This window comes from Tachyglossus aculeatus, chromosome X2, assembly GCF_015852505.1.
Source record: "Tachyglossus aculeatus isolate mTacAcu1 chromosome X2, mTacAcu1.pri, whole genome shotgun sequence".
In the NCBI taxonomy this organism is placed as follows: domain Eukaryota; kingdom Metazoa; phylum Chordata; class Mammalia; order Monotremata; family Tachyglossidae; genus Tachyglossus; species Tachyglossus aculeatus.
In genome coordinates, this window is record NC_052100.1 from 3,167,759 (window position 1) to 3,311,937 (window position 144,179).

Below are 144,179 nucleotides of genomic sequence, written 5' to 3' on the forward strand. Positions count from 1 at the left end.
TCTTTCCACTAAGCCACGCTGCTTCCCCGTCCTCCCTCCAACTCCAAAGGCCGTGCCAGGGAGGGAGGCTTGGGGCGGGGGGTGAGAGTCTCCGTTACTTGTACAGATCTATTCTATTGATTTTATTTTGTTAATATGTTTTGTTTTGTTCTCTGTCTCCCCCTTCTAGACTGTGAGCCCACTGTTGGGTAGGGACTGTCTCTGTATGTATATATGTATACATATATATGTGTACATATGCATATATATGTATATGTGTACATGTACATATATATGTGTACCTGTATATATGTATATAGGTTTGTACATATTTATTACTCTATTTATTTATTTTAATTGTACATATCTATTCTATTTATTTTATTTTGTTAGTATGTTTGGTTTTGTTCTCCGTCTCCCCCTTTTAGACTGTGAGCCCACTGTTGGGTAGGGACTGTCTCTGTATGTATATATGTATACATATATATGTGTACATATACATATATATGTGCACCTGTATATATGTATATATGTTTGTACATATTTATTACTCTATTTATTTATTTATTTTACTTGTACATATCTATTCTATTTATTTTATTTTGTTAGTATGTTTGGTTTTGTTCTCTGTCTCCCCCTTTTAGACTGTGAGCCCACTGTTGGGTAGGGACTGTCTCTGTATGTTGCCAGCTTGTACTTCCCAAGGGCTTAGTCCAGTGCTCTGCACACAGTAAGCGCTCAATAAATACGATTGATTGATCCTTCCTGCTCCCCCCATCCCCCAGAGGGCTCCTGGAAGGGCGGTGGGGGGCTGCCACTTGCCCCCCAAGACCCGACCCCCCCTTCCCACCCTGCGTGTCACAGCGCATTAAGGGATCCGGCCTCACGCTTCACTCTCCGCGTCCCAACGAGATCCTGTTTTAATGTTCCCAGGCTGTAATCCAAACCCATTTCTCCCAAGCCACAAACTCCTCTCCGGAACCAGCTTCACCCCAGGGCCGGGAAGAAGAGGAGGAAGAGGAGGAGGAGGAGGAGGAGGAGGAGGAGGAGGTGCAGGATTCTGGTTAGACTTCCCCCAGAAAGGATGAGAGAGGACAAGGGACCATCTGAATAAACAGCAGAGGGAGAGGAGACTTCCCCATTCCACTCCCTCATGCTGGGTGACCTTGGGCAACCCACTTCCCTTCTCTGGGCTTCGAGACTCCAGAATTTACTCTCCACCCCCTCCACCGAAGACCCTGTAACGCCCCCTTCTTGCCCCCCACCTTGTCTGTGGAGAGCTTCTCTTCTTTCATTCATTCAGTCGTATTTATTAAGCGCTTACTGCGTGCAGAGCACTGTACTAAGCGATTGGGAAAGTACAATGCAGCGTGGCTCTGTGGAAAAAGCGTGGGCTTTGGAGTCAGAGATCATGGGTTCGAATCCCGGCTCCGCCACGTGTCTGCTGGGTGACCTTGGGCAAGTCACTTCACTTCTCTGAGCCTCAGTTCCCTCATCTGTAAAATGGGGATAAAGACTGTGAGCCCCACGTGGGACAACCTGATCACCTTGTATCCCCCCAGTGCTTAGAACAGTGCTTTGCACATAGGAAGCGCTTAACAAATGCCATAATTATTATTATTATTATTCTCTGAGCCTCAGTTACCTCATCTGTATTTATTTATTTATTTTACTCGTACGTATCTATTCTATTTATTTTATTTTGTTAGTATGTTTGGTTTTTTTCCTCTGTCTCCTCCTTTTAGACTGTGAGCCCACTGTTGGGTAGGGACTGTCTCTATGTGTTGCCAACTTGTACTTCCCAAGCGCTTAGTACAGTGCTCTGCACACAGTAAGCGCTCAATAAATACGATTGATGCTGATGATGCTGATGGTCTGTGGAGAGCTTCTCTTCTGTCATTCATTCAATTGTATTTATTAAGCGCTTACTGCGTGCAGAGCACTGTACTAAGCGCTTGGGAAGGTACAATGCAGCGTGGCTCTGTGGAAAAAGCGTGGGCTTTGGAGTCAGAGATCATGGGTTCGAATCCCGGCTCCGCCACGTGTCTGCTGGGTGACCTTGGGCAAGTCACTTCACTTCTCTGAGCCTCAGTTCCCTCATCTGTAAAATGGGGATAAGGACTGTGAGCCCCACGTGGGACCACCTGATCACCTTGTATCCCCCCAGTGCTTAGAACAGTGCTTTGCACATAGGAAGCGCTTAACAAATGCCATTATTATTATTCTCTGAGCCTCAGTTGCCTCATCTGGAAAATGGGGATTGACTGTGAGCCCCCCCATGGGACACTCTGATCACACTGTATCCCTGCCAGTGCTTAGAACAGTACTTTGCACATAGTAAGCGCTTAACAAACGGCCCCCGCTCTATCCACTACGCCATGCCGCTTCTCTGTGCCCTTCGCGGGACCGGGCCTGTGTCCAATCCTGTTATCTCGCGCCTACCCCGGCGCTTGGTACAGTGCCTGTCGCTTAGTAAGCGCTTAATAAATGCCACTGAATGATGGAGCTGAGACTGGGGACGGGGGTCCGGGTGGAGGATGAAGGGGGGGAGGCCGGGGGGAGCGGGGCGGGATTCTGGGCACTGGGTTTCAATGGCCCCTTTGATGGAGCCGGAGAGGAAGCGGCCGAGACGTGCGCTGGACAAAATGCAGCCATAGAAACGGAGCCTGAGGAAGGGCAGGGAGTGAGGCTGGGGGGATGAAGGAGACACCACAGAAGGGGGTCAAGGGCTTTGATGTTCTCCCCCCGCCTCCAGCCAAGAAGGCCGCCTTACCCGCACACCCAGACAACAATAATAATAATTGTGGTATTTGTGAAGCTCTTACTAGGTGCCAGGCACTGCACTAAGCGCTGGGGTGCATACAAGCAAATCGGGTTGGAAACGGTCCCTGGCCCGTATGAACCTCACGGCCTTAATCCCCATTTTACAGCTAACTAACAGAGAAAATAATAACAGTAATAATAATGGTATTTGATAAGCACTTACTATGTGCCAGGCACTGCACTGAGCGCTGGGGTGCATACAAGCAAATCGGGTTGGACACGGTCCCTGGCCCGTATGAACGTCACGGCCTTAATCCCCATTTTACAGCTAACAGAGAAAATAATAACAGTAATAATAATGGTATTTGTTAAGTGCTTACTATGTGCCAGGCACTGCCCTGAGCGCTGGGGTGGATACAAGCAAATCGGGTTGGACACAGTCCCTGGCCCGTATGAACGTCACGGCCTTAATCCCCATTTTACAGCTAACTGAGAAAATAATAACAGTAATAATAATGGTATTTGTTAAGCGCTTACTATGTGCCAGGCACTGCACTGAGCGCTGGGGTGCATACAAGCAAATTGGGTTGGACACAGTCCCTGGCCCGTATGAACGTCACGGCCTTAATCCCCATTTTACAGCTAACTAACAGAGAAAATAATAACAGTAATAATAATGGTGTTTGTTAAGTGCTTACTATGTGCCAGGCACTGCACTGAGCGCTGGGGTGGATACAGGCAAATCGGGTTGGACACAGTCCCTGGCCCGTATGAACGTCACGGCCTTAATCCCCATTTTACAGCTAACTGAGAAAATAATAACAGTAATAATAATGGTATTTGTTAAGCGTTTACTATGTGCCAGGCACTGCACTAAGCGCTGGGGTGGAAACAAGCAAATCAGGTTGGACACAGTCCCTGGCCCGTATGAACGTCACGGCCTTAATCCCCATTTTACAGCTAACTAACAGAGAAAATAATAAAAGTAATAATAATGGTATTTGTTAAGCGCTTACTATGTGCCAGGCACTGTACTTAGCGCTGGGGTGGATACAGGCAAATCGGATCGGACACAGTCCCTGGCCCGTATGAGCGTCATGGCCTTAATTCCCATTTTACAGCTAACAGAGAAAATAATAACAGTAATAATAATAATAATAATAATAATGTTGGTATTTGTTAAGCGCTTACTATGTGCAAGGCACTGTTCTAAGCGCTGGGGTAAGGTAATCAGGTTGTCCCACGTGGGACTCACAGTCTTCATCCCCATTTGACAGATGAGGGAACTGAGGCCCAGAGAAGTTAAGTGACTTGCCCAAAGTCGCACAGCTGACAAGTGGCAGAGCCGGGATTTGAACCTACGACCTCTGACTCCAAAGCCCGGGCTCTTTCCACTGAGCCACGCTGCTTCTCCATAGTAATAATAATGGTATTTGTTAAGCGCTTACTATGTGCCAGGCACTGCACTGAGCGCTGGGGTGGATACAAGCAAATCAGGTTGGACACAGTCCCTGGCCCGTATGAACGTCACGGCCTTAATCCCCATTTTACAGCTAACTAACAGAGAAAATAATAACAGTAATAATAATGGTATTTGTTAAGCGCTTACTATGTGCCAGGCACTGCACTAAGCGCTGGGGTGCATACAAGCAAATCGGGTGGGACACAGTACCTGGCCCGTATGAACGTCACGGCCTTAATCCCCATTTTACAGCTAACTAACTGAGAAAATAATAACAGTAATAATAATGGTATTTGTTAAGCGCTTACTATGTGCCAGGCACTGCACTGAGCGCTGGGGTGGATACAAGCAAATCGGGTTGGACACAGTCCCTGGCCCGTATGAACGTCACGGCCTTAATCCCCATTTTACAGCTAACTAACAGAGAAAATAATAACAGTAATAATAATGGTGTTTGTTAAGTGCTTACTATGTGCCAGGCACTGCACTGAGCGCTGGGGTGGATACAAGCAAATCGGGCTGGACACAGTCCCTGGCCCGTATGAACGTCACGGCCTTAATCCCCATTTTACAGCTAACTAACAGAGAAAATAATAACAGTAATAATAATGGTGTTTGTTAAGTGCTTACTATGTGCCAGGCACTGCACTGAGCGCTGGGGTGGATACAAGAAAATCGGGTTGGACACAGTCCCTGGCCCGTATGAACGTCACGGCCTTAATCCCCATTTTACAGCTAACTAACAGAGAAAATAATAACAGTAATAATAATGGTATTTGTTAAGCGCTTACTATGTGCCAGGCACTGCACTGAGCGCTGGGGTGGATACAGGCAAATCGGGTTGGACACAGTCCCTGGCCCGTATGAACGTCACGGCCTTAATCCCCATTTTACAGCTAGCTGAGAAAATAATAACAGTAATAATAATGGTATTTGTTAAGCGTTTACTATGTGCCAGGCACTGCACTAAGCGCTGGGGTGGATACAGGCAAATCGGGTTGGACACAGTCCCTGGCCCGTATAAACGTCACGGCCTTAATCCCCATTTTACAGCTAACTAACTGAGAAAATAATAAAAGTAATAATAATGGTATTTGTTAAGCGCTTACTATGTGCCAGGCACTGTACTTAGCGCTGGGGTGCATACAAGCAAATCGGGTGGGACACAGTACCTGGCCCGTATGAACGTCACGGTCTTAATCCCCATTTTACAGCTGGGGTAACTGAGGCACAGAGAAAATGATAATAGTAATAATAATTCATTCAATCGTATTTATTGAGCGCTTACTGTGTGCAGAGCACTGTACTAAGCGCTTGGGAAGTACAAGTTGGCAACATATAGAGACGGTCCCTACCCAACTGTGGGCTCACAGTCTAGAAGGGGGAGACAGAGAACAAAACAAAACATATTAACAGAATAAAAGAAATAGAATAAATGTACAAGTAAAATAAATAAATAAATACATAATAAATAAATAAATTGTCAGCTGTGTGACTTTGGGCAAGTCACTTCACTTCTCTATGCCTCAGTTACCTCATCTGTAAAATGGGGATGAAGACTGTGAGCCCCCCGTGGTGACTTCTCTAAGCCTCAGTTACCTCATCTGTAGAATGGGGATGAAGACTGTGAGCCCCCCGTGTGACAACCCGATCACCTTGTAACCTCCCCAGTGCTTAGAACAGTGCTTTGCACATAGTAAGCGCTTAATAAATGCTATTATTATTATATGGAGGATTTTTTAATATATATTAATGTCCGTGTCCCCGTCTAGAGTGTAAGTAAGCTCCTTGCGGGCAGGGAATGTGTCTACCAACTGTGTTATGTTGTACTCTCCCAAGGGTTCACATAGTAAACAATCAATAAACTTCTGGACTGTGAGCCCGTTGTTGGGTAGGGACCGTCTCTAGATGTTGCCAACTTGGACTTCCCAAGCGCTTAGCACAGTGCTCTGCACACAGTAAGCACTCAATAAATATGATTGAATGAATGAATAATAATAAATGCTATTATTATTATTACATGGAGGATTTTTAAAATATATTAATGTCAATAAATACAATTTATTTATTTATTGAGCGCCTACTGTGTGCGTAACAATAGTGATGAATAATTATGGTATTTAATAATAATAATAATAATGGCATTTATTAAGCACTTACTATGTGCAAAGCACCGTTCTAAGCGCTGGGGAGGATACAAGGTGATCAGGTTGTCCCATTGGGGGGCTCACAATCTTCATCCCCATTTTACAGATGAGGTAACTGAGGCCCAGAGAAGTGAAGTGACTCGCCCAAAGTCACACAGCCTACAGTTGGCAGAGCCGGGATTTGAACCCATGACCTCTGACTCCAAAGCCCGGGTTCTTTCCACTGAGCCACGCTGCTTCTTATTTAAGTGATGACCATGTGCCAGGCACTGTACTAAGCGCTGGGGTGGATACAAGCAAATCGGGTCAGACACAGTCCCTGTCCCGCACTGGGCTCAGTGTCTCAATCCCCATTTTACAGATGAGGTGATGGAGGCACAGAGAAGTGAAGGGATTTGCCCGAGGCCACACAGCAGACAATCAATTAATCAATCAATCAGTCGTATTTATTGAGCGCTTACTGTGTGCAGAGCACTGGACTAAGCGCTTGGGAAGTACAAGTCGACAACACATAGAGACGGTCCCTACCCAACAGCGGGTTCACAGTCTAGAAGGGGGAGACAGACAACAAAACCGAACATACTAACAAAATAAAATAAATAGAATAGATATGTACGAGTAAGATAAATAAATAAATAAATTTATGACGAGTGGGGGATCCGGGATTAGAACCCACAACCTTCCAACTTCCAGGCCCATGCTCTACCCATTACATCGTGGGGGCTTCGCAGCCCGCGGTACAGCGCTCTGCACACAGCAGGCGCTCAACAAATCGCACCATAATCTTCAGTAATACCATTGATTGATTAATTCGTTCATTAGAGGGGAAGGGGTTTTCTGGGCATCAATCCAAAACGAATTAAATGCAAGTGACACCCCTGTTGAGGGAGTGGGGATTTGAGCCAACATTTTGCCACTTTTATCCAGGAACTCGCCCCCCGACCTATTTCTTTCTCTGTCCATCATCATCATCAATTGTATTTATTGAGCGCTTACTATGGGCAAAGCACTGTACTAAGCGCTTGGGAAGTACAAATTGGCAACATCTAGGGACAGTCCCTACCCAACAGTGGGCTCACAGTCTAAAAGGGGGAGACAGAGAACAAAACCAAACATACTAACAAAATAAAATAAATAGATATGTACAAGTAAAATAAATGAATAAATAGAGTAATAAATATGTACAAACATATATACATATATATATATCCAACCCTTCTAGACTGCGAGCCCGCTGTTGGGTAGGGACCGTCTCTCTACGTTGCCAACTTGGACTTCCCAAGCGCTTAGTACGGTGCTCTGCACGCAGTAAGCGCTCAATAAATACGACTGATTGATTAGCTTAGAACAGTGCTTAATACATAGAAAGCGCTTAGCAAACACCATCGTCGTTTATTATTATTTGGGGCCTGCCGGAGTCCCCAAAGCCTCGGGTCGCTCGGCCTGAAATAACGAGGCCTTGGGTCCTCAGGTCATGGAGGGAAGCAAAAGCGGGAGGTTTCAGGAAGTGACCACCAACCAGAGCTCTGGCCGGAGCCGGGCTTCCTGCCCGGGGGGTCCCCGGGGGGCGGGAGGAGATCCGCTTCCTGCCCCAGGCCTCAGTTTCCCCATTAGCGAGGCCCAGGGCAGGGAGGAGGCTCTCCGCAGGCAGGATGTGGTTCCTTTTATCATCACGCCCATCCCGTTCTCGCTGTCTAACCTAAATCCGGTCTGCTGCAGCGCCGGAGGGAGCAGAAGGAGCCTCGCCCCCCGCCCCCCGAGCCCCCGTCAGCTCCCAGGCTGGAGTTGGCATGGAGACGGGCACCCCAGCCCGCTTCCCGTCCCCACCCTTGCCCCAGAGACTCCCAGAATGACCACCTCCCCGTCCCTCCCACCGCTTCCTGAATTTACTCACATAACATCATCATCAACATCAATCGTATTTATTGAGCGCTTACTGTGTGCAGAGCACTGTACTAAGTGCTTGGGAAGTACAAATTACCAATAACAGCGCACTTGGGGGCGACCAATACACCCCCCGACCCGTCTTCCTCCGTCCCCTGCTACTTTTTATACCCTTCTTCGGGTTCACCACCTCCACCGGGGCCTCCCGGGTTAGAGGGGATGCCCAGATTTTTCCCCTTCCAATGGGGAAAAACAGTGGCCAAGTTTAATCAGGGTAAATACAGCAGGGGCTTCTTTCTAGATGCCTCCCACTACGGGCTGGGGGAGGATGGGGGTTCAATCAATCAATATCAATCAATCGTATTTATTGAGCGCTTACTGTGTGCAGAGCACTGGACTAAGCACTTGGGAAGTACAAGTTTAGACTGTGAGCCCACTGTTGGGTAGGGACTGTCTCTATATGTTGCCAATTTGTACTTCCCAAGCGCTTAGTCCAGTGCTCTGCACATAGTAAGCGCTCAATAAATACGATTGATGATGATGATGATATAGTGACGGTCCCTACCCAACAGTGGGCTCACGGTCTAAAAGGTTGGGGGCCGCTGGGGAGAGGAATTCCTAAAGGACAACTGTCCATCTCTGAATTTGGGGCAAAGATCGTGTCCGCTACCTCTCCTGCACTCCAGCGCTTAGAACAGTGCTTGGCACGTTCATTCATTCATTCAGTCGTATTTATTGAGCGCTTACTGTACGCAGAGCACTGTACTAGTAAGTGCTTAACGTAGTATTTATTCTATTTATTTTATATTGTTAGTATGTTTGGTTTTGTTCTCTGTCTCCCCCTTTTAGACTGTGAGCCCAATGTTGGGTAGGGACTGTCTCTAGATGTTGCCAATTTGTACTTCTCAAGCGCTTAGTACAGTGCTCTGCACATAGTAAGCGCTCAATAAATATGATTGATTGATTGATTGATAGTAACATAGCAACTAACTAACTTACTAACATAGTAAGCGTTCAACAAGTACCATAATTATTATTATTATTATTATTACTCCCTCAAGTGCTCAGTACAGTGTTCTGCACACAGTAAGTGCTCCATAAACACCATGCGTTGACTGATTGCTTGACTGACTCTGGCCCACCTTACCTGGGTGTCCAGAGCAGAGGGGCAGTGGCCAAAACTGAATCCCGGCTCCGCCACGAGTCTGCTGTGTGGTCTTGGGCAAGTCACTTCACTTCTCTAATCCCGGCTCCGCCACTTGTCAGCTGTGTGACCCTGGGCAAGTCACTTCACTTCTCTGGGCCTCAGTTCCCTCATCTGTCAAATGGGGATGAAGGCTGTGAGCCCCGCGTGGGACAACCTGATACCTTGTATCAGAGAAGCAGCGTGGCTCGGTGGAAAGAGCCCGGGCTTGGGAGTCAGAGGTCATGGGTTCTAATCCTGGCTCCGCCACTTGTCAGCTGTGTGACCCTGGGAAAGTCACTTCACTTCTCTGGGCCTCAGTTCCCTCATCTGTCAAATGGGGATGAAGGCTGTGAGCCCCGCGTGGGACAACCTGATACCTTGTATCAAAGAAGCAGCGTGGCTAGGTGGAAAGAGCCCGGGCTTGGGAGTCAGAGGTCATGGGTTCTAATCCCGGCTTCGCCACTTGTCAGCTGTGTGACTTTGGGCAAGTCACTTAACTTCTCTGGGCCTCAGTTCCCTCATCTGTAAAATGGGGGTTAAGACGGTGAGCCCCACGTAGGACAACCTGATCACCTTGTAACCTCCCCAGCGCTTAGAACAGTGCCTTGCACATAGTAAGCGTTTAACAAATGCCATCATTATTTATTATTATTATTATTATCTACCCCAGTGCTTAGAACAGTGCTTGGCACATAGTAAGCGTTTAACAAATGCCATCATTATTTATTATTATTATCTACCCCAGTGCTTAGAACAGTGCTTGGCACATAGTAAGCGCTCAACAAATACCAACGTTGTTATTATTATTCTCTGGGCCTCAGTTACCTCATCGGTCAGATGGGGATTGAGACTGGGAGCCCCACGTGGGGCAGGGACTGTGTCCAACCCGATTAGCTTGTAACCATCCCAGCGCTTAGTACAGCGCCTGGCACACAGTGAGAGCCCGGGCTTTGGAGTCAGAGGTCATGGGTTCAAGCCCCGGCTCCGCCAATTGTCAGCTGGGTGACTTTGGGCAAGTCACTTCACTTCTCTGGGCCTCAGTTACTCCATCCGTAAAATGGGGATGAAGACTGTGAGCCCAACCATGGGACAACCTGATCACCTTGTAACCTCCCCAGCGCTTAGACCAGTGCTTTGCACATAGTAAGCGTTTAACAAATGCCATCATTATTCATTATTATTATTATTATCTACCTCAGCGCTTAGAACAGTGCTTGGCACATCATCATCATCATCAATCGTATTTATTGAGCGCTTACCGTGTGCAGAGCACTGTACTAAGCGCTTGGGAAGTCCAAGTTGGCAACATATAGAGACAGTCCCTACCCAACAGTGGGCTCACAGTCTAAAAAGTGGGCACATAGTAAGTGCCCAACAAACACCGACGTTGTTATTATTATTTTCTGGGCCTCAGTTACCTCGTCGGTCAAACGGGAATTGAGACTGGGAGCCCCACGTGTCCAACCCGATTAGCTTGGAACCATCCCAGAGCCTGGCACATGGCGAGCGCTTAACAAATACGGTTATTATTATTATTATTATTACTCTGTCCTAGGATGGATCTGAGGGCGGATGGGAGCGTGGAATGCCCATTTCAGCTCCCTGGAAAGAGGGAATTGAGCTGATGGGAGATACCCCCCTTTCCGCCGCCACCGCCGCTGGGAGCGGCCAGGGTTGGAAACCAGGCCATGCGGCTCGGGCGGCCCCAGGGCTCCCACATCCTGGATGGGAATGGGAAGGGGGTCGTGGGGTGAGTGGGGGAGGATTTTTCCGAGCCGTGGGGGGCTGGAGGGGGTGGTCACCGGGAGGTCAGCCTGCTAACTGCGTCAAAGGGAGGAAGCCGGGGGAGGGGGGCCTGCTGGAGAAGGGGAGAGGGAGGGGGATGCAGCTCACAAACTCCAGGGACCCAGCCTGGATGTGCTATTTTGTCAGGAGGAACAGCAGGAGCGGAGACCAACTATGACGGGGAGCGCGGCCAAACCTGCCTTGGGGGAGAGAGTTGGAGAGGGGGGACTGGAGGGGGAAGGGCCTGAGGGAGGAGAGATGGGGGTGGGGGCAGAAGGGGAGGGCCAGGGGCCCCAAATTCACCCCTCTGCGTGGCCCTTCCACGGATGGGGACCGGGAAATCAAAAATCGCCCACCAGAGCAGGAAGAGCGTACCTCATTGGCTGCCCCAGGGGGCATTTTAATCCTCGCCAGCGTGGTCTGCCAAGGAGAGACGGGGACAGTTGGGGGGTGTGTGTGTGTGCCTATATGCAGGCTCAGTTCCTCTCTACTCAGCTCCTTCCTACAGAAGGAAGGAGAATTACAAAACCATCCCCAAATGGCGAGAAAACCCCAGAGGTCAACCCGTCCTTCCCCCTGCCTCCACGCCTGCTGGTTTGCAAGCCTTCCAGGGGCCAGTGGCCCTTTAGCTCCCTCCATTTCAGCCCCTCTTTCCTACATCTACTGCTGCTGCTTGGCTTGGGGGAGACGAAATTAAATGAAACCCCCTCCTGAAGGGTGACCTTTGACCTCTCCTTCCCCCCGCTTCTCAGGCCTCCTTATCATCATCATCATCAATCGTATTTATTGAGCGCTTACTGTGTGCAGAGGACTGGACTAAGCGCTTGGGAAGTACAAATTGGCAACATCTAGAGACAGTCCCTACCCAGCAGTGGCTCACAGTCTAAAAGGGGGAGACGGAGAACAAAACCAAACATACTAACAAAATAAAATAAATAGAATAGATATGTACAAATATAATAAATAAATAGAGTAATAAATCTGTACAAACATATATACATATATACAGGTGCTGTGGGGAAGGGAAGGAGGTAAGATGGGGGGATGGAGAGGGGAATGAGGGGGAGAGGAAGGGGCTCAGTCTGGGAAGGCCTCCTGGAGGAGGTGAGCTCTCAGCAGGGCCTTACCAGCTGGAGGGATGGGGAGGTCGGGGGTGGGGGGCCATTTCCCGGGGAGCTGCGGACCGCCAGGACCCCCTTAGCGCTTAGTCCAGTGCTCTGCACCCAGTAAGTGCTCAATAAATATGATTGATTGATTGATTGACCCCCCCCCCGGTTCTGCTCCCAGAAAACCTCCTGCTCTCAGTAATAATATTTAGACTGTGAGCCCACTGTTGGGTAGGGACCGTCTCTATATGTTGCCAATTTGTACTTCCCAAGCGCTTAGTACAGTGCTCTGCACACAGTAAGCGCTCAATAAATACGATTGATTGATTTATAGCTTCACACTGTGCCAAGCACTGCAGTAGATACGAGATAATCAGATCAGACCCAGTCCCTGGTCCAATCTGGGCTCACTTAAAGGGAGGGAGAATAGGATGTTTAAACCCATTTTACAGCTGAGGCCAATGAAGCAGAAGCAGCCTGGTTTAGTGAAAAGAGCACGGCCTTGGGAGTCAGAGGTCGTGGTTCAAATCCCGGCTCTGCCTCTTGTCCGCTGTGTGGCCTTGGGCGAGTCACTTCACTTCTTGTACTTCCCAAGCGCTTAGTACAGTGCTCTGCACACAGTAAGCGCTCAACAAATACGATTGATTGATTCTCTGAGCCTCAGTTCCCTCATCTGTAAAATGGGGATGAAGCCTGTGAGCCCCCCGTGGGACAACCTGATCACTTTGTAACCTCCCCAGCGCTTAGAACTGTGCTTTGCACATAGTAAGCGCTTAATAAATGCCATTATTATTATTATTAATTCGTTCATTCAATCATATTTAACAAATGCCATTATTATTATTATTACTAAGCGCTTACTATGTGATGATGATGATGGTATTTGTTAAGCGCTTACTATGTGCAAAGCACTGTTCTAAGCACTGGGGAGGTTACAAGGTGATCAGGTTGTCCCACTGGGGGCTCACAGTTTTAATCCCCATTTTACAGATGAGGTCACTGAGGCCCAGAGAAGTGAAGTGACTTGCCCAAAGTCACACAGCTGACAGCGGAGTCGGGATGCAAAGCACTGTTCTAAGCACTGGGGAGGGTACAAGGTGATCAGGTTGTCCCACGGGGGGCTCACAGTTTTAATCCCCATTTTACAGATGAGGTCACTGAGGCCCAGAGAAGTGAAGTGACTTGCCTAAAGTCACACAGCTGACAGTTGGCGGAGCCGGGGTTTGAACCCATGACCTCTGACTCCAAAGCCCGGGCTCTTTCCACTGAGCCGCACTGCTAAGCGCTTGGGGAGTACAAATTGGCAACATCTAGAGACGGTCCCTACCCAACAGCGGGCTTACAGTCTAGAAGGGGGAAGGCCTGGTCCCAGGGAAATTATCCAGGGAAATGAGGGCGGACTGGGCCGGGATTGGTCTGGGGTCCCGGGTTTCCTGAGGGAAAGGAAAGGAAAGGAAGGGAAGCCAACAGGCTTCCAACAGGAGGTGGGAGTCAGGGGTGGGTGGGAAGGGACAAGCTCTCTTAGTTCCTCACAGTGAAACTGTGTCAGTCTGAGTCATTCATTCATTCATTCATTCATTCATTCATTCATTCATTCATTCATCCATCCATCCATCCATCCATCCATCCATTCATTCATTCAGTCGTATTTATTGAGCGCTTACTGTGTGCAGAGCACTGTACTAAGCGCTTGGGAAGTCCAAGTCAAACCCAGGGCCTCTTGGGAGCCAAATCCCGGACCATGCAGAGGGAAAGGGCTGCCTTGGGAAGCAGCGTGGCTAAGTGGAAAGAGCCCGGTTTTTGGAGTCAGAGGTCGTGGGTTCAAATCCCGACTCCGCCAATTGTCAGCTGTGAGACTGTGGGCCAGTCACTTCACTTCTCTGGGCTTCAGTTCCCTCATCTGTAAAATGGGGATGAAGACTGTGAGCCCCCCCGTGGGACAACCTGATTACCTTGCAACCTCCCCAGTGCTTAGAACAGTGCTTTGTGTATAGTAAGCACTTAATAAAGGCCATCATCATTATTATTATTCTCTGGGCCTCAGTGACCTCATCTGTAAAATGGGGGTTAAGACCGAGCCCTCTGTAGGACAACCTGATCACTGTGTAACCTCCCCAGCGCTTTGCGTATAGTAAGCACTTAATAAATGCCATCATTATTATTATTATTCTCTGGGCCTCAGTGACCTCATCTGTAAAATGGGGATGAAGACTGTGAGCCCCCCGTGGGACAACCTGATTACCTTGTAACCTCCCCAGCGCTTAGAACAGTGCTTTGCGTATAGTAAGCACTTAACAAATGCCATCATCATTATTATTATTCTCTGGGCCTCAGTGACCTCATCTGTAAAATGGGGATGAAGACTGTGAGCCCCCCGTGGGACAACCTGATTACCTTGTAACCTCCCCAGCGCTTAGAACAGTGCTTTGCGTATAGTAAGCACTTAATAAATGCCATCATCATTATTATTATTCTCTGGGCCTCAGTGACCTCGTCTGTAAAATGGGGGTTAAGACTGAGCCCTCTGTGGGACCTCCCCAGCGCTTAGAACAGTGCTTTGCACATAGTAAGCGCTTAATAAATGCCATCATTATTACTATAATAATATTATAGTAATATAATATAATAATAATATAATAAATAATATTACTACTACAGAGAAGCAGCGTGGCTCAGTGGAAAAGAGCCCGGGCTTTGGAGTCAGAGGTCATGGGTTCGAACCCCGGCTCCGCCAGTTGTCAGCTGTGTGACTTTGGGCAGGTCACTTCACTTCTCTGGGCCTCAGTTACCTCATCTGTAAAATGGGGACTAAGACTGTGAGCCCCAAGTGGGACAACCTGATCACCTTGCAACCTCCCCAGTGCTTAGAACAGTGCTTTGAGTATAGTAAGCACTTAATAAGCACCTTTTATTTTATTTTGTCAGTATGTTTGGTTTTGTTCTCCATCTCCCCCTTTTAGACTGTGAGCCCACTGTTGGGTAGGGACTGTCTCTATATATAACTTGGACTTCCCAAGCGCTTAGTCCAGTGCTCTGCACACAGTAAGCGCTCAATAAATACGACTGATCGATTGATTGATTGATTAATAAAGGCCATCATCATCATTATTATTCTTCTCTGGGCCTCAGTGACCTCATCTGGAAAATGGCGGTTAAGACCGAGCCCTCTGTGGGACAACCTGATCACCGTGTAACCGTGTAACAGTGCTTTGCACATAGTAAGCGCTTAATAAATGCCATCATTATTACCATTATTATTACTGGGGGCAGGGGTGGAGGAAGGAAACGAAGCCGGACTCTGACGAGGGCCCGTCTCTCTCCCCGGCTTGGGCGTCCCATCCGGCCCTCTCCGGTCCGAAGCCGTGGAGCACGGAATGCTATTCCAGCTGGGAGGGAGGGGATGGGGGGCTGTGTGGAGCGCCCCTTCCTCCCATTTGGTCTCCCCTCCACCTCCCCATCTCCCCTCGAGCGAGCGGCCTAGGGAACCGAGCCCAGGCGGGGCGGAGAACACGCAGCTGGTCCTGCCACCTGTGCCTGCCGCGCGACCAATCGCCCCCTCCTCGCGCCCCGCCGTGCCCCCTTGCCGCCCCCCCCCCAACCTAACCTAACGATGGCATTTATTAAGCGCTTACTCTGTGCAAAGCACTGTTCTAAGCGCTGGGGAGGTTACAAGGTGATCAGGTTGGCCCACGGGGGGCTCACAGTCTTCGTCCCCATTTTCCAGATGAGGTAACTGAGGCACAGAGAAGTGAAGTGACTTGCCCAAAGTCACACAGCTGACAATTGGCGGAGCCGGGATTTGAACCCATGACCTCTGACTCCAAAGCCCGGGCTCTTTCCACTGGGCCACGCTCCCTCCCTGCCCGTCTGCCCCTCCACGACCCATCCTTTCTATAATAGCATTTATTAAGTGCTTACTATGTGCAAAGCACTGTTCTATAATAAGAATAATAATGGCATTTATTACGTGCTTACTATGTGCAAAGCACTGTTCTATAATAAGAATAATAATGGCATTTATTACGTGCTTACTATGTGCAAAGCACTGTTCTATAATAAGAATAATAATGGCATTTATTACGCGCTTACTCTGTGCAAAGCACTGTTCTAACCCTGGGGAGGTTACAAGGTGATCAGGTTGTCCCACGGGGGGCTCCCAGTCTTCACCCCCATTTTACAGATGAGGTCACTGAGGCACAGAGAATCAATCAATCAATCAATCAATTGTATTTATTGAGTGCTTCCTGTGTGCAGAGCACTGTACTAAGCGCTTGGGAAGTACAAGTTGGCAACATATAGAGACGGTCCCTACCCAACAGTGGGCTCACAGTCTCCACGACCCATCCTTTTTATAATAGCATTTATTAAGCGCTTACTATGTGCAAAGCACTGTTCTAAGCGCTGGGGAGGTTACAAGGTGATCAGATTGTCCCACGGGGGGCTCACAGTCTTCACCCCCATTTTACAGATGAGGTCGCTGAGGCCCAGAGAAGTGAAGTGACTGGCCCAAAGTCACGCAGCTGACAGTTGACGGAGCCGGGATTTGAACCCGTGACCTGTGACTCCAAAGCCCGGGCTCTTTCCACTGAGCCATGCTGCTTCCTCCGTAATAATAATAATGGCATTTGTTAAGCGTTTACTATGTGCAAAGCACTGTTCTAAGCGCTGGGGAGGTTACAAGCAGCACTTAGAAGCAGCGTGGCTCAGTGGAAAGAGCCCGGGCTTTGGAGTCAGAGGTCATGGGTTCGAATCCCGCTCCGCCACATGTCTGCTGTGTGACCTTGGGTAACTCACTTAACTTCTCTGAGAATCAGTTACCTCATCTGTAAAATGGGGATTAAGACTGTGAACCCCACATGGGACAACCTGATCACTTTGTAACCCCCCCCCCCAGCACTTAGAACAGTGCTTTGCACATAGTAAGCGCTTAACAAATGCCAACATTGTTATTGTTATTGTTGTTGTTACAAGGTGATCAGATTGTCCCACGGGGGTCTCACAGTCTTAATCCCCATTTTACAGATGAGGTCACTGAGACACAGAGAAGCGAAGTGACTTGCCCAAAGTCACACAGCTGACAGTTGGAGGAGCCGGGATTTGAACCCGTGACCTGTGACTCCAAAGCCCGGGCTCTTTCCACTGAGCCACGCTGCTTCCTCCATACTCCTTCCTTACCCCCACAAGAGGCAGCGGGACTTAGTGGAAAGACCCCGGGCTTGGGAGTCAGAGGATGTGGGTTCTAATCCTGCCTCCGCCACTAGTTTGCTGTGTGACCTTGGGCAAGCCACTTCACTTCTTTGTGCCTCATCTCCCTCATCTTGGTAAAATGGGGATGGAGACTGAGTCTCACGTAGGACAACCCGATTACCTTGTCTCTACCAGCGCTTAGAACAGCGCTTTGCATATAGTAAGCGCTTAATAAATGCCATCATTATTATTATTATTACCCCAGTGCTTAGAGCAGTGCTTGGCATAGAGGAAGCACTTAAATACCATCATCATCATCACCATCATCACCGTACTTTCTGCGCCCCATCAGACCCCCACCTCCATGCAGTCCCCTCTCTCTCTGCCCATCTGCCCCGTGTCACTTTCCCCATGTGGGTCCCCTACTCGCATTCATTCAACCGTATTTATGGAGCGCTTACCGTGTGCAGAGCACTGTACTAAGCACCCGGGAAAGTACAATACAGCTGTAGAGAGGCAATCCATCCATCGGGTCCCTTCCTCCACGCAGTCCTCTCTACCAGTCTGCTCTGCGTCCCTTCTTTCGTTCATTCAATCGTATTTATTGAGCGCTTCCTGTGTGCAGAGCACTGTACTAAGCGCTTGGGAAGTACAAGTTGGCAACATAGAGAGACGGTCCCTACCCAACAGCGTCACAGTCTGCACCTCCTCCATGCTGACCCCTCTGTGCCCACCCACTCCGTGCTCCGTACCCCCTCCTCCATGCAGCCCCCCGATACAGGCCTATCTTCCCACACTTCCACCTCCCTCGCACAGTTGTCTCGCCTTTCCTATTGCGCGCCCCTCCTACCCTGGCTCTCCCCCACCGTGGGATCTCATCGGGGGTGGATTTGGGAGACAGAGAGGAGTCGGGGGCCCCTGCGGCAGGCATCACCCCCCCCCCCCCCCCACTCTCCCCACCTGGACATGAAATTCCAGCCCAACACCGGGCAGCTCCGGAGAGGAGACATCCCATCCCGGGAATGGCCAGCCTCAGGATGACGGACATGGACGGGGCGAACACTCAAAGGTTGCCCTTCCCAATCCCACCCCGGCAGGGTGAGGAGTCCCCAGTGAGGTGGGAAAAGGGCGGGCTCAAAGCAAACACCAACTGCCTCTATACGTTGCCAACTTGTCCTTCCCAAGCGCTTAGTACAGTGCTCTGCGCACAGTAAGCGCTCAATAAATACGATTGATGATGATTGATGATGACTAACGTGTCTTCCCTCAGCGTGGGACCAGGGTGGGGATTCGTTTCCCCGGGAACCCTGGCAACCGGGAATACCAGCCCATCCCGGCGGGGTTGGACAGATGAATGGACCAGCGTCTGTGCTGCGTCGCTACGGGAAAGCCAGAGATGGAGAAGGGAGAATCAGGGGTGTGGGATAGTCTGTGCTGGATCGCTGGGAGAGAGTCAGGGATGGAGAGGGAGCATCAGGAATGTTGGATGCCCATCTCAGGGATCATCATCATCATCATCAATCGTGTTTATTGAGCGCTTACTATGTGCAGAGCACTGTACTAAGCACTTGGGAAGTACAAATTGGCAACATATAGAGACAGTCCCTACCCAACAGTGGGCTCACAGTCTAAAAATTGGGTGGCCTATTGGATGGCCAATTGGATGGCCAATAGGTCTGAATCGTGTCCAGAAGTCCACGTCTCTGACCGCCCCCCTCCCCTTCCCATCCGGCACTTCCCTGCCAGGCACAGAATCTCCATCCCAAAAGCTGAGTTCCTGGTCATCTAGGCGAGTGGCTCGGACATGAGAGGGCCAGGAGCTGGGCCCCGAAGGCTACAGCGTGGCTCAGTGGAAAGAGCCCGGGCTTTGGAGTCGGAGGTCATGGGTTCAAATTCCCCATCCGCCAATTGTCAGGTGTGTGACTTTTAGACTGTGAGCCCACTGTTGGGTAGGGACCGTCTCTATGTGTTGCCAATTTGTACTTCCCAAGCGCTTAGTACAGTGCTCTGCACATAGTAAGCGCTCAATAAATACGATTGATGATGATGATGAAGTCACTTCACTTCTCTGTGCCTCAGTTATCTCATCTGTAAAATGGGGATTAAGACTGTGAGCTCTCCGTGGGACAACCTGATCACCTTGTAAGCTCCCCGGCGCTTAGAACAGTGCTTTGCACATAGTAAGCACTTAATAATAAATGTCATCATTATTACCTCTGCTTTGGAAAGGCAGACCAACTGATAAGGAAGGCTGAAATCCAGGCTTCCCTCTATGTGCCTTCTCCCCCCGTCTCCCCCCATCTGTCCCTCTCCCTCCAGGCCTTATCTATGGGAACCTCGGGGTCTGGTACGGGGGGAGGGGGTCCGAACATCGAGGGGCTTCCGAGGACGCTCCACCTCGGCCCCCCTCCCCTCCCCGGCCCCAGCTGGACCCCGCATGCCAGCCACCTGAAGAGATCACATGCTGCCCCTTGAAAGGGAATTTTTGCCGGGCCTCTCAATGCGGTTGGCAGTCAGGCCCTTCCCCTGGCATACTTCCCCTTCCCCTCCCGGAGGGAAGCCCCCTTTAGCCCCCTCCCCTATTCTCCTCTGACACTGGACATTTTCCAGATTGCCTATATCCCTCTCCCCAACGGATCCCCACCCTCAAGCAGGGAGGACGCCTTTCCATGGTGCCAAGCAGGCAGGAAGTTGTGGTTGGGTTTCTGGGAATGGGGGTATCCAGGGGGGAATCGCTGAGGGGCCCCGCTGCCTCCCAACTGCCCCCTTACCATCTCCGGGAAAGGGCACGGTGCCCCAGTCCTACAATGAGGGACGCAACATGACGCTATGACATCGCAGGAAACTTCACAGAATGGAAAGCTTGTCCCTTGCGGGGGATTCCCCCGGTCCCTTCCCACCCCTTCCCTGTTATCCTTCCAGTTCCCGGGGGGGCCGTAGGAGGTTGAGGAAGGCCCGAAGCAGAACATTAAAACAAGCCCAGACCCGTTCAGGAGGACAACCAGCTGGAAACCAAACCAATGGGGCAGTCGGAGGCCTGCGTAGGCCTGACCCTCTTTCGCCTTTGAGAAGGCCATTTTACATCCTGCGGTTTCCCGGGGTCCCATGTCTACCCCACTTTGTGGCCTGCTTGCCCTTCCTATGGTCTTTTCTAAATCCCTCCTGCTGCCCGGGAAGCCCGTTTCCTATCGTTTGATCTCTGCTGGAGTCGGTCGGTCCTCCGGGACTGAACAAACGGGTCTCTGTTCTCCCTCTCCCCTTCCCCAAGAAGGCAGAATCGGGGGTTAATCGATGATCTCTGCTGGGTCACTGGGGGAGAGTCAGGGGTTGTTGGAGGGTCCACGCTGGCTCACTGTCCTAAGCACTGAGGTAGATACAAGGACACACAATCCCTGTCCCACATAGGACTCACACTCTTAATCCCCATTTTACAGATGAGTTAATTGAGGTACGGAGAAGTGAAGTGACTTGCCTAAGGTCACACAGCAGACTCACCCAGAGATGGGTGGGGAGTACAGATCTGACAAAGCCAAGGGGTGTCCGGCTCTGCTGGAGCTCGGGCGGGGGGCAATGCCCATTGTGAGCCCACTGTTGGGTAGGGACTGTCTCTATATGTTGCCAACTTGTACTTCCCAAGCGCTTAGCACAGTGCTCTGCACACAGTAAGCGCTCAATAAATACGATTGATTGATTGCATTCTCCCGAGCGCTTAGCACAGTGCCTAGCACTCAGTTGAGCGAGAGACTCCGAAAGAGAACGGGAGGAGTCCGAATAACAGGGTCCCGGGAAGCCTCAGACACCCGAGCCCGGTGAGGGGTGGAGAAAGGAACCAACTTGTTTGCTCTGGTGAGAAGCAGCGTGGCTCAGCGGAAAGAACTCGGGCTTTGGAGTCGGAGGTCATGGGTTCAAATCCCGGCTCCGTCACTTGTCAGCTGTGTCACTTCACTTCTCTGGGCCTCAGTGACCTCATCTGTCAAACGGGGATGAAGACTGTGAGCCCCCCGTGGGACAACCTGATCACCTTGTAACCTCGCCAGCGCTTAGAACAGCGCTTTGCACATAGTAAGCGCTTAATAAATGCCATCATCATTATTATTATTACAACACTCTGGTGCCTAGGGTCGCTGAGAGTAAGAGGGGTAGTGGACATGGAAATAAAGAAGACATTCCCAAGACGTCCCCTGAGAAATGGGAGGACTGGGCAGAACAGGCTACCATTCCCACTGTTGGGTAGGGACTGTCTCTATATGTTGCCAACTTGGACTTCCCAAGCGCTTAGTACAGTGCTCTGCACACAGTAAGCGCTCAATAAATACAATTGATTGATTGACACGCGTTTCAATCCCCAGTTCCGCCACTTGCCTGCTGTGTGATCGCGGGCAGGTCACTTCATTTCTCTGGGCCTCAGTTTCCTCCCCTGTAAAATGGGGATTCGAAACCTGATTTCCCTTCCTCTAAAACTGTGAGCCCCACGTGGGGTGGGGTTTGTGTTTAACCTGATGATCTTGTACCAAGCGTTTAGTACAGTGCTCTGCACACAGTAACCGCTCAGTAACTACGATTGAATGAATTGAATTCATTCATTCAATGGTATTTATTGAGCGCTTACTGTGTGCAGAGCACTGTACTAAGTGCTTGGGAAGTACAAGTTGCCAACATATAGAGACGCTCCCTACCCAACAGTGGGCTCACAGATGAGGTAACTATCTCCGTGCTTAGTACACCATATTCAACAAATTCCAAAATTACTGTTATGGAGAAGGGATAGAATAGGGACACAAAGTAGGAGAAATATATGGGGAGGAAAGGGGAACAGAGGGAGGTGTTGAGGGGGTAATTGCTCAATAAATACGATTGAATGAATTGAATGAATGAATCTATCTCAGTGCTTAGTACATAGTGTTCAACAAATACCAAAATTACTGTTATGGAGAAGAGATAGAGAAGGGACACAAAGTAGGAGAAATATATGGGGAGGAAAGGGGAACAGAGGGAGGTGTTGGGGGGGGTAATCGCTCAATAAATACGATTGAATGAATGAATCTATCTCAGTGCTTAGTACATAGTGTTCAACAAATACCACAATTACTGTTATGGAGAAGAGCTAGAGAAGGGACACAAAGTAGGAGAAATATATGGGGAGGAAAGGGGAACAGAGGGAGGAGTTGCGGGGGGGGGTGGTAATCGCTCAATAAATACGATTGAATGAATTGAATGAATGAATTTATCTCAGTGCTTAGTACACAGTGTTCAACAAATACCAAAACTACTGTTATGGAGAAGAGATAGAGAAGGGACACAAAGTAGGAGAAATATATGAGGAGGAAAGGGGAACAGAGGGAGGTGTTGCGGGGGGGGGTAATCGCTCAATAAATACGATTGAATGAATTGAATGAATGAATTTATCTCAGTGCTTAGTACACAGTGTTCAACAAATACCAAAACTACTGTTATGGAGAAGAGATAGAGAAGGGACACAAAGTAGGAGAAATATATCGGGAGGAAAGGGGAACAGAGGGAGGTGTTGGGGGGGATGAACGAGGGAGGTGTTGGGGGGGTAATCGCTCAATAAATATGATTGATTGAATGAATTGAATGAATGAATCTATCTCAGTGCTTAGTACATAGTGTTCAACAAATACCAAAATTACTGTTATGGAGAAGAGGTAGAGAAGGGACACAGAGTAGGAAAAATATATGGGGAGGAAAGGGGAACAGAGGGAGGTGTTGAGGGGGGTAATCGCTCAATAAGTATGACTGAATGAATGAATCTATCTCAGTGCTCAGTACATAGTGTTCAACCAATACCAAAATTACTGTTATGGAGAAGAGATAGAGAAGGGACACAGAGTAGCAGAAATATATGGGGAGGAAAGGGGAACAGAGGGAGGTGTTGGGGCGGGGGGGTTTCTAGAGAGGGAGAGATGAAGGGGAGAAGGCTCTGCTTTAAAGGGAGAGGAAAAGGTTAGAGACAGTCCAAATGCACATGATCCCCCCGAGCCCCCCACCCCAAGTTTCCCAAACCCCCAGGTTCCCAGACGGAGAGGGGAACAGAGATTTAGGAGGGGCAGCCCCCTTCCCGCCCCCCCCCCACCATCCCCCTGTCCTCCCGGCCCTGAGAGCAATGAGAGATTGGGGAATCATGACACAAAACATGCTTTCGTTTTATTCACAAAACAGCTCGGGTGGCTAAAACATTACAAACAGCGTCTTCATCTCGGGGCGTGGGGCCGGGGCCGTGGGGGACCCCCGGGGGTCAGCGGAAGGCGGGAGGGAGGGAGGGGCATTTCATCTTGGTTATTTTCACCGAACCTGGGGCAACATTATAAAAACGATCTCCTCTAAGTAAAACTCTGGCTGAGGCATCCCGCCACCTAGATTAATAAACTAAGGTAAACTTTTTAAATTCATTCGAAGCCTGTGTTGGGGGCAGAAATTCGGCATTTTCCGACTCAAAACACCAAACTCCTCGCGGGTCAGACGTACGCGTGTGGATGGGAAGGGGAGGGTTGGGTGTTGGGGGGGTGTCTACGTCGCTTTAAACATGTTCTCATTTATAAACATGAAATTGAGTATTCTATAGGGAACTATGCACTATTTTATGGCAGGGAGGGGGTTAAAGAAAATTTAACTGAGGGGAGAAGTTAAACAACTGCTAAATTACAGTAGTGCTTATTAGTAACTAGATCTCAAAAGGGTACTGGAAATTTACATTTTCTACACAAAACTGCATCTTCCACACGTAAACAACAGCAACACCAGAACACAAAGAAAATGATTGTCCCATAGTCCGTTCTATTAAATCTTGGTACTTTACAGATTCTTTTTTTTCCCCCCCCACCCTCCCCTCCTCGTAAAGCAGTTAAATGTTTGATACTAGGACTGGAAGGTGTTAAATCCCCCCCCCCCCAAAAGAAAACCAAAAGAACCCCCCCAAACCAAAAAAAAAAACAAAAAAAAATTAAAAAAAAAACAAAAAAAAATAAAAAAAAAAACAAAAAAAAATCCAAACCACCCCCCCCCCCTCAAAAAAATTATAAAAACAGGAATGAAATCTGCGAGAGAATATTTTTGGTTCTAAAAGAGACACGGGTGTGTATCCATTGTTTGCATCCCAAAGCATCTTGGTCGGTCTGGCGGGAGACCACACAAGCTAGCAGGAAACACTAGGGCCTTGGGGTTGCAACCTTCACTGAAACCATCTGAATGCAGTTCCTGTAGGAAGCATGACCTTCTAGAGAAAAAGGAAGAGAAGAAAGGGAGGGGAAGGGAGGGGAGAGAGGAGGGAAGGGGCAGGAATTAAGTCAAATCCACAGAACTTGGGGTACCCCCACCCTCCCAACCCTTTCTTCATTTATCTGTCTGATCCCTGACTTTGTGCCAAGTGCTGGGGTAGATGGAAGCTCCATGTGGGCAGGGAACGGGGTCTGTCGGTTGTTGTTTTGCGCCCTCCCAAGTGGTTCCGCACGCAGTCGGCGCTCGATAATAATCATAATGGCATTTGTTCAGCGCTTACTATATGCCAAGCACTGTTCTAAGCACTGGGGGGATACAAGGCGATCAGGCTGTCCTGCGCGGGGCTCACAATCATCCCCATTTTACAGATGAGGGAACTGCGACGCCGAGAAGTTGAGTGCCTTGCCCAAGGTCACACAGCGGACGTGTGGCGGAGCTGGGATTAAATGCGATCATTCATTCAATCGTATTTGTTAAGTGCTTACTGTGTGCAGAGCACTGTGCTAAGCGCTTGGGAAGTCAAGTTGGCAACAGATAGAGACGGTCCCGACCCAACAGTGGGCTCACAGTCTAGAACGAATGAGCTTAATAGGAATAATGGCATTTATTAAGCGCTTACTATGGGCAGAGCACTGTTCTAAGCACTGGGGGGGTACAAGGTGATCAAGTTGTCCCACATGGGGCTCACAATCTTAATCCCCATTTTACAGGTGAGGGAACTGAGGCTCAGAGAAGTTAAGCGACTTGACCAAGGTCACAAGCAGACATGTGGCTGGGCAGGATTCGAACCCATGACCTCTGACTCCGAAGCCCGTGCTCTTTCCACTAAGCCACGCTGCTTAATCAGGTCGGACACAGTCCGTGTCCCACACAGGGCTCACGGTCCCATTATACAGATGAGGTAACGGAGGCGCAGAGAACTTCAGTGACTTGCCCGAAGTTGCACAGCAGACACGTGGCGGCGCCGGGATTGGAACCCAGGTTCTTCGGGCTCCCAGCCACGCTGCTCCTTTATTGTTTCCTGAGTCCTGCCAACTTGGACTTCCCAAGCGCTTCGTACAGTGCTCTGCACACAGTAAGCGCTCAATAAATACGATTGATTGATTGATTGATTCAGGGCGTCCAAAGAGTCACCCAGGACTGTGGTGAGGAGGTGACCTCTCAGTTGGGGTGTAATTAGAGCTTCAGTTCCCACCGGCCCAGGGCAACTGACTTGTACATATTTACTATTCTATTTATTTTGTTAATGACGTGCATTTAGCTTTAATTCTATTTGTTCTGATGACTTGACACCCATCTTCATGTTTTGTTTTGTCCTCTGTCTTCCCCTTCTAGACTGTGAGCCCGCTGTTGGGTAGGGAACGCCCTCCCTCCGCACATCCGCCAAGCTAGCTCTCTTCCGTCTCTATATGTTGCCAACTTGTACTTCCCAAGCGCTTAGTACAGTGCTCTGCACACAGTAAGCGCTCAATAAATACGATTGATTGATTGATTCCTCCCTTCAAGGCCCTGAAAGCTCACCTCCTCCAGGAGGCCTTCCCAGACTGAGCCCCCTCCTTCCTCTCCCCCTCCTCCCCATCTCCCCCGCCTTACCTCCTTCGCCTCCCCACAGGACCTGTATATATGTATATATGTTTGTACTGATTTATTACTCTATTTATGTATTTATTTTAATTTTTTTATCTTATTTGTACATATTTATTATATTTATTTTATTTTGTTAATATGTTTTGTTTTGTTCTCTGTCTCCCCCTTCTAGACTGTGAGCCTGCTGTTGGGTAGGGACCGTCTCTATACGTTGCCATCTTGTACTTCCCAAGCGCTTAGTACAGTGCTCTGCACACAGTCAGTGCTCAATAAATAGGATTGAATGAATGAATGAATAGGGACCGTCTCTATATGTTGCCAACTTGTACTTCCCAAGCGCTTAGAACAGTGCTCTGCACATAGTAAGTGCTCAATAAATATGACTGAATGAATAGGGACCATCTCTATATGTTGCCATCTTGTACTTCCCAAGCGCTTAGTACAGTGCTCTGCACACAGTAAGCGCTCAATGAATACACTTGAATGAATGAATGAATGAATGAATGAATAGGGACCGTCTCTAGATTGTAAGCCAGTTGTGGGCAGGGAACGTGTCTGGTCTAGGGTTGTATTGTACTCTCCCAAGCGCTTAGTACAGTGCTCTGCACACAGTAAGCGCTCAATAAATACGATTGATTGATTGATTGATTCAGTAAATACGAATGACTGACTGACTTCTTCAGGCTCTTATTAAGGGGCTGGCTGATGCCCCCCGCCCTTTGTTCCGGATTTGGGGGGCATCTTCCTGGGATGCGGCTCCCCTGATCCCTTTGTCCTGCAGTTTGGGCTGGGGAGGAGCCGGGTGGTCTCCGAAGAGTGGCTCAGTGGAAAGAGCCCGGGCTTTGGAGGCAGAGGTCATGGGTTCAGATCCCGGCTCTGCCGATTGTCAGCTGTGTGACTTTGGGCAAGTCACTTGACTTCTCTGGGCCTCAGTTCCCTCACCTGTAAAACGGGGATGAAGACTGTGAGCCCCCCGTGGGACAACCTGATCACCCTGTCACCTTAGAGCAGTGCTTTGCACATAGTAAACGCTTAATAAATGCCGTAAAGAAGCAGCTTGGCTCAGTGGAAAGAGCCCGGGCTTTGGAGTCAGAGGTCATGGGTTCGAATCCCGGGTCCGCCACATGTCTGCTGTGTGACCTTGGGCAAGTCACTTCACTTCTCTGAGCCCCAGTTACCTCATCTGTAAAATGGGGATTAAGACTGTGAGCCCCACGTGGGACAACTTAATCACCTTGTATCTCCCCAGCACTTAGAACAGTGCTTTGCACATAGTAAGTGCTTAACAAATGCCATCATCATTATTATTATTATTATTATAAAAAAACCAAAATTCCTGCTGCCCCCCACTTTGAGTCCCAGCTCCCACGGCCCTCTCCCGGCCGCCTGGTGGGGAGGGGGGCTAAAGAGGGAGGGCTTAGCACAGTCTCTGCGCACGATAGGTGCTCAAGAAACACTACCGGTCGATTGAGGGAGATCCAGGGGATGAAGGGCCTCGGCTGGTGTGGGGGGCAGGCTGCTAATGGAGGGCGGGGAGAGGAAGATTGCTCCCTGCTCAGACCTTGCCCTTCAGGTAGGTCACCGCTGACCTTTAACCCAAGGTAAAAGCCTGTCTCCCTCCCTACCAGAGAAGCAGCGTGGCTCAGTGGAAAGAGCCCGGGCTCTGGAGCCAGAGGTCATGGGTTCGAATCCCGGCTCCGCCACGTGTCTGCTGTGTGACCTCGGGCAAGTCACTTCACTTCTCTGAGCCTCAGTTCCCTCATCTGTAAAACGGGGGTTAAGACTGTGAGACCCCCGTGGGGCAACCTGATCACCTCGTATCCCCCCCCAGCGCTTAGAACAGTGCTTTGCACATAGTTAGCGCTTAACAAATGCTATTATTATTACTGAGAAGCAGCGCGGCTCAGTGGGAAGAGCCTGGGCTTTGGAGTCGGAGGTCATGGGTTCGAATGCCAGTTGTCAGCTGCGTGACTTTGGCAAGTCACTTCACTTCTCTGGGCCTCAGTTTCCTCATCTGTACGATGGGGATTAAGATTGTGAGCCTCCGGTGGGACAACTTGATCACTTTGTAACCTCCCCAGAGCTTAGAACGGTGCTTTGCACATAGTAAGCGCTTAATAAATGCCATTATTATTATTATTATTATTACCACTGGGCCCCTCAAGAGCCAGCCCTGCTCACCTCGGCCTGATCTTCCCCTTCCTCAGCAGAATCCTCCATTTCCAGGTCTCCCCTGACCCTCAGTCTCCTTTTCAGTCTGAACAGTCCCTTCATATTGCCTTCCCAACATCGGTAGTCTGGGGAACCAATCCTCCCTTCCTGCGGGAGACCCGGGAGCAGGGGGTCACCTCATCCAACCCCCTGCCTTTAAGCCACATGGATGGGAGCTCCTCCCCACCGTGGGTTTCCAATTCATTTTTCCTCTGTCACTCCCCGCTGCCAGAGAGGGCTTGGCAACGGGCTGGAGGCTCTTGGGGGCTCTTTTCTTTCGTACAGAAGCAGTGTGATCTAGTGGAAATCGCAGGCCGGGGAGCCAACTGATCCTGGCTCCGCCACTTGCCTGCTGTGTGACCTCGGGCAAGTCACTTAACTTCTCTGGGCCTCATCTGGAAAATAACACTGGTATTTGTTAAGCACTTACTATGTGCCAAGAAGGTACCAGTTCTCCCTCTCAGGCTGCGAACTCCACGTGGGACAGGGACTGTGTCCGACCTGATGATCTTGTATCGGCCCCAGTGCTTAGCACAGTACTGGGAGCACAGTAGGTGCCTAACAAATACCCCAATGACCATTAATAATAATAATAATAATGATGATGGCATTTATTAAGCGCTTACTAGGTGCAAAGCACCATTCAAAGCGCTGGGGAGGTTACAAGCTGATCAGGTTGTCCCATTGAGGGCTCACAGTCTTAACCCCCATTTTACAGATGAGGGAACTGAGGCCCAGAGAAGTTAAGTGACTTGCCCAAAGTCACCCAGCTGACAATTGGCAGAGCTGGGATTTGAACCCCTGACCTCTGACTCCAAAGCCCGGGCTCTTTCCACTGAGCCACGCTGCTTCTTTAATAGTGAACTATAATAGCCTGGGGACCAGATCAGGGCAATGAGGTGCCTCTCTGGGTACTCTGGTTCTCTCTGAAAGACCAGGTGCTGGTTAGTTACTGCCCCCGGCCTGCTGGGCGACCCCGGGCAAGTCACGGAACCTCTCTGGACGCCAACATCTGCCACTCTACCGTGAAACCGGGGTGGTCCCTGTGACGACCCGCTTTTGTGAGCTCCGCTTATGAGACTGTGAGCCCCACGTGGGACAGAGACCGTGTCCAACCTAATTTGTTGTATCCACCCCAGCGCTTAGTTCAGTGCCTGGCGCATCATAATTATGGTATTTGTTAAGCGCTTACTACGTGCCAGGCACCTTTCTAAGCACTCAACAAGTACCACAACTATTATTATTGTGTATCTCACCCCAGCACCTTGCACAGTGCTTGGCACCTACAGAACACTTCTCCAAAACCACCATTTCTATTATTAAAGGAGCTGGGTGGGTCCCCGGGGACTCCCGCCCATCCCCGCCGGGTCGACGGACGGACGGACGGACGGACGGACGGATGGAGTCTGCCCACCCCCCAGCCCGGGCCCCGCCGGGTTTACCTCCAGGGCGGCGGAAGGCTTCTTTTTGAGTTCCTCACATTTTCTGAATTTGCAAATCTGGTGACCAGTTTTTCGGTTTCTACAACTGCTGCACTGCTCGCAGTTGACCCGCCGCCGGCAGGGCGGGCACATCCCGCAGCGCTTCCTCTTCTTCTTCCCGGAGCCGATGGCCGACGCCAGCTCGTTCTGCATAGGGTACTCGGCCAGGCCGGCCATGTGCAGGGCGCTCTCGGCCAGGAACACCCCGGCGGGGGTCATGATGAAGAGGCCGGGGTTCAGCGGGAAGGCCCCCAGGTAGGGGAACTCGGAGGGGCTGTTCGTGGTCTCCGCGGCGACCGCGGCCTCCATCTCCGCGAGGCCGTTGCCGTGGTCGCCCATCAGGGGCATGTGTTCTTGGACCACGCGCCGGAGCATTTCGGTGGACTGGGCGTACTGCTGCAGGGCCGCCTGCCCCTCCGCCGAGATGCCGGCCACCTGCTCCACTTTGCTCAGCAGGTGGGCGATGCTTTTGTGCTTTGAGGTAGGCTGGTGCTTCTCCCCGGCCGCCGCGGCCGGGGCGGGGCCCTCGCTCCCGCCGCCCCCCGCCTGCCCCCCGACGCCCTTCTCGGGGGGCTCGCCCAGGGAGCTGCCGCCTCCGAACGGGGAGTAGTGGGACAGCGGCCGCGATTTCTTCAGGCTCTTGTTCAGGGGCTCGCTGATGATCCCGCTGCGGTTCCGGCGCTCGGCCGGGGCCGGGGGCTCGTCCGGCCGCCCCTTCTCCTTCCTGCCGCCGCCGGCGGCCTCCCGGGGGCTGCTCAGACTGGCCATGGTGGGAGACGGGGACGGGGCCAGGCCGGCGGCCCCGGGCCGGGGGGGGACGCTCGGGGGGCGGGGGGCTCCCGGGCCGGCGGCTGCGAGAGGAGGAGTCCGCGGGCCGTCGGGGGTCCTCAGGGCCGGACCATGGCGGGCTGCGCCGACGATCGAGTCACGGGCCTGCGGGGAGGAAGGCGGCGACTTGGTCAGGGGACGGCTGGGCCCTCCAGGCAGCCCACCCGCCGGACAGCCGGATGAGGGACGCCCCTTCCCCGGGGGCCGGGTCAGCCCGGGCCCCTCCGAGAGACGGCCCTGCCACCCCCAAGACGACCCCACCCCGCTACCGGGGAGAGGGGGCACTACCAGCTTACGGATGTCGTGGGTGGCTGAGAGGAGCTGACCGGGCCGGGGACGGGGTCCCTCTCCCCAGCCGCCCGCTCCCTGCCGCCGCACAGGTGGGAGTCAATTAACGTCTTGTTCCTGCGGCTGGACCGGCGGAGCCCCTCTGTCTGCCTTCAATCCCCCCCCTGTACCTCCCTTCGCTGCCTGGAAACAGCCGCGCTGTCCCTTACCCCGCGCCCACCCGCCCCTTGGCTCCCGGCAACCCTCCTGCCCCAGAGCAGGGCTCTGCGGGCACTGCAGACCATCCCCCCACCCTGACTCAATCAATCAATCAATCGTATTTATTGAGCACTTACGGTGTGCAGAGCACTGCTTGGGAAGTACAAGTTGGCAACATATAGAGACAGTCCCTACCCAACAGTGGGCTCACAGTCTAGAAGGGGGAGACAGAGGCAGAGACAGACTCCCCCCAGACCATCCTCGGGCTCGCTTCTACGCTGAGCACCAGCTCCGGAAGGCCTCACAGAAACCGGGCGGCGGGTCCTACAGAAATCAGGCAGCGGCTGGCCACGGGGCTCCGTCACTCACTGCTGCGTGACCCACGGGTGAGACCTTCCCTCTCCAGACAATGGGGGGAACAACCCCCGCTCCTTCTCCAGAACGCAGGACTAGGACCTAGGTCTGAATCCTCCCCCTTGCCAAAATCCTGCTGTGTGACCTTGGGCTGGCCACTTCACTTCTCTAGGCCTCACTTTCTTCCTCTGTAAAATTGGGATTCGAGACCCGTTCTCCCAGCCCGATGCGGAGCAGGGACGGGGAATTGTAGTATCATCACCCTAGCGCTTAGTGCAATGTGAGCCCGCCTTCAAGACTGTGAGCCTGCTGTTGGGTAGGGACCATCTCTATATGTTGCCAACTTGCACTTCCCAAATTCTTAGAACAGTGCTCTGCATACAGTAAGCGCTCAATAAATACAATTGAATGAATGAATGCAATGCTTAGTACCGAGTAAGTGCTCAAGAAACACCACAATTACCGGGAAGATTACCAGGAATCCATCCTAGGAGAGGGTGGGGAGGAGAGCTGGGTTGGACGCCTTAGCTGGCCCTGGTCAGCGATGCTGGGGAAGGGAGGGACTCGGTCGCTGACCCTGCCCTCTCCCCCTCCATAGCTTCCCGGGATCTGAGGCCCAAGGCTGCTGGTCCCGCCAGCGGCCGGATCGTCCTGACCTCCCAGTGAAAGGCCGCTGTCTCTGCCTCTGCCTGGGTCCCGAGGTTGACACAACTTGGCCCCCGGCCCGGCCCCGGATATTGTCCGCACAGCGGCTGACCAGCCTTCTCCAGGTCTTCCCGTCTCCCGCTTACCCCTGCTCCTCTCTGGGGCTGACTTGCGGCTGCTTCTGGGGCGCAGCGTGCTCGGGGGCTAGTGGGGAGGCTGGCTCAGGTGGAAAGAGGAGAAGCGAGGGGGTCCAGTGATTTTCCACACATCCCCTCCAACTGCTGGGCCGGCAGGGCTCGGACCACACGCTGGAGAGGGGAATAGGGCAGGGCCGGGGTGGCGGAGATGGCCCCCGGGGGTCAGTCGGTTGGAGACGGGGAGCCCGGCTCTACCGTGGGCCTACAATGACCACTGACCATGCTGCTTCTTCTCACAGAAGCCCCACATCTGAATGCAGCACCTCCAGGGCATCAGCAAACAAGACCTTTGTCCAGCTCGGCCCCTCCGCGGTGGCCCCCCGACCCCACCCTCGCCGGCCTTTCCCACCACCCGGGCGGCCTGTAATGTGGAGGAGGGGAGGACAGAGACCAGGAGGAAGAGGGGGAAAGGAAGCAGGAGAAGGAAAAGGAAGAGGAAATGAAGAAAGGGGAGAATGGGGGAAGGAAGGAGAAGAGGAGGAAGAGAAAAGGGAGGGAGAGAGAGGGAAGGGGAGGAGGAAGGGAAGCAGGAGAAGGAAAAGGAAGCAGAAATGAGGAAAGGGGAGAATGGGAAAGAAAGGAGAAGAAAGAGGAGAAAAGGAGAAAGGGGATGGAGGAGAAGGAGGGAAGAGGAGGAGGAAGGAAAGCAGGAGAAGGAAAAGGAAGCGGAAATGAGGAAAGGGGAATATGGGAAAGGAAGGAGAAGAGAAGAAAGAGGAGAAAAGGAGGAGAAGGCGGGAAAGGGAGGAAGAAGGGAAGCAGGAGAAGGAAAAGGAAGCGGAAATGAGGAAAGGGGAATATGGGAAAGGAAGGAGAAGAGAAGAAAGAGGAGAAAAGGAGGAGAAGGCGGGAAAGGGAGGAGGAAGGGAAGCAGGAGAAGGAAAAGGAAGCGGAAATGAGGAAAGGGGAGAATGGGAAAGGAAGGAAAAGAGAAGAAAGAGGAGAAAAGGAGGAGAAAGGGGAGGGAGGAGAGGGAGAGAAGGGGAGGAGGAGGAAAATAAAGCAGCAATGTCTGCATTCCAACGGTTCAAGGATCTTCTGCCCCAGTCTCAGCCTACTCTGGGAGCCGCCCCCCAGCCCATCAGGCCCACCGGGCACAAAACTGGCAGGAAGTGGTGGGGTTGTCCTGTTGGGCCATGTGAGGGTGAATGCCCTGGGAGGGAAGTGGGGTGGGGGAGTAGCAGGACAATGGCGAGAACAGGGGAGGGCCCAACCCTAGGGCTGAGGGGAGCCAACTCCCAGACAGAGGTGGAAAGCCCAAGGCCTGGATCCCGGGAGTCTTCGATAAGGAGAGAAAAGGCCCATCCTGAGAGGCTGGTCAGTTGGAGGAGCAGAGGATGATAGGAAAGGGCAGAGGCCAGAGAGGCAGGACTGGCTGAGGACTGGCTCGGGGAGATGGCCCTGCAGCTGGAAGTTCTCGGCCACGTCCAGCTCCCAGAGGGCGGCCTCTCCGGTGAGGCCCAGAGAGGCTGAGTGACTTACCCAAATCCACCCAGCAGACCAGGGGGGAGCCCGGATTAGAACCCCATCATTCAGAATTCGATGTCCTGTCCACTAGGCCACACTGCCTGGGGTGCCACCAGTCACCTTCCAGCCCCAAAGGCTGCCTGCTCCAGGGTCCTTGCTCTGACGCCTGACCCCCGGACCCCACCCACCCTCTCCACAATGCCAACCTCCCCGAGGGGCCTGGGACACCCACCTAACTGGAGCGGTCCACTGCTGCCGTGTCCTCGCTGGGTCCCGGGCTGCGGCCTCACTCCTGGGCTTGCTGAGCCTTTGACCTTCGCCCTCCGGGTCCCAGGTCAGGGGCTGGGATGGAGCCCCGAAGCTTCCGGCAAACACCGCCACATCGGCAAAGCTGGAAGAAAGGGAGACCCCGTCATCAGACTGGGAGGACTAGTTGGCCACCAGCACAAACACAGATGGAGTCCTTGGGCCAGAGCACTGTATGGACACCTGCTGTTGGCAGAGCATTGCACTGGACGCCTACCGGCCTCCTTCCCATCGGCTTTAGAGCACTCAATCACCTTGCCCCCTCGCACCTCACCTTGCTACTCTCGAACCCACTCATTTCGCTCTACAAATGCCAACCTTCTCACTGTACCTCAATCTCGTCTATCTCACGGACGACTTTTCGTCCTGCTTCTGGCCTGAATCACCCTCCCTCTTCACATCCGACAGCCAATTACTCTCCCCCTTTTTCAAAGCCTTATTGAAGGCCTATCTCCTCCCAGAGGCCTTCCCTGTTTATACCCTCCTTTCCTCTCCTCCCATTCCCTGCTGCATCGCCCTGACTCGCTCCCTTTACTCACCTCCCCCGCCAGCCCCAGAGCACTTATAAAAATAATAATAATAGTATGTCCATGTTTGTAATTTTATTGATTTATACTAATGCCTGTCTCCCCATCTAGACTGTAAGCTTGTTGTGGGCAGGGAACGTGTCCGTTATATTGTTATATTGTACTCTCCCAAGAGCTTACAGTGTTCTGCACACAGTAAGTGCTCAATAAATACGAGTGAGTGAGTATTGGGGCAGGGCGATGTATCAGGCGCCTGCTCCTCTTTAATAGAGGAGGTGTGAAAAGATACAAATGGCCACTGGATCAGTAGGTAAAAGAGTTAGAGCAGAAACAACTGCTCAGAGCCCTCAGCATTTCAATCAACACACAAACAAGCAGATGGCTGGGGGGAAAGGGGAGTCATGGAAGACCTCCTGGAGGTGGGGTGCTTTTGGGGGTGCTGTGAAGGAGGGGCGGGATGGGGTTTGGAAGAGGGGAGGCAGTGGCTGGTTGGGGATGGGAGGGGGTGGAAAACTGAGCCAGGGATAGAGAGATTTGCTGGGAAGAGCAGGAGGGGAGAGTGTGGACTGGGGTGCAATTGGAGAAGAGAGCAGGAAGTCAGAGGGAAACTCTGGAGGGGGGCCTTGAGGTCAACGGTTGGAAGGAACCAAAGGTGCCCCCAACTCATGTAGGGTCTGCCAGCTGACAGGGGTGAAGAGGCCGGCCCAGGGGTGAGGGAGAAAAAAGGATGCCCCCAGAGTGTGGGGACCCCAGACTACTGGGCTTCCCTCTTGTCCACAGCTTGGGGGCCAGATACCAAGGACCCTAGCATCGACTGTCTAGGACTTAGGGCCAGCCAAGCCCCCGAACCAGCTGCCCTCAGTTTCCCCCAATTGGGGGGATCAGCCCCAGTCTCCTTGGTGAAGGGAGATGAGAGGACTGGCCTAGTTGGGCTTAGTGAATCAGGAGGGTCTGCCCTGCTAGGATCACCAGGAGGCTCTGAATCCACTGACCGGGGCGGGAAGGGGGTGAAGTTTGGAGACGTCCAGGCGGAAGCGTCACTGCACCTGGGCTGGAGCCCCTGGACTCCCGACAGTGGAAGCAGCAGGGCCTAGCAGAAAGAGAATAGGGCTGGGAGGCAGGAGACCTAGGTTCTAATCCTGCCTCCACACTCGCTTGCTCAATGACGTTAGGCAAGTCACTTTTCGGGGCCTCAATCTCCTCTGCGCACAGCAATCACTCGATAGATACGACCAACCGCCTGACTCCTCTGTAAAATAGGGATTCAATACCCATCCTCCCTCCTCCTTAGACTGTGAGCCCTGTGTGGGACAGGGACTGTGTTCAGCCTGATGGTCTGGAATCGACCCCAGTGCTTAGCACATAGTAAGCCGTTGCCAAATCTCACAGTTATCGGTATTGTTTAGCGGGAATTCCCCGAAGCCCTCGCTTCCCTCGATCCTCCGCTCTGTGGAGCAGTCAAGAAGGCCTGGCCCGGCCTCCCGGGCTGACCCCATCTGACCCCTGCCCAGCCCAACACAGGGCGGGGGGTTTCACCTTATCCCCTTGACAACGGCCCAGGGTTCGAGAGCGGGACCGGAAGCGGCCTAGGTTCTGGGGAGGTTCTAGCGGGGGGCAGCCGAGGGGAAAAGAGGAGCCATCCGGTTTCCCTGGGCGGCAACCGGTCCAGGAAGGCAGGCCCCACGTCCCCCCGGAGCCCTCTCGGTGACGTCATAATGATGCACTTCCACCAGCAGCAGGTGGGCAGCTGGAAAGTCAGTCAATCATATTTATTGAGCGCTTACAGAGCACTGTACTAAGCACATGGGAGAGGACAACAGGAAGGAGCAGAAAGAACCAGCATGTCCTAGGGGAGAGAATCCGGTGCCGGGAGTCCGAGGACCTGGGTTCCGATCCCAGGCCCTCGCTTGCCTGCTGTGTGACTTTGGCCTAGTCACTTCATTTCTCTCTGCACCTCCACTTCCTCATACCTGTTCTCCCTCCTCTTTAGATCGTGTGCCCCGTTTGGGACAGGGATCGTGTCTGAACCGATGATTTTGTATCTACCTCGGTACTTAGCACTTATTAAGGCTTCGCGAATACCATTATTAGTGTTATGACCATTAGAGAGGGTGCACCCTCAGCTGAGTCACTCCAGACTGGCGGAGGGAATGCTGCGGGCTGGAGTCCGGGCTTGGGAGGGCCTGTGGATTTGGGAATCTGAGCCGGGGGAGGCTACAGGTGACTGAGGGCGGGAGTGTTTTTCCATCGGCCCTCAATTGCTCTGATTCTGTTCCAGGAGTTTCCCAGTGGCCCCAACCGTCCACGCCCAGCAGATGCCACGGAGGCTGGGGGTTGTCTAGGTGACTCCGAGAGGTCATCCCGGACCCTCGACTCCCTGCTGACGTACATTAGGTCGCTAACTCTGCGGGGTCAGCTTTCCCCTCGGGGCACCCAAGTGAGTTATGCTTCAGAGTCTGAAGCTCGCTGTGGGTGGGGAATGTGTCTGTTTGTTGTTGTACTGGCCTCTCCCAAGAGTTTAGTACAGTGCTCTGCACACAATAAGTGCTTAATAAGTTTGATTGACTGACTGACAGAGGGCAATGCCACCAGACCGCGGTGGGGTGTGGCTTGTTCCTTGAGAGAACTTCCCATCCTCAGTACTTGAACGAGACAAACACACACAATGGTGGGAGAAGGAGTAGTGTTCACCTCCCAGGACTCTCCCAGGACCCTCCACCCGATTCAGACTGACCGAGGGTCGGGGCAGGGGGGTACCCACAGTTGGCATCTGGGATCTGGATGGTAGAGGGAGGGGCACCAGAGCATGAGACCCTACCCCTTATTGATTGGTGGCCACCATCCCCCTGAAAGGCCACGGGAGGAGTAGGGGGGTGGGAGAAAGAGGCAAAGGGGTTAGGAGGTGATCCGGGATGGTGGGATGGGGATGTTGGAGGCTTTCCAGGCCGATGGGAGTTGGGGAGGATGGGGGTGTTTGGGGTCCGGTCTGGGTCACCAACTCCCTAGGGTGACCACAGGCCAGGCGAGAGGTGGGAAGAACAGCTGTGAGCGGGGTGGGGGCACGGGGGAACCAGCTGGACCGCAGGGGGAGGTGGCTGGACCATGGAAGGGGGCTGGAGGGGGCAGAGAGCTGGCTGGACTGGAGGGGGAAGGCTGGGGGGAGGGGGCAAGGAGCCAGCTGGACTTTAGAAGGGGGCTGGGGGCCTGCGAGGGGCCAGCTGGGCCGGGGGGAGGGCGGGGAGTTGGTTGGGCCGTGGGAGAGGGCTGGGGGGTGGGGGCAGTGCGGGGAGCTGGTCAGACCATGGGCACGGAGGGGGCAGGTGGGCAGGGGGAGGGGGCTGGAGGGGGGCGGGAAGCCAGCTGGGAAGCCAGGGGAGGGGGAACCGGCTGGATCCTGGGGGGGCGGGGGGGCGGGGGCGGCCTGTCTGTCCCCAGCGGTCCGTGGCGGGCGCGCTCTGCCTTTGCTTGGCAGCGAAGGTCACTGGATTGATGGTGTGGAGAGAGGAGGCCTGCGGCCCGCAGGACTGGGGCGGGGGGTGGGGGGGGGGAGAGCCACTGGCCACCACGACAGGAAGGGCTCCTCCCTCGCCGGCCCAGGGCCCCGGAGAGCTGCAAGCAGGGAGGGCTGGGGAGGGGGGGTGCGGCTGGGGGGGGCGGCGGTGGAGTGTGTGGGATGGGGATAACGACGGGAAGAGAAAAAGCAGCCCCAACAAGCCGCTTCCCATGAGCCCAAGGCGGGGAGCGCAGCAGGAGAGCATGCTGGGGAAGTTCCCAAGCACTAAATCAGTCCCTGAAGGACCTTTGCTCCCAGCGTCCCTGGGGCCTGGGCTTCTGATGTCCGATGGGTTGTGGGGTGGCAGGGACCAGGCCGAGGGCCTGGGCAAATCCAGGCCAAGGGGTGTAGACAACACTGTTTGCCCACCGCCTCCCGCTGCGGGGGAGCAGAGGCTGATGGGACTTCCCAGGGGCAGCCCGTTCAGCCCTGGAAAAAGCCCCCGGCCCCCCGCTCGGCTTTCCGGGCAGACGGGACTGACCGCCTCAGCTGAGGAGGGGGAGGCGGACCACCGAACTGCAAACACGAGCCGGATGGATCGGACTGTGGGGCGGCCCCCGGGGCCTCCTCTCTCCACCGTCCCCCCGGGTCCCGGAAAACCGGCTCATTCGGGGAAGGGAAAAACACCAATAACTGGGACCATTCCTGGCAGTCCTTCGCTCCCTAATCCAGGCTCAGGCGGTGGGGGGGCGGAGGGGGAGTTTGGAGAGAGGGACTGGGAAGGGAGAGGAGGAGCCGAGCCATGCAGGAGATTTCCCTATATCAGCTGCAGTGCTCCCGCCCCCGGCCCGGAAAAATCCTCTGGAAATCTTTGCCCGGAAAAGGAGGAAAAACAATCTTCATGCCACACATGCTCATAGACACACACACACATACACACACCAAGCCCCAGGCGCGGCTTCGCTCTCTCACGTCAATAATCCCCCAGATAAGGAGGGTTTATCTTGCCACCGCCACAGATCAGATCCGAACAGCCCCCGAGACACTGGCACTGCCCTGCAGCCCAGGAACACCCCCCCATCTCCCCTCACACACAAACCCCCCCTTAGAGATACTCGTTTACATGCGTGTGTCCGCATGGATGAGCGTGTGAGTCTGTGTGCGAGGGCATGTGTGTAGTGTGCGCAGGCATTACGGGTGCAGATAGAGAGCGGACGATGGGACAGGGCGGGAAGAGAGTGGACAATGGGAAGATTCCCTGCTGAGGGAGCAGTCGTCCATCCTAAGCAGGGCTGAGCGTTGTGCCTCAGTTTCCCCATCCCCCAGTCCCGACACTCTGGGAGGCTGGGGTTCCAGATGACTACACCTGTGGGGCTGGAGTCAAAGGACCGGCACCGGGGGTGGTGGGAAGCAGCTGGACACCCGCTAAGCCCAGTCTGGCACTACCTCTGAGCGTGGACCTCAGTCTATCTTCCCGTAAAATGGGAGGGAAGCCGCTCAGAGCCTCCATTCGGCCCAGGCTCAAAACGAAGCCTGGTTCAACGGTTTCCTTTTCCTGGTGGGGACCTGCCTGGGCCCCCCTCCCACACTCCCACCCACCCCGACCAACTGTCCACCCCCTCGGCCATTCTCCGCGGCCCTCTCTCCCCACCAGCAACCGTGCTAGCAAGCTCTCTGGGCCCAAACGCCCATAGAACCCCTCTCCATCTAGTGCAGCTGGCAACCCCTAGCAGCGGTGCCCTCCCGGGCATTCGGGCACAGAGCTGGGGTCCCCCAAGGTCACCCGCCGTGTGGGGAGCAGGAGGCTGCATAGTCAAAGCCCCCCAACATGTGGAGCGGGGCACGGAACGGCAGCGGGCCCGGGCGGGCAGGGCCGCCGCGACCCGGGGCGTCCCCGGCCGGAAGCCACAGCGGGCGGTGCCACCCTCCACCTGGCTGTGTTCCCCCACAGGGACCACCAAGGGGGGGGGTCCCCCATAAGGGTGGGTGGGGGGCGGCTCCCCCTCCCTTCCGTGGGTCTCGACGCCCTCCCAGTCTTCCTTCCCAGGCCAGTGGGTAGGAGCCAGCTCGGCTCCCTGAAATGCAGCCAGCTCTGGGGTGGCGCCTGGCAGCTCTTTCCTTCTCTCTCTCACAGCGTGCAGGAACGCCAGGCAACCCTCCCCCCCGCCGCCGCCGCCCCCCTCCCAGGCCTGGAAAAGCCGCCCCGGACCAGCTGAGGCTGCTAGAGTTGGGGGGAGGAGAGGGGATGTGGGGGTGTGTTGGGGGGGGGGGATGTGGAGCGGGAAGGGAGGGAGGCCGGGCCTAATTAGTCGGCTTGGGATTTAGCTGGGGACTTTGGGAGTTGCTGCCTCCAGCTCTTGCAGAAGCGACCAGAGGAGCTCTTGACACAGACAGGCGTGCACGTATGTGCGCGTGCACGCACACACACACTCACTCACTCTCACACACACGCTCAGGATCACGGGGTGGAGGAGAAGGGGAATCTGACAAGCCATGGACAAAGGGATGGCAAGGGAGAAGAAGAAACGGCTAAGGGGGGTGGGATGCGGGGAGGGGGTGGCGGGGTGAGGGGACGGTCCTGTAGGGCGACTTTAGACCCGATCAGCCGGCCGGGGTCTCTCAACTCCTTGGGGTACCCCAGGGGTCTCGAATAAAGGTTTCAAAGTTTGTCCTTAATTGGTTTCATTTTTGCCTTATAAATGATTCATGGGGGCCCATAAGGTATAAGAAGAGATGGCGGACTGGGGGTGGGGAGGGGAGGATTGCGGGGGGGGCGGACAGCTTTAGGAACAGCTTTCCCCCCCACTCCCACGGCGTCCTCCTCTCTCCACTCCCATCTTCCCTGCTGCCGGGTCCGTGGGGCCAGCTGGGAGGTGGAGAGTAGGCTAAGCGCTGGGGACGGGGACAAGATCATCCGATCCGCAGGCAGCTCTTCCCCATTTGACGGATGAAGAGGACGAGGACCAGAGAGGTGAAGCCGCTTGTCTGGGTCACACAGTACGCAGGGGGCAGAGCTGGGGTTGAAAGCCCGGAGAAGAGGGGGACATGGAACGGGCTGGAAGAGATGTTCTGCTCTATTCCCGCCGGGCTCAGAGCGGGCAGTTGGTTTATGCGAATGAGGTGGTTTGAGGAAGGGGCAGGGAATGGGGGCCAAAACACACGTGGATTTGTAGGGGGCAACTCAAGATTAAGCCTCGCTTCACCTCCGACAACATCTTGTTAGAGGCCTGCACCTAAGGTATTGGATTTAAAACCAGGAAATAACCCAAGCCCCACACTCCCCCTCAGACATGGAAGATGATTGGAAAAAATATATTAAAAAAAGAAGATTTGACTTTTAAAGTTCGCTCGGTCTTAATGAGCTGGCTAATGAAGAACTGTGGGAGAAAGATGTCTCTCCTTACTGTGTGCCGGGGGGCCAGGAGACGGGGGATCCCACGGTCATCTGCAACCCACCCCTGTCCCCCAACACACAGATACTTTCATTCATTCATTAAGAGAAGCAGCGTGGCTCAGTGGAAAGAGCCCGGGCTTTGGAGTCCGAGGTCACGGGTTCAAATCCCGGCTCTGTCACTTGTCAGCCGGGTGACTTTGGGCAAGCCACTTAACTTCTCTGGGCCTCAGTTCCCTCATCTGTAAAATGGGGATGAAGACTGTGAGCCCCCCGTGGGACAACCTGTTCACCTTGTAACCTCCCCAGCGCTTAGAACGGTGCTTGGCACATAGTAAGCGCTTAATCAATGCTATTATAATAACAGTAATAATAATTCATTCAGTCGTATTTATTGAGCGCTTACTGTGGGCTGTACTAAGCGCTTGGGAAGTCCAAGTTGGCAACATATAGAGACGGTCCCTACCCGACAGCGGGCTCACAGTCTAGAAGGGTAGATACTTCCTGCCTGGCCTGTGGGTTGGGAGGCCCTGAGGTTAGACACCTGAAAGAACTTCCTGAAAGTTATTTGGGTGGAGGGGGCGGGTAACTGGAGCGGGGAGAAGTAGTGGCAGTGGGGTCTTGTGGGAAGAACGGTGGTCGGGGAGGGGGCCCAGGTGTCAGGAGACCCGGTCCTGAGTTCGGTTCAGCCCCTGGCCTGCTGCCCTTGACATCTGGCAAGTCGTTCTGAGCCTGTTTTCTCATCTATAAAATGGGGGGGGGGGGGGGTGATGATACCTGCCTCACCTCCCTCCTCAGAGGATGAGAGGAGATGGGTATTCATTTGTTCATTCAGTCGTATTTACTGAGCCCTTACTGTGTGCAGAGCACTGTACTAAGCACTTGGGAGAGGACAATAGACCAATAAAAAGACACATTTCCACCCCACAGCGAGCTCATAGTCTAAAGCTGCTGTCTCAGCCCCACAGCACTTACGTCCATATCTGTAATTTTATCTATTCATTCATTCAGTCCTATTTATTGAGCCCTTACTGTGTGCACAGCCCCATACTAAGCACTTGGGAGAGGACAATAGACCAATAAAAAGACACATTCCCGCCCCACAGAGAGCTCACAGTCTAAAGCTGCTGTCCCAGCCCCACAGCACTTACGTCCATATCTGTAATTTTATTTATTCATTCATTCAGTCCTATTTATTGAGCGCTTACTGTGTGCACAGCCCCATACTAAGCACTTGGGAGAGGACAACAGACTAATAAAAAGACACATTTCCACCCCACAGAGAGCTCACAGTCTAAAGCTGCTGTCCCAGCCCCACAGCACTTACGTCCATATCTGTAATTTTATTTATTCATTCATTCAGTCCTATTTATTGAGCGCTTACTGTGTGCAGAGCCCCGTACTAAGCACTTGGGAGAGGACAATAGACTAATAAAAAGACACATTTCAGCCCCACAGAGAGCTCACAGTCTAAAGCTGCTGTCCCAGCCCCACAGCACTTACGTCCATATCTGTAATTTTATTTATTCATTCATTCAGTCCTATTTATTGAGCGCTTACTGTGCGCAGAGCCCCGTACTAAGCACTTGGGAGAGGACAACAGACTAATAAAAAGACACATTCCCGCCCTACAGAGAGCTCACAGTCTAAAGCTGCTGTCCCAGCCCCACAGCACTTACGTCCATATCTGTGATTTTATTTATTCATCCATTCAATCGTATTTATTGAGCGCTTACTGTGTGCAGAGCACTGTATCAATCAATCAATCGTATTTATTGAGCACTTACTGTGTGCAGAGCACTGTACTAAGCGCTTGGGAAGTCCAAGTTGGCAACATATAGAGACGGTCCCTACCCAACAGCGGGCTCACAGTGTGGAAGATTTGTATTGATATCTGTCTCCCCCTCTCTAAAGTGTGAGTTTGTTGTGGGCAAGGACCGTCACTGTTTATTGTTGCATTGTACTTTCTCAAGTGCTTAGTACAGTGCTTTGCACACAGTAAGCGCTCAATAAATGCGACTGAATGAATGAACGTACTGAACAAATCCAGAGAATGGTTCGTAATAATAGTAGTAGCCCAGGCACAGAGAGAAGACTAGGCAGAGTCAGGATGGCCGGCTTCCCCCGGGGACCCACACCTTGCCCCACTGGCCAGAGTTTTGTTTTGTTTTTTAATGGTATTTGCTAAGCCCTTACTATGTGCCAGGCACCATACAAAGCGCTGAATTAGATACAACCTAACCAGGTTACACACAGTCCCTGTCCCACATGGGGCTCACAGTCTTAATCCCCACTTTACAGATGAGGTAACTGAGGCCCTGAGAAGTGAACTGACTTGCACAGGGTCACACGGCAGACACGTGGCGGAGTTAGGATTAGAACCCGGGGCCTTCTGACTCCCGGGCTTGGGTTCTACCCACTAGAGAAGCAGCGTGGCTCAGCGCAAAGAGCCCGGGCTTTGGAGGCAGAGGCCAGGGGTTCAAATCCCGGCTCTGCCAACTGTCAGCTGCGTGACTTTGGGCAACTCAACTTCTCTGGGCCTCAGTTACCTCATCGGTAAAATGGGGATTAAGACTGTGAGCCCCCCGTGGGACAACCTGATCACCTTGTAACCTTCCTAGTGCTTAGAACAGTGCTTTGCACATAGTAAGCGCTTAATAAATGCCATTATTCTCCCCCTTCTAGAGTGTGAGCCCACTGTTGGGTAAGGACTGTCTCTATATGTTGCCAACTTGTAGTTCCCAAGAGCTCAGTACAGTGCTGTGCACGTAGTAAGTGCTCAATAAATATGATTGATTGAATGAATGAATAGGCCACGACGCTTCTCAGAACAGAGAAGCGGCGTGGCCTAGTTGGGAGAGGGTCAGAGGGGGCTGGGGCACTGGCACTGTCGTGAGCATCCCCCCCAATGACCCTGGGAAGCCCCCTGTCCTGGTTGCCCCCGGGCCATTCTCCAGGGGGGGAAGGCGTCCTTTTTCTGGGACAGCCCTCACGCCTCCTAGTCATCTGAAATGGGGCATCAGGTGCAGGGTGGGGGTGGGGGGCTGTCACGGGACCCGCGGACGGGCAGCGGGGGCTATTTTGGTTTGCACCTGTGGAAGGCAGCGGGATTGGGTTTCCTCCAGCAGGCGGGACAGGGGTGGAGGGGGGCGGGGAGGGAGACGGGGGTCTGGGGGCAGAGAATACAGAGGAGGACAGGGTGAGAGAAGGAAACGGCGGGGGGGATGGAGATAAGGGGACACGGAGGGGATGGGAGACAGGGAAGTGGGGGGATGCAGAGGGGGGCAGGGTAAAGAGACAGATAGGGGCAAGGGGGACATGGAGGGCGACAGGGTGGGGGAGAGAGACGGGGGATGCAGACAAGAACAGGGCATGGTGACGGGGCAGGAGAGGGAGACTGAGGGACAGGGGTTGGCTGGGGACAGAAGGCTAGGTATTAGAGTCAAGTTCTGTGTGCAAGAATGCCCATTGGGGCAGCTCTGATGGGGACAACTGCCACCACCCTCTCATCCCACCTCCAGCCTGACTCCGCCCCTGCCCTCCTTCTCCCTGGAGCCAGCATCCCCAAAAGATCTCCCCGCTTCTACACTGTAAGCCCGTTGTGGGCAGGGATTGTCTCTCTTTATTGCTACCCAACCCACTGTTGGGTAGGGACTGTCTCTATATGTTGCCAATTTGTACTTCCCAAGCGCTTAGTACAGTGCTCTGCACATAGTAAGCGCTCAATAAATACGATTGATGATGATGATGATGAACTGTACTTTCCAAGCGCTTAGTACAGTGCTCTGCATAATCGCTCAATGAATATGATTGAATGAATGAATGTCAAAGCACCTTTGGTCTCCTAGAAGCCCCCTCCCCTCCCTAACTCCCTGTGGCCCAGAGCCAGTTGCCCCTTGGAGGCGGGGGCTGGGGGGGTAGAAGAACAGTGCTTGGCACATAGTAAGTGCTTAACAAATACCATCATCATCATTATTATTATTTCCAGAGCCCCAGGGCCAAGGGCTGATTATCGATTTCCCCAAGGTGCAAGAGGCCACTGATCTGTGGTGGGGAATGGGGGGCTTGGCAGGAAAAAGCAAGGTCATCCCACATGAAACAGTTGCTTAGACTGAGCACCCACTGTGTACAGCGCACTGTACTGAGCGCTTGGGAGAATACAACACAATCAATCAATCAATCAATCATATTTATTGAGCGCTTACTATGTGCAGAGCACTGTACTAAGCGCTTGGGAAGCACAAATTGGCAACATATAGAGACAGTCCCTACCCAACAGTGGGCTCACAGTCTAAAAGGGGACTGTGAGCCCACAAGCATAATGGCAACCTATGGAAGGCAAGTCACTTTACTTCTCTGTGCCTCAGTTCCCTCTTCTGTAAAATGGGGATTGAGACTGTGAGCCCCACGTGGGACAGGGACTGCGTCCAACCCGATTTGCTTGTATCCACCTCAGCGCTTAGTACAGTTCTTGGCACATGGTAAGCGTTTAACGAATACCACAATTATTATTATTATTATTATTATTATTAAAGACACATGCCTGGTCTCCCACCTGTTATAGCTGACCCAGAAGAACCTCAAGGACAAGGATCTGGGCTCCAGGAGGTCACTGGGTGGGGTCACGGGGCTATCCATGCCTCGTCTCTGCTTCCATCACCCCCAAATACTTCCCCAATCTCTTCCCTGGGGTCTCCTGCTGATCCCCAAGGCTAGGGTCCCCCTGGGTGGAATGGGGAAGAGAGGGGGTCCTCACCTACCCTGACAGCTCCTGGAAAACCGTCATTGCTTTCATTTGGGAGAGTCAGGGAGGAACTTGGCGAGACGCAGAGAGAAACCGGGGTAGGAGAAGGCCGACCACCGTCCGACCCCCCGGCCTGACAAAGCGGTACCCCTTTCGCCGCCCCCCGAGAGCCCCCGCCGAGAAGGGTGGAGACTCTTTAACTGCATCACCCAGCTGCCAGTGTCACACCCAAGCGGGTCCCTTGGGGTGTCAGAAATCAACCCTGTGGAAAGGGGCCCAGGGCTACTTCCCTTAGGGCCATTTTTGTGTGGGGGCGGGGGAGGACCCTTCCAGGGACCCCGGGCTCCCCAACCCGCCCTTTCCACGGGGAGGAAGAAGAAAGAGACTGCAGTAGAAGCACCCCGTGGTCAGCGGCCATGTTAGCTCCGTCGCCCATGGCAACCGGACTGGGACTTTCTAGGTCTTTGCTCCCTGACTGCGCTCTCCGCCTGCCGGCCCCCTCCCAGCAGCCAGTCCGGAGGCCGGGGACCCCCAGCAGGGAGGACCCCAAAAAGTCGGCTTCTTTCTGAAATTGGGGTTTCCGGGGAGGCGACCCGTCCCCTCCGCAGCATCCCCCAAATCTCCCTGAGCCCCTCTGACCCCCTGGGCCCTGAAGACGGGGGAAGACCCCCGAAATCTGCCCACCCCCAGCCCCACCGGCAACACAGCGGACTCTGAGGGTCGGCCGTCTCGCTGGGCCCCACGTTAATTAACTTTTCAAATTAATTTTCCAAGGGAGATGTTGTAATTACTTCTGCCTGGTTCTGACCCAGACGGCTGGCCTGGTCAATTAAATGGGGGATGGTGGGAAAAGACTTGGGGGGGTGGGTGGACAGGAGGGGTGACCATGGGCGTCAAAGACACGTCCAGAGCGGGGACAGGACCGGAGTCCGGTGGGAAGAGGGTCTGGGGTGCTCGGTCCCCCGGCTCAGCCCCGTTCCCCCAACCGAGCCAGCAGAGGGATGGGGTCTCTTCGCTCTTTTTCTCTATCCACGCTGAAGTGGATGCTTATTCCATCGCATCCGAATTTCCCAAAGGGGCCAAGATTAATTAGCTCACAAACAGGCGCTGAAAGGCTCACGCCATTTCGCCACCGGCTTTGCAGGCAGGCAGCAAACCTGGACAGGGGCTCTGTGGGCAACCAGAAAGGTGGCTACTAGCCACCAGCGTGGGGGAGAGATCCGCCCTCCCATCTCCTTCCAACCCCGCCCCTGCCCCCCGTGGGGGCAAGGGGGCACCTCTGATCCCCCCCTCTTTTTTAAGGGCATTTGTTAAGCACTTACGATGTGCCAGGCACCGTACTAAGTGCTAGGGTAGATACTACCTAATCAGGTTGGACATAATCCTTGTCCCTTGTGGGGCTCACAGTCTTAATCCCCATTTTACAGATGAGAGAACTGAGGCAGAGAGAAGCGAAGTGACTTGCTCGAGGTTACACAGCAAAGTGGCAGAGCCAGGATTAGAACCCAGGTCCTTCTGATTCCCAGGCCAGTGCTCTATCCACTAGGGCACGGGAAGGGAAAACCCACAACAGTGAAATTGAGGGCTCCGCACGTTGGTAAGTGCTCAATAAACACAATTGATTTAACTGACCGATTGACCGACTGACTGACCCCCCATCAGGGGAAAAAGCACCTGCCTGAGTGTCCGAGGACCTGGGTTCTAATCCTGGCTCTTCCACTTGTCTGCTGTGTGACCTCGGGCACGTCACTTCACTTCTCCGCAAAACGGGGATTCAATACCCGTTCTCCCTCCCCTTTGGACTGGAAGCCTCGTGTGGGACAGGGATTGTGTCCATCCTGATTACCTTGTATCTAGCCCACAGTTCAGCAGAACGCTTAGTACATGCTAAGTGTGTAACTCCATTATTAAGTACCAAACGGAGAAGGGATCCGTTCCCTGCTCATGGCGGGCATACACTCGAAAGGTGGATCCTGATTCCTTGCAGGGAAAGCCGTAGGGATGCCTGCAGTGAGGTGGGAGGGTCTGAGTTAAGACGGTAAGAGGGACAGGGGAAAGAGGAGAGCAGGTGGTAGGGAAGTGGCAGATCGGTCAATCAAATCAATCCTATTTACTGAGCACTTTCTGTTTGCAGAGTACTGTACTAAGTGCTTGGGAGAGTACAATATAATACAGCTGATAGATACAGTAGAGAAGCAGTGTGGCTCAGTTACTCTATTCATTTATTTTATTTGTACATATTTATTCTATTTATGTTATTTCGTTAATATGCTTTGTTTTGTTGTCTGTCTCCCCCTTCTAGACTGTGAGCCCACTGTTGGGTAGGGACCGTCTCTAGATGTTGCCAACTTGGACTTCCCAAGCGCTTAGTACAGTGCTCTGCACACAGGAAGCGCTCAATAAGTACGATTGAATGAATGAATGAATGAATGGAAAGAGCTCAGGCTTTGGAGTCAGAGGTCATGGGTTTGAATACCGCTCTGCCGCATGTCTGCTGTGTGACCTTGGGCAAGTCACTTAACTTCTCCGAGCCTCAGTTACATCATCTGTCAAATGGGGATGAAGACTGTGAGCCCCACGTGGGACAACTTGATCACCTTGAATCCCCCCCCAGCGCTTAGAACAGTGCTTTGCACGTAGTAAGCGCTTAACAAATGCCATCAATTTTATTACTATTCCCTGCCCACAATGATTTGAAGCAGTCTCCCTCCTCTCCGAAAATACGCCAGACACCTGGAGAGGGGAGCGTTCTGGTTGTTGAGAACGGCATACCCAGAATTTACCCAGAGTTCGTGGCAGGGCTGGCTATAAACCACTTTCAACCCCTGCCCCGCATATGCTCTATCCTACATCCCTCGCACATGGGGAACCAACGTGGCATAGTGGAAAGAGCCCGGGCTTGGGACTCGGAGGTCATGCGTTCGAATCCACTTAGCTGTGTGACTTTGGGCAAGTCACTTCACTTCTCTGGGCCTCAATCAATCAATCAATCGCATTTACTGAGCGCTTACTGTGTGCAGAGCACTGTACTAAGCGCTTGGGAAGTACAAGTTGGCAACATATAGAGACAGTCATCTGGAAAATGGGGATTAAGATTGTGAGCCCCCCGTGCCTGATCACCTTGTGACCTCCCCAGCTCTTAGAACAGTGCATTGCACATAGCAAGCGCTTAATAAATGCCATTATTATTATTATACGCTCTGCCCTCCCATGTTCTCTGCCCCACCTAATTCTCCCAGGTGCTTTCACACCTGCTCCAAAATCTTCCAAATTTCTCCCGATTCCGGGAGGAGAGTCGCCCAAGGGGATGACGTCCATGGACTGGCTAATCCCAGCAATTCCCCTCCCCTCATTGCGTCCCCACCCCACTTTCCCTGCTCCCAGGCTGACAGCTAATCTAGCACACAGGCAATCAGGATTCGATCCCAGGTCTTTCACGTGGGGAGGAGGCCAGTGAGTAACTAGGTAAATATCTGGGCTGTAGTCTCTCTCTGGTGATGTCCCCCAAATGCCTCCCTTAGGGGAAAAATCCTAGGGAAAAAGGGGAGAGGAGAGAGCCCCCCAGCCCCGCAAATATCTCCCTGCTAGATTCAGAACCACCAACACAGACTCGAGACCACACGTCGGCTCCTCTGCAACCGGCAGCAAGACTCGGAGAAGCAGCAGGAGCTAATGGAAATAGCAGGGCCTGGGAGCCGGGGACCTGGGTTCTGATCCTGTCTCTGCCACGTGTCTGCTGTGTAACCTTGGACACCTCAGTTTGCTTCTCTCTGCCTCGATTACCTCATCTGTAAAATGGGGATTCAATCCCACTCCCCTCCTACTTGGGCTGGGAGTCCCATGACAGACATGGACTACGCACAACCTGACTCTTCCTCCCTTCAAAGCCCTACTGAGAGCTCACCTCCTGCAGGAGGCCTTCCCAGACTGAGCCCCCTCCTCCCCATCCCCCCACCTTACCTCCTTCCCCTCCCCACAGCACCTGTATATATGTACATATGTGTGTATGTATTTACTACTCTATTTATTTTATTTGTACATATTTATTCTATTTACTTTATTTTGTTAATATGTTTTGTTTTGTTGTCTGTCTCCCCCTTCTAGACTGTGAGCCTGCTGTTGGGTAGGGACCGTCTCTATATGTTGCCAACTTGTACTTCCCAAGCACTTAGTACAGTGCTCTGCACACAGAAAGCGCTCAATAAATACGAGTGAATGACTGAATTATCTTGTATCTACCCCAGCGCTTAGTAATGGTGATGATGATGATGATGATGGCATTTGTTAAGCGCTTACTATGTGCCAAGCACTGTTCTGAGCGCTGGGGAGGATACAAGGTGATCAGGTTGTCCCACGAGGGGGCTCACAGTCTTAATCCCCATTTCACAGATGAGGGAACTGAAGCCCAGTGAATAATAATAATGGCATTTATTAAGTGCTTACTATGTGCAAAGCACTGTTCTAAGCACTGAGCACTGTTCTAAGCGCTGAGCACTGTTCTAAGAGCTGGAAGTGAAGTGACTTGCCCAAAGTCACACAGCTGACAAGTGGCAGAGCCGGGATTAGAACCCATGACCTCTGACTCCCAAGCCCGGGCTCTTTCCACTGAGCCACGCTGCTTCTCTACAACACGTGGCGCACAGTAAGTGCTTAGCAAGTAACATAATAATTCTGAAGAATAATAGCGGAGGATGGAACAGGCCGGGTGACATCAGGCAGGTCACTTGACCTCTCTGGAACTGCCTCAGTTATCTCATCTGCTCAATGGGGACAACAGCTCCTGCCTCATCCTACCTCCTTGGGGTTGCCACCCGGAAAACATGAGATCGAGGATGGGAGCAACGCCCCGGTGTCTAAGCAAATTTGTGTGAGGAGATTCTCATCTCCGGGGAGTACAAGGGTAGCATGGCCTAGTGGAAAGAGCCCAAGCCAGGTCAGACGACCTGGGTTCTAATCTCGGCTCCGCCACTTGTCTGCGGTGTGACCTTGGGCAAGTCACTTCACTTCTCTGGGCCTCCGATATCTCATTCTTAAAATGGGGATTAAGACTGTGAGCCCTATGTGGGACAGGGACTGTGTCCGTCCCAGTCGTCTCGTACCTAATCCAGCACTTAATGCAGTGTCTGGCACATGCTAGGTGCTTTACAAATGCCGTCAAATAAAAAAGGGACTCTCCACTGGTCACTTCTTTGGAAGCCGTTGGTCTCCCTTGGATTCCCGGGTCTGTCCCTTGGCAGTCATGAAGCCCAGTCATTTCTCCCTCATCCGCCCTTTTGCTTCCACGACTCTCACCACTCACACTCCCTCCTCCACGGCCACCTCTGGATGTGGTCGGGATCCCTGTCCACTTCTGGCGTCACCCCCTTTGACTGCTCTGGCCCCCTGGTCGCAGCCCAAAACCAGAGTCCCGGCTACAGAGAAGCCCAAAGGTGGCCACCACAAAGATGGCTAGCTTCTGTATTCCTTAGTCGCCCAGCGCCAGGATCTGGGATAACCCTCCTCCTCCTCCTCTTTCTCCTCCGATGGGTGAGGAAAGAGAAGGAAATCCAGAATCCATCGGGTCACACTCATGTCTTCAACCTGATCCAAGTCAAGGAAGACAGGGCTTGGGGGGGACAGTGGTCATGCCTAGCGTCCCTTATTCATTCAATCGTATTTATCATCATCATCATCATCATCAATCGTATTTATTGAGCGCTTACTATGTGCAGAGCACTGTACTAAGTGCTTGGGAAGTACAAGTCGGCGACATATAGAGACAGTCCCTACCCAACATTGGGCTCACAGTCTAAAAGGGGGAGACGGACAACAAAACCAAACCTGAAGACAGGTGTCGAAATCATTGGAATAAATAGAACTATAGCTATATGCACATCATCAACAAAATAAATAGAATAGTAAATATGTACAAGTCTAGGCCGGCTGGCCCCGCTGGGAGCCCGGTGGTCGTGGGCTTCCGCCCGTGTGACGGTGGGCTAGTACTGGCCTTCTGACTGGCCCAGGGCCCACCCTGATTGACGGTCACGACCTTCGCCTCCCCCCAGCCCCCCCCCAGCTAACACTTGTCTCTAAAGTTAAACTCAGTCTCAGCCAGACTCCCGCCCCAACATTAACCTTGAATGACTGAATTAACTTGTATCTACCCCGGCGCTTAGTAATGATGATGATGATGGCATTTGTGAAGCGCTTACTATGTGCCAAGCACTGTTCTAAGCGATGGGGAGGCTACAAGGTGATCGGGTTGTCCCACGGGGGGGCTCACAGTCTTAATCCCCATTTTACGGATGAGGGAACTGAAGCCCAGTGAAAAATAATGAAGCGCTTACTCTGTGCAAAGCACTGTAAGTGCTCAATAAATACGATTGATTGATTAATCTTTCCCGGAATCCTCTTTCCAGGCCCACCTGCCCCACTGACTCGCCCTCTGGGGGCTGCCCAGACGGATGGACAGACGGGAAGGGAGGCAGCCCTAGGACCCCCTTTGCATCTCGCTCTTCTCTTGCCCCTCACACTCTCCGGCCTTGGCACCTCCAACGTCTGGGCCCTCGCTCCAGGAGGGAGCCGAGCCCGGGGCCAGGAACACGAGACCGAAATGTGGCCGGGGAGGGGGCTGGGGGAGACGTGTCTCGGCCTCTCCTCGCTGGGCGTCCCCTCGGCCAGCTGCCGCGCCGGGGAGGGGCAGAGACGCGCCGGTGGAGACGCCCGGGTGGGGTGAGGAGCTGTTTGTGGACAAACCCAAAGTCCCGACATTCTCGGCAGGCCCCACGGGGTCTCTCCCAGGATGACCCCGTGGCTATCTCCGCCAGCCCATCCCCGGTCCTCCCCTGAAGCGTCCAGGATAAACTGGGCAAGGGGCGATGGCCTGCTTCTCCCACCCTTGGGCTGGGCTGGAGTTCTGCTCCAGGTTGTTTACTCTGGGCTGGTCTCCCCCCACCCCCGGGTCACATCCGCTCTGCCAGCTCACTCGCTCCTGCTTCTTTGGCCTCTCCCCCGGCCCGCCTGGCTTCCAGGTCACAAGTCCGGGGGACGTAGGCCCGGAGGAAATGGGACCACCCCGGCCCTCTTGGCAGAGGGGGTATCGGAGACCCTAAAGCGACTGTGAGCCCGCTGTTGGGTAGGGACTGTCTCTATATGTTGCCAACTTGTACTTCCCAAGCGCTTAGTACAGTGCTCTGCACACAGTAAGCGCTCAATAAATACGATTGATTGATTGATTGATTGATCACTTGTGCCAGGGTGATTTCCTCCACTCAGAGCTTCCCAGCATTAGAAGGGGGTCCCCAGCTGTCGGTTCACCCCTCTAAGCCCTCAGGGGGAAGCAGTAGAAAGAGCACAGGCTTTGGAGTCAGGTCAGGGGTTCAAATCCCGGCTCCGCCAATTGTCAGCAGTGTGACTTTGGGCAAGTCACTTCACTTCTCTGGGCCTCAGTGACCTCATCTGTCAAATGGGGATGAAGACTGTGAGCCCCCCGTGGGACAACCTGATCACCTTGTAACCTCGCCAGCGCTTAGGACAGTGCTTTGCGCATAGTAAGTGCTTAATAAATGCCATCATTATTATTATTATTAAGCCCCTTCCCCTGAGCCAGGTTCCAGGCATTCCTCCAGCGACCCCTCTGTGGGCTGCACCAGGAAGGTCTCTCTGGACCAGGAGCAGCCCGGCCCTGGAATCTATATCCTTTAGCGGCACCAGGAAGCTCGGAGGAACCATCTGTGTGCTGGTCATCCTCCTGGACAACCCCCTTCACGGTCAGTGATGCACCACCCAACACCCTTGACTGTCCTCTCTCCATCTTTGACCCTCCCCCGGTGACCAGCACAGACCATCCCACATCCCCGATTCTCCCTTCTATCTCTGACTCTCCCTCCAATAACCCGGCACGGACCGTGTATCCTTCATTCCCAAGCCCCCAAGACGAGCAGCATGGCTTAGTGGATAAAGCATGGGCCTGGGAGTTGGAAGGACATGGATTCTCATCCCGGCTGCGCCACACGTCTGCTGTATGAACTTGGGAAAGTCACAACTTATCCGTGCCTCAGTTCCCTCATCTGTGAAATCTGTGAAATCTGTGAAATGGAGATCAGACTTTCACCTTTTAGACTGTGAGCCCACTGTTGGGTAGGGACTGTCTCTATATGTTGCCAACTTGTACTTCCCAAGAGCTTAGTACAGTGCTCTGCATACAGTAAGCGCTCAATAAACACGATTGATGATGATGATGAGATTAAGAACGTGAGCCCCACGTGGGACAGGGATTGGGTCCAACCTGATTAAGTTGTATCTACCCCAGTGCTTAGAATTGTGCTTGGCTCATAGAAATTGCTTAAGAAGTACTATTATTATTATTTTTACTTGTACGTGTTTACTATTCTATTCATTTTGTTAATGATGTGCATTTAGCTTTAATTCTATTTGTTCTGACGACTTGACACCCGTCTACATGGCTTTTTTTGTTGTCCGTCTCCCCCTTCTAGACTGTGAGCCCGTTGTTGGGTAGGGACCGACTCTATATGTTGCCGACTTGTACTTCCCCAGCGCTTGGTGCAGTGCTCTGCACACAGTAAGTGCCCAATAAATACGACTGAATGAATTATTATGTGCCTCCACAACTCTAATTATGTGGTGGCTAGGGCCTGAATTCACTTTACATGCCCCCTCCCCAGACCCTGGACAAGCGTCCCTCCACCCGCATCGCCCCCGAGCCACCTGAGCCCCAAGATGGGGGTGGATTCAGGAATCATCCTGCCTCACTCCACAGACCGGCCCACTCCAAGTCGGGGGTCACTCTCCCCTGCCCATCCCTGCCTCTCCTGGGCTCCCAGCCCCCTGCATCATCATCATCATCATCAATCGTATTTATTGAGCGCTTACTGTGTGCAGAGCACTGTACTAAGCCTTTGGGAAGTACAAGTTGGCAACATATAGAGACAGTCCCTACCCAACAATGGGCTCACAGTCTAAAAAAGTCAGGAATTTTAGGATCCCTGCATCCCACTGGGAATTCAGGATCCCTGCATCCCACTGGGAAAACCGTAGATATTTGGGTCCCCTACCCTAGATCTTTCCTCTTGCCTCGATGAGAGAGATGAGAGAGGTGGGGCATTATTTCTATTAATGTCTGTCTCCCCCTCTGGACCGTAAGCTCGTTGTGGGCAGGGAATGTGTCTGTTTACTGTTCTGTTGTCGTCTCCCAAGTACTTAGTACAATGCTCTGCCCCTAGTACGTGCTCATCAAAAAATATGAATGAGTGAATGAGAGGGGATCAAAACCAAGACTCCATCCTGCCCAGGGGAGAGGGGCTCAGGGGGCTCCAGGGAGGAAAGGGAGCATGCCCTCTCCCACGGGAGTCACGAATATCCTCCGTAATGAGTCCAAGAGGTTATGTCCAGACCTAGGTCTGGCCCACCTGGCCCTATTGCTGGGGGTTGGGGGCCCCCCCGCCACCCCAGTTCTTGTTTCACTGAAACCCGAGCTGGCGAAGAGCGATCAGGTCACCTTGCCCGCCCCGTCCTCGGAGGGAGACCGGTGCCGCCCGCCCGGGGAAAATGTGGGCTGGAATCAGATCCTGGTGGGGGGAAGAGGTGGGAGAGGGAGGCAGAAACACCAGCATCAGCTCCTGGGGGACCCCAGAGTCTGACCCTCGATTAACTGTGATCAATCAATCGATCAATCGTATTTATTGAGTGCTTACTGTGTGCAGAGCACTGGACTAAGCGCTTGGGAAGTCCAAGTCGGCAACACATAGAGACGGTCCCTACCCAACGGCGGGCTCACAGTCTAGAAGGGGGAGACAGAGAACAAAACCAAACATACTAACAAAATAAAATAAATAGAATAGATATGTACAAGATAAATAGAGTAATAAATATGTACAAACATGTATACATACATATATATATATATATATATATATATATATACACATATACATATATACTGTAAGCCCCCCAACACCCACCAAATTGGCTCGGACACACCCCACCCCCACAGCTTCAAAGCCCGCAGTCAGGTGGGGGGACAGAACATCTGTAAATCACACCTGTAATTTACGCTACTTATTTATTTTTGTTTTTGTCTGTCTCCCCCTCTAATCAATCAATCGTATTTATTGAGCACTTACTGTGTGCAGAGCACTGTACTAAGCGCTTGGGAAGTACAAGTTGGCAACATATATAGACTCTAGACTGTAAGCTCACTGCAGGCAGGGAATGTGTCTATTGTGATACTGCCTCTCTTATTACTCTTAATACAGTGCTCTGCACACAGTAAGCGCTCTATAAGTACAATTGAATGAATGAACTGTCAGGGACAAGGCGGGGGTGTCTCCCCACATCTGGCCACGAAGGGATCAGGGTAGGGACCACCTCTATATGTTGCCAACTTGTACTTCCCAAGCGCTTAGTACAGTGCTCTGCACACAGTAAGCGCTCAATAAATACGACTGATTGATTGACTGATCAGAGTGGAGATGGAAGCGAGAGGACGGGGGAATGGAGGCAGGGGGGCCACTGAACCCCAAGCCCAATCTTGAGCCCCCCCAAAGCGTCCAGTCAATCCGGCCCTCGGTCTATTCTGTCTCCCGCAGAAACACAGATGTTCCAAGGGACAGAAACAGAGGTGGAGGACAGGCCTAATAATCACGTTATTGTTAAATATTTACTATGCGCCAAACCCTGTTCTAAGCACTGGGGTAGATACAAGTTAATCGATCCAGCCCCGTTCCCCATGCGGCACGCGCTCTTAATCCCCATTTCACAGATGAGGGAACTGAGGCACAGAGAAGTTAAGTGACTTTCCTAAGGTCATAACAGCAGACATGTGGCACAGCCGTGATTAGAACCCAGATCCTTCTAACTCCCAGGCCCGTGCTCTATCCACTAGACCACACTGCCCCTGTCCCCACCCCTCTTCACCCTCCCAGGGCCTGCTCTTCCCGATTCCCGGGAGATGGCGGCGCTTCTTGTGGCATTTCTCAAGTGCTAATTATTTTCCAAACAATGTATTAAGAACTGGGAGAGATCTAAGAAAATCAGGTCAGACTCAATCCCTGTGCCACATGGGGCTCGTCTAAGGGGGAGGGTGAACGGAAATTAAATCCCCGTTTTACAGATGAGGAAACTGAGGCCCAGAGAAGGGAAGTGAGTCTCGCTCAAGGTCTCACAGCAGACATCATCAATCGGATTTATTGAGCGCTTACTATAGAGCTGGGGCTAAAACCCAGGTCCTTTGACTACCAAAACCGGAATCCTTCCACTAGGCAACCCTGCTTCTCCTCGGCTTGGGAGAACTATCAAATCCAGAGCTATATCTGTGCACACAAGCACACACAACATACACACACACACACAAATGTAGATACACTGCGTCAGACAGTACATATTTACATATTGTACGTATTTACTATTCTAGTTATTTTATTTTGTCAATATGTTTTGTTTTGTTGTCTGTCTCCCCCTTCTAGACTGTAAGCCCGCTGTTGGGTAGGGACCCTCTCTATATGTTGCCAACTTGTACTTCCCAAGCGCTTAGTACAGTGCTCAGCACGCAGTAAGCGCTCAATAAATACGATTGAATGAATGAATGAATGAATGAGACAGAATTCGGGAACCCCCATCCCAATCCAGGACAGTTCCCAGCCTTTCAGAGGCTGGGGTTGGGAACAGATTCCAGAGGCTTGGGGGGCTGGGAAGGGCGGAGGGGTGCGGAGGAGAGAGGCAGCAGCTTCCCAAATTCCCTGAGGAGCTGGGATGGGAGCAGAGGAGGGAGAAACTGAGGTTGTACCCACTGGGCACAACCTGCATATATATATATATATACCTGTATATATGTATATATGTTTGTACATATTTATTACTCTATTTATTTTACTTGTACATATCTATTCTATTTATTTTATTTTGTTAGTATGTTTGGTTTTGTTCTCTGTCTCCCCCTTTTAGACTGTGAGCCCACTGTTGGGTAGGGACTGTCTCTAGATGTTGCCAATTTGTACTTCCCAAGCGCTTAGTACAGTGCTCTGCACATAGTAAGCGCTCAATAAATACGATTGATGATGATGATGGGCAAATGCTACTTTCCAGCCATTCTCACTCGGCTGCTGCTTCTCCTCCTCCTCCTCCTCGCCCTTCATCCTCCCTGGGCACTCCAGGCCCGAACTCAAAGTCTCTGGGAGAAGCACTTACTGTGTGCAGAGCACTGTAATCAATCAATCAATCAATCGTATTTACTGAGAGCTTACTGTGTGCGGAGCACTGTACTAAGAGCTTGGGAAGTACAAGTTGGCAACATCTAGAGACGGTCCCTACCCAACAGTGGGCCCACACTCTAGAAGGGGGAGACAGACAACAAAACAAAACATATTAACAAAATAAAATAAATAGAATAGATATGTACAAGTAAAATAAATAAAGAGTAATAATCTAGACTGTGAGCCCACTGTTGGGCAGGGACCAGCTCCATATGTTGCCAACTTGTACTTCCCAAGCGCTTAGTCCAGTGCTCTGCACACAGTAAGCGCTCAATAAATACGATTGATTAGTACAGTGCTCCGCACACAGTAAGCGCTCAATAAATAAATACGATTGAATGAATGAATGCTACTGCTTAGTACAGCGCCTGGCACATAGCAAGCACTTAATGGGTAAGCACTTGGGAGAGTACAACACAACAGAGTTAATAGATGCGATCCCTCGACATAAGGAACTGAGAGACTACGGTAAGCTCCTTCCATGAGGCCCTACTAGACGTGGTGGGGATACACTTTTGTATTCATTCATTCATTCAATCCTATTTATTGTCCAGCGCTTAGAACAGTGCTTTGCACATAGTAAGCGCTTAACAAATACCATTATTATTATTATTATTATTATTGCAAGTTGGCAATATATAGAGACAGTCCCTACCCAGCAGTGGGCTCACAGTCTAAAAGGGGCCTCATCGCACAGACCCAGCCTGTACGGGATGGGTGCCGTTCGCGGAAGGACGAAGGGGGTGGTTACAGAAGACGCGCAATTGTTGCTCCCCAAATCCCACCCCCTAGGGCAAGGGGAACCCAGTTAGGTGGGGAAGGGGCACCAGGACGATAGCTGGCCCACTGAGGGGCTGGTTGGTACATACTACATCACCGGGGAAGGCCGGTCAGGTGAGGGGAGAGTCGGGGATGTTGAGGGGTCCATGATGCGTCACTGTGAGTCAGGGATGGAGAGGGGACGGTCAGGGGTATTGGGTGGTCCGTGCTGGGTCGCTGAGGGAGAGCCAGGGGTGTTGGGTGGGGGCCACCTGGACCTACCTCCTCAAACCATCTCGGTGCCCCTGTTGGGGACAACGTCCTGACTCAGCTGGGCCTTGGGACAACCGTGCCGGTGGACGGATCATCTTCCATTCATTCAATCATATTTCATCATCATCAATCGTATTTATTGAGCGCTTACTATGTGCAGAGCACTGTACTAAGCGCTTGGGAAGTACAAATTGGCAACATATAGAGACAGTCCCTACCCAACAGTGGGCTTACTGAGCTCTATGCACAAAGCACTGTACTAAGCGCTTGGGAGAGTACAATAACAGACACATTGAACCCCCTCCTCCCCCTCCCCATCCCCCCCACCTTACCTCCTTCCCCTCCCCACAGCACCTGTATATATGTATATATGTTTGTACATATTTATTACTCTATTTTACTTGTACATATCTATTCTATTTTATTTTGTTAGTATGTTTGGTTTTGTTCTCTGTCACCCCCTTTTAGACTGTGAGCCCACTGTTGGGTAGGGACTGTCTCTACATGTTGCCGACTTGTACTTCCCAAGCGCTTAGTACAGTGCTCTGCACACAGTAAACGCTCAATAAATACGATTGAATGAATGAATGAATATAAAAGTGTATACCAACCTCCTCTAGTAGGGCCTGTGTGCTCTGCACACAGTAAGCGCTCAATAAATATGATTGATTGATTATTTATTTTACTTGTACATATTTATTCTATTTATTTTACTTTGTTAATATGTTTTGTTTTGTTGTCTGTCTCCCACTTCTAGACTGCGAGCCCGCTGTTGGGTAGGGACCGTCTCTAGATGTTGCCAACTTGGACTTCCCAAGCGCTTAGTACGGTGCTCTGCACACAGTAAGCGCTCAATAAATACAACTGAATGAACGAATTCCTGCCCACAAGTTCACTGTCTAGAGGGGACTTATATAAAAGCTGTCCCCACGTGCCCCTGCCAGCCTTGAAGACCGGATCGCCCTCAACTCAAATCCCAGTTTCATCTGCAGCCCCCCTCCCCACACACACCCCAACTTGGGAAGGGGCTCACATCCCGGCGGATGGCCTTTCTGACCATCTGACTCTCCTCCTCCCCGGCCACTCAAATTCTCAGCTGCTGGAGATTCAATAAATCAATCAATCAATCGTATTTATTGAGCGCTAACTGTGTGCAGAGCACTGGACTAAGCGCTTGGGAAGTACAAGTTGGCAACATATAGAGACAGTCCCTACCCAACAGCGGGCTCACAGTCTAAAAGGGGGAGACAGAGAACAAAACCAAGCATACTAACAAAATAAAATAAATAGAATAGATATGTACAAGTAAAATAAATAGAGTAATAAATATGTACAAACATATATACATATATACAGGTGCTGTGGGGAAGGTAAGGAGCTCTCTTCCTCCCTTCAAGGACCTGCTGAGAGCTCACCTCCTCCAGGAGGCCTTCCCAGACTGAGCCCCTTCCTTCCTCTCCCCCTCGTCCCCCTCTCCATCCCCCCATCTTACCTCCTTCCCTTCCCCACAGCACCTGTATATATGTATATATGTACAGATTTATTACTCTATTTATTTATTTTACTTGTACATATCTATTCTATTTATTTTATTTTGTTAGTATGTTTGGTTTTGTTCTCTGTCTCCCCCTTTTAGACTGTGAGCCCACTGTTGGGTAGGGACTGTCTCTATGTGTTGCCAATTTGTACTTCCCAAGCGCTTAGTACAGTGCTCTGCACATAGGAAGCGCTCAATAAATACAATTGATGATGATGGGGGGATGGAGAGGGGGACTCACCATGGGCTGCCCCCTGACGCTCCACAGGTCTGGGGCTATTCTTCCCTGCCGGGTGGACTTGGATAAGATCAACAAATTGTATTTATTGAGAGTTTACTATATGCACAGCACTGGGCTAAAGTGCTTGGGAGCGGATGGTACAACACCATTAGCAGACACATTCCCTGCCTGTAATGAACTGACAGTCTAGAGTGGGTGACGGAGATTAATATGAATAAAATCCTGGAGGTGAATATGAATAAAATCCTGGTTAAAGCCTGATACACAAGTCCTACGAAGGGATTTTTCGGTCTTTCACTCCTACCCCTTCACCCCAACACCAAAGTGCCCCTCGCTGTCACTCTCCTTGAGACCCCTCCCTTTCCTCCTCACACTCCGCGGCTCCTCCTCCCCACTAACCCTCTTCCCCTTCTTACTAGGGGCCCTCTGTGAGGATCCGATTGCAGCAAGAGGGATTTAGGTCACACGCTTGGAAGATCGGATCCAAGGGAGTTTGGAAAAACGTGTTTCCGCAAGGGACGGGGAGGTCGCCCGTTTACTCCCAGGCAGTTTAAGGGAGGCTTTACTTAATAATAATAATGATATTTATTAAGCGCTTACTATGTGCAAAGCACCGTTCTAAGCGCTGGGGAGTTTACAAGGTGATCCGGTTGTCCCACGCGGGGCTCACAGTCTTCATCCCCAGTTTACAGATGAGGTAACTGAGGCCCAGAGAAGTGAAGTGACTTGCCCAAAGTCACCCAGCTGACAAGTGGCGGGGCCGGGATTTGAACCCATGACCTCTGACTCCAAAGCCCGGGCTCTTTCCACTGAGCCACGCTGCTTCCCTTCTGCTTTAGCTGGAGGCAGGGGGATGGATGACATGACCTCTTGGGAATGCGTTACTCCCCCCCCACCCCACTGGCACACCACCCCAACAAAGCCTCCAATGCGATCGGAGATTCGACTTGGGATTTTAGACCGTGAGCCCACTGTTGGGTAGGGACTGTCTCTATATGTTGCCAACTTGGACTTCCCAAGCGCTTAGTACAGTGCTCTGCACACCGTAAGTGCTCAATAAATGCAATCAATGATGATGATGATTTATCAATCCATTAGTGGTGCTTATTGAGTGCTTACCATGGCAGCAATGAGGCAGTGGCTCCTCCTGGCCTGCCTGGGCAGGGGTCAGCCCCCTCCAGACCCCGCCCGGGGCTGAACGGGTGAGTCTTTTAGACTGTGAGTTGGGTAGGGACTGTCTCTAGATGTTGCCAACTTGGACTTCCCAAGCGCTTAGTACAGTGCTCTGCACACAGTAAGCGCTCAATAAATACGACTGATTGATTGATTGACATCAGAGGAGGAAGTTGGGGGGCCGTTAGGAGTAGCGGAGCTTGCTTCCTGCTGCTGGCCGCCCTGTGCGGGTGTGGGCAGCCCAGTCTCCCGTGCAGCCTCTCCGGAGGCCCACTGGATCCTTGGAAGGCAGGTTGAGGGGGAGAAGGAGAGGGAGGAAGGAGGGGAGAATCAATCAATCAATCATTTGTATTTATTGAGCGCTTACTGTGTGCAGAGCACTGTACTAAGCGCTTGGGAAGTACAAGGGAGAATCAGGCCGGCTGGTGGTGCGTCTTCCTGTCTTCCCCCAGCTGCGACTGCCTGAGCTGGAAATGGCAACTAGGCCTGAAGGGAACCAGCTGGGAGCCGGGATCTGACGTCAGCCGCGGACGGGACCAGGCTACTGGGGACCGGCACCAGCCTTGGGGTGCACGGGGCTGCCCCAGATTATCCAACGAGGATCATTCATTCGTTCGATCGTATTTATTGAGCGCTTACTGTGTGCAGAGCACTGTACTAAGCGCTTGGGAAGTCCAAGTTGGCATCGTATAAGGACGGTCCCTATCCAACAACGGGCTTAGCCGGAGACACCAAGCAGAGTACGGTCAGAGACCCAGTAAAACAGCCAGGGAACAGGGGTGGACAGAGACAAGAGGAGACAATATTACTCTATTTATTTATTTATTTTACTTGTACATATCTATTCTATTTACTTTATTTTGTTAGTATGTTTGGTTTTGTTCTCTGTCTCCCCCTTTTAGACTGTGAGCCCACTGTTGGGTAGGGACTGTCGCTATGTGTTGCCAATTTGTACTTCCCAAGCGCTTAGTACAGTGCTCTGCACATAGTAAGCGCTCAATAAATACGATTGATGATGATGGTGATATTTATTACTCTATTTATTTATTTATTTTACTTGTACATATCTATTCTATTTACTTTATTTTGTTAGTATGTTTGGTTTTGTTCTCTGTCTCCCCCTTTTAGACTGTGAGCCCACTGTTGGGTAGGGACTGTCTCTATGTGTTGCCAATTTGTACTTCCCAAGCGCTTAGTACAGTGCTCTGCACATAGTAAGCGCTCAATAAATACGATTGATGATGATGATGATGATATTTATTACTCTATTTATTTTACTTGTACATATCTATTGTTTATTTTATTTTGTTAGTATGTTTGGTTTTGTTCTCTGTCTCCCCCTTTTAGACTGTGAGCCCACTGTTGGGTAGGGACTGTCTCTATATGTTGCCCATTTGTACTTCCCAAGCGCTTGGTACAGTGCTCTGCACATAGTAAGCACTCAATAAATACGATTGATGATGATGATGATGAGAAAGGGAAGCAGCGTGGCTCAGTGGGAAGAGCCCGGGCTTTGAAGTCAGAGGTCATCGGTTCAAATCCCGGCTCTGCCACTTGTCGGCTGTGTGACTTTGGGCAAGTCACTTCACTGCTCTGGGCCTCAGTTACCTCATCTGTAAAATGGGGATGAAGAATGGGAGCATCAAGTGGTTAGAGAAGCATCATGGCCAAGTGGACTGTGAACCCGCTGTTGGGGAGGGACCGTCTCTATATCTTGCCAACTTGTACTTCCCCAGCGCTTAGTACAGTGCTCTGCACACAGTAAGCGCTCAATAAATACGACTGAATGAACGATAGAGCACAGGCCTGGGAGACGGAAGGTCCTGGGTTCTAAATCAGGCTCCGCCACCTGTCTGCTGTTTGGCCTTGGGCAAGTTTCTTCACCTCGCTGGGCATTGGCTACCTCATCTGTAATATGTGGACAAAGACTGTGAGCCCCATGCGGGACAGGCACTGGGTCCAACCTGATTGACTTGTATCCACCCACTGCTTACCAAATCAATCAATCAATCAATCGTATTTATTGAGCGCTTACTGTGTGCAGAGCACTGTACTAAGCGCTTGGGAAGTCCAAGTTGGCAACATATAGAGACAGTCCCTACCCAACAGTGGGCTCACAGTCTAGAAGGGGGAGACAGAGAACAAAACCAAACATATTAACAAAATCAAATAAATAGAATAGATACGTACAAGTAAAATAAATAGAGTAATAAATATGTACAAACATATATACATATATACAGGTGCTGTGGGGAAGGGAAGGAGGTAAGACGGGGGGGTGGAGGGGGGACGAGGGGGAGTATTTATTGAGCGCTGCACACAGTAAGTGCTCAATAAATACGACTGAATGAACGATAGAGCACAGGCCTGGGAGAAGGAAGGTCCTGGGTTCTAAACCAGGCTCCGCCACCTGTCTGCTGTTTGGCCTTGGGCAAGTTTCTTCACCTCTCTGGGCATTGGCTACCTCATCTGTAAAATGTGGACGAAGACTGTGAGCCCCATGCGGGACAGGGACTGGGTCCAACCTGATTGACTTGTATCCACCCACTGCTTAACAAATACCATAATTATTATTATTATTCTAATCCCGGCTCCACCACTTGTCTGCTGCAAGACAATGGGAAAGTCACTTTCCTTCTCTGTGCCTCAGTTACCTCATCCATAAAATGGGGACTAAGACTGAGCCCCATGTGGGGCAGGGACTGTGTCCAATCCAATTTGCTTGAATCCACCCCAGGGCATCGCACAGAGCCTGGCACATTTATCCAGCGTTTAGAACAGAGCTTTGCACATAGTAAGCGCTTAAATAATGCCATTATTATTATTATTATTCAATTGTATTTATTGAGCGCTTACTGTGTGCAGAGCACTGTACTTGGTAAGTGATTAAGACAGATCTAGACTAGACTAGACCTAGACTGTGAGCCCACTGTTGGGTAGGGACCGTTTCTATATGTTGCCAACTTGTACTTCCCAAGCGCTTAGTACAGTGCTCTGCACACAGTAAGCGCTCAATAAATACGATTGAATGAATGAAGAAACACTACGGTTATTATTACTATTATTATTATCCCCAGCCCATCTGGACCTCACTTGACCATGCCCCCAGAGATCTATTTATTTTATTTTGTTAATATGTTTTGTTTTGTTCTCTGTCTCCCCCTTCTAGAGCCCACTGTTGGGTAGGGACCGTCTCTATATGTTGCCAACTTAGACTTCCCAAGCGCTTAGTACAGTGCTCTGCACACAGTAAGCGCTCAATAAATATGATTGAATGAATGAATCAATCTCCAAGCACTTTACTCTAGTGATGGGGGGTGTTTAAAACTCCTTTATGGCAGGAAGAGACCTCCCCCTTAGGGTTAATAATAATAATGGTACTTGTTAAGCGCTTACTATGTGCCAAGTACTGTTCTAAGCGCTTAGGTAGACACAAGTTAATAAGGTTGGACAGAGTCCCTATCCCACATAGGGCTCACAGTCTCAATCCCCATTTTACAGATGAGGTAACTGAGGCACAGAGAAGTGACTTACCCAAGGTCACTCAGCAGACAGCGTGGCTCAGTGGAAAGAGCCCGGGCTTTGGAGTCAGAGGTCATGGGTTCGAATCCCAGCTCCGCCACATGTCTGCTGTGTGACCTCGGGCAAGTCACTTAACTTCCCGGAGTCTCAGTTACCTCATCTGGAAAATGGGGACTGTGAGCCCCACGTGGGCCAACCTGATCACCTTTTATCCCCCGCAGCGCTTAGAACAGTGCTTTGCACATACTGAATGCTTAACAAATGCCACCATTATTATTATTATTATTATTATTAAAGACTAAATAGATCTTAAGAACATAAACCATTTTGGGGTCAAAGGTGATTGCTCCACCTCCCCTGCCTCCACTCTGGCCCAAGCCGGCTGGGCCCCCTGAGGTGCTCATTCATTCATTCATTCATTAAATCGCATTTTTTGAGCGCTTACTGTGTATAGAGCACTGTACTAAGTGCCTGGGGGAGTACAAAAGAACGATAAACAGCCACATTCCCTGCCCACAAGTTTCATCTGTCCCTTTCCCTGCGGAGAAAGCCCATCTCGCCATCTTCAAATATTTGTGATATTTGCAAAGCGCTTACTAGGTGCCCAGCACTGTACTTAGCACTGGGGTAGACACAAGATAATCAATCAATCAATCGTATTTATTGAGCACTTACTGTGTGCAGAGCACTGTACTAAGCGCTTGGGAAGTACAAGCTGGAAACATATAGACAGTCCCTACCCAACAGTGGGCTCACAGTCTAGAAATCTGTAATTTCTAGATAATCTTGTGGGATAATCAGGTCCCACATGGGGCTCTCAGACTGTTAGAGGGAGAGCAGGTACAGATTTATTACTCTATTTATTTTACTTGTACATATTTACAATTCTATTTATTGTGTTAATAATGTGCAGTTAGATTTAATTCTATTTTATCTGAAGACTTTGTTTTGTTGCCCGTCTCCCCCTTCTAGACTGTGAGCCTGCAGTTGGGTAGGGACCGTCTCTATCTGTTGCCGACTTGCACTTCCCGAGTGCTTAGTCCAGCGCTCTGCACACACTAAGCGCTCCATAAATACGACAATGAATGAACGAATGAATCCCTATTACGCAGATGAGAGAACTGAGGCACAGAAATGACGTGATTTGCCCAAGGTCAAACAGCGGACATGTGGCAGGGCTGGGATCGGAAGCCAAGGTCTTCTGTCTCGTAGGTCCGTGCTCTTTCCACTGGATACACCGCTTCCCAAAGCCCTACTCAAATCACATCTCCTCCAGGAAGCCTTCCCTGCGTGGCTCCGTGGAAGGAGCCCGGGCTTTGGAGTCCCAGGTCATGGGTTCAACTCCCGGCTCCGCCATCTGTCAGCTGTGTGACTTTGGGCAAGCCACTTCTCTGGGCCTCAGTTCCCTCATCTGTAAAATGGGGATGAAGACTGTAAGCCCCCCCGTGGGACAACCTGATCACCTTGTAACCTCCCCAGCGCTTAGAACAGTGCTTTGCACAGAGTAAGCGCTTAATAAATGCCATCATTATTATTATTATATGAGATTTGCTCCAAAAACGAGAGAAAGGGGAGGACTTACAGTTTGGCTGGGACATTTATGTTGCCCCTCCTACCTTCCCTCTCCGCTCTCCTATTCCAACCCAGCCCGCACACTTGGCTCCTCTAACACCAACCTACTCACCGTCATTCATTATTCATTCATTCATTCATTCAATCGTATTTATTGAGCGCTTACTGTGTGCAGAGCACTGGGCTAAGCGCTTGGGAAGTCCAAGTTGACAACATATTCATTCATTCATTCATTCAGTCGTATTTATTGAGTGCTTACTGTGTGCAGAGCACTGGACTAAGCGCTCGGGAAGTCCAAGTTGGCAACATATGGAGACAGTCCCTACCCAACAGCGGGCTCACAGTCTAGAAGGGGGAGCCAGACAACAAAACGAAACAAATTAACAAAATAAAATAAATAGAATAAATATGTACAAATAAAATGAATAAATAGAATAATGGCGGGAACGGGGGGAGAATGTGGGAAAAAGGAGGGGGCAGGAAGAAGAGGGATGCGGAGGAGAACCTGATCACCTCGTATTCTCCCCAGAGCTTAGAGCACTGCTTTGCACATTGTAAGTGCTTAACAAATACCAAAATTATCAGCACTTAGAGCAGTGCTTTGCCCATAGTAAGCGCTTAATAAATGCCATTCCCTCCATCTCGCCCGCCTCGCCGCCGACCCCTCGCCCACGACCTGCCTCTGGCCTGGAACCCCCTGCCCCTCCTCCCCATCCCCTCCGCCTTACCTCCTTCCCCTCCCCACAGCACCTGTATATATGTTTGTATGTATTTATTACTCTATTTTATTTGTACAGATTTATTCTATTTCATTTTGTTAATATGTTTCGTTTTGTTCTCTGTCTCCCCCTTCCAGACTGTAAGCCCACTGTTGGGTAGGGGCCGTTTCTAGATGTTGCCAACTTGGACTTCCCAAGCGCTTAGTACAGTGCTCTGCACACAGTAAGCGCTCAATAAATACGACTGAATGAATGAAGATCACCCTCCCCACCTTCAAAGCTTCCACTGAAGGCCCATCTCCTCCAAGAGGCCTCTTCCGATTAAGCCCCCATTTCCTCTTCTCCCACTCCCTTTTGCAACGCCTTTGCACTTGGAAATGTTCCCTTTATTCACCCCTCCCTCAGCCCCAGAGCACTTATGTCCATATCCGTCATTTATTTATTTATATTAAAGTCTGTCTCCCCCGCAACCTCCCGGGCTGTAAACTCATCGGGAGCAGGGATGGAGTGTATTGTAGTCTCCCCCAAGTGCTAAGTAAGGGTGCTCCACACACAGTGAGCACTCAATAATAATGATTTATTGACTGCTTGACATCCCAAAGCTATAGGGGTGAAGACAGGCACGTGGCTGGACTGATTTGACCCCGCTGGACCCCTGCTTTAATAATAATAATAATAATGACACTTAATAATAACAATAATGGCATTTATTAAGCACTTACTATGTGCAAAGCACTGTTCTAAGTGCTGGGGAGGTTACAAGGTGTTCAGGTCCCAAGTAGGATTCACAATCCAAGTAGGAGGGAGAGCAATCAATCAATTGTATTTACTGAGCGCTTACTGTGTGCAGAGCACTGTACTAAGCGCTTGGGAAGTCCAAGCTGGCAACATCTAGAGACGGTCCCTACCCAACAGTGGGCTCACAGGCTAGAGCAGGCATCGAATCCCCTTTTTGCAGACGAGGGAAGTGAAGCGCAGAAAAGTTAAGTGACTGACCCAAAGACACGCGGCCGAGCCGGGATTCGAACCCACATCCTCTGACTCTCAGGCCTGGGTTCTTGCCACTAGGCCATGCTGCCTCCCAGTACATCATTCTGCACATAGTAAGCGTTCAGTATCGGTGCTCTACACACAGTAATTCCCCAGAATGGTGTCCTGTATGCAGTAAATGCTCTGCGCAGTCGGTGTCCAGTACAATGCTCTAGGTGCTCAGACATAGAAGATACCCAATATGCTGCTCTGCACCCAAGAGGCACTCAGTACAGTCCAGTATGTAGTAAATGCTTTGCGCGGCCGGTGTCCAGTACAATGCTCTGCAGATTCTAGGTGCTCAGACATAGAAAATACCCAATGTGCTGGTCTGCACCCAAGAGGCACTCAGTACAGCTCTCTGCACACAGTAGGTGCTCTGTCTCGTGCCACCCAGTGCGATGCTCTGCACACATAGAGAAGAAGCGTGGCTCAGTGGAAAGAGCCCGGGCTTTGGAGTCAGAGGTCATGGGTTCAAATCCCGGCTCTGCCAATTGTCAGCTGTGTGACTTTGGGCAAGTCACTTCACTTCTCTGGGCCTCAGTTACCTCATCTGGAAAATGGGGATTAAGACTGTGAGCCCCCCGTGGGACACCTTGATCACCTTGTAACCTCCCCAGCGCTTAGAAAAGTGCTTTGAACATAGTAAGCGCTTAATAAATACCATTATTATTATTATTATTATTATTATTATTATTATTACTATTATTATTATTATTAAGCAGAGTGGCTCAGTGGAAAGAGCCCAGGCTTGGGAATCAGAGGTCATGGGTTCAAATCCCTGCTCCTCTGCTTGTCAGCTGCGTGACTCTGGGCAAGTCACTTCACTTCTCTGTGCCTCAGTTACCTCACCTGTAAAATGGGGATTAAGACTGTGAGCCCCCCGTGGGACAACCTCATCACCTTGCAATCTCCCCAGCGCTTAGAACAGTGCTTTGCACATAGTAAGCGCTTAATAAATGCCATTATTATTATTATTATTATTATCATTATTAAGCAGCGAGGCTCAGTGGAAAGAGCACGGGCTTGGGAGTCAGAAGTCATGGGTTCAAATCCCGGCTCCGCCAATTTTCAGCTGTGTGACTTTGGGCAAGTCACTTCACTTCTCTCTGGGCCTCAGTTCCCTCATCTGGAAAATGGGGATGAAGACCGTGAGCCCCCCGTGGGGCAACCTCATCACCTTGTAACCTCCCCAGCGCTTACAACAGTGCTTTGCACATAGTAAGCGCTTAATAAATGCTATCATTATTATTATCATTATTCTCTGTGCCTCAGTTGCCTCATCTGTAAAATGGGGATTAAAACTGTGAGCCCCTCATGGGACAACCTGATCAACTTGTATCCTCCCCAGTGCTTAGAACAGTGCTTTGCACATAGTAAGCGCTTAATAAATGCCACTATTAGTATTATTATTACCCAGGAAAACACTTTCCACACAGTAAGCTCTCTGTTCAGTGCTCTGAGCCCAGCAGACACACAGTATGATGCTTGACAAACAGAATGCATTCAGTTCACCACTCTGCACAGAGGAAGCGCTCAGTATATCCTGATGACACCGACTGTTACGAGGAAAGGAAGATGATTACTCTATTTATTTATTTATTTTACTTGTACATATCTATTCTATTTATTTTATTTTGTTAGTATGTTTGGTTTTGTTCTCTGTCTCCCCCTTCTAGACTGTGAGCCCACTGTTGGGTAGGGACCGTCTCTATATGTTGCCAATTTGTACTTCCCAAGCGCTTAGTACAGTGCTCTGTACATAGTAAGCGCTCAATAAATATGATTGATGATGATGATGATAATTTGCACATATTTATTACTCTATTTATTTATTTATTTATTTTACTTGTGCCTATCTATTCTATTTATTTTATTTTGTTAGTATGTTTGGTTTTGTTCTCTGTCTCCCCCTTTTAGACTGTGAGCCCACTGTTGGGTAGGGACCGTCTCTAGATGTTGCCAATTTGTACTTCCCAAGCGCTTAGTACAGTGCTCTGCACATAGTAAGCGCTCAATAAATACGATTGATGATGATGATGATGATAATAATAATAACTGCACTACCAGTTAAAGCACTTCCTATGTGGCAGGCACAGTACTAAGCGCTGGGGTGGACCCAAGCTAATCGGGTTGGACACAGTCCCTGTCCCACGTGGGGCTCACAATCTCAATCCTCACTTTCCAGATGAGGTCAACGAGGCCCGGGGGAGTGAAGTGACTTGTCCAAGGTCACTCAGCAGGCAAGTGGAATTAGAACCCCACGACCTTCTGACTCCCAAGCCCGAGTTTTAGCGACTAGGCTGCTCTGGAGAGAATCCTGGAAGCCCCCCCCAAGCCCCTTACCCCCCAATTCCCCATCCCTATCTCCATACATATCTATTCTATTTATTTTATTTTGTTAGTATGTTTGGTTTTGTTCTCTGTCTCCCCCTTTTAGACTGTGGGCCCACTGTTGGGTAGGGACCGTCTCTATATGTTGCCAATTTGTACTTCCCAAGCGCTTAGTACAGTGCTCTGCACATAGTAAGCGCTCAATAAATACGATGATGATGATCCCTGAGATTCTTGCTTAGATGACTTAGATAACAGCGTGGCTCAGTGGAAAGAGCACGGGCTTTGGAGTCCGAGATCATGGGTTCGATTGCCGGCTCCACTACATAATAATAATAATAATAATAATAATAATAATAATAATAATGATGATGGTATTTGCTAAGCGCTTACTATGTGCCAAGCCCTGTTCTAAGCGCTGGGGAGGATACAAGGTGATCAGGTTGTCCCACGTGGGGCTCACAGTCTTAATCCCCATTTTACAGATGAGGGAACTGAGGCGCAGAGAAGTGAAGTGACTTGCCCAAAGTCACCCAGCTGACAGTTGGCGGAGCCGGGATTTGAACCCATCACCTCTGACTCCAAAGCCCGGGCTCTTTTCCATTTCATTCAATGGTATTTGTTGAGCGCTTCCTGTGTGCAGAGCACTGTACTAAGCGCTTGGGAAGTCCAAGTTGGCAACATCTAGAGACGGTCCCCACCCAACAGTGGGCTCACAGTCTGGAAGGGGGAGACAATTAGACCATTCCCAAGTGCTTAGTCCAATCAATCAATCAATCAATCGTATTTATTGAGCTCTTACTGTGTGCAGAGCACTGTACTAAGCACTTGGGAAGTCCAAGTTGGCAACATCTAGAGACAGTCCCTACCCAACAGCGGGCTCACGGTCTAGAAGGGGGAGACAGGCAACAAAACAAAACATACTGACAAAATAAAATAAATAGAATAGAATGTCTGCTGCGTGACCTTGGGCAAGTCTTCTAGACTGCGAGCCCGCTGTTGGGTAGGGACCGTCTCTAGATGTTGCCAACTTGGACTTCCCAGGCGCTTAGCCCAGTGCTCCGCACACAGCGAGCGCTCGACAAACACGATTGAACGAATGAACGAACGATGAACTTCTCGGAGCCTCAGTTCCCTCATCTGTAAAATGGGGATGAAGACTGTGAGCCCCACGTGGGACAACCTGATCACCTTGTATTCCCCCCCCCCCAGCGCTTAGAACAGTGCTTTGCACGTAGTAAGCGCTTAACAAATGCCATTATTATTAGGACTGTTACCCCCAACCCGGCACCCCGACAACATCCACCGCCCCCCACCTCATCCCGGCCCCCAGTTGGGGGGACACACAGCCCGGCTGATCCGATCTGGCCCGCTGCCGCCCCAAGGCTGCAGCCCCGTCCCTGAAGGCCCGGGCAAGGTCAGCGGGGCCCCCGCGGGGGCCGTCCACTCCGCGGCCGTGGCCCCGGCCCCCTCCCGGGACGCCCGTGGACGGTCGAAGCCGCCCGCGCCAGGAGGGCCGAGGTCGTGTTTGAAATACTTGGCATAGTTCTGGTCACCAGATTACAGGGCCGGGGACGGCTCGGGGCGGGAGAGCCGGGAGTGGGAGCCGGGCCGGGGCTCAGGGGTAACCGGGCCCACCGGGGGAGAGACCCTTCCTGCCTCGCCGCATGCCTGCTGGGTGACCTTGGGCAAGCCGCTTCACTTTCCTGGGCCTCAGTTCCCTCATCTGGAAAACGGGGATTGCGACTGTGAGCCTCACATAGGACGGGGACTGCGTCCAGCCCCATTTGCTTGTGTCCACACCAACGCTTAGTACAGCGCCTGGCACGTAGAAGAACTTAAATACCACAATTACCACTATTATTATAATGCCTTCCTCCACTGGCATCCAGAGTGGCCACTTTTCCCCGCTCAACTCCAGGCCACGCCACACCTGTTCCAGGAGGGTCTCCCGGGACCCCTTCCCAAAGCCTGGCAGCCTTTAATAATAATAATAATAATGATGATGGTATTTGTAAGCGCTTACTATGTGCCAAGCCCTGTTCTAAGCACTGGGGAGGATACAAGGTGATCAGGTTGTCCCACGTGGGGCTCACAGCCTTAATCCCCATTTTACAGATGAGGGAACTGAGGCCCAGAGAAGTGAAGTGACTTGCCCAAAGTCACACAGCTGACAATCGGCGGAGCCGGAATTTGAACCCATGACCTCTGACTCCCAAGCCCGGGCTCTTTCCACTGAGCCACGCTGCTTCTCTATTTCTCTTTACGGGGGTCCAGGATGGGGCCCAAATCAAGCTCTAAACCTGGTCCCTAAGATCAGAGCCTAGAGCCCCCTGGGCCTATTTGGGGCCCCCCGCTCTGTGCCCCGATCCGGCCTGGATGGCAGCAGAGTTTGGGGGCGCTCAGCCCACAGACTGCAGCTCCTTGCGGGCCACAATCCTGCCTGCTAACTCCATTGCTCTCTCCCCAGCGTTCAGTACAGAGCTCTGTCCCCAGAAACTCCTTATGAGCAGGAATCGTGTCTACTAACTCAACTGCATCCTCCCAAGTATCCAGTACAATGCTCTGCACGCCAGGGATTGAATATACCAACTCTACTGTACTCCCCAAAGCGCTCAGTATGCCCTCCCTCCCCACATCCGCCAAGCTCGCTCTCTTCCTCCCTTCAAGGCCCTACTGAAAGCTCACCTCCTCCAGGAGGCCTTCCCAGACTGAGCCCCTTCCTTCCTCTCCCCCTCGTCCCCCTCTCCATCCCCCCCGCAACTTACCTCCTTCCCTTCCCCACAGCACCTGTATATATGTATATATGTTTGTACATATTTATTACTCTATTTATTTATTTTACTTGTAGAGCCCGGGCTTTGGAGTCAGAGGTCACGGGTTCAAATCCCAGCTCCGCCAATTGTCAGCTGTGTGACTTTGGGCAAGTCACTTAACTTCTCAGGGCCTCAGTTACCTCAACTATAAAATGGGAATTAATAATGTGAGCCCCCTGTGGGACCACCTGATCACCTTGTAACCTCCCCAGCGCTTAGAACAGTGCTTTGCACATAGTAAGCACTTAATAAATGCCATCATTATTATTCTTATTCTATTTATTTTATTTTGTTAATACGTTTGGTTTTGTTGTCTGTCTCCCCCTTCTAGACTGTGAGCCCACTGTTGAGTAGGGACTGTCTCTATATGTTGCCAACTTGTACTTCCCAAGCGCTTAGTACAGTGCTCTGCACACAGTAAGCGCTCAATAAATACGATTGATTGATTGATTGTTGGGTAGGGACCGTCTCTAGATGTAGCCAACTTGGACTTCCCAAGCGCTTAGTCTGCACACAGTAAGTGCTCAATAAATACGACTGATTGATTGATTCTCTGCACACAGTGGACCACAGGCTTCTTGTGGGCCAGAATCGTCTCTACTAACTCTACCGAATTTTCCCAAGCGCTTAGTCGAGCGCTCCGTACACAGGAGGCACTCAAGATTAGCCATCTTTGGGTTACAGGCGGAGGCCCCGCCACCGGGCAGGCCTCCTGGGTCACCCCGCTCTGGCCGCAGCCGGTCTGCTCGGGGCTGCAGGGTTGGGTGGCCCGTGGTGTAGACCGACAGAGCGTCCAGCAGCAGAAGGGCAGTCCGTGGCCGCGTTCCTCGGACGCCAGCGAGCTAGGAAGGTCCTGGCAGGCCAGGGCTGGCCAACTCCATCCTCTCGGTGCCTGGGGCTCGGCTTCCAGGCCTCGTGGCCAGGAGCCCGGGAGGGAGATCGGGGCGGGGGAAGCGAGCGGGTGGCTTAGCACAGTTCCCCAGGATCCCGCGCCGGCTGGGGGCGGGGAGGGCGGCAGCAGAGACGGAAAGTAGCCAGATGGACAGGCAGGATACGGGCAGAGGCAGACGGGAAATCCATCAAATCAATCGATCGATCAATCGTGCTTACTGCGCGCAGGGTGCCGTACTAAGCGCTCAGGAGGGAGGGTTGGTAGACCCGTTCCCTGCCCACCGCAACGAGCTTATGGTTTAGAGGGGGAGACGGTCATTCGTCTAAATAAATTAGGGCTTGAAATCACGGCTATTAACAGCTCGAGTCGAAACGGATAGCACGGGGACAGACGACGCCAACGGAGGAAGACAGACGGACGGCGAGGGGGTGGGCGATGTGGGCAACGACCGACAAACGGCGCCCGGTCAGGCAGGGCGGACAAGACAGGCGGAGTGTGAGACAGGCCGTGAGTGCGGTGGAGGCAGAGACAGACGGACGGTCAAGAGACAGAGAGCGGGAGGAAAAGAGACCACTCCGGCCCCCGGGGACGGCCGCCCGCCTGGCTGGGAGCGGGGAGGAGGGGGCGGGAACGGGGCACATCCTGTGAGCGTCAGCGATCGGCTGCGGCCACAGCTCTGAGTGTCAACAACAGCCGTCTGGAGGTGTCAGAGACGCAGGCAGACGCAGGAGCTGCGACTTTGGGAGGACAAAAGGAAGCACGAGGGGCCGGGGGTGGGAGGGGGCCTGAGGACCACGACGGAGAGGAGACGACGGACAAAGCCCGTGGCCCCTCGGCCGGATGGACGGACGCACACGGGGAGAGGAGGGCCCAGGCAGGGGAGGGCGATCACGGTCCAGAAGAGGAAAATGGCATCAGGGGCGGGAGACGTCCATCCCACCCACGGGGCCTGTTCACCCTCACCCCCAGACTGCCCAGATTCTCTCCCTCCACCCCTGGGCCTGGCTTCCCTGACGCTCAGGCCCGGCTCCCCATCCTCCTGGGTCCGTCCCCCACATCTTGGCCTGATTCTCCCCAGTTCAGTGGAGCCAGGGTTCAGGCCGGGGTCCGGCCCATTAGACATTCCCCCAAAAGGGCAGTGCCCCAGGCCCCAGGGAGGCTGACCCGGCTCGGACACCGGGCCTCGGGTCCCCCCCCCTCCGGCCCCACTCCCAGGGCTCATTCTTGCTCCGTTTTCCTTTCCCGTCTCGTCGTCGTCGGGAAAGCTGGGGCGGTGGGGAGGGGGCGGCGGGGGTGCTCGGGGGATTAGTAATGGGAGACGGAGACCTTTACTGCTCAGCACGCAGATCGGCAGGAACGCAGACCAGGGCTGCGGTGACCAGACAAGCATTTCCAACCTGTCTCCGCGCTGTCAGGAGGCTTCAGGGAACGGACTGACAGCCTCCCCTCACGGCCCGGGCCCGGCCTCCCGCGGGGCCTTCTGGAGGGGGGCGACCGCCTCCGCTTCAAGCGTGCCCCCGCAGGACCCCGGCCCACAAAGGCCCCTTCCCTGACTGTGCTTCCCTCCCCCAGTGTGTAGGACCCAAAGGCGCTTCCTGGTCGGGGGGTGGAGGGGATTGCGTCCCCATTTTACAGAAAGCACCACTGAGGCGGAGGGTGGGGGGACCCACTCCCCCTCCTCCCAGGGATGGGACAGACCTGCCATCGGGTCTCGATTTAGAAAACCCCAGCAGTCTGGCTGCATCCTAATTTCCTCTACAGGCGTGGGGGGGATCTCAAAGCACCCCCCAGAGGCCCCTGCCCGGCAGGCAGGAAGGCGCGGGGGCTTCTGCCGGGACGCCCCCTCCCCCGGCATCTCTGGGGTGGCACCGGGAGCCCTCCTCGCCCCCCTCCCACTGGCACAGAGCAGCCCAGAGGGAGGCCAGCGTGTACCACGGCAGGAAATGAAGAAGAATTTGAGATCTAATTGAAACGGCGGGGGGATTAGGGAGGCAGAAGGCAATTACAGGCGCTGGAGTGAAGCCAGCTGGACGGGGTTAACACCCCAAAAAGCCCTGCGGAGGCCCCACCTTCCATCCGGCCCAGGAGGTTAGGGGACAACCCGGATCCCCAAGAGGCTGCAGCAGAGGCCTGGGGTGTCGGGGAAGGGAGGGATGCTCATCAGCACCACCCCAGATTCTCCCAGAAGCCCCCAGGGCACGACTTGCTCTCTTTCTCTCTTCCACAAAGACACCCAAGGTGCATCCTTGGAGCAAGACGGGATACCGGACCCCCCGATGGTGGGGGGGGGAGCACCCCCTCGGCCCGACGGGTCCAGACATCTCCGCTCTCCTCGACCCCCCGGGATCCCCGCGCCACGGCCACCGGCACCCCCTCCCCCCCGGCTCCTTCCGACCCGCTAGCCCAGGCTCCTCCGAAGCCACAAATTAAACCCTGTGACCTTAAAAATCCTTTTATTCCCGTAATCAAGGGCTGCCATAGCCAAGGCTACATACCCACGGCCACCCCAACCTGTCCCCCCGCCACAACGAGGCCGGAAAGCTAAGGGTGCCCGTCCCCCCCAGTACCCCTCCACCGAGGGGGTCCACAGTCGGATGGGAAGATGAGAGGGGGTGAGGACATACCCGGGGAACAAAGAGCAGGGGGAGAGACAGAGCCAGAGAGAAAACGGCCACGGAGGGAAGGTGAAAGGGCGGACAGTATAAGAGCCGGGGGGATTCTCCACGTCCCACTGGGATGAGGCAGCAAGGAACAGGAACATCCCACCGGAGGCCTGAAGGAGAGAGAGTCCCCCTCCCATCTGCCCATCCTTCTCCTGCTAGGGGAACGACAAACTGAGGGCCTGGAGAGAAGAGGGGATCGGACAAGCCGAGCCGAGACCAAGTCGCCCAACCGAGGAGCCCCGTCCCAAACCAGGGGAGGGGGCCGGGGGGTGGGCGGGAGGGAGAAGGGAAGAACGTAGAGCACCAATATTCTTGTTGAGCAACAGAGCATGAGTAAACGTTGAAGGCTTTTCGTGGTCTGGTGAGTTTGAGCTATGAGCTGAAAGTTTAACTATTAATATACTTAATCAAGGAGGCACCTACTCCCCCCCCCCCCACCCTAAATCCCACAACCACCCCTTGGTAGGGGAAGAGGAGGGGAGGCTGAGGCATCTGGGTGGGAGAGGGTTCCACTACTTGTCTGCTGCCTGACCTGGGGTAAGTCACTTCCCTCATCTGTAAAATGGGAATTTGAGCCCCATGTGGGACGTGGAATGGGTCCAACCTGATTAACTTGAATCTATGCCGGTGTTTAGTACAGTGCCCGGCACGGAGTAAGCACTTAACTAAGACTACACACACACACACACACACACACACAAATCCCGGCTGGGGTTGGGGAAGGAGGGTGGTGAGAGGAAGAGGAAACAGCACAGAGGGTGGAAGAGGAGGAGGCAAGGCTTTGGGGAAGAAGTCACTAGAGGGTGGACCTACCAAGTCCACTGTATCCCCCCCAGCGCTTAGAACAGTGCTTTGCACATAGTAAGCGCTTAACAAATGCCATCATTATTATTATTATTGGATTGGACTCTCTGCACACAGAAAGTGGTCCGCAAATACCACCGATTGATTGCTAGTGACACCAGGAGCCCGGTGGGACACACAATACTTGGGTTTTTTTGTCCCCCTTCTAGACTGCGAGCCCATTGTTGGGTAGGGACCGTCTCTATACACTGCCGACTTGTACTTCCCAAGCGCTTAGTACACAGTAAGCGCTCAATAAATACGACTGAATGAATGATCCCGTCCGCCCACTCCAGGTCCAGCACCTCCGCCTCTCACACCAACGGTATTTTGGGGAGGAGTGTGAGTAGTTTGCAGGTGCCCTGGGAGTAGGGAGTCAAGAGTTCTGGGTTCTAATTCTGACTCCAAGACAAAGGTGCTCTGTGCAAACAACCTCTTGAACCTCTCTGGGTCCCCCAACCGTGTTCAATAAATATGACTGACTGTGTGCTTTCCACTGGGCTGTATGTGGGTGTCCTCTCCATGGTCGGAACCACCAGCACCTGAGGGCTATCGAATGTCCTTGGGGCCCCCCTATCAATCAATTAATCCATCAAAGGTATTCATTAAGTACTTACTGTGTGCAGAGCATAACAATAACGCTTTCGGTATTCATTAACCGCTTACTGTGTGCCAGGCACTGTACTAAGCACTGGAGTGGATACAGGCAAATAATAATAATAATAATGATGATGGCATTTGTTAAGCGCTTACTATGTGCAAAGCACTGTTCTAGGCGCTGGGGGGAAGCAGCGTGGCTCAGTGGAAAGAGCCCGGGCTTTGGAGTCAGAGGTCGTGGGTTCAAATCCCCGCTCCGCCACTTGTCCGCTGTGTGACGTTGGGCAAGTTACTTCACTTCTCTGGGCCTCAGTTCCCTCATCTGTAAAATGGGGGTGAAGACTGTGAGCCCCTCGTGGGACAACCTGATTACCTTGTACCTACCCCAGCGCTTAGAACAGTGCTTTGCACAGCACAAAGTAAGCACTTAACAAATACCAACATTATTATTATTATACAAGGTGATCAGGTTGTCCCACAAGGGGCTCACAATCTTAATCCCCATTTTACAATTGAGGGAACTGAGGCACAGAGAAGTGAAGTGACTTGCCCAAGGTCACACAGCAGACACGTGGCAGGGCTGGGACTCGAACCCATGACCTCTGACTCCCAAGCCCGTGCTCTTCCGGGTCCCACGTGTCCCACATGGGGCTCCCTGTTTACAGATAACTGAAGCCCAGAGACGAGAAGTGACTTTCCCAAGATCACACAGCAGACAAGCGGCAGAGCTGGGATTTCTGACCCCCAGGCCCGTGCTCTATCCTCTGTACTAAGCGCCTGGGAGAGTACAACAGAGTTGGGAGATGCGATCCTTGCCCTCGAGGAGTTTATAGCCTACAGGGGAAGACAGACATCCACTTCTACCTTCAAAACTTCATTAAGGCCTCATTTCCTCCAATATTCATTCATTCAATCATATTTATTGAGCACTTACTTCGTGCAGAGCACTGTACTAAGCGCTTGGAAAGTACCACTCAGCAACAGATAGAGACAATCCCTACCCAACAACTGGCTAACAGTCTAGACAGGGGGAGAGAGACATCAAAACAAGTAAACAGGCATCAATAGCAACAGAATTATAGACATATACACACCATTAATTGATGTGCATGTTGCCACCTTGTACTTCCCAAGCGCTTAGCACAGTGCTCTGCACACAGTAAGCGCTCAATAAATACGATTGATTGATTGATTAATAAAATAAAAATAATAATAAATACATACATATATACGCAAGTGCTGTGGGGCGGGGAGGGGGGGTAGAGCAGAGGGAGGGAGTCAGGACGATGGGGAGGGGAGGACAATAATAATTAGGATAACAATTATGGCATCTGTTAAGCGCTTACTATGGGCTCGGCACTGTTCTAAGCACTCCTCGAGGGGAAGCTTTCTTTTCTCAGACTCCCTCTCCCTTCTGCAACATCAGTGAGTTTGGATCGGTACCCTTTGGCCACTTGATGGCCTTCCGTAACTTATGGACATATCTGTAATTTATTTATTTAATATCTATCTCCCCCTCCGGGCTATAAGCCTGTTGTGGGCAGGGAAAATGTCTACGGACTCAGTTGTATCTCCCAACAACGGAGATACGACTGTTCTCTGGGAGAATATCCGTTATTCTCTCAAGCGCTTAGTACAGTGCTCTGCACATGATAAGCTCTCAATAAATACCACTGATTAATGGCTTGATAAGGGGGCCCTAAGGACCCCACCGCCCAATGCAGCAGGGTGGGAAGAGAGACTCTCTCAAGCGCTTAGTACAGTACTTTGCCCCCAGCTGCTTCAGAGAAGCAGCGTGGCTCAGTGGAAAGAGCCCGGGCTTTGGAGTCAGCGGTCGCGGGTTCAAATCCCGGCTCCGCCAATTGTCAGCTGGGTGACTTTGGGCAAGCAACTTCTCTGCGCCTCAGTTACCTCATCTGTAAAATGGGGGTTAAGGCTGTGAGCCCCACGTGGGACAGCCTGATCACCTCGTATCCCCCCAATAAATGCCATAAAAAAGACAGTAAGAGCTCAATAAATACGACCGAACGGGGAGACACCAGGGTTCTAGCATCAGCTCTGCCTGCTGGGTGACCTGGGATGAGTCCCTTAACCTCTCTGGGCCTCGGTTTCCTAGCCTGTACAATGGGGATGAGTCCTGCTTTCCCCTCCCTCTTAGACGCTGCACCCCATGTAGGTTAGGGACTGTGTCTGGACCCAGTCTTGTAGCACCCCCCCTTAGGGCTTGGCACAGGGTAAGCTCTTAATCAATAATAATAATAATAATGACAGCATTTATTAAGCGCTTACTATGTACAAAGCACTGTTCTAAGCGCTGGGAAGGTTACAAGGTGATCAGGTTGTCCCAAAGGGGGGCTCACAGTCTTAATCCTCATTTTACTTCCCAAGCGCTGAGTACGGTGCTCTGCACACAGTAAGCGCTCAATAAATACAACTGAATGAATGAATGAATTTTACAGATGAGGCCCAGAGAAGCAGCGTGTGGCTCAGTGGAAAAGAGCCCGGGCTTTGGAGTCGGAGGCCATGGGTTCAAATCCTAGCTCTGCCAATTGTCAGCTGGGTGACTTTGGGCAAGTCACTTCACTTCTCTGGGCTTCAGCTCCTTCCCCTCCCCACAGCACTGTATGTATATATGTTTGTACGAATTTATTACTCTATTTATATGTGCATATTTCTTCTATTTATTTTATTTTGTTAATATGTTTTGTTGTCTGTCTCCCCCTTCTAGACTGTGAGCCCGCTGTTGGGTAGGGACCATCTCTATATGTTGCCGACTTGGACTTCCCAAGCGCTTAGTACAGTGCTCTGCACACAGTAAGCGCTCAATAAATACAACCGAATGAATGGGGATGAAGACTGTGAGCAACCTGTGGGGCACCCTGATCGCCTTGTAACCTCCCCAGCGCTTAGAACAGTGCTCTGCACACAGTAAGCGCTCAATAAATACGACTGAATGAATGGGGATGAAGACTGTGAGCCCCCTGTGGGGCAACCTGATCGCCCTGTAACCTCCCCAGTGCTTAGGACAGCGCTCTGCACACAGTAAGCGCTCAATAAATACGACAATGAATGAATGGGGATGAAGACTGTGAGCCCCCTGTGGGGCAACCTGATCGCCTTGTAACCTCCCCAGCGCTTAGAACAGTGCTCTGCACATAGTAAGCACTTAATAAAAGCCATCATTATCATTATAGAGAAGTGAAGCGACTTGCTCAACGTCACAGGGCTGGCAGTTGGCGGAGCCGGGATTTGAACCCACGACTTCTGACTCCAAAGCCCGGGCTCTTTCCACTGAGCCACGCCGCTTCTCTTACCGGAGCGAATGATCAAGTCACGGGAGTTTTCTCACCTGAACTGGGTGGGACTGGGGTGATGGCCTCCCCCCAGCCCGGACCCCCTCCTGCTCGGCTCGGGTTTCTTGGCCTCCTGCCCCGGGTGCGGGGGGGAAGACGTGTCAGCGCTGAACTTAGCCCATGAAGGAGACATTCCTGCCCCCACATGATAAGAGCCGCGGCTGATAAGTCAACAGGTTTTGTCCATCGACAGTTTCAATCCCAGGCCTGGTCACCTGCTGAGTTTAGGAAAACAACGTGGGGGGAGTGGAAAAAGTCTCCCAGAATTTTCAAATCCTCTTCCTGCCCATTCATTCATTCATTCATTCATTCATTCAATCGTATTTCTTGAGCGCTTACTGTGTGCAGAGCGCTGGACTAAGCCAGCACCTGTATATATGTTTGTACATATTTATTACTCTATTTATTTTACTTGTACATATCTATTCTATTTATTTTATTTTGTTAGTATGTTTGGTTTGGTTCTCCGTCTCCCCCTTTTAGACTGTGAGCCCGCTGTTGGGTGGGGACTGCCTCTAGATGTTGCCAACTTGGACTTCCCAAGCGCTTAGTACAGTGCTCTGCACACAGTAAGCGCTCAATAAATACGATTGATTGATTGATTGATTGATTGATTGGGAAGTCCAAGTTGGCAACATCTAGAGACGGTCCCTACCCGACAGTGGGCTCACAGTCTAGAAGGGGGAGACAGAGAACAAAACAAAACATATTCACAAAATAAAAGAAGTAGAATAAATATGCACAAGTAAAATAAATAAATAGAGTAATAAATACGTGCCCATCCTCGTCCCCGCCTGTGACTGAGAGACCGCTGGCTGTTCTGAGCGTCAACTGGAGGCAGAGCGCTGTACTGAGCATCTACTGGGTGCGGGGCACTGTACTGAGCACCTATTGAGTGCATGGTAATAACAATATTAATGTCGGTATATGTTACCGACTTGAACTTCCCAAGCACTTAGTACAGTGCTCTGCACACAGTAAGCGCTCAATAAGTACGATTGAATGAATGAATGGTATTTGTTAAGCGCTTACTATGTGTCGTGCACTGTTCTAAGCGGAACCGAACACCTATTGTTTAAGGATCTCCTGTGCACAGGGCACTTTATTGAGCATCTACTGACTGAGGGGCACTGTACTGAACTCCTACAGAGTCCAGGGCACGGAACTGTGCATATATAGTTCTGAGGGTCTCCTTTGTGTAGAGCATTGTACTGAGTGTCTGTTGGGTGCAGAGCATTGTACTGAGTGTCTGTTGGGTGCAGAGCATTGTACGGAGTGCCTGTTGGGTGCAGAGCACTGTGCTGAACACCTACTATTGGTAGAACAGTGTACTGAACACCTACTGGGTGCAGAACATTGTACTGCACGCTTGTTCTGAGGGACTTCTGCATGCACAGCACTGAACTGGGCTTTTATCAGGAGCAGGGCACTGTACTGAGAAGCAGCGTGGCTCAGCAGAAAGAGCCCGGGCTTTGGAGTCAGAGGTCATGGGTTCAAATCCCGGCTCCGCCAACTGTCAGCTGTAAGCGCTTAACAAATACCATCATTATTATTATCATTACTGAACACCTATTGTTCTGAGGGCTTTTCTTGGGCAGAGTGCTGTCCAAGCGCTTGGACAGATGCCACAGAAGTCCGAGACGGACTCCCCCCTCCGCCCCCAATCCTGCTTCTGGTAGGTGGACATTAGGTTGTAAACCCCTTGGCTCAGCATTCACTCAATCGTATTTATTGAGCGCTTACTGTGTGTGCAGGGCACTGTACTAGGCGCTTGGGAAGTCCAAGTTGGCAACGTATAGAGACCAACAACGGGCTCACAGTCTAGCACGTACCCCGGAGGCCCACTGCCCCCAGCAAGGCCTTAGGGAGGACCCTGAACTCTGACCATCTGTGGGGGGGAGGCTTCACTGGGCAGTTGCGGGGAGTGTTGTTTGCAGGGGGCAGGTTATTTAAAGGCTTTTCCAAGACACAAAATTCCCCTTCTGGCTGCCGTGACTGCAGGGGGGGGGACGAACTGGCCATCCCACCTCCCCTCCTTCACCCCCCCACCCCCCCTCCTCAGACACACTCGGTGGGAAGCAGGCACCCAGGGCCGACGAAAATAATCTCCTGTCCAGCTGCTCCCAAGCCCAGCCTTGTCTCCAGGCTCTGTCTCCAGTCCATCCTGCTGCAAAACCTCAAAGCCAACCCTCCCTCTCTCCGCCCCCCACCTCCTTAGTGGAAAAGGAGCCGCAGGCCTGGTTGGGGGGGGGGGGGGGGCTCGGCTCCTCCCAGGCCCCCTGTCCCCTTCCCTTTCCCCCCCTCCTTGGGTGACCTGGGGCCCTGCCCGGATATTATCTGCTTTGTCATTATCAGGGAAGAGGGGAAATTGGGCTAAATAAACACAACTCCTGCAGGACTTCTCTTTCCGAGGCAGGGGCTCTTACCAGCCTTCTCAGACCCCCATCCCCACCACCTGGATGCCCGCTAGACCCCCCCACCCCAACCGACCCCATCGACTAAAATACCAAGGTAACCTTCCTCCTCCCTCCCTCCTTCCTCCGGGGAGGTGGGCTTCTCCCCGTGGCTGGCCGGAGGATAAAGTCCAGGGCCACTCCCCTCCCGCCCCCCAGGATGGAGATGGGGGGGGGCTCCGGCTCTGGCTTGTGAAATCAATCCGGGGGCGATCTGGAGGAGAGGGAGGGAGAGAGGCTAAGGAAAGACGGTCGTTGGCCCCGATTCAGGGTCACAAGGTGGCCCCTGACATTCTCAGGATTGGGGAGGGGGCGGCGGGAGACCCCCCCACCCCCTCCCACCCCCTCTATTTTCGGCCCTCCGACCACAATTTCATATTGGACAGAGCCGGTCCTCGCCGGTGCTCCAAACCATCCGGGGGTGGGGGGCTCCATCGACCCTCTCTCCTTTGATGCCAGCTCGGATGAAGGGCTGTTGGGGGGCTCCTCCGGGTTCAGGCCAGCGCTTAGTACAGTGCTGGGCACATAGGAAGCGCTTAACAGATACCAACATTATTCAAATCACCCCCGTGGCCCGGGCCCACCGCCTAAAGCGACCCCCCCGGGCCGGTCCTGCGGACCCTCGGGATTCGCCCATCATCCTCCGGGGCGCAAAAGTTGAAAGAAATTCAGTGCATCCTCCCGGGCGACTCTCCCTCCCGGTCCGAGGGGACGGGGGGGGGGGGTCTTCATTCCCACCCCCCGGCCGACCCGGACCCTTCCTCAAATTTATCATCTCCCCTCCCTCCAGCCCTCCACCACCTCCAGCTGGCGGAAGCGGGATGGAGCCGGTTGGAAGCAGGAAAATACAGAGGTTCAAAGGACCCCCCTCCCCTCCGGAGACCCCCCCCTCTCCCCCGCCCCGGCCAAAGACCGCAGTCCGCTGGCGGAGACCTCGGCCACCGAGGGGACAAAAGAGGGGTGGAGTCGGAATTTCGGCCCCGACGCCGATTTCCTGCCCACAAAAGTCACGCTCTCCCTCTCCCTCCCGGCCTCGCTGGCCTCGGGGGGAGGGGATGGGGAGGGGGGGAGATGGGATGGGGAGGGGGAGAGATGGGATGGGGAGGGATGGGAAGGGGAGGGGGTCCTTCAGCTGGATCCAAAGTCTTTTATAAAAGACTGGGTGGGTGGGTGGGGGGAGTCAGGTGAGCACTGACCGGACCCCCAAGGGGCTGGTGTCTCCACCTCCCAGGGACCCCCAAATTCAACTTCCTGGGAAAACGGTGGTCCTGGTGTGGGGGTGTTTGTGTGGGGGGAGAACGGCTCCTCCAGGGGTCCTTTAGACAGCTGGGACTCTGTGTGTGTGTGTGTGTGAGTGAGAATGATGTGTGTGTGTGTGTCCCCACCGCCCCCTAATAAATAGCAGTAGTTACTATAGGACCTACCAGTAAACAGGTCTGGGGTCCTTATTTTACACGGGTAAGCGTCTCCCCCCCTTTACACACACACCACACACACACACCGCACACACACACACGCCCCCGTCTTTGAAAAGGACGGAGGGGGGAACGGTGGGGGAACAATTTCTGAAAAGGACGGCGACAGAAATCCATCTGAATACCACCGCGACGCCTTTAGCATTCAAACAGCCCGGCCGGAGGGATGGGGGGGGGGGGGAGGAAAGGGGTGCTGGGGAGGGGGAGGAAAGGGGTGCCGGGGAGGGGGCTTGGGGGGGGCAGAGAGAGGGAAGTGAGGTTGGGGAGGGGGAGATCGGGGGGAACCTTTTCTTCTCAAACTTCAGGGGCAAGTTTGCGGCCCAGACGAGGTGACAGCGGCTTGGAGGGGCGCCCCGGGGGCCGACTGCAAATAACAGCGGGAAGTGGGGGGGGGGGGCGGGTGTGCGACCCCCTTGGGAAGTCCGGGGAGCTCCGTTTTTCCGGGGGTCCCCGCCCCCGGCCCCCCCCACCCCACCCCCAGATCCCCGGACCGTCTCCACGGACACCGACCTCCAGCCCCCCAAATCCCAATCGAGAGAGATGAGAGGGATGAAAAAATCACTTTGCCCCCCCCCCAAAAAAAAAACTTGAACTGCTCGAGAGGGAAGGCAAAACAGTCCGAAAATCCCCCCCTCCCCACTCCGCCCCCCCAAGCTCTCCCCGGGACCCCTCGTCCTAGGCGTTGGGGCAGGGGCCTGGTTTCACCCCAAGGGTGACACTGATGGGGGGGCCAATTTGGAGCCAGAAGTGAGGATGGAGACGGGGGGGGGGGGGTCCCCCACCCCCGGTCAGCTGAGTCCTAGGGGATGGGTCCGGGGGTCGGTCACCCCGGGGGTGGGCTCAATTGGGGGGCCGTCCTGGGGGCTCTGATGATCCCCCTTCCCTCCGACCCTACAGGCTCTTTTTGTCTGAACTCACTGATCTGCGACCACGTCGTCCGCAGGCGGGGATGGAGGAGACCCCCCTCCCGGGCCGAGGGGGTCGGTGGGGGGGTGGGGGGGGCGAGGACCCCCTCCTCATCCCCCCCCTGGCCCCAGGACCGGCCCCGCAGCCCCCCGCCCGGGGCTCCCCGCACCTGAACTTCTGGCAAAACTTTCCTGCGACTTCCCCCAACTCCCGGGCCCGGGCGACCGGTCCTGGGGAGGGGGAAAGGTGGGGAGGGGGCTGCGGAATAAAAAGGGATGGGGAGGGGGATGGGGAGGGGGGGGGGGGCCACCTTACCGGAGCCGTGCAACGCGGAGCCGCCGCCGCCAGCCGCCGAGTGAGGACGAGGACGACGAGGAGGGGGAGGGGGCGGTGGGCCAAAGGGGGTGGGGGGCGGCCTCTACGTCGCCGCCACCGCCGCCGCTCCAGGCCCTGGCGTCCAGTGGCAGGCCGGCCCCGGCCGTCCAAAGCGGAGGACCGGGATGGCGAGTGGAATTCCAACCGCGAAAGCCCCACCTGCCCCCCTCCCCGAGACAAAGATTTCAGGCAGGGGAGGGAGGTGCGAAGGAGAAGCGGGCCGCGCGAGGCCGGGGGGCTCCGGCCGCCCCCTCCCTCCGAGGGCTGGGCTCGGGGCTTCCCGGCTTTTCCCGGCTGGAATTCCCAGCTCCGGCTCTGGACTCGGGCCCTGCCGCTCCGTGCCCGCTCCCCGCTCTGAGCTCCGCAGCCCGCCCAGTACAGCGCTGCCCGGGGGCTGCCAGGAAAACCCGGACCGGACTCCCAGCCCACCGAGCCCCCCGACCACCTCCCCTTCCCACCCTCCTCTCCCCGAAGGAGAATCGCGGCACCTCCTCGGCGCCCCGTGCCAAGCACTGTTCTGAGCGCCGGGGAGGTGATCAGGTTGTTCCACTGGGGTCTCACCGTCTTCATCCCCATTTGACAGATGAGGCCACTGAGGCCCAGAGAAGTGAACTGGTCGGGATTTGAACCCGTGACCTCTGACTCTAAAGCCCGGGCCCTTTCCATCGCTCCTTCCCACCCCTCTCTCCCTCCTCACAGGCCCAGTAGAGGAGCTCAGTGGAAATGATAATACTAATAATAATGATGGCATTTATTAAGGGCTTACTATGTGCCAAGCACTGCTCTAAGCGCCGGGGAGGTGACGAGGTGATCAGGTTGCCCCCGCTGGGCCTCACAATCTTCATCCCCATTTGACAGATGAGGCCACTGAGGCCCAGAGAAGTGAACTGGTCGGGATTTGAACCCGTGACCTCTGACTCTAAAGCCCGGACCCTTTCCATCGCGCCTTCCCACCCCTTTCTCCTCACAAGCCCAGTAGAGGAGCGCTGTGGCTCAGTGGAAATGATAATAATAATACTCATGGCATTTATTAAGCACTTACTATGTGCCAAGCACTGCTCTAAGCACCAGGGAGGTGACAAGGTGATCAGGCTGTCCCACTGGGGGCTCACCGTCTTCATCCCCATTTGACAGATGAGGCCACTGAGGCCCAGAGAAGTGAACTGGTCGGGATTTGAACCCATGACCTCTGACTCTAAAGCCCGGGCCCTTTCCATTGCGCCTTCCCACCCCTCTCTTCCTCCTCACAGGCCCAGTAGAGGAGCTCAGTGGAAATGATTATAATAATAATGATGGCATTTATTAAGCGCCTACTATGTGCAAAGCACTGTTCTAAGCGCTGGGGAGGTTACAAAGTGATCAGGTTGTCCCCCGCTGGGCCTCACCATCTTCATCCCCATTTGACAGACGAGGGAACTGAGGCCCAGAGAAGTGAAGTGGTCAGGATTTGAACTCGTAACCACTGACTTTTAAGCCCGGGCCCTTTCCATTGCTCCTTCCCACCCCTCTCTCCCTCCTCAAAAGCCCAGTAGAGGAGCGTTGTGGCAAAGTGGAAATGATAATAATAATACGGATGGCATTTATTAAGCGCTTACTATGTGCAAAGCACTTTTCTAAGCACTGGGGAGGTTACGAGGTGATCAGGTTGTCTCAAAGGGGGCTCACGGTCTTCATCCCCATTTGACAGATGAGGGAACTGAGGCACAGAGAAGTGAAGTCACTTGCCCAAAGTCACACAGCTGACAACTGGTGATGATGGTATATGTGCCAAGCACTGTTCAAAGCCCCGGGGGAATACAAGGTCATCAGGTTGTCCCCCATGGGGCTCACAGTCTTCATCCCCATCTGACAGATGAGGCAACTGAGGCCCAGTGAAGTGACTGGTCCAAAGTCACCCAGCTGACAAGCGGCGGAGCCGGGATTAGAACTCACGACCTCGGACTCCCAAGCCCGGCCTCTTTCCGTGAAGCAGCGTGGCTGAGTGGAAAGAGCCCGGGCTTGGGAGTCAGAGGTCATGGGTTCTAATTCCGAGTCAGCTGTGTGACTTTGGGCAAGTCGCTTCACTTCTCTGGGCCTCAGTTCCGAAGCAGTGTGGCTCAGTGAAAATAATCATAATAATGGCATTTATTAAGCGCTTACTATGTGCAAAGCACTGTTCTAAGCGCTGGAAAGAGCCCGGGCTTTGGAGTCAGAGGTCGTGGGTCCAAATCCCGGCTCTGCCAACTGTCAGCTGGGTGACTTTGGGCAAGTCGCTTCACTTCTCTGTGCCTCAGTGACCTCATCTGTAAAATGGGGATTAAAATCCCAGCTCCGCCAACTGTCAGCTGGGTGATTTTGGGCAAGTCACCTCACTTCTCTGTGCCTCAGTGACCTCATCTGTAAAATGGGGATTAAAATCCCGGCTCCGCCAACTGTCAGCTGGGTGACTTTGGGCAAGTCGCTTCACTTCTCTGTGCCTCAGTGACCTCATCTGTAAAATGGGGATTAAAATCCCGGCTCCGCCCACTGTCAGCTGGGTGACTTTGGGCAAGCCGCCTCACTTCCCTGTGCCTCAGTTACCTCATCTGTAAAATGGGGATTAAAATCCCGGCTCCGCCAACTGTCAGCTGGGTGACTTTGGGCAAGTCGCTTCACTTCTCTGTGCCTCAGTGACCTCATCTGGGAAATGGGGATAAAGACTGCCAGCCCGCTGTGGGACAACCTGATCACCTTGTAACCTCCCCAGCGCTCAGAACAGTGCTTTGCACGTAGTAAGCGTTTAACAGATGCCATCATTATTATTAATAATAATAACAAATCCCTGCACACAGTAAGCGCTCAATAAATATGACAAAAAGAACATTATTATTATTATTATTCCTCTGGGGTTTCTCCCCGCTGCCCGTTCTCCGATCCAGGCCTCTCCTTCCCAACTTTTTTTTAAAAAATAGTTTTATTTTTACCCTCTTTATTTCGGGGAGGGGAGGGTCCCCCAGGGCCCCGAGGTGTGGGCATATGCGAGGAGCTGGTCACGCCTGGGTTCTCCCACACTCCCCGCCTCCGCAGCCCAGAGACATCCCGGCACGAATCTATTTTCGTATTTTCGTCGCAGCAGATGCAGGGGAACCTAGCCTCTGGCGGAAAGAGCCCGGGCCTGGGCCTTGGAGGACCTGGGTTCTAATCCTGGCTCTGCCGCTTGTCCGCTGGGTGACCTTGGGCAAATCACCCGGCTTCTCCGGGCCTCGGTTTCCTCCCGGGCGAAACGGGGATTCGATCCCTTCCAATTTAGACCCACGGGGGACAGGGACTGAGAAGCAGCGTGGCTCAGGGGAAAGAGCCCGGGCTCTGGAGTCAGAGGTCGTGGGTTCAAATCCCGGCTCCGCCCATTGTCAGCTGTGTGACTTTGGGCTAGTCGCTTCGCTTCTCTGGGCCTCAGTTCCCTCATCTGGAAAATGGGGATGAAGACTGGGAGCCCCCCGTGGGACAACTTGATCACCTTGTAACCTCCACAGCGCTTAGAACAATGCTTTGCACATAGTAAGCGCTTAATAAATGCCATCATTACTGTTATTATTATTATTATTCCAACTTGTACTTCCCAAGCACTTAGTCCAGTGCTCTGCACACAGTAAGCGCTCAATAAATACGATTGATTGATTGATTGACTGTGTCCACCCTGATTAGCCGGTCTCTACCCCAGGGTTTAGAACAGGGCTTGGCACAGAGTTAAGTGCCTAGCAAATGCAGGAGAAGTAGTGAGAAGAGCCCGGGCTTTGGAGTCAGAGGTCATGGGTTCAAATCCCGGCTCTGCCAATTGTCATTCATTCATTCACTCAATCGTATTCATTCATTCAGTCGTATTTATTGAGCGCTTACTGTGTGCAGAGCACCGCACTAAGCGCTTGGGAAGTCCAAACTGGCAACATCTAGAGACGGTTCCTACCCAACAACGGGCTCACGGTCTAGAAATTGTCAGCTGTGGGACTTCGGGCGAGTCGCTTCACTGATCTGTGCCTCGGTTACCTCATCTGTAAAACGGGGAGCCCCCCGTGGGACAACCTGATCACCTTGTAACCTCCCCAAGGCACATAGTAAGCGCTTAATGAATGCCATTATTATTATTAAATGCCACGGTGTTGACGATTGTTATCACTGATGGTTTTTTTTTCTCTCTCCAGACCGCTCAACATAAACCCCGGGGTCTGGTGGTGGTGTATTTTTTTATTTTGGTGGGGGGCCGTTCTGGAAGGGGAAGGGGCGTTGGGAGCTGCGGCGATTCCCCCCGGGTGACGGGGCATAAGGGGAGGCTTCGGCTTCTCACTTCCCTTGGCCAATAATCCCCCGACCTCAGCCGCCGCGTGGGCGGGAGCGCATCTGGACGGGCTCTCGATCTATTTTGATGCCTCTACCTCCCCATCGGCCTATCGATCCAGACCTCCGCCTCCCTCCCGCTGCTTCTGCGGCGTGTTCGTGCCTCTCTCCCACCCCCCACACAAGCATTTCCCACCACCCTCCCCTTAACCTTCACCACCTTGGGCTCCAAACCTTCCTCGGCCTGGACTCCCGTCGTGTCAGAGGTCACGGGGCATAACCCATCAGGAATTTGACCCTGCCTGACCAGGGGAGGGGAAAGCCGGAGTTTCTGCTCCCGAGGCTCTGCAGGGCCTGATTCTCCCCAGCAGGATTAACAGAGGAAGGGGGCCGCCCTCTTTGAGGGTCTCCAAGCCCACAACAGCCCTCGCCTCACCCTTGGGGAAACTGAGGCAGGCAGCGAACGCATACGCCCCCAAGGTCGGCAGCGGGGCCTAGTAATAATAATAATAATAATGTTGGTATTTGTTAAGCGCTTACTATGTGCCAGGCACTGTTCTAAGCGCTGGGGTAAGATACAAGGTAATCAGGTTGTCCCACTTGGGGCTCCCAGTCTTCATCCCCATTTTACAGATGAGGGAACTGAGGCCCAGAGAAGTGAAGTGACTTGCCCAAAGTCACACAGCCGACAAGTGGTGGAGCCGGGATTTGAACCCCCGGCCTCTGACTCCAAAGCCCGGGCTCTTTCCACTGAGCCACACTGCTAGCGGAAAGAGCCCGGGCTTGGGTTCTAATCCTGACTCTGCCACTCGTCTGCTGTGTGACCTTGGGTTTGCCACTTAACTTCTCTGTGCCTCAGTTTCCTCACGGGGATTCACCGCCTGGTCTCCCTTCTACTTGGATTGCTAGCCCCATGTGGCACAGGGACTGGACCCGGCTAACCTGTATCTGCCCCATTCATTCCTTCAATCGTATTTATTGGGCGCTTACTGTGCACAGAGCACTGTACTAAGCGCTTGGGAAGTACAAGTTGGCAACGTATAGAGACGGTCCCTACGCAACAGTGGGCCCCAGAGTGCTTGACACATAGTAAGCGCCTAAACACCATAATAAAAAACAGCTTCAGGGCTGGGATAGAACCCAAGTACTTTGTTGGGTCCCCCCCCTTACACCCAGCCCCTTCCTCAGTGTCCCACCCTTGGGAGGGCTGATTCAGTTGGCACAGAGGCCTACCCACTGCAGACTGGCTGTGTGGCCTTGGGCCAACGTCTTAACCTCTCTGAGCCTTTTCTTCAAGAGCGGAGAGAAGGAGTCCTGCCTCTTAGTGAAGACACACGAGATTGCCACTATATTATTTATGGCATTTATTCAGCGCTTGCTTGGTGCTTGGAACCGGGTTAAGTGCTGGGGAGAGGCATGGGAATTATCTCAAGCGCTTAGTACAGTGCTCTGCACACAGTAAGCGCTCAATGGACACAACTGAATGAATGAATCTGTGACCCATTCCCCAAGGGGCACCACATGGGGAGGACTGACAGAGAACCTAACTCTATTGGACTCTCCCTAGCGCTTAGCACAGTGCCCTGCACGCAAGTAGGCACTCAATTCTATCAGTGGACTGATTGAAATAACACCTCATACTTCCCAAGATTGTTCTTTATCCTCCAGAAAGCTTTCGCATCAACGACCCCATGTTGCCCTCCTGCTGGAATCGGGAATTAGACTCTCCAAATTACAGAGGAGTGAAGTGACTTGTCCAAGGTCACACAGCAGACGACTGGCGGAGCCAGGATTAAAACCCAGATCCTTCTGACTCGCCGGCCCGTGCTCCATCCACTAAGCCACGCTGCTTTTTAACCTCTCTCCTCTTCAACAGACTCCCCTGCTCCAAAAATCAGAAGGGCTCTCTCTCCATCCCTCCAGGACAGGGGGGACTGTCGTCAGAATTCCAACCTAGGCATCCCGACTATTCCCGGCAAGGATAGGGCGGTGAAGTCCGTCCTTCGCTCTCTGCGCCTTAGCCCGTGCGGAAACAAGCCACGCACCCGTATAAATGCTTGATGCTGATGGAAGGTAATTTGTGAGGCTCCCAGGAATTGCTATATTCTAATTATCCACATCTTTCCGCGGTGCCGATCCCTGTTTATCGCTAATGAGAACCTCGCCGATAACACATCTCTGAGCTCTTCTAAGAGTGGAGTTCAGACAAGAGAGGGAATGTGGGGGCCGGGGGCTGAGACTTGCAGCAGGAAGGATTCAGGTTGGACGCGTGGAAGAACTTCCAACCGGCAGGCAGGAGGAGGGGAAAGCCTCCTGGATTTTTTTTTGTTTTTGTAAATGGTATTTGTTAAGCGCTTACTATGGGCCAGGCACTGTACTAAGGTCTAGGGTAGGTACAAGCTTATCATCATCAATCGTATTTATTGAGCGCTTACTGTGTGCAGAGCACTGTACTAAGCTCTTGGGAAGTACAAATTGGCAACATATAGAGACAGTCCCTACCCAACAGTGGGCTCACACATTGGACACAGTTCCCGTCCCAAATGGGGCTCACGGTCTTCTTCCCCATTTGACAGACGAGGTAATTGAGGCACAGAGAAGTGAAGTGACTTGCCCAGGTCACACAGCAGACAAATGGCAGAGCCGGGATTAGAACCCAGCTCCTTTTGAATCCCACGCTCTATCCACTAGGCCTCGCTACTTCTACAGTGGATGTAACCTGAATCAGCTCTGGTCAAACTTGGATCTTAGAACAGTGCTTTACACATAGTAAGCGCTTAACAAATGCCATCATCATTATTATTATTATTATCTGGCCTAAAATGAATGCCGAAGGAATCAGGGTTCGTTACGGATTGGGCCCACCGTGCTGGGGATTTGGGAAGTGGGCTGGAGGTTTCTCACCTGACACCTTTGATCGCTCCTCTTCACATCAGGAAATGGGAACACGGCACAACCGAGCGGTTGGCTCTCTCGAGGAGGAGGAAATCCAGGTCCAGTCCAGGATTTTGAATAACAGCGACAGGACTGATTAAGCGCTTTCCATGTGCCAAGCCCTGGGGTAGATAGAAGATAATCGGGTCAGATAGAGTCCCTGTCCCACACAGTTTAATTGGGAGGGAGAACATGGATGGAATCCCCTTTTTACGGAAGAGGAAGCTGAGGCATAGAGAAGTCAAGTGACCTGCCCAAAATCGCAAAGCAGAACTACGGTAGAGCTGGGATTACTGAGCCCCTTCCTTCCTCTCCCCTCGTCATCCCCCCCATCTTACCTCCTTCCCTTCCCCACAGCACCTGTATATATGTATATATGTTTGTACATATTTATTACTCTATTTATTTTACTTGTACATATCTATTCTATTTATTTTATTTTGTTAGTATGTTTGGTTTTGTTCTCTGTCTCCCCCTTTTAGACTGTGAGCCCACTGTTGGGTAGGGGCTGTCTCTATATGTTGCCAACTTGTACTTCCCAAGCTCTTAGTACAGTGCTCTGCACACAGTAAGCGCTCAATAAATACGATTGATTGATTAACTTATTCACTGCTAAAATCCGCCCTTTCCTCTCCCTCCAAACCGCTGCCATGTTAATCCAATCACCCTATCGGGCCTTGATTGCTCTATCGGCCTCCAGTTTGATTTCCCAGCCTCTGTCTCCCCCCACTCCAGTCCATACTTCACCCTGCTGCCCGGATCATTTTTCCACAAAAACGTTTGGGACGCAGTTCCCCTTTCCTCAAGAAACTCCGGCGGTTGTCCATCCACCTCCACATCGAACAGAAACCCCTTACCATCAATTTACCATCATCCCCCTCTCCATCCCCCCCATCTTACCTCCTTCCCTTCCCCACAGCACCTGTATATATGTATATATGTTTGTACAGATTTATTACTCTATTTATTTATCTCACTTGTACCTATCTATTCTATTTATTTTATTTTGTTAGTATGTTTGGTTTTGTTCTCTGTCTCCCCCTTTTAGACTGTGAGACCAAGCACTTAGTACAGTGCTCTGCACACAGTAAGCGCTCAATAAATACGATTGATTGATTGACTGATTCCAAGCCTTATTGAAAGCCCATCTCCTCCAAGAGGCCTTCCCTGACTAAGCCTTCCTTTCCTCTTCTTCAGCCTCACCCTGCTCTGCTCCCCTTATTCACCCCCCCCGCCCCCCCCCGCCAACCCCATAGCGCTTATATCCAAACAACGGGACCGTCTCTATATGTTGCCAACTTGGACTTCCCAAGCGCTTAGTACACTGCTCTTCACACTGTAAATGCTCAATAAATACGATTGAATGAATGACTGAATAAATACTGGTACTGCCGCTGCTACTCCTATTACTATGTTATTACTCTATTTTATTTGTACATATTTATTCTATTTATTTTGTTAATATGTTTTGTTTTGTTGTCTGTCTCCCGCTTCTAGACTGTGAGCCCGCTGTTGGGTAGGGACCGTCTCTATATGTTGCCAACTTGGACTCCCCGAGCACTTAGTCCAGTGCTCTGCACACTGTAAGTGCTCAATAAATACGACTGAATGAATGAATGAATACTGTTACTGATGCTGCTACTACTATTACTATGTTATTACTCTATTTTATTAGTACATATTTATTCTATTTATTTTGTTAATATGTTTTGTTTTGTTGTCTGTCTCCCCCTTCTAGCCTGTGAGCCCGTTGTTGGGTAGGGACCGTCTCTAGATGTTGCCAACTTGGACTTCCCAAGCGCTTAGTCCAGTGCTCTGCACCCAGTAAGCGCTCAATAAATACGATCGATTGAATGAATGAATGGCCTCCGAGGGGCCCCAAGATCGAGGCGTCTTTCCAGTCAATTTTCTGTCTAAAAAGGCCGTGGTAAAGGAGACAAAGAGGCCCTGTCAGGCCCCGCATCTGACCCTCCGGGCTGCTCTTTGGAGGAAAAGGACCGGTCACGGCTCCCGTCTCTACGTCCTCGGGCCCCGGGCGAACCACATTTTCTCCCTCCTCACCCCAAAACACACAACCCAGCACCCCAGAAACAGGCCCCGGTCTCGTCGGGTTACAAAACCGGGCAGGAAGGATGGCACCGGCAGGGGTTAATTGTGGTTAATTGTGCCAGGCACTGTAGTAAGCGCTGGGGTGAATGCAAGCAAATCGGTATGTCCTATAGCGGGGCTCACGGCCTTAATCCCCATTTTACAGATGATTGATTGAACGGAGGCACAGAGAAGCGACGTGATTGGCCCAAGGTCACACAGCAGACGAGTGGAGGGACCGGGATTAGAACCCAGGCCCGGGCTCTATCCAACAGGCCCTGCTGAGTCTCATGTGGCACAGTCTTTTAGGCTGTGAGCCCACTGTTGGGTAGGGACTGTCTCTAGATGTTGCCAACTTGTACTTCCCAAGCGCTTAGTACAGTGCTCTGCACACGGTAAGCGCTTAATAAATACGATTGATTGATTTGGCTTAGTACTACACTAAGTACACTTTCCTCTCCTTACTACTCTTAGTCCAGCTTAGCACTTAGTACAGTGCTCTCCACACAGTAAGCGCTTAATACAACTGAATAAATGTATCTACCCTAGCATTTAGCATACAATAAGCACTTAATACATACCTTCATTATATTATATATACCTGTATATATGTATATATGTTTGTACATATTTATTACTCTATTTATTTATTTATTTATTCATTTTACTTGTACATATCTATCCTATTTATTTTATTTTGTTAGTATGTTTGGTTTTGTTCGCTGTCTCCCCCTTTTAGACTGTGAGCCCACTGTTGGGTAGGGACTGTCTCTATGTGTTGCCAATTTGTACTTCCCAAGCGCTTAGTACAGTGCTCTGCACATAGTAAGCGCTCAATAAATACGACTGATGATGATTATCATTCTTCCAGACACTCTCCCCTCTTTAAAGTCACCTCTCCTCCACGAAATGTTCTCTGATTATACCCCCGTCCTCCATTTCCTCCCTATCGAGCAGCAGCGTGACATGGGTTCTAATCCCTGCTCCACCACTTGTCTGCTGTGTGACCTTGGGCAAGCCCCTTTCCTTCTCTGTGTCTCAGTTCCCTCATCTGTAAAATGGGGATGGAGACTGGGAGCGCCACGTGGGACAGGGACTGTGTCCAACCCGATTTGCTTGTATCCACCCCAGCACTTAGGACAGTGCCTTGGCATGTAGTAAACACTTAACAAATGCCATTATTAATAATAACAATAATAATGGCATTTATTAAGCGCTTACTTTGGGCAAAGCCCCGTTCTGAGCGCTGGAAGTAAAGAACAGTGCTTTGCACATAGTAAGCGCTTAATAAGTGCCATCATCATTATTATTATTATTATTATTATCATTGCCTCATCTATAAATTTAGTCCCACCCCTTAAACGCTTTAAGTAATTTAACCCACCTACAGCTGCACCGTACTTAAATACTCAGTATCCTTGCTCTACTCACCTGTAATTTATTTTAAGCTAATTTCCCCCATTAGGGCAGGAACGGCGTCTACCGATCATACTGGACTCTCGGCACATAATAAATGCTCAATAAATGCTACTGATTGACTGCTTTTTCCCAGACAGATTAGAAAGAGAAATCCCTCTCCCCAAATTAGGTTCTCACCTACTCAGAAGTCCCTAGAAGCTTCCCACCTGTCGTGGCAGGTGAAAATTTCCTTTTCAGCTAGACCAGGGGTGAATTAGCCAATTTAGTCAAAGGATCCTAGATTGTCCAGGTGACTCCAGAAGGGGAAGGGGTGGGCCTGGAGCTAAATAATAATAATAATAATGATGGTATTTGTTAAGTGCTTACTATGTGCAAAGCACTGTTCTAAGCACTGGGGAGGTTACAAGGTGATCAGGTTGTCCCACGGGGTGGGCCTGGAGCTAAATAATAATAATAATGGTATTTGTTAAGAGCTTATTATGTGCAAAGCACTGTTCTAAGCCCTGGGGAGGTTACAAGGAGATCAGGTTGTCCCATGGGGGGCTCACAGTCTTCATCCCCATTTTACAGATGAGGTAACTGAGGCACAGAGGAGTTAAGTGACTTGCCCAAAGTCACACAGCTGTCAATTGGCAGAGTGGGGATTTGAACCCACGACCTGACTCCAAAGCCCAGGCTCTTTCCACTGAGCCACGCACCTTGTGGGAGTCAGCTGACCAGGCAGCATTTTCTCTACCCCAGCACTTAGCACAGTGGTTATCACATATATGTATATATGTTTGTACACATTTATTACTCTATTTATTTATTTTACTTGTACATATTTTATTTGGTTTATATGTTTTGTTTTGTTCTCTGTCTCCCTCTTTTAGACTGTGAGCCCGCTGTTGGGTAGGGACTGTCTCTATATGTTGCAAACTTGTACTTCCCAAGCGCTTAGTACAGTGCTCTGCACACAGTAAGCGCTCAGTAAATACGATTGAATGAATGAATGAATGAGCAAGCACCGCAATTCCTTTTTTGTGTGTGTGGTATTTATGAAGCGCTTACTATGTGCCAGGCACTGTACTAAGCCCTTGGGAAAGATACAAGATAATCCCCCTCTTCCCCCTCTCCATCCCCCCCACCTTACCTCCTTCCCTTCCCCACAGCACCTGTATATATGTATATATGTTTGTACGGATTTATTACTCTATTTTACTTGTACATATTTATTCTATTTATTTTATTTTGTTAATATGCTTTGTTTTGTTGTCTGTCTCCCCCTTCTAGACTGTGAGCCCACTGTTGGGTAGGAACCGTCTCTATATGTTGCCAACTAGACTTCCCAAGCGCTTAGTCCAGTGCTCTGCACACAGTAAGCGCTCAATAAATACGATTGAATGAACGACACAATCCCTGTCCCACATGGGACTCCCAGTTTTAATCCCCATTTTACAGAGGAGGAAACTGAAACTACCTTGACACCTGTCCACGTGTTCTGTTTTGTTGTCTGTCTCCCCCTTCTAGCCCGTGAGCCCATTGTTGGGGAGGGGCCGTCTCTAGGTGTTCCCAAGCGCTTAGTCCAGTGCTCTGCACACAGTAAGCGCTCAATACATACGATTGAATGAATGAATGAAGTCCAGGGAATCAATCAATCGTATTTATTGAGCGCTTACAGTGTGCAGAGCACTGGACTAAGTGCTTGGGAAGTATAAGTTGGCATGAAGCGACTTACCCAAGCGCTTGGGAAGTCCAAGTTGGCGTGAAGCGACTTACCCAAGGCCACCCAGCAGACGAGTGGCAGAGGCGGGATTAGAACCCAGGTCCTTCTGATGCCCGGGCCTGTTATTGTGTCTCCAGGCCAGCCGAGTCCTGGTTGTTTGTGTGTCCAGGCCCACTGATCCCAGGCCTCCAACGCTGAGTAAACACGAGTGCGCTCACGCCGCAGCCCAAGGCCGGGCAGAGGAGGGGGAAGAAGCCCGGGGAGCGGGCGCCGAGGACAAACGAGGGGGCCGAGAAGGGGCCGGACCTCTCCTTGCAGTCGATCGATCGTATTTATCGAGCCCTTACCGTGGGCAGAGCACTGGACTAAGCGCTTGGGAGAGTACAACAGGCGAGAGCGGGGAGACACGTTCCCAGCCCACAAAAAGTCGGCTTCGGCTACACAAAGGGAGGGGAGGGGAGGACGTGCTGGGGCAGTGAGGGGAGGCTGGGTGGAAAAAGGGGACGTGACCCCCTTCATCATCAATCGTATTTATTGAGCGCTTACTATGGGCAGAGCACTGTACTAAGCGCTTGGGAAGTACAAATTGGCAACATATAGAGACGGTCCCTACCCAACAGTGGGCTGGGCGCTCCACTAGGGACACGTCCTCATTCAAGGACACAGGCCACGCAGGAGAGCTGGAGATGCCACCATATGGGCCCAGGACGCCCGGAATAATAATAATAATAATAATAATAATAATAATAATAGCATTTGTTAAGTGCTTACTATAATAATAATAATAATAATAATAATAATAATAATGATGGCATTTATTAAGCGCTTACTATGTGCAAAGCATACTATAATAATAATAATAATGATGGCATTTATTAAGCACTTACTACGTGCAAAGCACTGCTCAGAGAAGCAGCATGGCTCAGTGGAAAGAGCCCGGGCTTTGGAGTCAGAGGTCATGGGTTCAAATCCCAACTCTACCACTTGTCAGCTGGGTGACTTTGGGCGAGTCACTTCACTTCTCTGGGCCTCAGTTCCCTCATCTGGAAAATGGGGATTAAGGCTGTGAGCCCCAGGTGGGGCAACCTGATCACCTTGTAACCTCCCCAGCGCTTAGAACAGTGTTTTGCACATAGTAAGTGCTTAATAAATGCCATTATTATTATTATTATTATTATTATTATTATTATTCTAAGCCCTGGGGAGGTTACAAGGTGATCAGGTTGTCCCATGGGGGTTCACAGTTAATCCCCATTTTATAGATGAGGTCACTGAGGCCCAGAGAAGTGACTTGCCCAAAGTCACCCAGCTGACAATTGGTGGAGGCGGGATTTGAACCCCAGACCTCTGACTTCAAAGCCCGGGCTCTTTCCACTGAGCCACGCTGCTTCTCTACTAATAATAATGATGGCATTTGTTAAGCGCTTACTATGTGCAAAGCGCTGTTCTAACAGTAACCAATGACGGTCCTCAGCCTCCCCCAGCTGACGGCAGCAGCAATCCCCAGGGGAAGGGGCTCCCTAGCGCGAAGATAATAATAATAATAATAATAATGGTATTTGTTAAGCACTCACTATGTGCAAAGCACTGTTCTAAGAGCTGGGGGGATACAAGGTGATCAGGTGGTCCCACGTGGGGCTCACAGTCTTCATCCCCATTTTACAGATGAGGCCACTGAGGCCCAGAGAAGTTAAGTTAAGCGCTTTGTACAGTGCTCTGCACACAGTAAGCGCTCAATAAATACGACTGATTGATTCATTGATTGATTAAGTGACTTGCCCAAAGTCATCCAGCTGACAAGTGGCGGAGCCGGGATTTGAACCCAGGACCTCTGACTCCAAAGAAGCAGCCCAGCCTAGCGCGGACAACGCAGAGATCCCAGTTCTAAGTCCAGCTCTGCCACTGGCCTGCTGAGCGACTTTGGGCAAGTCACTTTGCCTCTCTGGACCTCAGTTTCCCCCCCCCCTCTGTAAAATGGGAGTTAGATACCTCGTGGCTTAGTGGAAAGAGCCCGGGCTTGGGAGTCAGAGGTCGTGGGTTCTAATCCCGGCTCCACCACTTGTCAGCTGTGTGACTTTGGACAAGTCACTTCTCTGTGCCCCAGTGACTTCATCTGTAAAATGGGAATTAAGACTGTGAGCCCCACGTGGGACAACCTGATTACCTTGTATCTACCCCAGCGCTTAGAGCACATAGTAAGAGCACATAGCCCGGCCCTACTGAGAGCTCACCTCCGCCAGGAGGCCTTCCCAGACTGAGCCCCTTCCTTCCTCTCCCCCTCGCCCCCCTCTCCATCCCCCCATCTTACCACCTTCTCTTCCCCACAGCACCTGTATATATGTATATATGTTTGTACATATTTATTACTCTATTTATTTTACTTGTACATATCTATTCTATTTATTTTATTTTGTTAGTATGTTTGGTTTTGTCTCCCCCTTTTAGACTGTGAGCCCACTGTTGGGTAGGGACTGTCTCTATATGTCGCCAATTTGTACTTCCCAAGCACTTAGTACAGTGCTCTGCACACAGTAAGCGCTCAATAAATACAATTGATGATGATAGTAAGCGCTTAACAAATACCATCATTATTAACAAATACCATAATTATTATTATCATTACTATTATACCTGTTCTCTCTCCCCGTCAGACCACAAATCCCACCTAGGACAGGGACTGGGTTCAATCCGATTGTCCTGTATCTACTTAGTTGGCACTAAAGTGTTTAACAAATACCATTATTATTGTTTTCGTTGTTGTTATTGTTATTATTATGTTAGAGAAGCAGTGTGGCTCACTGCAAAGAGCCCGGGCTTTGGAGTTAGAGGTCATGGGTTCGAATCCCGGCTCTGCCACACGTCTGCTGTGTGACCTTGGGCAAGTCACTTCACTTCTCTGAACCTCAGTTACGTCATCTGTAAAATGGGGATTAAGACTGTGAGCCCCGCGTGGGACAACTTGATCACCTTGTATCCCCCCCTTGGGCTTAGAACAGTGCTCTGCACATAGTAAGCGCTTAACAAATGCCACCATTATTATTATTATTATTATTTTCAGGCTCCCTTCAGTCTAAAACCAAACCTGGGCCTGAGAATGACTCATTTTCGAGATAAACGAGCCCGAAACGTGGGCCGCAGCGGGGACTCGGGGTTAGGCTTAATCCGCCTGAGATCCAGGGGTGACCCTGAGTTGAGGGGGGGTCAGTTCCCAGCTAAAAATAGCCCCTAGAACTCTCTTCGGTCAGGGGCTCTATGAGTCAGGGGGAAGGGTGGGAGCAGCTAGGGAGGATTTTCGAGATTTTAGAGGCTTGAGTCAGAGGCCGGACAACCCAGAGGCCCGTCCGGAGTCCCATCCCCCTCATCCCGCCATGGGGTCTGGGCTGACTGGGCCTGGGAGAAAAGAAAAGAGGGACAGATCCACAGGCCCCGTTAATGGTTAACTCCAAAAGTCTCTCCCGAAGCAAGACCCTGTCACACGGGACCCCTTTACTGGACCCCTCAAAGGTCAGGAGAGCTGACCTCACTGACCGGCGGGAGGGAGCCCCCTCCTCACCCTCCCGAGCCCATTCTTGTGGGCCCCTGAAAGACCCCCAAGGGACGGGTATCCCCACCTTTCTCACACTTGGGTAATTCCCCATGATGTCTAAATAATAATAATGATGGCATTTGTTAAGCGCCTACTATGTGCAGAGCACTGTTCGAAGCGCTGGGAGGGGGGATACGAGGTGATCAAGTTGCCCCACGTGGGGCTCACAGTCTTAATCCCCATTTTACAGATAACTGAGGCTCAGAGAAGTTAAGTGACTTGCCCAAGGTCACACAGCTGACGTGGCGGAGCCGGGATTCGAACCCATGACCTCCGACTCCAAAGCCCGGGCTCTTTCTACTGAGACATGCTGCTTCTCACCCAGAACCCCTCCAGAAAATCATTGTTCCAGAGGAATAGGCCTTAGAGGGCCATATTTCATTTCACTGCACTTACCGTGTAATAATAATAATAATAATAATTGGCATTTGTTAAGCGCTTACTATGTGCAAAGCACTGTTCTACAGTGAAGCAGCGTGGCTCAGTGGAAAGAGCCCGGGCTTTGGAGTCAGAGGTCATGGGTTCAAACCCCGGCTCCGCCACTTGGCAGCTGTGTGACTTTGGGCCAGTCACTTCACTTCTCTGGGCCTCAGTTCCCTCATCTGGAAAATGGGGATGAAGACTGTGAGCCCCATGTGGGACAACCTGATCACCTTGTAACTTCCCCAGTGCTCAGAACAGTGCTTTGCACATAGTAAGCGCTCAATAAATGCCATTATTATTATTATTCTAAGTGCTGGGGAGGATATAGGGTGATCAGGTTGTCCCACGGGGGGCTCACAGTCTTAATCCCCATTTTACAGATGAGGGAACTGAGGCCCAGAGAAGTGAAGTGACTTGCCCAAGATCACACAGCAGACATGTGGCGGAGTCGGGAGTGTACGGGGGAAGCAGTGTGGCTCAGTGGAAAGAGCCCGGGCTTTGGAGTCCGAGGTCATGCGTTCAAATCCCGACTCTGCCACTTGTTCAGCTGTGTGACTTTGGGCAAGTCACTTCACTTCTCTGGGCCTCAGTGACCTCAGCTGTAAAATGGGGATTAAAACTGTGAGCCCCCCGTGGGACAACCTGATCACCTTGTAACCTCCCCAGCGCTGAGAACAGTGCTTTGCACATAGTAAGCGCTTAATAAATGTCATTATAAGCACTGTGCGAAGTCCTGGAAACAGGTAGGAGATAATCAGGTCAGGCCGAGTCTCTGTCCCATTGGTCTCCCAGTCCAAGAGGGAGGGAAAGGCAGGGATCGTATTCCCATTTCACAGAAGAGGAAACTGAGGCCCAGAGAGGTCTGTTGCCGATCTGTACTTCCCAAGCGCTTAGTACAGTGCTCTGCACACAGTAACTGCTCAATAAATACAATGGAATGAATGAATAAATCTATAATTCTATTTATTTATTTTGATGCTACTGATGCCTGTCTACTTGTTTTGTTTCGTTGTCTGTCTCCCCCTCTTCCCGACTGTGAGCCCGATGTCGGGTTGGGATTGTCTCTATCTGTTTGTCTCTTATCTGTTGCCGAACTGAACTTTCCAAGCGCTCAGCACAGTGCTCTGCACACAATAAGGAGAAGCAGTGTGGCTCACTGGAAACAGCCCGGGCTCTGGAGTCAGAGGTCATGGGTTCAAATCCCGGCTCCACCAATTGTCAGCTGTGTGACTTTGGCCAAGTCACTTCACTTCTCTGCGCCCCAGTTCCCTCATCTGTAAAAATGGGGATTAAGTCTGTGAGCCCTCCGTGGGACAACCTGATTACCTTGTATCCCCCCCAGAGCTTAGAACAGTGCTTTGCACATAGTAAGCGCTTAACAAATACCATCATTATCATTATTAATTAATACGATTGAATGAATGAATGAATGAATGATCTGCCTTAGGGAAGCACGGGCCTCAGAGTCAGAAGGACCTGGGTTCTGATCCCGGCTCTGCCACTCGTCTGCTCTGTGACCTAGGGCAAGTCGCTTCGCTTCTCTGTGCCTCAGTTACCTCATCTGTAAAATGAGGATCAAGACCGTGAGCCCCATGTGGGACCGGGACTATATCCAACCTGATGAGCTCGTATCTACCACAGTGCTTAGAACAGGACTTGACGCATAGTAAGCGCTTAACAAATACCATCGTCATCACAAGGCGAGCAGAACTGGGAGGAGACTGTGGGTAGGGACGGTCTCTATGTGTTGCCAACTTGTACTTCCCAAGCGCTCAGTACAGAGCTCTGCACACAGAAAGCGCTCAATAAATACGATTGATTGATTGATTGAGGAGAACCCAGGTTTCCCGACTCCCAGGGCCACGCTCAGTCTTTCCACCAGGCCACGATGCCTCCTTCTCAGCCCCCCAAGGACAGACCCCCGTAGATTTCCCCCCAACCCCCAAATCCCCCCAGATTAGCTGCCCATGTGTGGCAGACAACATAAGGACTCAGAATTGATGTGATCTGACGGCACCATTTCATTTGCGCCGATTTTCCGAAGGAGAAGGGAACAGAAAAACATCAACTTTTAATTGAGATTGCAGATTTAGAAAAGATTCATAAGTGAAATTATTCCCCCAGGATATATAAAAAGTTACTTATGGCAAGAGCTAAATTGGCCACGCTTCAATCAGAGGCTGTTGAGAAATCATTAAGATATACAAGACGGTTTTTAGATAGATATATAGAAGCGCGATAATAAGGCCGGTAAATTTCTTTTTAAAAAACGGTAAAGCAAACCAGAAGGGAAAGGGAGGGAAAGCCTCAGATTAAGACTGTGAGCCCACTGTTGGGTAGGGACTGTCTCTATGTGTTGCCAACTTGTACTTCCCAAGCGCTTAGTACAGTGCTCTGCACACAGTAAGCGCTCAATAAATACAATTGATTGATTGATTGATTGATTGATGAAGGGTCCTGGAAGAGAGGCCCGAAGAAGTCCGAGAATCTTGCCCCCTGGGAGTCCTGAAATCCTGACCATCTGGTCCAGGGCGAGAGCCATCTCTCCTGAAGGCAGAGGGATGGATCGATCAATCGTATTTATTGAGCGCTTACTATGTGCAGAGCACTGTACTAAGCGCTTGGGAAGTACAAGTTGGAATGACCCCTTGAGGCCCAGGCTGAGTGAGGTGTGTTTGCATCCCTGGGTCTAAGCAGGAGACCCAATGTGTCTTTTGATTGTTATATTCTACTCTCCCATGCGCGTAGTAAATAATAATAAATAAATAATGATGGCATTTGTTAAGCACTTACTATGTGCAAAGGACTGTTCTAAGCGCCGGGGGGGTGAGGGATACAAGGTGATCAGGTTGTCCCACGTGGGACTGTTCTAAGTGCCGGGGGGTGAGGGATCAGGTGGTCCCACGTGGGGCTCACAGTCTTCACCCCCATTTTCCAGATGAGGTAACTGAGGCCCAGAGAAGTGAAGCGACTTGCCCGAAGTCACACAGCAGACATGTGGCGGAGCTGGGATTAGAACCCATGACCTCTGACTCCCAAGCCCGGGCTCTTTCCACTGAGCCACGCTGCTTCTACTGTACAAATATCTATAGTATTTATTGAGCCCTTACTCTGCGCGGAGTACTGTACTAAACACCTGAGAGAATCGAATAGTTAGGTACAATCCCTGCCTTCACGGAGTTTACACTCTAGGTGAGGAGAACCTCCTCCAGGAGGCCTTCCCAGACTGAGCCCCTTCCTTCCTCTCCCCCTAGTCCCCCTCTCCATCCCCCCCATCTTACCACCTTCCCTTCCCCACAGCACCTGTATATATGTATATATGTTTGTACATATTTATTACTCTATTTATTTTACTTGTACATATCTATTCTATTTATTTTGTTGCCAACTTGTACTTCCCAAGCGCTTAGTACAGTGCTCTGCACACAGTAAGCGCTCAATAAATACGATTGATTGATTCCCTTCCCCACAGCACCTGTATATATGGATATATGTTTGTACATATTTATTACTCTATTTATTTTACTTGTACCTATCTATTCTATTTATTTTATTTTGTTAGTATGTTTGGTTTTGTTCTCCGTCTCCCCCTTCTAGACTGTGAGCCCGCTGTTGGGTAGGGACTGTCTCTATGTGTTGCCGACTTGTACTTCCCACCAAGCGCTTAGTACAGTGCTCTGCACACAGTAAGCGCTCAATAAATACGATTGATTGATTGATTGATTGATTGATTGATTGATTGAGAAGGACGCTAAACTGAATTATGGGCAGGAGGAAGCAACAGCTAATCGCGAGCAGGGAAGGTGTCTATCGACTCCGCGGTAATGGATTCTCCCAAGAGTTTAGCTCAGCTGTCTGGACATGGTAAGCATTAGATTAATACCGGTGATTAATTGATTTTAGATTGTGAGCCCACTGTTGGGTAGGGACTGTCTCTATATGTTGCCAATTTGTACTTCCCAAGCGCTTAGTACAGTGCTCTGCACATAGTAAGCGCTCAATAAATACGATTGATGATGATGATTGATTGATCAAAGACACGTACAGCTCTGCCACAGGGGTGGGTCTGCGATCGATTGTGAGCCCACTGTTGGGTAGGGACCGTCTCTATATGTTGCCAACTTGGACTTCCCAAGCGCTTAGTACAGTGCTCTGCCCACAGTAAGCGCTCAATAAAGACGATTGACGATGATGATTGATGGGTGATGCGGAGGGGGCAGGAAGGGGAGAGGGTGGCGACCTGAGAGATTAATTAAGGGAGGCTTCCTGGAGGAGATATGATTTCAGAAGGGCTTTGAAGATGGGGGGAAGCGGTGGTCTGCCGGATGTCAAAGGGGAGGGAATTCCTGGCAGCTGAAAGGATGTGATCAAGAAGAAGTCGGTGCCGAGAGAAATAAGAAACGAGAAGTAGGTTTGCTTGAGGGGAACGGAACGAATGAGCTGAGTGAAATGGCAGAAGGGAGTGGATAAGCGTGAATAATAACAATAATAATAATAATAATAATAATAATGGCATTTATTAAGCGTTACTATGTGCAAAGCACAGTTCTAAGCGCTGGGGAGGTTACAAGGTGATCAGGTTGTCCCACGGGGGGCTCCCAATCTTCATCCCCATTTTCCAGATGAGGGAACTGAGGCACAGAGAAGTGAAGTGACTTACCCAAAGACTGTGAGCCCCCCGTGGGACAATCTGATCACCTTGTAACCTCCCCAGCGCTTTGAACATTGCTTTATAATAATAATAATAATAATTGGCATTTGTTAAGCGCTTACTATGTGCAAAGCACTGTTCTAAGCGCTGGGGAGGATACAGGGTGATCAGGTTGTCCCACGGGGGGCTCACAGTCTTAATCCCCATTTTACAGATGAGGGAACTGAGGCCCAGAGAAGTTAAGTGACTTGCCCAAGATCACACAGCAGAGATGTGGTGGAGTCGGGATTCGGACCCATGACCTCTGACTCCAAAGCCCGGGCTCTTTCCACTGAGCCATGCTGCTTCTCATGCTGCTTTGCACATAGTAAGCGCTTAATAAATGCCATCATTATTGTTAGTATTATAAACAGACACATTCCCTGCCCACAACGAGCTTAGAGTCTAGACAGACGGACGGGTGGCCGTCGGAGGTTTTTGAGGGGAGATGTGGGCTGAATTCATTCATTCATTCAATCATATTTATTGAGCGCTTACTGTGTGCAGAGCACTGTACTAAGCGCTTGGGAAGTACAAGTTGGCAACATATAGAGACGGTCCCTACCCAACAGTGGGCTCTGTTTGAGAAAAATCATCCTGGAAGCAGAGTGAAATTCAGACTGGGGAGGGGAGAGGCAGGAAGCAGGGAGGTCAGCGAGGAGGCTGAGGCTGAAGTCGAGGTGGGAAATTCACTCGGTCAGTCAATCGTATTTACTGAGCGCTGTGTGCACAGCACTGTAGTAAGCGCTTGGAAAGTACAATTCAGCAATGACGATGGGAAAGAGCGGGTGCTTGGGTCCACCCGGGGGCAGTTTGGAAGAAAGAGGCAGATTCTGGAGATGGTGTGAGGACAGAACCGACGTTTTGCTGGCTTTTTGATATGAAACCAACATTAAGCTGCAAAACAACCTTCTTCCTAACCATGTCTGAGTCAAGGGCGTAGGGGCTTTTTCCACTGGCCCAGAGCAGCCAGGCCGCCCCAACCCTCCCCGGTGTTTTCAAAGTGGGTTTGCTTGAGGCTCTGCACTGTCAAGCTTCAGGAAACCTAACGGTTTTTCTCCCTCTCCCTCCCCTGTTTTGTAACTTAGGACGTCTTGGGGCGGGCGACGGGGGCACCTCCCACTTATCAAATCTGGGGGCTGCTTCCGGCCCCCCACATATCCCTCTCCCCCAGCCCGGAGCCCACAGAGGGGTTGGGGGAGATAGTGAGGTGAGCAGCTGGGGACAGCATGATTGGGGAGGGGGTGGTGGGCTGAGATAAGGAGAGGAGAAGGGGAAGTCAGGGCAGAGAGAGAAACCCAAAATCCACAGGATGTTGGAAAGCCCTGCCCCCTGTCCCCGCATCCCCTCTGCCCCCCACCCTTTGGCCAAGTGTTGCCAGGGAGGCAGAAAAAAATCAGAAAGATGCTTAAGATGGGCAGTTGGCTCTTTGGGAGGGACCCCCACCCCGTCTTAAGATGGCATTAAGACCCCTAGCAGGGAGCTCTAGACTGTATTTATTTTATTTTGTTAGTATGTTTGGTTTTGTTCTCTGTCTCCCCCTTTTAGACTGTGAGCCCAATGCTGGGTAGGGACTGTCTCTATAGGTTGCCAATTTGTACTTCCCAAGCGCTTAGTACTGTGCTCTGCACATAGTAAGCGCTCAATAAATACGACTGATGATGATGATGATGTGAGCCCACTGTTGGGTAGGGACTGTCTCTGTATGTTGCCAATTTGTACTCCCCAAGCGCTTAGTACAGTGCTCTGCACATAGTAAGCGCTCAATAAATATGATTGATGATGATGATGATGATGATGTAAGCTTCTTATAGGCAGACGGCCTGTCTGTTTATTGCGCTACTGTACTCCCCCAAGCTCTCAGTACAACAGCAACAATAACCACGATGGCATTTGTTAAGCGCTTACTAGGCGCAAAGCACAGTTCTAAGCGCTGGGGAGGTGACAAGGTGACCAGGTTGTCCCACGGGGGGCTCACGGTCTTCATCCCCATTTTCCAGATGAGGGAACTGAGGCCCAGAGAAGTGAGGTGACTTACCCAAAGTCACACAGCTGACAATTGGCGGGGCTGGGATTTGAACCCACGACCTCCGACTTTTAGACTGTGAGCCCACTGTTGGGTAGGGACTGTCTCTATATGTTGCCAATTTGTACTTTCCAAGCGCTTAGTACAGTGCTCTGCACATAGTAAGCACTCAATAAATACGATTGATGATGATGACTCCAAAGCCAGGGCTCTTTTCCACTGAGCCACGCTGCTTCTCATAAGCATATGTACGGTGTTCTGCACATAGTAAGCGCTCAATAAATATGACTGAACGAATGAGGGGGCAAGGGGCTTCCCTGGTCCCCTTGGGGCTTAGACCCAGGGGTGTGGAGGAATTCTGGACCCTCCTACTGGGCCTCCCGGTCTCCTCTTTTGACCATAGGAGTGGTGGGATCCTTCCAGGGCAAGAGGCAGGAGGGATTGGCCTCATTCATTCATTCATTCATTCATTCAATCGTATTTATTGAGCGCTTACTGTGTGCAGAGCACTGTACTAAGCGCTTGAAGCCGGTCTCGGGAATCACCCCCAGCCGTGGATGGGCTTCAACACGGGTGGGGAGGCAGGCCGGGCCCTTCCTTGGGAGACTGTGAGCCCGCTGTTGGGTAGGGACTGTCTCTATATGTTGCCAACTTGGACTTCCCAAGCGCTTAGTACAGTGCTCTGCACTCAATAAATACGATTGATTGATTGATTGAGGCTGAGGGCGGACCAGAAGGAGGATTGTCGGGGACGAGGACGCCCGGCCCGAGGGGAGGGGGCTCGCTGGGGGAGGTGGCAGTGATAAACAAGGCCTCTCTGTGCGCCCGCCCGACAGCTCTGCCCAGCCATCCTTCATCCCGTCCGGAGCCAGCCCCGACTCATCTCTCTTTCCTGATGCGGTGCCCGTGCTCCCACTGAGGCGCGCGTGCTCCTGATGCACTGCCCATGGCCCCCCTCCCACCGCGACGCCCATCCTCCTACTATGCAACGGAGGGGTTTGCCCAAGTTCTCAGAAAGTTCACTCCCCCTCTCTACACTCTAATAATATTATTATTATTATTTATTATATAATTATATTAATTATATAAAATACATAATATATAAAATATACAAAAATATTAATTATAATATAATAATAATAATAATGGCATTTATTAAGCGCTTACTATGTGCAGAGCACTGTTCTAAGCGCTGGGGAAATTTACAAGGTGATCAGGTTGTCCCCCGTGGGGCTCACAGTATTAATCCCCATTTTACAGATGAGGTAACTGAGGCCCAGTGAAGTGACTTGCCCAAAGTCACACAGCTGACAAGTGGTGGAGCCGGGATTTGAACCCAGGACCTCTGACTCCAAAGCCCAGGCTCTTTCCATTGAGCCACGCTGCTTCTCTAAGCTCGTTACGGGCAGGGAATGTGTCAATTCTGTTGTACGGGACTCTCCCAAGCGCTTAGTCCAGTGCTCTGCATATAGTAAGCACTCAATAAATACCATTGAGCGATTGAGGGATTCGCTCTCGCCCTCAGGGTCCAGACACAGTGTCGAGATAATAATAATGATGGCATTTGTTAAGCGCTTACTATGTGCGAAGCACGGTTCTAAGTGCTGGGGGGGGGGATCAGGTTGTCCCACGTGGGGCTCACAGTTTTAATCCCCATTTTACAGATGAGGTCACTGAGGCCCAGAGAAGTGAAGTGACTTGCCCAAAGTCACCCAGCTGTCAAGTGGTGGAGCCGGGATTTGAACCCATGACCTCTGGCTCCCAAGCCTGGGCTCTTTTCACTGAGCTACGCGGCTTCTCTGTAAGAAAAAAACTGTTATTCCAACAGAAGAAGAGCTACAGCCAGCCCGCTTCCCTTCTTGACAAATGCACACTGAATCTAGATAATAATAATAATAATGATGGCATTTGTTAAGCGCTTACTATATGCAAAGCACTGTTCTAAGCGCTGGGGGGGATACAAGGTGATCAGGTTGTCCCTAAAACTGTGGGGCTCACAGTTTTAATCCCCATTTTACAGATGCAGTCACTGAGGCCCAGAGAAGTGAAGCGACTTGCCCAAAGTCACCCAGCTGACAAGTGGCGGAGCCGGGATTAGAACCCACGACCTCTGGCTCCCAAGCCCGGGCTCTTTCCACCGAGCCACGCTGCTTCTCTGTAAGAAAAAACTGTTATTCCAACAGAAGAAGAACTACAGCCAGCCCGCTTCCCTTCTTGACAAATGCACACTGAATCTAGATAATAATAATAATAATAATAATGATGGCATTTGTTAAGTGCTTACTATGTGACCTCATCTGGAAAATGGGGATTAAGACTGTGAGCCCCCCGTGGGACAACCTGATTACCTTGTATCCTCCCCAGCGCTTAGAACAGTGCTTTGCACACAGTAAGCGCTTAGCAAATGGCGCTATTATTATTATTATTATATTATTATTATTATTCTATCCTCCTCAGCCTTCTCCCCTACTGAGAAATAAGCATACTAAAAATAATTGCGGTATTTATTGAGCACTTACTATGTGCCAAGCACCTTATTAGCTACAACGGAAGAAGCTTGTCCACTTGTTTTGTTGTCTGTCTTCCCCCTTCTAGACCGGGAGCCCGTTGTTGGGTAGGGATTGTCTCTATTTGTTGCCGAATTGTACTTCCCAAGCGCTTAGTACAGTGCTCTGCACACAGTAAGCGCTCAGTAAATACAACTGAATGAATGAATGAAAGACTGGATACAATCCCTGGGCCACATGGAACTCCCAGTCTAAGAGACAGAGAGAACAGCTATTGAATCCCCATTTCTCAGAGGAGAAAACAGAGGCCCGGAGAGATGAAGTGAAGCAGCACGGCTCAGTGGAAAAAGCCCGGGCTTTGGAGTCAGAGGCCGTGGGTTCAAATCCCGGCTCCACCACTTGTCAGCTGGGTGACTTTGGGCAAGTCAATTCACTTCTCTGGGCCTCAGTTCCCTCATCTGGAAAATGGGGATGAAGACTGTGAGCCCCTCGTGGGACAACCTGATTACCTTGTATCTACCCCAGTGCTTAGAACAGTGCTTTCCAATTTGTACTTCCCAAGTGCTTAGTACAGTGCTCTGCACACAGTAAGCGCTCAATAGATACGATTGATTGATTGATTGATGAAGTGACTTGCCCAAGATCACCCAGCAGGCGGGTGGCGGGTGGAGGAGGCTGAATTAGAACCCAGGTCCTCGGACTCTCGAGCCTGGGCTCTCTGCAATGGGCCACGCCGCCGCTTCTCAGCTCCTTTAACCGCTTGCTGCACCCACAGTAAGCGCTCAATAAATACCAATAATGGATTGACTGACGGCTGAGTTTGCTTCCGTCCCCCTCCCCCGGGCCCTAATCCCCTTAGGACGCTGGGCAGAGCCCAACACTGACCCTTAAGAGGGACACGTATTTATTACTCTATTTATTTTATTTGTACATATTTATTCTATTTATTTTATTTTGTCAATCTGTTTTGTTTTGTTCTCTGTCTCCCCCTTCTAGACTGTGAGCCCGCTGTTGGGTGGGGACTGTCTCTATCTGTTGCCGACTTGGACTTCCCAAGCGCTTAATCCAGTGCTCTGCACACGGTAAGCGCTCAATAAATACAACTGATTGATTGATAACTGTCTCTATGTGTTGCCAACTTGGACTTCCCAAGCGCTTAGTCCAGTGCTCTGCACACGGTAAGCGCTCAATAAATACAGTTGATTGATTGATAACTCTATATGTTGCCAACTTGTACTTCCCAAGCGCTTAGTACAGTGCTCTGCACACGGTAAGCGCTCAGTAAATACGATTGATTGATTGATAACTGTCTCTGTATGTTGCCAACTTGGACTTCCCAAGCGCTTAGTCCAGTGCTCTGCACACAGTAAATGCTCAATAAATACGATTGATTGATTGATAACTGTCTCTATATGTTGCCAACTTGGACTTCCCAAGCGCTTAGTCCAGTGCTCTGCACACAGCAAGCACTCAATAAATACAATTGATTGATTGATTGGTAGCTGTCTCTATGTGTTGCCAACTTGGACTTCCCAAGCGCTTAGTCCAGTGCTCTGCACACAGTAAGCGCTCAATAAATACGATTGATTGATTGATTGATAGCTGTGTCTATGTGTTGCCAACTTGGACTTCCCAAGCGCTTAGTCCAGTGCTCTGCACACGGTAAGCGCTCAATAAATACGATTGATTGATTGATTGATTGACACACAGCGGGAGCCCGAGCCCCAGATCCTGGAGGAGTTGCCTTTTATGTGACCCAGAACTCGATCCCGGCCTGCCCGTGAAGATGGAGGTATTCAAGACTATTTTGGACGCCCCCTCCGGCCCCCGACCTACCTCGGTCCGGTTACAGCCCCCCTCCGCCACGGCTCCGGGACTCTGCCCCCACTGCCCGGCCCAGCTGGGGGAAGGGTCACGGCGGTGACCTTTCCAGACCGTGCCTTGCCTCCTTTTATTTATTTTTTATTGAATTTGTTAAGCCCTTACTGGGTGCCAGACACTGTACTAAGTGCCGGGGTAGATATGGGCCAAGCCGATCACCTTGTAACCTCCCCAGCGCTTAGAACAGTGCTTTGCACATAGTAAGCGCTTAAAACATGCCATCGTTATTACTAAAATAATTATTAAAATAATAATTTTAATAATCGTTCTCGCCTGTCCCACCATCTACCCCCAGCCCACGTCCTCCCCCGGCCTGGAATGCCCTCCTCCGCACATCTGCCAGGCTAGCTCTCTTCCTCCCGTCAAAGCCCTACTGAGAGCTCACCTCCTCCAGGAGGCCTTCCAAGACTGAGCCCCCTCTTTCCTCTCCCCCTAGTCCCTCTCTCCATCCCTCCCGGCTTTCCTCCTTCCCCTCCCCACAGCACCTGTATATATGTATATATGTTTGTACGTATTTATTACTCTAGTTTATTTGTACATATTGATTCGATTCATTTTATTTTGTTAATACGTTGAGTTTTGTTGTCCGTCTCCCCCTTCTAGACTGTGAGCCCGCTGTTGGGTAGGGACTGCCTCTATATGTTGCCAACTTGTACTTCCCAAGCGCTTAGTCCAGTGCTCTGCACACAGTAAGCGCTCAATAAATACGATTGAATGAATGAATGAATGAATACAAGCTAATCCGCGTCGCTCACGGGGCCCACAGCCTTAACCCCCATTTGACAGATTAGGGAACTGAGGTACAGAGAAGGGAAGTGATTTGCCCAAGACAACTGGAGGAGCTGGGAGTCCTCTAACTCCCAGGCCTGAGCTCTTTCCACCAGGCCAAGATCAATCAATCAATCAATCGTATTTATTGAGCGCTTACTGTGTGCAGAGCACTGTACTAAGCGCTTGGGAAGTCCAAGTTGGCAACATATACAGACAGTCCCTACCCAACAGTGGGCTTACAGTCTAAAAGATGTTTTTAAGACATGTTTTCAAGCCCCGATTTGACTAGCAGTGCGCTCCGCACAGGGTAAGAGCTTAATAAATACGACTGAATGCAATGCAGCGTGAATTATCATCATCAATCATATTTATTGAGCACTTACTATGTGCAGAGCACTGTACTAAGCTCTTATAAAGTAACACTTATAAAGTAAAGCGTGAATTAGCAGCCGGACCCCAGAAGATCCGGGTTCTGATTCCGGTTCTGCCACTTTCATTCATTCAATCGTATTTGTTGAGCGCTTACTGTGTGCAGAGCACTGTACTAAGTGCCGGGGTAGATACAAGCTAATCCGCGTCTCTCACGGGGCCCACAGCCTTAATCCCCATTTGACAGATTAGGGAACTGAGGTACAGAGAAGGGAAGTGATTTGCCCAAGACAACTGGAGGAGCTGGGAGTCCTCTAACTCCCAGGCCTGAGCTCTTTCCACTAGGCCAAGATGTTTCTAAGATGTTTTAGACTGTGAGCCCACTGTTGGGTAGGGACTGTCTCTATATGTTGCCAACTTGTACTTCCCAAGCGCTTAGTACAGTGCTCTGCACACAGTAAGCGCTCAATAAATACGACTGATTGATTAAGACGTGTTTTCAAGCCCCGATTTGACTAGCAGTGCGCTCTGCGCACGGTAAGAGCTTAATAAATACAACTGAACGCAATCCAGCGTGAATTAGCAGCCGGACCCCAGAAGATCCGGGTTCTGATTCCACTTCTGCCACTTTCATTCATTCAATTGTATTTACTGAGCGCTTACTGTGTGCAGAGCACTATACTAAGCGCTTGGGAAGTACTCAGTTACCTCCTCTGTAAAATGGGGATTAAGACTGTGAGCCCCAAATGGGACAACCTGATCACCTTGTAAATTCCCCAGCGCTTAGAACAGTGCTTTGTACATATTAACACCTGTTTATATGTATATATGTCTGTACATATTTATTACTCTAGTTATTTATTTATTTTACTTGTACATATCTATTCTATTTATTTTATTTTGTTAGTATGTTTGGTTTTGTTCTCTGTCTCCCCCTTTTAGACCGTGAGCCCACTGTTGGGTAGGGACTGTCTCTATATGTTGCCAACTTGGACTTCCCAAGCGCTTAGTACAGTGCTCTGCACACAGTAAGCGCTCAATAAATATGATTGATTGATTGATTGGTTGATTGCTTTGCACATAGTAAGCGCTTAATAAATGTCATCATTATTATTATTATATTACAAGTTGGCCTTGCCTTGTGACCTCAGGCAAACTGCTTAATCTCTTTCATCCTCAGTTTCCTCACCTGCCAAATGGGGATGAAACACCTATTCGCCCTCCCTCCCTATTCCTCTCTAGACTGTAAGATCGTTGTGGGCAGGGAATATATCTGTTATATTGCTTTATTGGACTCTCCCAAGCGCTTAGTACAGTGTTCTGTATACGGTAAGCGCTCAATAAATACAACTGACTGTCTGATGCTCAGCTGGGAGCCCCTTACTGGACTGTGCTCTGCACACAGTAAGTGCTCAATAAATACGATTGATTGATTGATCCGATGTTTTTCCCCCCCACCATTTAGCGCAGGACATGGTACTTAATAAACTCTTAATACAGTAATTATTTTCAGAAATATGGACTGGGGAACGTTCTTCTTAGGGGCGAATCTGCACCTTTTGGTGCTGAAGGAAAGGATCACGCACATGGGTAGAGCCATCAGCACCTCGGCTCCCCTGCCTCAGTCTCCCCAGGGCTTCCTGATGATTTTCCAACTTGGGAGGATTTAAATAATGAATAAATAATAATAATGATGGCATCTATTAAGCGCTTACTATGGGCAAAGAACTGTTCTAAGCGCTGGGGGGGATACAAGGTGATCGGGTTGTCCCACGTGGGGCTCACAGTCTTGATCCCCATTTTACAGATGAGGGAACTGAGGCCCAGAGAAGCAAAGTGACTCGCCCAAAGTCACACGGCTGACAAGTGGCGGAGCTGGGATTTGAACCCATGACCTCTGACTCCAAAGCCCGGGCTCTTTCCGCTGAGCCACGGAAGAGTGGAGGCCAAGGTGCAGTGGACACGACGGGTGAGGTGGGAATGTCGGCACTGATTCGTTCATTCATTCAATTGTACTTTTGGGGAGCTTTACTGTGTGAAGAGCACTGTACTAAGCGCTTGGGAGAATACAATATAACAATAAATAGTCACATTCCGTGCCCACAATGATCTTATAATCTAGAGGGGGAGACAGACATTAATATAAATAAATAAATAACAGTATGGACATTAAGTGTTGTGGGCCTGGGAGTGTGATAATTAATGGGAGCAAGTCAGGGTAACCCAGAAGGGAGTGGAAGAAGAGGAAAGTGGTCCTGGGTTCTAATCCTGACTCCACCTCTTGTCTTCTGTGTGACCTGGGGTAAATCACTTCACTTCTCTGTGCCTCAGTTCCCTCATCTGTAAAATGGGGATTAAGACCTGGACTGCTTTCAGCTTGATTCATTTGTTTGTATCTATCTGCCCTAGGGTTTTGTACTGTGCCCGGCACATAGTAAGCACTTAACAAATATCATTTTTTTAAAAAATCAATTAACCAACAAATGGTATTTATCCATTCATTCATTCAATCGTATTTAAAACACTGTACTGAGCACTTGGGAGAGTACGATCTAACATTCCTTGCCCACGAGGAGCTTATTTAGAGTCCATATTGTGTGCAGACTATCTATATATCTATAATTGTTGTCTGTCTCCCCCTTCTAGACTGTGAGCCCGTTGTTGGGTAGGGACCGTCTCTATATGTTGCCAATTTGTACTTCCCAAGAGCTTAGTACAGTGCTCTGCACACAGTAAGCGCTCAATAAATATGATTGAATGAATGAATGAATGAATGCAGAGCATTATACCATTATACCATTTAGAAGAGCACAATACAATGTAATGGGCACATGCCCTGCCCCAAGAAGTACAAGTCGTTGACTTGTACTTCCCAAGCGCTTAGTACAGTGCTCTGCACACAGTAAGCGCTCAATAAATACGATTGATTGATTGATTATTGATTTATAGTCCAGATCTGCCTCCCGCCATTCTGACCCTCTGCTTGCCCGCTGTCCTGGAGAGGGTGGCTCCCTGGATGGACAGACTGACAGACAGACAGATGAAGTCTCCCTGCCTCTGCCATCTTCGTCGGGGGCATTTACTGAGCACTTCTTATGGCAGGGCACTGTACTGAGCCTCACGATGGGCAGGGGAAGAGGGAAAAGAGGAGAGGGTGGAAGGGGAGGACAAGCCCAGGCTTCTCTGCCAGAAGACACTCCTGATTCAGGGTGACCCAAAGGGGACAGACTCAATAATTCTCCCTCAAAACACAGCGTAGTAATAATAATAATAATAATAATAATAATAATAATAGCATTTATTAAGCGCTTACTGTGTGCAAAGCACTGGTCTAAGCGCTGGGAGTGGGTCTGCTCCACGTGGAAACTCCGTACTCCAGCCCCTTCCCCACTCACCCCTCCTTTCCCGTCCATCCCCTCTCCCCTCATCCCCTTCCCAGACCCCCTCCCCGCCATCCCTCAACCTGGGGCCAATTTGGAAATAATAACAATAATAATAATAATAATAATAATAATGGCATTTGTTAAGCGCTTACTATAATAATAATAATAATGGCAATTATTAAGCGCTTACTATGTGCAAAGCACTGTTCTAAGCGCTGGGGAGGTTACAGGGTGATCAGGTTGTCCCACAGTGGGGCTCACAGTTTTAATCCCCATTTCACAGATGAGGGAACTGAGGCCCAGAGAAGTGAAGTGACTTGCCCAAAGTCACCCAGCTGACAAGGGGCGGAGCCAGGATTTGAACCCTTGACCTCTGACTCCAAAGCCCGGGCTCTTTCCACTGAGCCACGCTACTAGGTGCCAGGCACTGTACTAAGAGCTGGAGTGGAGACAAAGATTCCCCCCTTCAGACCCCCACTCCCAACGAGCGGAGGCAGGGACAAGGGACACGGGTTCGAATCCCAGCTCGGCCCGTTGTCAGCTGTGTGACTTTGGGCCAGTCACTTAGCTTCTCTGTGCCTCAGTTACCTCATCTGTAAAATGGATGTGAGCCCCCCGTGGAACAACCTGATCACCTTGTAACCTCCCCAGCATGCTTTGCACATAGTAAGCGCTTAATAAATGCCGTCATTATTATTATTAAGGGACAGCAGGGAGGCAGAAAGGCCTGCAGGACCCCTCCCCACAGTCAGAGCAGCAGGTTGGGGGGCTGAGGATGGGCTTGTGGGGGAAGTCCCACTGTTGGGTAGGGACTGTCTCTATATGTTGCCAACTTGTACTTCCCAAGCTCTTAGTCCAGTGCTCTGCACATAGTAAGCGCTCAATAAATACTATTGATGATGATGATGATGATGATGACTGATTGATTGTCTCCCCCTTTTAGACTGTGAGCCCACTGTTGGGTAGGGACTGTCTCTATATGTTGCCAATTTGTACTTCCCAAGCGCTTAGTCCAGTGCTCTGCACATAGTAAGCGCTCAATAAATACTATTGATGATGATGATGACTGATTGATTGATTGATTGAAGTCTGGGCTTCCGACTCCTCTTCTCCAGCACGTCCGTGGAGTCCGGCAATTCCAAGTCAATCAATCAATCCATCGTATTTATGGAGCGCTTACCGTGTGCGGAGCACTGGACTAAGCGTTTGGGAAGCCCAAGTTGGCAACATAGAGGGACGGTCCCTACCCAACAGCGGGCTCACAGCTGACCGCGCCACGTGCCCTTCCAGCTTCCGACCTGCGGCCGAGGCCCAAGACGGGACCACGTGCCCCACGGGTCGGATGCGGCCCGGGGGTTCCGGGATGTAATTCCCACTCCTGGGCCCTTGGCAGGAGCCAACCTACCCACGCTAGCAGAATCCTCCTCCCCGCTGCTGACCTCTGACCCCAGGCCTCGGCCACCCGCCCCCTCAGTGCCAGCGGGAAGGAAGGGGGTGGGCAGGGAGGATGGGAAAGTTGGGGATGCGGCGGGGGGGATGTCAGAGGAAAGTCATATGGAAATGAGGCTCGGCGGGCGGGAGGCAGGGAGGGAGGATCGGGAGAGGAAAATGCCAGCGACGACGACGATGCCAGCGGGAGGGCACGGCGCGATCCCGCCAGGAACGCTCCGGCGAAGGCAGTCGGTGCCAGCAGCCCCCCACACCCCTGCTGGGATGGAGGGGATGGGATGGGGGGGAGCCGAGCCGCAGCAGAAGATCTGTCAGAGAAGCAGCGTGGCTCAGTGGAAAGAGCCCGGGCTTTGGGGTCGGAGGTCATGGGTTCATCCATTCATCCATTCAATCGTATTTATTGAGCGCTTACTGTGTGCAGAGCACTGGACTAAGCGCTTGGGAAGTCCAAGTCGGTAACATGTAGAGACGGTCCCTACCCAACAACAACAGTCTAGAAGGGGGAGACAGACAACAAAACAAAACATGTAGACAGGGGTCAAAATTGTCAGAACAAACAGAATTAAAGCTGGATGCACATCATTAGCAAAATAAAAAGAATAGTAAATATGTACTAACCGTTAAGTGCTTACTATGTGCCCACCAAGGACAGACCCGATCCTTGTCCCACAAGGGATGCACAGCCTAAGTAGGAGGGAAAACAGGTATGTAGCCCCATTTTACAGTTGAGGAAACTCCCGGCTCCGCCAACTGTCATCATCATCATCATCATCAATCGTATTTATTGAGCGCTTACTATGTGCAGAGCATTGTACTAAGCGCTTGGGAAGTACAAATTGGCAACATATAGAGACAGTCCCTACCCAACGGTGGGCTCACAGTCTAAAAGGGGGAGACAGAGAACAAAACCAAACATACTAACAAAATAAAATAAATAGAATAGATATGTACAAATAAAATAAATAAATAGAGTAAAAAATATGCACAAACAAACTGTATGTTTGTACAAACATGTACAAACTGTCAGCTGGGTGACTTTGGGCAAGTCGCTTCACTTCTCCGGGCCTCAGTTCCCTCAACTGGAAAATGGGGATGAAGATGGTGAGCCCCACGGGGGACCTCCTGATCACCTTGTAACCTCCCCTGCACTTAGAACAGTGCTTGGCACATAGTAAGTGCTTAATAAATGCCATTATTATTATTATTATTATTATTGTAACCTCCCCAGCGCTTAGTGGCACATAATAAGCACTTAATAAATGTCATTATAAATCTGTCTCTGCCCCCCTCTCCCCCCAAAGTGGGCCTGAAAACCCCCTCTCCTCCCCAGGGCACAGCTGGGCAAAGACCAGAGCAGAGCAGAGCGCTCAGCGCACAACAGGCCACGCCGGGCCCGGGGCCCAGGAGGCCGCCCTCCAGGACTGACACCCAGCCCCACCGATTCAATTCAATTCAATCAGTATTTATTGAGCGCTTACTATGCGCAGAGCACTGTACTGAGCACTTAGGAAGTCCAAGTTGGCAACATTTAGAGACGGTCCCTACCCGACGGCGGGCTCACGGCCTAGAAGGGGGAGACAGGCAACAAAACCAAACATATTAACAAAATAAAAGAAATAGAATAAATACGTACAAATAAAATCAATAGAGTAATTCATTCATTCATTCATTCAATCGTATTTATTGAGCGCTTACTGTGCGCAGAGCGCTGTACTGAGCGCTTGGGAAGTCCAAGTCGGCAACATCTAGAGACGGTCCCTACCCGACGGCGGGCTCACGGCCTAGAAGGGGGAGACGGGCAACAAAACCAAACATATTAACAAAATAAAAGAAATAGAATAAATACGTACAAATAAAATAGAGTCATTCATTCATTCAATCGTATTTATTGAGCGCTTACTGTGCGCAGAGCACTGTACTAAGCGCTTGGGAAGTCCAAGTTGGCAACATCTAGAGACGGTCCCTACCCAACGGCGGGCTCACAGCCTAGAAGGGGGAGACGGGCAACAAAACAAAGCATATTAACAAAATAAAATAAATAGAATAAATACGTACAAATAAAATAGAGTAATAAATACGTACAAACATAAATACAGGTGCTGTGGAGTGTGGCTCAGTGGAAAGAGCACAGGCTTTGGAGTCAGAGGACATGGGTTCAAATCCCGACTCTGCCAATTGTCAGCTGTGTAACTTTGGGCAAGTCACTCAACTTCTCTGTGCCTCAGTTACCTCATCTGTAAAATGGGGATTAAGACTGTGAGCCCCTTGTGGGACAACCTGATCACCTTGTAACCTCCCCAGCGCTTAGAACAGTGCTTTGCACATAGGAAGCGCTTAATAAATGCCATCATTATTATTATTATTATTATTATAGGCAGGCGTCCAAGAGGTCCGCCCCACCCGGTCTCGTGGATGAGGGACCCTCCGGCCCCCGGGATTGCGGCAGAACCTCCTTCCTTCCCTCCTGACACTGCGGCAGATGGGACTAGTACAGTGCTAAGCGCTTAGTACAGTGCTCTGCACACAGTAAGTGCTCAATAAATACGACTGAATGAATGAATGAATGAATGAATGAGGAGCAAAGACAAATAATAATGATGGCATTGGTTAAGCACTTAAGTTCTAAGTGCTGAGAGTAATAAATATGCACAAACACATATACAGGTGTCACCCAGCTGATAGCTGGCGGAGTCGGGATTCGAACCCATGACCTCTGACTCCAAAGCCCGGGCTCTTTCCACTGAGCCACGCTGCTTCTCAGTGAATGAGGAAACGGCGAGAGCTGCCCCACAGCTCGGGACAGGAACGTGCCCGTTATGTTGTCGTGTTGTACCCTCCCAAGCACTTAGTACAGTGCTCTACACACCATCAGCGCTCAACAAATACCACTGATGGACTGACTGAGAGACTCAGGGTTATGAGGTTTAATTTATTTATTTATTTTACTTGTACCTATCTATTCTATTTATTTTATTTTGTTAGTATGTTTGGTTTTGTTCTCTGTCTCCCCCTTTTAGACTGTGAGCCCACTGTTGGGTAGGGACCGTCTCTATATGTTGCCAACTTGGACTTCCCAAGCGCTTAGTACAGTGCTCTGCACACAGTAAGCGCTCAATAAATATGATCGATTGATTGATTGATTGATTATGAGGTGGCTGGCCCTAACCAGCTGGCTGAGAATGGCACGTGGCACATAGTAAGTGCTTAACAACTAATAATAATAGTGACGGCATTTATTAAGTGCTTACTATGCGCCAAGCACTGTTCTAAGCGCAAGGTGATCAGGTTGTCCTGCGGGGCTCACAGTCTTAATCCCCATTTTACAGTTGGGGTAACTGAGGCACAGAGAAGTTAAGTGACTTGCCCAAAGTCACACAGCTGACAACCGGCGGACCCGGGATTTGAACCCATGACCTCTGACTCCAAAGCCCGGGCTCTTTCCACTGACCCACACTGCTTCTCATAATAATGACGGCATTTATTAAGCGCTTACTATGTGTAAAGCACTGTTCTAAGCACTGGGGAGGTTACAAGGTGATCAGGTTGTCCCACGGGGGGCTCACAGTCTTCATCCCCATTTTCCAGATGAGATAACTGAGGCAAAGATTAGTGAAGTGACTTGCCCAAAGTCACACAGCTGACAATTGGCGGAGCTGGGATTTGAACCCATGACCTCTGACTGACTGAGCTACACTGCTTCTGTATGTTTGTACAGATTTATTACTCTATTTATTGACTTGTACATATTTACTATTCTATTTATTCTGTTAATGCTGTGCATCTAGCTTTATTTCTATTTATTCTGATGACTTGACCCCCATCCACATGTTTCGTTTTGTTGTCTGTCTCCCCCTTCTACACTGTGAGCCCACTGTTGGGTAGGGACCGTCTCTAGATGTTGCCAACTTGGACTTCCCAAGCGCTTAGTACAGTGCTCTAAACACAGTAAGCGCTCAATAAATACGATTGATTGATTGATTGATTAGTCCAGTGCTCTGCACACAGTAAGTGCTCAATAAATAGAAGCAGCGTGGCTCAGTGGAAAGAGCCCGGGCTTTGGAGTCCGAGGTCATGGGTTCAAATCCCAGCTCCGCCAACTGTCAGCTGGGTGACTCTGGGCAAGTCACTTCACATCTCTGGGCCTCAGTTCCCTCATCTGTAAAATGGGGATGAAGACTGTGAGCCCCTCGTGGGACAACCTGATCACCTTGTAACCTCCCCAGTGCTTAGAACAGGGCTTTGGACATAGTAAGCGCTTAATAAATACCATCATTATTAGTAGTAGTAGTAAGCGCTCAATAAATAGAAGCAGCGTGGCTCGGTGGAAAGAGCCCGGCCTTTGGAGTCCGAGGTCATGGGTTCAAATCCCGGCTCCTCCAACTGTCAGCTGGGTGACTCCGGGCAAGTCGCCTCACGTCTCTGGGCCTCGGTTCCCTCATCTGTAAAACGGGGGTGAAGACTGTGAGGACAACCTGATCACCTTGTAACCTCCCCAGCGCTGAGAACAGGGCTTTGCACGTAGTAAGCGCTTAATAAATGCCATTATTATTAGTAGTAGTAAGTGCTTAATAATTAATAAATGCCATTATTATTAGTAGTAGTGGTAAGCGCTCAATAAATACGACTGAATGACGGGCCCTTTAAGGGGGCCTAGGATACGGAGGAGCGTGCAGCCCCCCGCTTCTCTGGCTCACCCAACCTTCACACCAGGATTGGAATGGCTTTCCTGGGGTCTTGGCTACCCTCATCCCACCCTCCTTCCATCCCTGGACTCCGACTCCCTCGCCAGGCGGTTTCCAAGGCAACATCTCTTCCCAACCCCAAGAATAAATATCAGCGGCTCCCCTCCGGCGGGCAGCGTGGACCGGGTCAAAGGGTTGGCACAAACACCCCCCCACCACGCCGACCCCCCTGGGGCCTGGGGAAGCGGATTGGGAAGAGGATGGATGAGGGAGGGGGGCGGCCCTGGGAGCGAAAGATTCCCAAAGTCACCAATTTCCCCCCAAATCCTCGACACGCCGTCCCCATCTCACCACCTTTCCCTCCACCCCAGCTTGGGAACACGGCAGCATCAATCAATCAATCAATCAATCGTATTTATTGAGCTCTTACTGTGTGCAGAGCACTGTAATACTCAAGCGCTTAGTACAGTGCTCTGCACATAGTAAGCACTCAATAAATACGATAGATGATGCAATAATACTAATAATAATGGCATTTGTTAAGCGCTTACTATGTGCAAAGCACTGTTCTCAGCGCTGCTCCCCACAGCACCTGTATATGTGTATATATGTTTGTACATATTTATTACTCTATTTATTTATTTATTTTATTTGTACATATCTATTCTATTTATTTTATTTTGTTAGTATGTTTGGTTTTGTTCTCTGTCTCTAGATGTTGCCAATTTGTACTTCCCAAGCGCTTAGTACAGTGCTCTCCACATAGTAAGCGCTCAATAAATACGATTGATGATGTAATAATAATAATGGCATTTGTTAAGCGCTTACTATGTGCAAAGCACTGTTGTAAGCGCTGCTCCCCACAGCACCTGTATATGTGTATATATGTTTGTACATATTTATTACTCTATTGATTTGTTTATTTTTTTTGTACATATCTATTCGATTTATTTTATTTTGTTAGTATGTTTGGTTTTGTTCTCTGTCTCCCCCTTGTAGACTGTGAGCCCACTGGTGGGTAGGGACTGTCTCTAGATGTTGCCAATTTGTACTTCCCAAGCGCTTAGTACAGTGCTCTGCACATAGTAAGTGCTCAATAAATACGATTGATGATGTAATAATAATAATAATAATGGCATTTGTTAAGCGCTTACTATGTGCAAAGCACTGTTCTCAGCGCTGCTCCCCACAGCTCCTGTATATGTGTATATATGTTTGTACATATTTATTACTCTATTCATTTATTTTATTTGTACATATCTATTCTATTTATTTTATTTTGTTAGTATGTTTGGTTTTGTTCTCTGTCTCCCCCTTTTAGACTGTGAGCCCACTGGTGGGTAGGGACTGTCCCTATATGTTGCCAATTTGTACTTCCCAAGCGCTTAGTACAGTGCTCTGCACATAGTAAGCACTCAATAAATACGATTGATGATGATGATGACGATGATGGGGGGGATACAATGTGATCAAGTTGTCCCACATGGGGCTCACAGTCTTAATCCCCATTTTTACAGATAATAATAATAATAATAATGATAGCATTTATTAAGCGCTTACTATGTGCAAAGCACTGTTCTAAGCGCTGGGGAGGTTACAAGGTGATGAGGTTGTCCCACGGGGGGGCTCACGGTCTTAACCCCCATTTTACAGATGAGGGAACTGAGGCCCAGAGAAGTTCCTCATACAGATGAGGTAACTGAGGCTCAGAGAACTGAAGTGACTTGCCCAAGGTCACACAGCAGACTTGTGGTGGAGCCGGGATTTGAACCCATGACCTCTGACTCCAAAGCCGAGGTTCTTTCCACTGCGCCACGCTGCTTCTCTAAAATATAGGCGCTCAGTAATAATAATGATAATAATAGCATTTGTTAAGCGCTTACTATGTGCAAAGCACTGTTCTAAGCGCTGGGGGGGGATACAATGTGATCAAGTTGTCCCACGTGGGGCTCACAGTCTTAATCCCCATTTTCCAGATGAGGTCACTGAGGCCCAGAGAAGTGAATAATAATAATAATGATGGCATTTATTAAGCACTTACTATGTGCAAAGCACTGTTCTAAGCGCTGGGGAGGTTACAAGGTGATCAGGTTGTCCCACGGGGGGCTCCCAGTCTTCATCCCCATTTTCCAGATGAGGTCACTGAGGCCTAGAGAAGTGAATAATAATAATAATAATGGCATTTATTAAGCGCTTACTATGTGCAAAGCACGGTTCTAAGAGCTGGGGAGATTACAAGGTGATCAGGTTGTCCCACGGGGGGCTCCCAGTCTTCATCCCCATTATCCAGATGAGGTCACTGAGGCCCAGAGAAGTGAATAATAATAATAATGGCATTTATTAAGCGCTTACTATACACCAAGCACTGTTCTAAGCGCTGGGGAGGTTACAAGGTGATCAAGTTGTCCCACGGGGGGCTCCCAGTCTTCATCCCCATTTTCCAGATGAGGTCACTGAGGCCCAGAGAAGTGAATAATAATAATAATAATGGCATTTATTAAGCGCTTACTATATGCAAAGCACTGTTCTAAGCACTGGGGAGGTTACAAGGTGATCAGGTTGTCCCACGGGGGGCTCCCAGTCTTCATCTCCATTTTACAGATAAGGTCACTGAGGCCCAGAGAAGTGAATAATAATAATAATAATGGCATTTATTAAGCACTTACTATGTGCAAAGCACTGTTCTAAGCGCTGGGGAGGTTACAAGGTGATCAGGTTGTCCTGCGGGGGGCTCACGGTCTTCATCCCCATTTTCCAGATGAGGTAACTGAGGCACAGAGAAGTGAAGTGACTTGTCCAAAGTCACACAGCTGACAACTGGCAGAGTCGGGATTTGAACCCGTGACCTCTGACTCCAAAGGCCGGGCTCTTTCCACTGAGCCACGCTGCTCTGCTAAGCAGTGTGGCCTGGCGGAAAGAACGCGGGCTTGGGAGTCGGAGGACTTGAGTTCCAATCCCTGCTCCACCGCGTGTCGGCTGTGTGACCTTGGGCCAGTGACTTCACTTCTCTGTGCCTCAGTGACCTCATCTGGAAAATGGGGATTCATTCAACTTGTACTTCCCAAGCGCTTAGTACAGTGCTCTGCACACAGTAAGCGCTCAATAAATACGATTGATTGATTCATTCATTCATTCACTCAAATTGTGTGACCTCGTCTGGAAAATGGGGATTCACTCATTCATTCAATCGGACTTACTGAGCGCTTACTGTGTGCCGAACGCTGTACTAAGCGCTTGGAAAGTAGCCCACTGTTGGGGAGGGACCGTCTCTAGATGTTGCCAACTTGTACTTCCCAAGCGCTTAGTACAGTGCTCTGCACACAGGAAGCGCTCAATAAATATGCCTGATTGATCAAAAGTACAATTCAGCAAGAAAGCGAGACAATCCCTGCCCACCCCGGCTAGAAGCGGGGAGACAGACATCAAAACAAGCAAAAACGCATCAGTATAAATAAATAGAATTATAGATATAGATACATCCAAACAATAGGCATTGTATATATGTTTGTACATATTTATTACTCTATTCATTTATTTTACTTGTACATATCTATTCTATTTATTTTATTTTGTTAGTACGTTTGGTTTTGTTCTCTGTCTCCCCTTTTAGACTGTGAGCCCACTGTTGGGTAGGGACTGTCTCTATATGTTGCCAACTTGGACTTCCCAAGCGCTTAGTACAGTGCTCTGCACATAGTAAGCGCTCAATAAATACGATTGATGATGATGATGATGAATAGGCATTAATATAAATAAATAAGCATTAATATAAATAAATAGATTAAGACTATGTGCCCCATGTGGGGTATGGATTGGGGCCAACCTGATTAGTTGTATCTACACCAGTGCTTAGTAGAGAAGCAGCGTGGCTCAGTGGAAAGAGCCCCGGCTTTGGAGTCAGTGGTCGTGGGTTCAAATCCCGCCTCCACCCATTGTCAGCTGGCTGACTTTGGGCAAGTCACTTCACTTCTCTGTGCCTCAGTTCCCTCACTTAAGCAGAACTCTGTTTGTACAGATTTACTACTCTATTTTACTTATACATATTTACTATTCTATTTATTTTATTCTGTTAATATGTTTTGTTTTGTTGTCTGTCTCCCCCCTGTCGGGTAGGGACCGTCTCTATCTGTTGCCAACTTGGACTTCCCAAGCGCTTAGTACAGTGCTCTGCACACAGTAAGCGCTCAATAAATACGATTGAATGAATGAATGAATGAATGGGGATTAAAACTGTGAGCCCCCCGTGGGACAGCCTGATCACGTTGTAACCTCCCCAGCGCTTAGAACAGTGCTTGGCACATAGTAGGCGCTTAATAAATGCCATTATTATTATTATTATTATTCTCTGTGCCTCAGTTCCCTCATCTGTAAAATGGGGATTGACTGTGAGCCCCCCATGGGACAGCCTGATCACCTTGTATCCCCCCCAGTGCTTAGAACAGTGCTTTGCACATAGTAAGCGCTTAATAAATGCCATTATTATTATTATTATTATTACAATAGGTGCTAAACAAATATTCTCTTCCCACTTGAGGAACTGGGAGAATAATAATAATAAATAGCAACATGGTGCGATTTGTTAAATGCCTTATTACGTGCCAAGCGCTGGAGTAGACAGACGATACTCGGGTCAGACGTAGTTTCTGTTCCACACGGGGTGACGTAAAACAGGGATCGAACGGTGGAAAGAGGCCGGGCTTTGGAGTCCGAGGTCCTGGGTTCAAATCCCGGCTCCGCCACTTGTCAGCTGGGTGACTTTGGGCAAGTCACTTCACTTCTCTGGGCCTCAGTTCCCCTCATCTGGAAAATGGGGATGAAGACTGTGAGCCCCCTGTGGGACAACCTGATTACCTTGTATCCTCCCCAGCGCTTAGAACAGTGCTTTGCACATAGTAAGCGCTTAACAAATGGCATTATTATTATTATTATTTCACTTCTCTGGGCCTCAGTGACCTCATCTGTCAAATGGGGATGAAGACTGAGAGCCCCCCGTGGGACAACCTGATTACCTTGTATCCTCCCCAGCGCTTAGAACAGTGCTTTGCACATAGTAAGCGTTTAACAAACAGCATTATTATTATTCTTATTATTATTATTATTATTATTATTATTATTATTATTTCACTTCTCTGGGCCTCAGTGACCTCATCTGTCAAATGGGGATGAAGACTGTGAGCCCCCCGTGGGACAACCTGATTACCTTGTATCCTCCCCAGCGCTTAGACCAGTGCTTTGCACATAGTAAGTGCTTAACAAATGGCATTATTATTATTATTTCACTTCTCTGGGCCTCAGTGACCTCATCTGTCAAATGGGGATGAAGACTGTGAGCCCCCCGTGGGACAACCTGATCACCTTGTATCCTCCCCCACATAGTAAGTGCTTAACAAATGGCATTATTATTATTATTATTTCACTTCTCTGGGCCTCAGTGACCTCATCTGTCAAATGGGGATGAAGACTGTGAGTCCCATGTGGGACAACCTGATCACCTTGTAACCTCCCCAGCGCTTAGACAAGTGCTGTGCACATAGTAAGTGCTTATTATTATTATTATTATCATTATTATTATTATTATCGAACCCCCATTTTGCAGGTGAGGAAACTGAGGCACAGAAATGTCAAGTGACTTTGCTCTGCACACAGTAAGCGCTCAATAAATACGATGGAATGAATTTATAATATAAACAAATACAATTACAGATATGGACTTAAGCGGGCAGCAAACCTGCCTGTTTATCATTGTATTGTACTCGCCCAAGAGCTTAGTACAGTAAGAGCTCAATAAATACAACTGAATGAATTAATGTAAATAAATAAAATTACAGCTATGGACATGAGTGGCCAACAAATGTATCTGTTTATTGTTGTACTGGACTCTCCCAAGCGCTTAGTACAGTGCTCTGCTTACAGTAAGCGCTCAATAAATACGATTGAATGAATAAGCACTGTGAGGCTGAGGGAGGGGGATGAATAAAGCTGAATCGTAATAATAATAATAATGGCATTTATTAAGCGCTTACTATGTGCAAAGCACTGTTCTAAGCGCTGGGGAGGTTACAGAGTGATCAGGTTGTCCCACGGGGGGCTCACAGTCTTCATCCCCATTTTCCAGATGAGGCACAGAGAAGTTAAGCGACTTGCCCCAAGTCACACAGCTGACAATTGTACTTTCCAAGCGGTTAGTACAGTGCTCTGCACACAGTAAGAGCTCAATAAATACGAGTGAATGAAAAAGCGCTTTGGGGCTGAGGGAGAGGAGGATGAAGCGCTTAGTACAGTGCTCAAGCGCTTAGTACAGTGCTCTGCACATAGTAAGCGCTCAATAAATACGATTGATTGATTGATGAATAAAGCTGAATTGTAACCAAGTGCTGAATACAGTGCTCTGCACACAGTAAGCGCTCAATAAATACGACTGAATGAATAAGTGCTGTGGGGCTGAGGGAGGGGAGAGTGAATAAAGCTGAATTGTACTTCCCAAGCGCTTAGTACAGTGCTCAGCACGCAGTAAGCACTCAGTAAATACGACTGAAAAAGCTGAATTATACTTCCCAAGTGCTTAGTAATAATAATAATGATGATGATGGCACTTATTAAGCGCTTACTATGTGCAAAGCACTGTTCTAAGCGCTGGGGAGGTTACAGGGTGATCAGGTTGTCCCACGGGGGGCTCACAGTTTTCATCCCCATTTTCCAGATGGGGTAACTGAGGCCCGGAGAAGTGAAGTGACTTGCCCAAAGTCACACAGCAGACAGTTGTACTTTCCAAGCGGTTAGTACAGTGCTCTGCACACAGTAAGAGCTCAATAAATACGAGTGAATGAAAAAGCGCTTTGGGAGAGGAGGATGAATAAAGCTGAATTGTAACCAAGTGCTGAATACAGTGCTCTGCACACAATAAGCGCTCAATAAATACGACTGAATGAATAAGTGCTGTGGGGCTGGGGGAGGAGAGAGTGAATAAAGCTGAATTGTACTTCCCAAGCGCTTAGTACAGTGCTCAGCATACAGTAGGCACTCAATAAATACGACTGAAAAAGCTGAATTATACTTCCCATGTGCTTAGTAATAATAATAATGATGATGATGGCACTTATTAAGCGCTTACTATGTGCAAAGCACTGTTCTAAGCGCTGGGGAGGTTACAGGGCGATCAGGTTGTCCCACGGGGGGCTCACAGTTTTCATCCCCATTTTCCAGATGGGGTAACTGAGGCCCGGAGAAGTGAAGTGACTGGCCCAAAGTCACCCAGCTGACAAGGGCTCCCAGCCCTTTTAGACTGTAAGCCCACTGTTGGGTAGGGACTGTCTCTATATGTTGCCAACTTGTACTTCCCAAGCGCCTAGTCCAGTGCTCTGCACATAGTAAGCGCTCAATAAATACGATTGATGATGATGATGAAGTGGCGGAGCCGGGATTTGAACCCAGGACCTCTGACTCCAAAGCCCGGGCTCTTTCCACTGAGCCGCGCTGCTCACAGAAAGAGTGCAATAAATAGGACTAGAATGTAGAGCGAGTCAGGGCGAGGCAGAAGGGAGTGGGAGAAGAGCAAAGGGGGGGGGCCTAGTCAGGGCCTTGAGGAAGCGCTTAGTACAGTGTTCTGCACACAGTAAGCGCTCAATAAATACGATTGAACGAATGAATAAGGGCTGGAAGGGGGAGAGGGGGACAGGGGACTGGGTGGGGGACGGTGGTGTGATATGTCCCTCTGGTCCCACATCCGCTGAGCCTCCCCCGCCCGCCCGGCTACTCTCTGATCGCCCCCGCGCTGACATGAGGAGATGGAGGAGCAGCTGCTGCCGCCGCCGCCGCCTTCGAAGGCTCCTTGTGGACGGAGCTTTAAAAAATTAAAAATCAAAAAGGCCCTCACCCGCCTCCGCCTCCCACGCTCCCAGCTTCTTCAACAGCTGCGGTGGTGGTATACCGGGGGACGGGGCGGGAGGGGGGCTCTCGCAGGACCTCAGTTTCCCCCCACCCTTTAATAATAATAATAATGGTATTTGTTAAGCGCTTACTGTGTGCCAAGCACTGGGATAGATACAAGGTGATCAGGTTGTCCCGCATGGGGCTCACAGTCTTTATCCCCATTTGACAGAGGAGGTCACTGAGGCCCAGAGAATAATAATAATCGTGGTATTTGTTAAGCGCTTACTATGTGCCAAGCACTGTTCTAAGCACTGGGATAGATACAAGGTGATCAGGTTGTCCCGCATGGAGCTCACAGTCTTCATCCCCATTTGACAGATGGGGTCACTGAGGCCCAGAGAATAATAATAGTCATGGTACTTGTTAAGCACTTACTATGTGCCAGATACAAGGTGATCAGGTTGTCCCACATGGGGCTCACAGTCTTCATCCCCATTTGACAGAGGAGGTGACTGAGGCCCAGAGAATAATAATAGTCATGGTATTTGTTAAGCGCTTACTATGTGCCAAGCACTGTTCTAAGCACTGGGATAGATACAAGGTGATCAGGTTGTCCCGCATGGGGCTCACAGTCTTCATCCCCATTTGACAGATGGGGTCACTGAGGCCCAGAGAATAATAATAGTCATGGTACTTGTTAAGCACTTACTATGTGCCAGATACAAGGTGATCAGGTTGTCCCACATGGGGCTCACAGTCTTCATCCCCATTTGACAGAGGAGGTGACTGAGGCCCAGAGAATAATAATAGTCATGGTATTTGTTAAGCGCTTACTATGTGCCAAGCACTGTTCTAAGCACTGGGATAGATACAAGGTGATCAGGTTGTCCCGCATGGGGCTCACAGTCTTCATCCCCATTTGACAGATGAGGTCACTGAGGCCCAGAGAATAATAATAGTCATGGTACTTGTTAAGCACTTACTATGTGCCAGATACAAGGTGATCAGGTTGTCCCACATGGGGCTCACAGTCTTCATCCCCATTTGACAGAGGAGGTGACTGAGGCCCAGAGAATAATAATAGTCATGGTATTTGTTAAGCGCTTACTATATGTGCCAAGCACTGTTCTAAGCACTGGGATAGATACAAGGTGATCAGGTTGTCCCGCATGGGGCTCACAGTCTTCATCCCCATTTGACAGATGAGGTCACTGAGGCTCAGAGAATAATAATAATCGTGGTATTTGTTAAGCGCTTACTATGTGCCAAGCACTGTTCTAAGCACTGGGATAGATACAAGGTGATCAGGTTGTCCCACATGGGGCTCACAGTCTTCATCCCCATTTGACAGATGAGGTCACTGAGGTCCAGAGAATAATAATAATCATGGTATTTGTTAAGCACTTACTATGTGCTAAGCACTGGGATAGATACAAGGTGATCAGGTTGTCCCACACGGGGCTCACAGTCTTCATCCCCATTTGACAGATGAGGTCACTGAGGCCCAGAGAATAATAATAGTCATGGTATTTGTTAAGCGCTTACTATGTGCCAAGCACTGGGATAGATACAAGGTGATCACGTTGTCTCACATGGGGCTCACAGTCTTCATCCCCATTTGACAGATGAGGTCACTGAGGCCCAGAGAATAATAATAATCATGGTATTTGTTAAGAGCTTACTATGTGCCAAGCACTGTTCAAAGCACTGGGATAGATACAAGGTGATCAGGTTGTCCCACAGGGGGCTCACAGTCTTCATCCCCATTTGACAGATGAGGTCACTGAGGCCCAGAGAAGTGAAATAATAATAATAATAATGCCATTTGTTAAGCGCTTACTATGTGCAAAGCACTGTTCTAAGCGCTGGGGAGGATACAAGGTAATCAGGTTGTCCCACGGGCGGCTCACAGTCTTAATCCCCATTTTACAGATGAGGTCATTGAGGCCCAAAGAAGTGAAGTGACTTGCCCAAAGTCACCCATCTGACAAGCAGGGGAGCTGGGATTAGAACCCATGACCTCTGACTCCCAAGCCCGGGCTCTTTCCGCTAAGCTACGCTGCTTCTCTTTAATAATAATAACAATTAATAATGATGGTATATGTTAAGCGCTTACTACGTGCCGAGCACTATTCTAAGCGCTGGGAGAGACACAAGGTAATCAGGTTGTACCACGTGGGGCTCACAGTCTTAATCCCCATTTTACAGATGAGGTCACTGAGGCCCCGAAAAGTGAAGTGGTTTGCCCAAAGTCACACAAGTGGCGAAGGTGGGATTAGAACCCACGTCCTCTCACTCCCAAGCCCGGGCTCTTTCCACTAAGCCATGCTGCTTCCCCGAACAATATAAATAAAAATAATAATACAAATAATAGTTTGTTAAGTACTTACTATGTGCCGGTCACTGTACTGAGCACTGGAGCGGCCCCCAAGGCCAGCCCTGTTCTCAGTAAGGACAAAAAGCAGCGTGGCTCAGTGGAAAGAGCCCGGGTTTGGGAGTCAGAGGTCATGGGTTCCAATCCTCTTCTAGACTGTGAGCCCACTGTTGGGTAGGGACCGCCTCTATACGTTGCCAACTTGGACTTCCCAAGCGCTTAGTACAGTGCTCTGCACACAGTATGCGCTCAATAAATACGATTGAATGAATGAATGAATCCCAGCTCCGCCACTTATCAGCTGTGTGACTGTGGGCAAGTCCCTTTGCTTCTCTGGGCCTCAGTGCCCTCATCTGTAACATGGGGATAATAATAATAATAATTATGGTATTTGTTAAGCAATTACTTGTTAAGCCTTCCCCACAGCACCTGTATATATGTATATATGTTTGTACATATTTATTACTCTATTTATTTATTTATTTACTTGGGCATATCTATTCTATTTATTTTATTTTGTTAGTATGTTTGGTTTTGTTCTCCGTCTCCCCCTTTTAGACTGTGAGCCCACTGTTGGGTAGGGACTGTCTCTAGATGTTGCCAACTTGGACTTCCCAAGCGCTTAGTACAGTGCTCTGCACACAGTAAGCGCTCAATAAATACGATTGAATGAATGAATGAATGAATCCCGGCTCCGCCACTTATCAGCTGTGTGACTGTGGGCGAGTCACTTTGCTTCTCTGGGCCTCAGTGCCCACATCTGTAACATGGGGATAATAATAATAATAATAATAATTATGGTATTTGTTAAGCGATTACTTGTTAAGCCTTCCCCACAGCACCTGTATATATGTATATATGTTTGTACATATTTATTACTCTATTTATTTATTTGACTTGTACATATCTATTCTATTTATTTTATTTTGTTAGTATGTTTGGTTTTGTTTTCTGCCTCCCCCTTTTAGACTGTGAGCCCACTGTTGGGTAGGGACCATCTCTAGATGTTGCCAACTGGTACTTCCCAAGCGCTTAGTACAGTGCTCTGCACACAGTAAGCGCTCAATAAATACGATTGATCGATTGATTGATTTGTGCCAAGCACTGTTCTAAGCACTGGGGTGGATACAAGGTCATCAGGCTGTCCCCTGTGAGGCTCACAGTCTTCGTCCCCATTTTTCAGATGAGGGAACTGAGGCCCGGCGAAGTGAAGTGACTGGCCCAAAGTCACCCAGCTGACAAGTGGCGGAGGCAGGATTAGAACCCACGACCTCTGACTTCCAAGCCCGGGCACTTTCCGCTAAACCACGCTGCTTGTGAGCCCCACGTGGGGCAACCTGATTTCCTCATAATAATAATAATGTTGGTATTTGTGAAGCGCTTACTATGTGCCAAGCGCTGTTCTAAGCGCTGGAGGAGATACGAGGTGCTCGGGTTGTCCCCCGTGGGGCTCCCAGTCTTCATCCCCATTTTCCAGATGAGGGAACTGAGGCCCAGAAAAGTGAAGTGACTTGCCCAAAGTCACCCAGCTGACATGTGACTGAGCCACGCCGCTTCTCGTGTGTACCCCAGCGCTTAAAACAGTGCTGGCTGCGTAGTCAGCTCGGGGCTGTCCTCTCCGCAGGGAGCGCTCAGTAAATAGGATCGAGTGAGGGCCGGCTAAGGGGGCCGGTTGGGTGGGTTCCCCGCCCCCTGCCCCCAGCCCCCAGCCCCCCGGGGCCTTTGGGGCCCTTCTTAGCATACTAATGGCATTTCTTAAGCGCTTACTATGTGCAAAGCACTCTTCTTCTGACCAGCTCGCGCCCCAGACCACAGACCACAACAAAGGGGGACACAAACACCCTCCCCAGCCCCTCCCCACCCCATCCTCCCTCCTCCCCACCCCACCCTCCTCTCCCCTTCCTCCTCCTCCTCCTCCCCACCCCTCTCCTCCCTCTCCCCATCCCTCCCTCCTCCCCCTCTTCTTCCTCCCCACCCCAACCTCCCCCTCCCTATCCCTCCTCCTCCCCACCCCTCCCTCCTTCTCCTTCTTCCCCTCCCCATCCCTCCTCCTCCTCCCCATCCCTCCTCCTCCCCACCCCTCCCTCCTTCTCCTTCTTCCCCTTCCCATCCCTCCTCCTCCTCCCCATCCCTCCTCCTCCCCACCCCTCCCTCCTTCTCCTTCTTCCCCTCCCCATCCCTCCTCCTCCCCATCCCTCCCTCCTCCCCAACCCTCCCTCCTTCTCCTTCCCATCCCTCCTCCTCCTCCCCATCCCTCATCCTCCTCCCCATCCCTCATCCTCCTCCCCATCCCTCCCTCCTCCTCCCCATCCCTCCCTCCTCCTCCCCATCCCTCCTTCTCCTTCTCCTTCCCCTCCCCATCCCTCCTCCTCATCCCTCCCTCCTCCTCCTCCTCCCCACCCCTCCCTCCTCCCCATCCCTCCTCCTCCCTCCTCCTCCCCACCCCTCCCTCCTTCTCCTTCCCCATCCCTTCTTCTCCTTCCCCTCCCCATCCCTCCTCCCTCCTCCCCACCCCTCCCTCCTTCTCCTTCCCCTCCCCATCCCTCCTCCTCCTCCTCCCCACCCACCCCTCCCTCCTCCTCCTTCCCACCCACCCCTCCCTCCTCCTCCCCCTCCCCATCCCTTCCTCCTCTCCCTCCTCCTCCACCAACCTTCCCTCCTCCTCCCCCTCCTCCTCCCCCTCCCTCCTCACCTGTATATATGCTTGTACGTATTTATTACTCTATTTTATTTGTACATATTAATTCTATTTAGTTTATTTTGTTAATATGCTTGGTTTTGTTGTCTGTCTCCCCCTTCTCGACTGTGAGCCCGCTGTTGGGTAGGGAGAGATGGTGAGGACTCCGGCTGTCGGGAGCACCCGAATATTCATTCAATCGTATTTATCGAGCGCTTACTATTTGCAGAGCCCTGTACTAAGCGCTTGGGAAGTACAAGTTGGCAACATGTAGAGACGGTCCCTACCCAACAACCGGCTCACAGTCTAGAAGGGGGAGACAGACGACAAAATAAAAACTTGTGGACAGGTGTCGAGTCGTAATAATAATAATGGCATTTATTAAGCACTTACTACGTGCAAAGCACTGTTCTAAGCGCTGGAGAGGTTGCAAGGTGATCAGGTTGTCCCATAGGGGGCTCACCGTCTTAATCCCCGTTTTACAGTTGAGGTAACTGAGGCCCAAGGTCACACAGCTGACAATTGGAGGAGCCGGGATTTGAACCCATGACCTCTGACTCCAAAGCCGGGGCTCTTTCCACTGAGCCATGCTGCTTCTCTAATAATAGACTATATTATAGACATTATAATGCCATAATAGAATTGCCCTCCCTCCGCCCATCCGCCAAGCTAGCTCTCTTCCTCCCTTCAAGGCCCTACTGAGCTCACCTCCTCCAGGAGGCCTTCCCACACTCAGCCCCCTCCTCCCCCTCTCCATCCCCCCCGCCGTACCCACAGCACCTGTATATGTGTATATACGTTTGTACGGATTGATTACTCTATTTATTGATTTATTTTACTTGTACATATTCTATTTATTTTATTTTGCTAATCTGGTTTCCTTCTCCGTCTCCCCCTTCTAGACCGTGAGCCCGCTGTTGGGTAGGGCCCGGCTCTAGATGTTGCCATATATATGTATACATGTTTGTACGGATTGATTACTCTATTTATTGATTTATTTTACTTGTACATATTCTATTTATTTGATTTTGCGAATCTGTTGGGTTTCCTTCTCCGTCTCCCCCTTCTAGACCGTGAGCCCGCTGTTGGGTAGGGCCCGGCTCTAGATGTTGCCATACATATGTATACATGTTTGTACGGATTGATTACTCTATTTATTGATTTATTTTACTTGTACATATTCTATTTATTTCATCTTGCGAATCTGTTGGGTTTCCTTCTCCGTCTCCCCCTTCTAGACCGTGAGCCCGCTGTTGGGTAGGGGCCGGCTCTAGATGTTGCCAACTTGGGCTTCCCAAGCGTTTAGTGCAGTGCTCTGCACACAGTAAGCGCTCAATCAATCGATCGTATTTATTGATCGAATGGATGAATATAACATTATCCCCCCGCATCCCTGTACCGCATCCCCCAAACGCTGCTCAACTTCTCCCTGCCTCTCTCCCTCTCTCTCACGCGCACCCCCACCCCACCATCACCAACCACGACCAGCTTCTATTTTTGTTGCCTCTCTTTTCGCCTGGTTTCCTAGGGAAACGGGGACAGCGAAGCGGTCCTCTGTCTGTCCATCTGTCGGTAAGTCTGTTCCCCTTAATAAATTCCGAGTCCCCCGAAGTGGTCTCTCCGTAGCGTGACACAAGTCCCTGAGGCCCGACGTTAACCGGGCCTCTGCCCCTCGGTGCTCAAGGTGCCCAGAGAGGGGACGGCGGGCAACCCCCTGAAACCCAGGAGCGGCGCGGCCTGGGAGTCCGGAGGTTCTGGGTTCTAATCCCGGCCCCGCCACCTGTCTGCTGTGACACCTTGGATGAGTCGGTTCACTTTTCTAGGCCCCAGTGACCTCATCTGTAAAATGGGGATGGAGTCTGGGAGCCCCACGTGGGACAACCTGATCACCGTGTAGCTCTCCCAGCACTTAGGACAGTGCTTGGCACATTGTAAGTGCTTAACAAATATCATCCTTATTATTATTATTATTATTCTCTGAACCTCAGTTACCTCATCTGTAAAATGGGGATCAAGTCTATGAGCCCTATGTGGGATAGGGACTGTGTCCAACCCAATTACCAGCTCTTAGAACAGTACTTTGCACATAGTAAGTGCTTAATACAGTGCCTGGCACATAGTAAGCACTTAAATACCATTCTTCTTCTTCTATTATTATTCTCTGGGCCTCAGTTTCCTCATTTATAAAATGGGGATCGAGTCTATGAGCCCTACGTGGGATAGGGACTGTGTCCAACCCAATTACCAGCGCTTAGAACAATACTTTGCACATAGTAAGTGCTTAATAAATGCCATCATCATTATTATTATCTCTTCCCCAGCGCTTAGTACAGTGCCTGGCACATAGTAAGCACTTAACAAATACCATCCTTATTGTTATTATTCTCTGGGCCTCAGTTACCTCATCTGTAAAATGGGGATCAAGTCTATGAGCCCTACGTGGGATAGGGACTGTGTCCAACCCAATTACCAGCGCTTAGAACAGTACTTTGCACTTACCAAGTGCTTAATAAATGCCATCATCATTATTATTATTATTATTATCTCTTCCCCAGCGCTTAGTACAGTGCCTGGCACATAGTAAGTACTTAACAAATACCGTCCTTATTGTTATTATTCTCTGGGCCTCAGTTACCTCATCTGTATAATGGGGATCAAGTCTACGAGCCCTACGTGGGATAGGGACTGTGCCCAACCCAATTACCAGCGCTTAGAACAGTACTTTGCACATAGCAAGTGGTTAATAAATGCCATCATCATTATTATTATTATTATCTCTTCCCCAGCACTTAGTACAGTGCCTGGCACATAGTAAGCACTTAACAAATACCATTCTTCTTCTTCTTATTATTATTCACTGGGCCTCAGTTACCTTATCTGTAAAATGGGGATAAAGTCTATGAGCCCTATGTGGGATAGGGACTGTGCCCAACCCAATTACCAGCGCTTAGAACAGTACTTTGCACATAGCAAGTGCTTAATAAATGCCATCATCATTATTATTATTATTATCTCTTCCCCAGCACTTAGTACAGTGCCTGGTGCATAGTAAGCATTTAACAAATACCATCCTTATTATTATTATTCTCTGGGCCTCAGTTACCTCATCTGTAAAATGGGGATCAAGTCTACGAGCCCTACGTGGGATAGGGACTGTGTCCAACCCAATTACCAGCGCTTAGAACAGTACTTTGCACATAGTAAGTGCTTAATAAATGCCATCATTATTATTATTAATATTATCTCTTCTCCAGCGCTTAGTACAGTGCCTGGCACATAGTAAGCACTTAACAAATACCATTCTTCTTCTTCTTCTTATTAGTTGGGTAGGGACTGTCTCTATATGTTGCCAGTTTGTACTTCCCAAGCGCTTAGTACAGTGCTCTGCACACAGTAAGCGCTCAATAAATACGATTGATGATGATGATGATGATTCTCTGGGCCTCTGTTACCACATCTATAAAATGGGGATCAAGTCTATGAGCCCTATGTGGGATAGGGACTGTGTCCAACCCAATTCCCAGCACTTAGAACAGTACTTTGCACATAGTAAGTGCTTAATAAATGCCATCATCATTATTATTATTATCTCTTCCCCAGTGCTTAGTACAGTGCCTGGCACATAGTAAGCACTTAACAAATACCATTCTTCTTCTTCTTCTTCTTATTCTCTGGGCCTCAGTTACCTCATCTGTAAAATGGGGATCGAGTCTATGAGCCCTGTGTGGGATAGGGACTGTTTCCAATCCAATTACCAGTGCTTAGAACAGTACTTTGCACATAGCAAGTGCTTAATAAATGCCATCATTATTATTATTATCTCTTCCCCAGCGCCTAGTACAGTGCCTGGCACACAGTAAGCACTTAAATACCATCCTTATTATTATTATTCTCTGGGCCTCAGTACCTCATCTGTAAAATGGGGATTGAGACTGTGTCCAACCCTATTACCTTATCTCTTCCCCAGCGCTTAGTACAGTGCCTGACACATAGAAAGTGCTTAACAAATACCGAAATAATTATTATTATTATTATTAGGCCAGAGGGAGGAGGGAAAAAGAAATGAGATGGAGGTACACTGAGCAGGTAGGCGTTGGACTGTAAATCTCGTTATGGGCAGGGAAACGGTCTGCTAATTCTGTTGTATTGTCCTCACCCAAGCGATTAGTACAGTGCTTTGCCCATGGTAAGCGCTCAATAAATATGATTGATTGAATTAGTGGGTCAACGAATGAATTAAGGTAGGAGGGGAAGATTGAATGTCTTAAGGCCGATGATAAGGAGTTTCTGTTTGATGTGGGGCTGGATGGGTAACCACTGGAGGTTTTTGAGAAGGGGGGGGGATATGGACTAAACGTTTTTCTAGAAAAGAGAACTTACCTGCTGGGTGACCTTGTCTGCTCTGTGACCTTCAGCAAGTCACTTAACTTCTCTGTGCCTCAGTTAACTTCTCTGTGCCTCAGTTACCCCATCTGTATTTTGTTAGTATGTTTGGTTTTGTTCTCTGTCTCCCCCTTTTAGACTCTGAGCCCACTGTTGGGTAAGGACTGTCTCTATATGTTGCAAGCGCTTAGTACAGTGCTCTGCACACAGTAAGCGCTCAATAAATACGATTGATTGATCTGTAAAATGGGGATTAAGGCTTTGATTAGCCTGCGTCTACCCCAGCGCCGAATACAGTGCCTGGGACAGAGAAAACGCTTGACAAATCCTATTATTATTTAAAAGAGACAAGACACACTCCCTGCCCAAACTGTTCAGAGCACTTGGGAGGGGAGAGTTAGTAGCCCGCAGGGAGTTTGGAGTCCAGAGCACCGCGTTAAA

The 144,179-nt window shown here is 50.8% G+C and overlaps 1 protein-coding gene across 3 annotated transcripts; it reads right to left on the reverse strand.

Annotated features, from left to right (window-relative positions):
* Positions 1-24,521: 24,521 nt before the first annotated feature.
* Positions 24,522-88,191, reverse strand: CXXC5 (CXXC finger protein 5). 3 transcript variants are annotated; one of them, XM_038771255.1, is made up of 4 exons: positions 88,173-88,191; positions 34,224-34,382; positions 29,976-30,947; positions 24,522-24,733 (listed from the first exon to the last, which is right to left on the reverse strand). In XM_038771255.1, the coding sequence occupies exons 3-4, from the start codon at positions 30,780-30,782 to the stop codon at positions 24,689-24,691; spliced, it is 852 nt and encodes a 283-aa protein (XP_038627183.1). In that variant the 5' UTR covers positions 30,783-30,947; positions 34,224-34,382; positions 88,173-88,191; the 3' UTR covers positions 24,522-24,688. The 3 variants fall into 3 exon arrangements, with proteins under 3 accessions (XP_038627183.1, XP_038627184.1, XP_038627182.1); XM_038771256.1 differs by lacking the exon at positions 88,173-88,191 and adding an exon at positions 36,361-36,463 and having other exon boundaries at positions 24,522-24,730; XM_038771254.1 differs by lacking the exon at positions 88,173-88,191 and adding an exon at positions 36,361-36,463.
* Positions 88,192-144,179: the final 55,988 nt, after the last annotated feature.

Excerpts from the sequence above, each read along its gene's own strand:
- CXXC5 (XM_038771255.1), bottom strand. The coding sequence starts at position 30,782 with ATGGCCAGTCTGAGCAGCCCCCGGGAGGCCGCCGGCGGCGGCAGGAAG. Across the intron at positions 24,734-29,975 it reads AGCCTTCCGCCGCCCTGGAG|AAGGTCATGCTTCCTACAGG; the intron begins GTAAACCCGGCG and ends CTTTTTCTCTAG.